At 43.2% G+C, this 144,179-nt stretch overlaps 1 protein-coding gene across 1 annotated transcript; it reads left to right on the forward strand.

Moving 5' to 3' along the window:
• The first annotated feature begins 5,210 nt into the window (after positions 1 to 5,210).
• REX1BD (required for excision 1-B domain containing) lies at positions 5,211 to 71,188 on the forward strand. The gene is made up of 5 exons (XM_040322873.1): positions 5,211 to 5,317; positions 27,672 to 27,754; positions 61,287 to 61,491; positions 61,587 to 61,675; positions 70,332 to 71,188. Exons 1-5 carry the CDS (start codon positions 5,315 to 5,317, stop codon positions 70,402 to 70,404), a joined length of 453 nt encoding a protein of 150 aa, XP_040178807.1. The 5' UTR covers positions 5,211 to 5,314; the 3' UTR covers positions 70,405 to 71,188.
• Positions 71,189 to 144,179: the final 72,991 nt, after the last annotated feature.

Here is a 144,179-nt window from a genome sequence, read left to right on the forward strand (position 1 = left end):
ATCTCTCCATAAAGAGGACCTGTCACACTGATTCCCATTACAAGGGATGTTTACATTCCTTGTAATAGGAATAAAAGTGATCAAAATGTTTTTTTTAAAGTGTAAAAATAAAAACAATTAAGTAAAATAAAATAAAAAAAATATTTTTTCAAAACGCCCCTGTCCCCGTTATCTCGCGCGCAGAAGCAAACATGCATGCAAGTCCCGCCCACATATGTAAACGCCGTTCAAACCCCACATGTGAGGTATCGTCGCGTGCGTTAGAGCGTGTGCAACAATTCTAGCACTAGATCTCCTCTGTAACTTGAAAAAAATGTTAAAGCATCACCTATGGAGATTTTTAAGTACCGAAGTTTGGCGCCATTCCATGAGTGTGCGCAATTTTAAAGCGTGACATGTTAGGTATCTATTTACTGGGCGTAACATCATCTTTCACATTATACAAAAAATTGGGCTAACTTTACTGTTATTTTTTAATTCATGAAACCGTATTTTTTCCCAAAAAAAGGCGTTTGAAAAATTATTGCGCAAATACTGTGCGGGAAAAAAAAGTTGCAATGACCGCCATTTTATTCCCTAGGGTGTCTGCTAAAAAAAATATATAATGTTTGGGGGTTCTGATTAATTTTCTAGCAAAAAAATTGTGATTTTTACATGAAGGAGAGAAGTGCCAAAATAGGCCCGGTTGTAAAGTGGTTAACCACTTGCCGACCTCCTCATGTAGATATACGTCAGCAGAATGGCACGGACAGGCACATGTACGTACCTGTACGTCCTCTGCTTGACGTGGGTCGGGGGTCCGATCCTTACACCAGTCGGATCTTAGGCTGCAATCTACCGCCGGCCGCTAGGTGTCGTCGCGTTTTTTTTACGCGTCGGATATGCAAATGAGGAGAACCGCCGATTCAAGTCCGAACGCCCGCCCGTCGCTTTTTTTTTACGTCGTTTGCGTTCGGCTTTTTCCGGCGGATAGTTACCCCTGCTATATGAGGGGTAGCTAGTGTTAAGTATGGCCGTCGTTTCCGCGCCGAGATTCAAATTTTTACGTCGTTTGCGTAAGTCGTTCGGGAATACGGATGGCCGGAATTTACGTAGCCGCCGAAAACAATGACGTCCTAGCGACGTCATTTGGAGCAAGCGCACTGGGAAATTTCGCCGGCGGCGCATGCGCTGTTAAATCGGCGTGGGAACGCACCTGATTTAAATTGTACACTCCCCCTATGCGCGGAATTTGCATTCCGCCGGGGGAGTTACGATCCGACGACGCAATTTTCGAGGTAAGTGCTTTGTGAATACAGCACTCGCCTCGCAAAAGTGCACCGGCGGATCGTAAATTACATAGATTACGCGGATCTAAAGATCCGCTAATCTATGTGAATCTAGCCCTGTATATCTAAAGGGTCACCGTAAACATTACAATCTGACAATACAATCAACTTTAGATTAAGAGACGGTTCACACTGGGGCGACTCGTCAGGCGACTCAGCCGCCTGAAAAGTCGCGTCCCATTGTAGTCAATAGAACACAAGACACAATAGACACAAGTCGCTCCGACTTAGAAAAAGGTTCTTGTACGACTTCGGGGGCGACTCGGGGCGACTTGCATTGACTTCTATACAAAAGCCATTTTGCAAGTCGCATCTGAAGTCGTCTTCAGGTCGCCTTGCCGAGACGCCCCCGAAGTCGTGCCGCCCCTGTGTGAACCGGCTCTTACTGAAACTACCCAATCAGTTTATATTTAATTGGACAGTCCCTTGTACTACATAGTTGCTAGTAGGTCTAAATTAGATTGCACAATCAGCTTGTAATGAGCTTTAAAGTGGTTCTAAGGCTGGGTTCACACTACTACACTACTTTCATCCTACTTTGCTCTGTGTTCAATGTTTCCCTATGAGAGCGTCTTAACTGGTCCTACACAAGTCGGTCCGACTTTGAATATGCTCCCTGTACTACTTTTGGTCCTACATTGATCCTACTTCAGGCCCATTGAATATCATTGAAGTCGGACCAAAGAAGTATCCTCTTCATGAAAGTAGGATGGATGTAGGACCAATGTAGGATAAATGTAGGACCAATGTAGCAGAGCAAAGTAGGATGAAAGTAGTGTAGTAGTGTGAACCCAGTCTCAAGGCTCAAGGTTTTTTTTTTACCACCTGTGTGCAGCAGCCCCCTCAGCTCCCCTTGATGCTAATCTACGATCCAGCGATGTGCATGAAAGCCTCGGCTCTCCCGGGACTCTCCTTCCTCTTTGGGGTACTTGGCAGGAGTGCCAGTAGGGGGCCCAAGAAGAGGATCAGAGCTGCTCTGTGCAAAACCATTTCACAGAGGAGGTAAGTATGACATTTTTTTTTTTAATATATAAATAACAAACATTGCCTTTAATATTACTTTAGGGGAGTGTACAATCATTACTTTAATTCTACCTGTACAGTATAGTCAACCCTGAACATGTGCCGCTGAAACATAGTCTCCATTCACACCATGGCGTTCCGTTTTACGGGCGAGATTCAAAAACGACGCAAACCGTGGGATGCCCTTGCAATCCCGGTACTTTGAATGGCACCTAAATTGCGACGCGATTTTGCAGCGATTGACGCCCGATGAATCGTAAAATTGCATAAACAGAATCGCAGGATGCCTGTCGCCCAAAAGAAGATGAATCGCGGTAAAATTGCACATATATAAACGAGGGACGCCTGTCACCCAATAGAAGACAAATCGTGGTAAAATCGTGCAAATATATTTGAGGGACGTCTGTCACCCAAAAGAAGACAAATCGCGCAAATATAATCGAGGGACGGCTGTCGCCCAATAGAAGACAGATCGCGATAAAATTGTGCAAATATAATCGAGGGACACTTGTTGCCGAAAAGAAGACAAATTGTGGTAAAATCGTGCAAATATATTTGAGGGACGTCTGTCACCCAAAAGAAGACAAATCGCGGTAAAATCGCGCAAATATAATCGAGGGACGGCTGTCGCCCAAAAGAAGACAAATTGCGGTAAAATCTTGCAAATATAATCGAGGGACGGCTGTCGCCCAAAAGAAGACAAATTGCGGTAAAATCGTGCAAATATAATCGAGGGACGCCTGTCATCCAAAAGAAGTACAAGTACTTATTTTGGGCGACAGGTGTCCCGCGATTTAACCGCAATTCATTGGGCGACATTCATGGCAAAATTGCGCAGACATTTAGGTGCCATTCAAAGTAACGGGGATCGCAAGGCCATTGCAGCGATTCTGCCGCAAAACGGAACACCATGTTGTGAATGGAGCCTTATGCCCCATACACACCATCGAAAATTCCAACAGCAAAAGTCCGATGTGAGCTTTTGAACGGAAATTCCGACCGTGTGTATGCTCCATCGGACTTCTGCTGTCGGAATTTCCGCCAACAAAAGATTGAGAGCAGGTTCTAAAATTTTCCGACGGAAAATCCGATCATCTGTAGCAATTCCGACACGTAAAATTCTGACGCATGCTCGGAAACACCTCGACGCATGTTCGAAAGCATTGTACTTCATTTTCTCGGCTCGTCATAGTGTTGTACGTCGACGGAAAATCTGATCATGTGTACGCGGCATCAGAGTTGTAGCTTGAGCATTCAGCACTGAGATCAAAGCAGGTCGCTCACTCTGCTGGTCATCCATTCTGAAAAAGTCTTGCAGTTCTTTTCAATGAATGGAAGACGTTCTGTGATTGGAAGAGGCGAGATTGTGACGTTTATCCTCACCACCTTTAAGCATTATTTTAATATTAACAGAAATATATACATTTGATCAGTTGATTGTGTTTAATTTCGATATTAGTCCCTATTCACACTCTGCGTAGTGGGTTCACGCTCGTGATTTTGTGTGGGCGATTTACGTGCGATTCTGCATGGCGTGCACAGAGCAGCCCATTCACTTCTATGTACGTTTATCACCCAAAAGAAGCCCCTGCTCTTTTTTTGGGGGGCGACAAGCTTCATGAGATTTTGAAAGGCTCATTTTGCCATGATTGTGGCAAAATCTCACCACGTTTGGGGTGCCTTTCATTAACCGCTTCCATACCGCGCCATAGGGAAATGACGGCGGCAGGAACCCCTCGCCGATCCTGGTGGATGTCATATGACGTCCTGTGTTCCCGGCGACCTAGGGCGCGCGCGGCAGCGTTTGTGACCCGGCGCGGGTGCCCGCGATTGCCGGTAATCACGACAGGAGTGTGGATCTGTGTGTGTAAACACACAGATCCACCTTCTGTCAGCGGTGAGGATACCAATGTGTGTTCCCAGTACAAGGGAACACACATCGGTCTCCTCCTCTTGAGAGTCCCCTCCCCCCTACAGTTAGAACACACCTTAGGGAACTTATTAACCCCTTCAGCGCCCCCTAGTGGTTAACCCCTTCCCTGCAAGTCACATTTACACAGTAATCAATGCATATTTATAGCATTAATCGCTGTATAAATGTGAATGGTCCCAAAAACGTGTCAAAAGTGTCCGATGTGTTCGCCGCAATGTCACGGTCACAGTAAAAAATCGCAAATCGCCGCCAATACTAGTAAAAAAATTTATAAAAAAAAAATGCCATAAATCTATCACCTATTTTGTAGACGCTATAACTTTTGCGCAAACCAATCAATATATGATTATTGCGATTTTTTTTTACCAGAAATATGTAGAAGAATACGTATCGGCCTAAACTGAGGATTTTTTTTTATTTTTTAAATTGTGATATTTATTAAATAAAAAAGTAAAATATATTATGTTTTTTTTAAAGATTGTCGCTCTTCTTTTGTTTATAGCGCAAAAAATAAAAACCGCAGAGATGATCAAATACCACCAAACGAAAGCTCTATTTGTGGGGGGGGGGGGGGACATAAAGATTTAGTTTGGGTACAGTGTTGCAGCATGACCACGCAATTGTCATTCAAAGTGCAACAGCGCTGAAAACTAAAAATTGGTCTGGGCAGGAAGGGGGTGAAAATGCACTGTATGGAAGGGGTTAATTGCACCCAAACATGGGAGCTGCATGTTTTGCAGCGATTGTCATGCAATTTGGAATTGCGGGCAGAACTGCGGCGATTCCACACCCCCAAGTGTGAATGGGACCTCAAGTATTTTCAATATGAATCATGGTGTTATTGAGCAGGGGGGGTAGGTTCTGTAGATAAAGTCATTAGAGAGCTTTTAGTTCATGAGATGTTTGGTTGCTACAAGTCCTCCGAGACACTAGGAGGAGCTGGTGAGCCACAGCAGAGTACAGGAAGCGTTTCCTTCTCATGTTGTGTAATGAGAGCAGACGCAGTGCCAACTGCAGATTATAGCTAAGAATGGTGAGTGTTGTGTATGGTGTGTGTGTGGCGTGCGTGATGTACAACCTACCTTGTCAGTGACATGCACTTTGTTTTCACGAAGCTGCTCTCTGTATAGTATGGAGCTGGAGCTCGTGTAATAGCACGGAGTTACAGCTAACTAGAGAATTCTATGGGAGTGTATGTGAAAAAGTGCTGATATAGAAAACAGTGGGCAGTTTTCCTAAGGGGGAGATTTTCTAAAACGTGTGCACTCAGAATCTGGTGCAGCGTCGGCATGGCAGCTAATCAGCTTCTTCAATTAAGCTTTGACAATAAAACCTGGAAGCTGATTTATTTCTTTGCGGAGCTGCACCTGATTCTGTGAATGTACCAGTTTTAGTAAATCTCCCCCTAATGGCCCGTACACACAATCCGAAAATCGGACAACAGATCGTTTTAAAATGGAGTGATTACGAAAGTTACGAAAATTCTCGTACGGCAGAATAAAAAAATTGTTGTAATGTATTGTATCTGTATTGTACTTTTGGATGACAATTGTACTGATTAAGTGAAAATCATACGATCTGGTAAACATTTTTATGCTTGTCCGATCTGATAATATCAGATGATCCGCCGTGATTGCCTCTCGAAAGCTGTGTACCAACGATCTGATTATCGTACGATCGCTTCGAAAGCGTTTTTTTTTCCGATTTTTGGATCGTGTGTACGGGCCATAAGACTATTGTTTGTTATGAGTAAGAACATGAATGGAATAATCAGATTGTTTAACCACTTGCCCTCCGGAAGACTTACCGACTTCATGAGGCCCTTTTTTGCGATACGGCACTATGTTACTTTAACCACTTGCCTACCAGCCACTTTCACCCCCTTCCTGCCCAGGCCAATTTTCAGCTTTCAGCGTTGTCACACTTTGTCATGCTACGCTGTACCCAAAAAACATTTTTATCATCTTATTTCACACAAATAGAGCTTTATTTTGGTGGTATTTAATCACCACTGCTGAACAAACAAAAAAGACCAAAAATGTTGGAAAAAAAAAAAAAGTTTTTACAAACAGGAAATCTTTCTCCTTCGTTGATGAGGCTGCACTGATGGGGACTAAAAGGCGGCACTGATTCACATCACTGGTGGGCATTGATAGGTAGCACTGATTGGCACCGGCAGGTGGCACTGGTGGGTACAGATGAGACGGCAGTGACTCTCCGTGTTCGGGACCAATGTCCCCCTGACAGGCTGGTGATCGGCTACGGGAGGGAAAAAAAATTGCCGATTACCAGGTCTGTTTACATCACGTGATCAGCTGTCATTGGCTGACAGATGATCATGTGGTAAGGGGTGGGGATTGGTCCCTTACTCCAATCTGTGATCAGCTGAGTCACGTAGACTCACTGGGTCAGATTCAGAAAGAGATACGACGGCGTATCTCCTGATACGCCGTCGTATCTCTGAGTGCGCTTGGTCGTATCTATGCGACTGATTCATAGAATCAGTTACGCATAGATATCCCTAAGATCCGACAGGTGTAAGTGTCGGATCTTAGGCTGCATATTTACGCTGGCCGCTAGGTGGCGCTTCCGTTTGTTTACGCAAGGAATATGCAAATTACTATTTACGTCGATTCAGAAACGAACGACCGCCCGGCGCTTTTTTTTTTACGTCGTTTGCGTTTGGCTTTTTCCGGCGTAAAGTTACCCCTGCTATATGAGGGGTATGTGCGGCGTATCCTATGTTAAGTATGGCCGTCGTTCCCGCGCCGAGTTTTGAATTTTTTACGTCGTTTGCGTAAGTCGTTTGCGAATACGGCTGGACGTAATTTACGTTCACGTCGAAAGCAATGACGTTTTGCGGCGGATTTTCAAGCATGCACACTGGGATGTTTTCACGAACGGCGCATGCCCCGTTCAAAAAAAATGTAATATACGCGGGGTCAAGCCTAATTTATATAAAACACGCCCCCAACATCCCCATTTGAATTACGCGGCCTTACGCCGCAACACATACGTTACGCCGCCGTAAATAGGAGCGCAAGTTCTTTCTGAATACAGAACTTGCTCCCAAAGTTACAGCGGCGTAACGTATCTAAGATACGTTACGCCGGCCGGACAGATACGCTCAGGTATCTGAATCCGGCCCACTGATCACAGAGCGTCCCCCGCAGGCAGCTCATGCACGGGAGGATGGTAATTTAGGCCCGCACTGCAGTCGTCTTTTTTTGACTAGCCCAAACAGGTTAACTGACAATTGCGCAGTAATGTGATGCTGTACCCAAATCAAATGTTTTTTTTTCCTATAAATAGATCTTTCTTTTGGTGGTATTTGATCACCTCTGCGGTTTTTATTTTTTGCGCTATAAACAAAACAAATAAAAAAATGTACTTTCTGTTTTAAAAATATCTAATAAAAAAATATATATATTTTTTTTCATAAATTAGGCCAATATGTATTCTGCTACATATTTTTGGTAAAAAAATCCCCATAAGCTTATATTGATCGGTTTGCGCAAACATTATAGCGTGTACAAATTATGGGATAATTTTTTTCTTTAAACTAGTAATGGTGATGAGCAGCGACATTCTGACGCTAACTTGCACTTTTTGGGAACTACTAATGACACTGGCTGGGAAGGGGATTAAAGTGATTTTAAAGTGTATTTTTTTTTATTTAAAGTGGCGTTCCACCCAAAAGTGGAATTCCAAGCTTTAAGGAGTCCTAACCCCTAAACATGCCCCTTTTGGGGGTGGGGTGGGTACCTAGTTTTGACAGGTACCCACTCCTGGCTAAGCCGGGTGCCCACAGTTGTAGCCGGCGGAGAGGAGAGAGGCTGCATCGCTGGATCATGGGACAGGTGAGTGTCTATCTATTAAAAGTCAGCAGCTACACTTTTTGTAGCTGCTGACTTTTAATAAACTGAAAAAATAACAAACGTGTTATACTACTTACCTGTTCTTTGCAGTGCTTTTGTACAGAGCAGTCCAGGTCCTCCTTTTCTCTGATCCCTCACTGGCACCCCTGGCCCCTCCCTCCTGTCCCCACAGCAAGCAGCTTGCTATTGGGGCACCTGAGCTGAGCTAATGGTGCCCTGCTGCTGTCTCAACAATAAGGAGGGAGAGTCTTGGACAGCAGAGAATCTCATGCAACATCTCTGGATTGAGAGGAGATCAGGTAAGTATTAGGGGGTTGAGGGGGGCTGCTACACACAGAAGGTTTTTTGTCTAAATATGGAGAATTGGAAAACTGCGCTAAAAGTGATTGAAAAAAAGAAGAATAGCTGCCAAGTCCAAGACCAAGTCGTAGCTATTCAGTTGGGAGTTGCGATTAACGTGTAAACAAAAGATACAAGAAAAAGCATGGAAAGAAAAATAAATCTCGCTGACCCCCTAACCATGTGATATAAATAATAAATTGGGAAAAAATAAATCACCAAAAATATATGTTATATACCAGGCTAGTAATAAATTCATGAATAACTTATGTCAGTTAACATAAATAAATCAATTACCTTAATTAAAAAGTAATGATCTGGTGAAAAATAAATTGATTAATAATAATAAGAAATTAATAAGAACCAATGAATATAATTTAAAATAATCCCTAAAAAATATAGTCCATAAATAATAAATATTAATGAACACCAAATAATGAACACCAGTGCTCAGTGCAAAACGTCCATAAGCTGATAACTATGGTGTCCAAAACTTGATGAATTCTCCACCAATCAGCCAAAACTACTACCTATTACAGAGGATCACTATGTGCATGTAATCAAGATTCTCACTCCAGAAAACAGCTGTAACGGACATATGCATGCTGCCTGGACAGTTATAATCTTCATGCAGGGAGGACTACAAGGAACTGCATGGCTTGTCACAATTGGATGTACCACATTGTATTCTGAGCTCAAAGGGTTAATTGGACAAGGGTCTCTTTCACTGCTGAATGCTAATGTCCCCTTTGCATAGCTAATGAGAACTCTCTTTTGTGTAGGTAACAGCCTCTTGTGAGGTGTATGCTGATGGGGATTATGTGTGAGTGATAATTGTTTTAAAGGTTAATTGAATTCTATTGTCTGATCAAGCCAAGTTTAGGAGCCAAACCGGCTAGCGGCTGATTGGCTCAAGGGAATGTCATTATTTCAAAGTATGTGTATTGAAGCCCCCCCTGAGTGGGGGGGGGGAGTGTCATTTGTTTCTGTACAGTTTGTAACCAGATATAAGGAGGAAAAATGTGGCATTAAAAGTCAGTCCTGCTTGACTCTGCAAACGTAGCACGTCTCGTTTCTTGAAAGGGCGTTCGATGGGATATACCGGCGGTACCTGCATATCGCAGCTTGCCAGGGAAAAGGACGTCTCCAACGGCTGAGACCCTCACACTACATGGGTAGCCGTTACAACAGCCCAAAACAAATCCGATTCTTAGGCAGTAACTCATCCAATGGCGAACAGGAATCATCAGCAGATATAACCGATGTATAAAAATATATATAGATGTGCCGCATTAAACGTATAAAGAAAATTATTAAAAGGTTTGGTAATACACTTACAATGTTGCAGATCAAATAGGCCTTATAGTCTGGTGTGCCGGCCGGTACACAAAACTCAGACACCCGTTCTAATGGGGAATCGTATGGAGCTCGAGGTGACGTCAGTACGCCACTCCACCCTACGTCCGTTTCGTAATAACTTAGTACATCCAGGGGACCCTGCATTAGGATAAAAAAAAAACTTCTGACTTTAGAACCACTTTAACATCAGGGACGATCCAAGGGTTAACTGTGTGCCTAGCCTGTTTTTTTTACTATACTGTGTGAGGTGCTTTTACTAGGGGAAGAGATGGAATTTATTCACTTTGCAGAGATACCACCTCCATCTCTCACCTGTCAGAACAGCGATCTGCCTTGTTTACATAGGCAGATCGCAGTTCTGTCTCTGCCTAACGATCTGCAGGAGACATTGATTACCTGGCATCACTGTGTAATCACAGCAAAAGCAAGCCACCGGCAGCAAGCAAGCGCGCCCCCTACCTGGAAGTACGGAATCGTGTATATATAAGTGATCCAGTGCACAGCTGCTGCCCTGTAGCGGTAAAAGCCTTTAAAGTAGAACTAAAGGAATTTTTTTTTTTACTTTGGTTAGACCCCTTTCACACTGGAGGCTTTTTTCAGGTGTTTTAGCGCTACAAATAGTGCCTGTAAAGCACCTGAAATAAGCCTCAACTGCAATCCCAGTGTGAAAGCCCAAATGCTTTCACACTGGGGCGCTGCGCTGGCAGGGCGTCAAAAAAAGTCCTGCCAGCAGCTTTTTTGCAGCGCTTTAGGAGTTGTGAAATGAATGGGCAGTGCCGTTGGCAAAGCAGCGGTGCTTTGCGGCGCTTTTAACCCACTAAAAGCAATGGTAAAGCGCCGCTAAAAATAGTGGCGCTTTACTGCCGGCACCCGGGGCGCTTTCAGTGTGAAAGGAGCCTTAGAGTAAGGCTTTATTTTTCATTTACACTTGCAGTTTGGGGGAGGGAGGGGTAGTTGTTTTTACCAACCCCTTCCCCAAATGCTCCACATGCAGGTGTGTACACATGCTGCAGCCACAAAGATTATCCCCCCCGTAATGCTTGGTGGACATCACTGCCTGCCGAATGTGACTCATTCCCCTAAATGTGGCTGTGCCACAACACAGCGAAGACATGAATGGAATATCACTTTGTGACTATTCAAAGTAAATAAAGTATAGTATGCTGAAACCCAGCATTGCTGTCAGGGACTGTATTCATAACCCCTAATATTGATGTCAGTGAATATATTAATAACCCCCAGCATCTGTGCCAGTGACCACAATAATAATCCCCAGCATTGGTGTCAGTGGCTGCAATAATAACCTCCAGCATTATTGTCAGTGACCATAATAATAACCTCCAGCATTATGGTCAGTGACCATAATAATTACCTCCAGCATTAGTCTTGGTGACCTCAATAATAACCCACAGAATTGGTGTCGTTGACCTCAATAATAACCCCCTGCATTGGTATTGTTGACCTCAATAATAACCTCCAGCATTGGTGTTGTTGACTTCAATAATAACCTCCAGCATTGGTGTCGTTGACCTCAATAATAACCCCCAGCATTGGTGTCGTTGACCTCAATAATAACCCCCAGCATTGGTGTCGTTGACCTCAATAATAACCCCCAGCATTGGTGTCGTTGACCTCAATAATAACCCCCAGCATTGGTGTCGTTGACCTCAATAATAACCCCCAGCATTGGTGTCGTTGACCTCAATAATAACCCCCTGCATTTGTGTCGTTGACCTCAATAATAACCCCCAGCATTGGTGTCGTTGACCTCAATAATAACCCCCGGCATTGGTATAGGTGACCTTAACCACTTCCATACCAGCCCATTGTAAAATGACGTCCACAACGGACCTCTAACGATCCGGGTGCACGTCATATGACGTCCTGGGCTTTGCGGGTGGATATCTGAATGATGCCTGCAGCTAGAGGCATCATTCAGATATCCTTCTCTTGTGCCGGCGATTCTGCACAATGTAAGAACGATCATAGCGGCGGTTCCGCCGCTAGATCTTTCTTACAGGCGGCGGGAGGGGACATCCCCCCCCTCCCGCCGCCATCCGGTGCTTCTCCGGGCTCTCCCGTGCCATCGGGGGCCCGGAGAACGAATCGTCCGGCGCTGGCAGGAAGCATAGAGATGACTGGTGACCAGATGGTCACCAGTCATCTCTATGATCGTCGGCGGGCGCGATGTGATGACGTCACGCCCGGGTCCCCATAAGTAAACAAAGCCGCAATTGCGGCTGCTAAGCAACAGCAAGCATGAGATCGTGAATTTTTTTTCACCGATTTCATGCTTTCAGGCCTGGAGGAGAGATGTGGGGTCTTATTTACCCTGCATCTCTCCATAAAGAGGACCTGTCACACATTCCTATTACAAGGGATGTTTACATTCCTTGTAATAGGAATAAAAGTGATAATAAAAAAAATAAAAAAGTGTAAAAAAATAAATAAATATGTAAAAAAAAAAAAAGAAATAATTTTTTTTTTTAACGCCCCTGTCCCCAGTAGCTCCCGCGCAGAAGCGAACGCACACGCAAGTCCCGCCGACAAACCATATGTGAGGTATCGCCGCGTGCGTTAGAGTGCCAGCAACAATTCTAGCACTAGATCTCCTCTGTAAATCTAAACTGGTAACCTGTAAAAAATTTCAAAGCGTTGCCTATGGAGATTTTTAAGTACCGAAGTTTGGCGCCATTCCATGAGTGTGCGCAATTTTAAAGCGTGACATGTTAGGTATCTATTTACTCTGTGTAACATCATCTTTCATATTTTACAAAAAAATTGGGCTAACTTTACTGTTTTGTTATTTTTTTAATTCATGAAACTATTTTTTTCCAAAAAAAAAGGCGTTTGAAAAATTATTGCGTAAATACCGTGCAAGATAAAACGTTTCAATGACCGTCGTTTTATTCCCTAGGGTGTCTGCTAAAAAAACATATATAATGTTTGGGGGTTCTGCGTAATTTTCTAGCAAAAAAATTATGATTTGTACATGTAGGAGAGAAGTGCCAGAATAGGCCTGGTAGGGATGTGTGTATAACAGCCCTGTATGGAAGTGGTTAATAGTAACCCCCAGCGTTGGTTTCAGTGTCCTCAGAAATAACCCATTGCATTGGTGGTAGTAGCCTCAATGACAACCCTAAACATTGGTGTCAGTGACCATAATAAAAGCCCCCAATTGGTATTCAGTGGAAATGCTGTTAACACCCCCATGCCACCTTCCCCCCTGCACTGGTACTGCATTGATTTACAATCTCAGACTGCTTCCGCTCTCTTCTCAACGAGGTTGGGACTACACTTTTTCTGTCGTGCAGAGATTACTCCTTTCATTGCCAGGTGCTGAATCACAGACAGTATTTTGTGGCAGTCACCTTGCTGCTGCTGTGCAAAATATAATTGTGCTGTCAGGCAGAGATTGCCTCAGCTGACTGTAATGTCTATAGTACAGTGCCAAGTCCACAATCACTGTGCAATTTTTACAGGTTTCCAGCAGGTCGCGGCGCAGCCTAGGACATGGTGGACCCTGTGTCTGGAACCAATAATTTACAGTTGCTTTTAATCAATGAGCACTGTAGATCACTCCAGAAGCATGAAAGGTCAACTCTACTGACCTAGTAAATGTGTGGAAATAGAGAGGGAGGAGAAAATGAGAAGCACATACAAGCACTGCCTGCCCCTCTTGTCTTAGCAGTTGGGATAGATTTTCTGACCTGCTTGATCGGTTGTTTCCTTTGACATTATCCATCGGATGGACGTAGGGCTGTCTTAACTCACTGGCCACGGGCCCCAGGTGCATGGGGGCCCCATGATAATCTTTTATTAGGCTCTTCCACCATAGGCTGGCAATTAGACATGACAGCAGCATCACTCACTAATCCTGTCAGCAGGGAGGAGGAGAAGCAGCAGCACCACTAAAGCCCCGTACACACGATCGGAATTTCCGATGGAAAAGGTCAGACTGACTTTTTCCTTTGGAAATTTCGACCGTGTGTATGCACCATTGGAGTAATTCCATCAGAGTTTACATAGAGAACATGTTCTCTTTTACTCCGATGGAATTCCGATGTGAATTTGGTCAGACAAAGGTCCGATCGTGTGTACATTAGTGTTGAAAAGTGCGGCCAGGTGGGGAGCTGTGCAGGGCAGGTTCTAGAGGAGCACTCTACAATTTTTTTCCCCTTTTTCCTCTTTCTCTCTTTTTTTTCTATCCTTTCATGCTTTCTGTCTTTCTCCATTTTTCCCTAAATTAAGTGCATGACCTGGAGGACACCTAGTTTTATACTGTCAAGATCTCTCTCTCTCTCTCTCTCTCTCTCTCTCTCTCTCTTTCTCTCTCTATTGGGTCATGGAAACAAGGATTTGGTATTAAAGCTTCAGTGGAGGCACTCTTTTCTTATAACGCTTATGCCTTGTACACACAATTGGAATTCCCGATGAAAAAACTCAGACGTGATTTTTTCATTGGATATTCCGACCGCGTGTGGGCCCCATCGGACTTCTTTCCGTTGGAGTTTAAGAATAGAAAAAGTTTTTTTTTTCCATCGGGAATAAATAAAACAATCGGACATACCGATCGTCTGTGTGGAACTCCAACAGAGAAAAAAACACGCATGCTCAGAATCAAGTCGACGCTTGCTCTGAAGCATTGAACTTCATTTTTCTTGGTTCGTTGTAGTGTTTTACGTCACTGCGTTTTGGACGATCGGAAATTGGTCTGACAGTGTTTATGCAAGACAGGTTGAACGGAATTCCGCCGGAAAATTCCATCGGATTTTATCCCATTGGAAATTCCGATCGCGTGTACAGAGCATTACAGGAGCAAATTACCCTTCCAATATTTAGTCAAACCCACCTTTTGCCATGGCGCTCTGCAGTTCACCATCTCCCTGGTAGGAGTCACAGTGCATCACTTTGTCCCTGGTGCCCATGATGCTATTAGGACAGTCCTTTAGCTTACTAGCCAGCTCATCCTCTAGATTACAGTGTACCATAACGATACGGCTAGTCTAATTTGTTGTATTTGATGGCTCATTACATCTGCAAAATGTGTCTAAGGTTATTACTTGCAAACCAAGAAAAAAAACTGTCATTTACAGAGGGATGTAAATAATTGAGTTTTTACCATATTTATACTATTATTAAAGCTGGTAAAATTGATTTCACAGCAGTTGTGATCTTAAATTGCCATGTGATTTCCTGAACAAACAGGCAAGAAATAGGCATATGGAGGCCATACGACAGCTATTAGACATCAACTAAACAGCGATTGTGGCTGATTTTCCAATGTATGACTAGCAGGAACATTTGCAGAAGAAGATCCTGTCCGAGTGGGACAAGTCTCCGTGGTCCCTGGATTGTCAAATCCGGGGGAGCCAACTAGTCAGGACTTTCCTGGTTTGGTGGCTGAGATCTCCGGCCCTTCAGTCTAGAAAGTCGTTCCTTCCCTTTCACTGGACAATGATCACGTCGGGCGCCAGCCTGACCGGTTGAGGGGGAGTTTGGGGTGTTCAGTCGACACAAGGACGCTGGACACAGGAAGAATCCGCCTGCCGATCAATGTACTGGAACTTAGGGCAATCAGGCAGTGCCTCTCCACATGGTCACATAGGCTACAAGGGCGTCCAGTCAGGATTCAGTCGGACAACGCCACAGCGGTGGCGTATGTCAACCATCAAGGGGGAACAAGGTTGCTCACATCCTGCAGTGGGCAGAGCAGATCGTCCCGGCTCTATCGGCCGTATACATCCTGGGCGTAGAAAACTGGCAAGCGGACTACCTAAGTCACCAGATGCTGGACCAAGGAGAATGATCGTTACACCCGGATGTGTTTCGACTCCCTTGCCTGAGATGGGACACGCCAGACGTGGATCTCCTGGCTTCTCGACTCAATTGGAAGGTATTGAGGTTTGTGGTCAGGTCAAAAGATCCCTAGGCGGACGCGACAGACGCATTGGTGGCTCCGTGGAGGTAGTATCAGCTAATTTATGCCTCCCCCGCTAAAGCTTCTCCCTCGTCTACTTCGCAGGGTGCAGACTGAGGGTATTCCGATGATTCTAATTGCTCCAGATTGTCCTCAGCGTCCCTAGTGCGGCTGGTGGCGGATGTTCCTTGGCGTCTATCGATGCGTGAGGACCTTCTGTCGCAAGGTCCGATACTTCATTATGCTTTACAGTCGCTGGCTTTTACAGCATTGCTATTGAAATCCAGGTGTTAAGGGACCGAGGCCTGTCAGATTCAGTAATTTTTACAATGCTGAGGGCACGGAAGTCATCCTCTCGGAAGATTTATCATCGCACGTGGAAGGCTTACATCACTATGTGTGAGGAGATGAAGTGGCGTCCGCGTGCCTATTCGATTTCCAGGGTCCTGCTGTTTCTACAGCATAGAGTGGACCAAAAACTTGCCTTAAGTACAATTAAGGGGCAGAATTTAGCCTTGGCTGTCTTCTTTCAATGACCCTTGCTGGCTCGCTCGATGGCGAGTACATTTGTTAAGGGGGTTCGACATGTGGCCCCTCCGGTCTGTCGACTGCTACCTCCGTGGTACTTGAATCTGGTCTTCTCGTTACTTCAGAAATCTTTGTTTAAGAACATTATAGATTCCCCTATTGACGCTCTCTCAGAAGGTGGTCTTTTTGGTGGCTATTATGTCAGTCAGACGGGTTTCTGAGCTGGCGGCCTTGTCTTGCAAGGCTCCCTATCTCATCCTCCATAAGGATATGGCGGTGATACGTCCGCATGCCTTCTTTTCTTCCTAAGTTCGTTTCGGCTTTTCATCTCAATGAGGACATTGTACTTCCGTCCTTGTGTCCTCGACCGTCGCATCCAAAAGAGGCTGCCTTACATTCCTTGGATGTTTGTCTGAGCCCTGCGGGTGTACCTATTTGCTTCTTCTCCGTTCCGGAGGTTGGACTCGCTGCTTGTTTCGGTGGTTGGTCCTAAGAAGGGCCTGGCAGTCTCGTTGGCCACCATCTCTAGGTGGTTCAGACAGATTGTGATTCAGGCTTATGCCCAAAAAGGGCGGGCGCCTCCCTTTCCTGTCATGGCGCATTCAACCAGGGCAATAGGTGCCTCTTGGTCTTTCCGACATCAAGTTTCTGTTTCCCAGGTGTGTAAGGCAGCGACCTGGTTGTCCGTTCACAACTTCACTAAATCTTACAAGGTTGATGTGAGTGCATCTTCGGATGCTTGCTTCGGCCGCAAAGTTTTGCAGGTGGCTGTTTTAGGTTACAACTCCTCCGTTGAGGAGCTTTGGTTGTTCTGGGTGAAGTTTGTTTAATTGCTGTTCCCACCCCTCGTTTTTTGAAAACTGCTTGAGGACGTCCCTAATGTCAAGATTATGCTGCTATGTCCATCCATGAAGAAAGAGAAAATTCGATTTTTGTACTCACCGTAAAAACCTTTTCTCTGAAGTTCATGGACAGACTCAATGAACTGAGCTGCTGGATGCAGGGAGAGGGGTTGTACCCAGAGGGACCGCCCCCTGGGTGGTACTGTACAGTTTGAGGTTGTTTTAACACTTTAACATGTTTCTGCCTAGTGCTTTCCTGATAGAAGGCTAATACCCTAATGTCAAGATTATGCTGCTGTGTCCGTCCATGAACTTCAGAGAAAAGGATTTTACGGTGAGTACAAAAATCCCATTTTTTCTGCCAGTAAATACCTTATACAGCCCACTACCTGTTTCTTGTAACAAGTGCAGAGCCATTCTCTGCTCACAGCTGTCAAAAAAAGGCACACCCGCCCAATCCACATACAGTCAGGTCCATAAATATTGGGACATCTACACAATTCTAATCTTTTTGGCTCTATACACCACCACAATGGATTTGAAATGAAACAAACAAGATGTTCTTTAACTACAGACTTTCTTCTTTAATTTGAGGGTATTTACATCCAAATCAGGTGAACGGTGTAGAAATTGCGACAGTTTGTATGTGCCTTCCACTTTTTAAGGGACCAACAGTAATGGGACAATTGGCTGCTCAGCTGTTCCATGGCCAGGTGTTTTATTCCCTCATTATCCTATTGACAAGGAGCAGATAAAAGGTCAAGAGTTAATTTATTTTCAAATAACGATTTTTTATTTTCGTAAAAGGTCAATACAAAATGTTCAAGAGTTAATTTCAAGTGTGCTATTTGCATTTGGAATCTGTTGCTGTCAACTCAAAATATGAGATCCAAAGAGCTGTCACTATTAGTTAAGCAAGCCATCATTAGGCTGAAAAAACAAAACAAACCCATCAGAGATAGCAATAACTTTAGTTGTGGCCAAATCAACCGTTTGGAACATCCTTAAAAAGAGATATCGGCCTAAACTGAGGAAAACATATTTTTTTGGGGGGGATATTTATTATAGCAAAAAGTAAAAAAAAAATATATTTTTTCAATATTGTCGCTCATTTTTATTTATAGCACAACATTTTTTAAATGCAGAAGTGATCAAATACCACCAAATAAAAAGCTCTATTTGGGGGCAGAGTGATTGTGCAATTGTCATTTGAAATGTTACAGCGCTGAAAGCTGAAAATTGGCCTGGGCAGGAAGTTAGTGAAAAATGCCCTGTCAATACAAGTGGTTAAAATAGAAATACAAAACATTTTTGTGTAGATATATATATATATAAAAAAAAAAAAAGATACATTTTTTTCCCCTTTAAAAAAAAAAAAGGAAGGTAATCACACCACTGTTTTCAGCTGCATAAGAGCCGATGGGAGGAGAAGCAGTAGCACACTGAGCTTCCCAGTGAATGGTGTGCTAGGACAAGTCTGATCATTGAAGGAGAGCCCACTGAATTCCCAGCATGTCTAAAAACTGACCACAATGTGTTCTCCTGCTTAGTGTGGTCAGTTTTTAATAGGAAAGCAAGGAAACTAGCAGGAACCCCAGGGACTTCACATAAAGAAAGCAATACAAAGAGGGCAGGATACTTTTACATAGTACAGCAGGCACATATCAGGAATATGAAGTGTTAAACACTTTAAATACAAGATTTTAACACCATTAGATTGTTACAAGACAAGTTTTTCATAAGTCAGGATAAACAGACATGTAGAGATCTATATTATTATTTGCAGTTTAAAAAATGGTGCGTGAAAAAGGATTATATCTGTAGCACACCAGTAGATGGTGATGTAGGTTTTTCTTTAGATTGCTAGGTTAGCTTGGACACCAGTGTCTATTGTGTGATTCATCTTCTCCAAACGATGTGATCCTAAATCTTAATAAGGGCAGGTTATTACAGAACATAAAATCATCTAGAAAAAAAAATCAGCTCCAAGTTCACCAGTAAACACAACACAGACAGTGATGATTCATTTTGCACAGTAGAACAAATAACTGCTCCAAATTATTATGCATGTTTTTCTCCTTTTGGTTGTTTTAGGCAAAACATATTTTTCAAAAGTGCAAGTGTCATGAATTCCATACAAATTAATGGAAAAGAACAGTTTCAACAAACAAAATGTAACATTACATTTATATATCATCATATGAACTTCATTTATTTATTTCCCCCCTTTAGCTATGTGGCAGTTCTACACCACCCAATGGAGTCCTAAGGATAACAGTTACTAATCCCATTGCATCATCCTCCAATGCCCTTGACTACGCCATACAGTACTTTTCCGTAGTGAACACAAGCATTGCATATTTTACTTTATAATATTTTATTTTGCATTATGTTTTACAAAGTGTAGATTCTTAAAAACTTTTGCTCTGTTTTTTTTGAAGACACAAGTCAAGTTCATCTTAAAGCAGAGTTCCACCCAAAAGTGGAACTTCCGCTTAAACCACTCCTTGCCCCCTTACATGCCACATTTGGCATGTCATTTTTTGGGGGGGGGGGGGGGCTCCAGTAGGAGTGGGACTTCCTGTCCCACTTCTTCGTTCCGCCCAGGGACTGCTTAGGCGACTCGTCATATCGCTTTAGGTGGCCCCTCCCTGTAGGCGATCACCTGGGACACGTGACAGGTCCCAGGCAATTGCCTGTCCACTCAGGGAGCGCAGCGCTGCTTGCGCATGCGCAGTGAGTGCCTGCCCGTGAAGCTGAAAGCTGACACAGTTAGAATGGAGGTGTCGGCGGAGAGGGGGGGCGGGGAGATGAGCGAAGCTCCGGGCGGCTGCGTCGCTGGACCGTGGAACAGGTAAGTGTCTGTTTATTAAAAGCCAGCAGCTACACTTTTTGTAGCTGCTGACTTATAGTAAACATAAAAAAGGTTGAAACTCCCCTTTAAAGGAGCATTAAACCCAGAATCAGACATTTATTATATTACAGCTTATCAATTCTTAGATGTAATAGCTGTGTTAGTTTCCTTCCTTTTGCTTCTCTTTTCATCTAGTAATCCAGCCAGAAAGTCACAGCACAAACTCTCAAGCAGAATGCATCAGTTTACTTGGATGGGACAAACCACTTAACACTGGCAGGGAGGATTTAAATCAAAGGGATCACTTTCACCATTTTCACTTGTCAGCGACCTGGTGCACAGTGACAGGAACCATTCCCAGGCTTTCCCTCGACCCACTCCGATCACGCTCTTAATGACTTAAATCCACAGGGAAAGCTAAAATTACTCACTGTAAAATTAGATGTTGGTGTGGGACATGCTGCTTAGTAACTGCAGATAGTTGTGATTTTTTTTAAAACCACAACACCACCATCATGTGTATGTTAGCTAATGCGTGTGGAAAGTACTGCATTCCTATTGGCAGGCAAGATAGGGGAATGAAGAGTAAAAATTATTAGGATCATTATCCGTAAAATGTAACTTTATTTCATGAGTAAAAATGGTGAAACTAATATAAGAGAGAGACTCATTACATGCAAAGCAAGATAGTTCAAGCCGTGATTTGTCATAATTGTGATGATTATGGCTTACAGCTCATGAAAACCCCAAATCCACAATGTCAGAAAATGTGAATATTACATGCAATCACTAAAACAAGAATTGTACACAGAACAATATCAGACCTCTGAAAAGAATAAGCATGCATATGTACTCAATACTTGGTTTGGGCCCCAGCCTTAATGCAGTGTGGCATGGAAGTGCTGCTGAGGTGTTATGGAACACCAGGATGCTTCAATAGCGGTCTTCAGCTCTTCTGCATTGTTTGGTTCCATGTCTCTCATCTTTCTCCTGGCAATGCCCCATAGATTCTCTATGGGGTTCAGGTCAGGCGAGTTTGCTGGCCAATCAAGCACAGTAATCCCACGTTCATTGAACCAGATATTGGTGCTTTTGGCAGTGTGGGCAAGTGCCAAGTCCTGCTGGAAAATTAAGTCAGCATCCCCATAGAGCTCATCTGCGGAAGGAAGCATGAAGTGCTCCAAAACTCTCGGTAGACGGCTTCCTTGACTCCGGACATAATGAAGCACAGTGGACCAACACCAGCAGATGACATGGCTCCCCAAATCAACACAGACTGTGGAAACTTCACCCTGGACTTCAAGCATCTTGCAGTGTGTGCCTCTCCATTCTTCCTCCATACTCTGGGTCCTTGGTTTCCAAATGAGATGCAAATTTTGCTCTCATCAGAAAAGAGGACTTTGTACCACTGAGCAACAGACCAGGTCCGTTTTTCTTTAGCCCAGGTAAGACGCTGCTGACGTTGTTTGTTGTTCAGGAGTGGCTTGACAAGAGGAATACGACATTTGAAGCCCATGTCCAGGATCCGTCTGTGTGGTGGCTTTAGATTGCATTTGTGAAATGAACTTTTGCATGATATTCAAATTTTTCGAGTTTCACCTGTATTTATGTATGTAAAACCTTTGTCCTAAAAGAAAAAAGAAAAAAAAAACAGTGTTTAACCCCTTCCCGCCTCCACATCCCAGCCCTTTAAGAGGTTCTAAATGCTGGGAGGTGGAGGCAGGCATTCCAATCATGTGACCTCTGTAATTGGCAGTCACATGATCAGAAAGCTCTCAATCACAAGTATGCATCAGTAGCTTTCTGACACCCGCTGGTTACTGCATCGGGTGTGCACAGGGAGCACACACTTTGCACAATAACGTGTTTACATAGGGTACTATATATGCCGCCTCTTGGCGTTTAACGCCTACCTGCCGAGAGGCCGCATATATGCGTACAGCCGACGGGAAGAGGTTAAAAAGAATTAGTAGGTGTTTGGCTTAAACCACTTAAGGACCCCTTCACGCCGATATACGTCGGCAGAATGGCATGGCTGGGCACATTCACGTACATGTACGTGGCCCTTTAAGCCCAGCCGTGGCCCTGATCGCTGCCAGTGTCCCGCGATCGGTCCTCCGGAGCTGAAGAACGGGGAGAGGTGTGTGTGTAAACACACCTTCCCCGTTCTTCACAGTGGCAGTGTCATTGATCGTCTGTTCCCTGATATAGGGAAACATGATCAATGACATCAAAAGTCCAGCCCCGCCCCCCTACAGTTAAAAACACATATGAGGTCACACTTAACCCCTTCAGCACCCCCTAGTGGTTAACTCCCAAACTGCAATTGTCATTTTCACAGTAAACAATGCATTTTTATAGCATTTTTTGCTGTGAAAATTACAATGGTCCCAAAAATGTGTCAAAATTGTTCGATGTGTCCGCCAAAAAATCACTGATTGCCGCCATTAGTAGTAAAAAAAAAAATTATTAATAAAAATGCAATAAAACTATCCCACGATATACATTTTGCGCAAACCAAATCGATAAACGCTTATTGCGATTTTTTTTATTTTATTTTTTTTACCAAAAAGGTTTTTATTATAGCAAAAAGTAAAAAATATAATTTTTTTTTAAAAATTGGCGCTCTATTTTTGTTTATAGCACAAAAAATAAAAACCGCAGAGGTGATCAAATACCACCAAAAGAAAGCTCTATTTGTGGGAAAAAAAGTACGCCAATTTTGTTTGGGAGCAACATCGCACAACCGGGCAATTGTCAGTTAAAGCGACACAGTGCAGAATCACAAAAACTGTCCAGGTTCTTTACCTGCATAATGGTCCGGGTCTTAAGTGGTTAATTTGTTGGTCAGGTCTATCTGTGATACATTTGCCTATATGTCTCAGTTTACTGCTCCCTACTAGCCAGGTTATTGATGTGCTAATGTCCCCTCACTATTTCTAAAGGTTAATTGATCTATTGTGTTGTGTGAAGGAGAGCTGGGTTTAAGTGGCTTGTGTTAATTATTCTGATTGCTTCATTGTGGTAATTATCTCTCTATATGCGGGGTCGAGCGGTCTGGTTGATGTATTCAGTACAGCTAGTGCTCAGCGTCATTGATGTCATTGTCTAAAGAAAATGTGTTTCAGCATCGGCCCCGTCGTGTCTACCTATAATCTGTATGGAAGCCCCAGTGTGAGGGGGGCGGAGATTTGTCATTGTAACAGTTTTGGAAATGACATATAAGCTGTGTGTTATAACATTAAAGTCTGTGTTGTTCAAGCAGTAAGCTGGTTTCATGTGTGGCTTTCTGGGCGATTCCAGGGATATCCCTCCTCGTGGAATATTGGGGTGATTTTCGTTATGGGAAGAAGGGAACGTTGACGGGGATATCATACCGATACCGTCACACTATCTAATTCTGCTAGTGCAGTTAACACTACCAGTACCTTCTTCTCAGATTGACAATGCTGCTGTCCAATGGTGTCTTTATTGCTCTTCCATCTGGAGTGGTGACACTCTAAAGTTCTCCATACACTCTCATTGGTCCCAAAGTGCAGGGTGTTTATTGGAGTATTTTAGCACACAAAAGTGGGGCAGGATAGCCACGATACATCTAGGGAGACTTTGCGGGATCAAAAGATGAAAATAGGATGCAGTGACAATGAGTAAGTCCAAAGGTGGCAATCTAGGGCACAAGAAGGGAAAAAAAGCAGGATAATGACGCACTGCAAGGAGCCAAACAAGAGTCCTAGTACAGCAATCCGGGCACAGTAAGAATAAGTAGCATGATTACAGGGTAGAAACATGGCACAGCATAGGATAGTACAGAGGTCCAAGGGCAGCCATCCAGGGCATGGCAAGAGACAGGCAACAATATGGCATGGCAAAAATTAAGTCAAGGGTCACAGGGATGATCCAGGCACAACAAGGAACAAGCAGCAATGACAGGACAGCAATTTGGGGGCACAGCAAAATTCATTCATCAGAAACACAGAGCAGCAATACGGAACATCAGAGGGATAAGTCGAGTCAGAGAGCACAATCCAGTACATGAAAAGGGGTTAGAAGTAGCGATGAGCTTCGTGTTCGAATCGAACCCATGTTCGACTCGAACATCGTATGCTCGACCGTTCATCGAATTACGAACGTTATGGGCCATTCGCGCCAAATTCGAGTGGCGTGTCGCATTGCTGGCTGATGTCTGGCCAAGCATGCACTATGACCCGCATGCTTGGCCAATCACAACGCGCAAAAAACGGAGAGCCATAATTGGCCAAAGCCAGGGTGGCTTTGGCCAATTATGGCTCAGGGGGTTTAGTACATGCCCCACACTATAAAAGGCCGCCTGCAGGTCGGCCTTGTGTAGTGTGTTGCGGCGGTGGTTAGAAACTGAGAGAGAGTGTCATTTTTTTCTAGGTAGATAGAGCAGGCAGGCTAGTCAGTTAAAGTTACAGTGTGTAGAGTGTGTGTGTGTGTGTGTGTGTGTATATGTATATATATATATATATATATATATATATATATATATATATATATATATTCATCCCAGGTGTTGTACATATATTTATACACTATATAGTTTAGCTAGATCAGCTCTTTCTAATTTACTGGCAGGCAGGTGATTGTGCTAGCTGCAGTATTCTCACGTGGTGTATTGCCTGTGTCCTCTGCAGTTTGCACCTAAAGCTACTTGGTGTGTACTGCCTGTGTCCTCTCCAGTTTGCACCTAAAGCTACGTGGTGTGTACTGCCCGTGTCCTCTGCAGTTTGCACCTAAAGCTACGTGGTGTGTGTGTACTGCCTTTGTCCTCTGCAGTTTGCACCTAAAGCTACGTAGTGTGTGTACTGCCTTTGTCCTCTGCAGTTTGCACCTAAAGCTACGTAATGTGTACTGCCTGTGTCCTCTGCAGTGTGCACCATAAAGCTACGTGGTGTGTGTACTGCCTTTGTCCTCTGTAGTTTGCACCTAAAGCTACTTGGTGTGTACTGCCGTGTCCTCTGCAGTTTGCACCTAAAGCTACGTAGTGTGTGTACTGCATTTTGTCCTCTGCAGTTTGCACTTAAAGCTTCGTAGTGTGTGTACTGCCTTTGTCCTCTGCAGTTTGCACCTAAAGCTACTTGGTGTGTACTGCCAGTGTCTCTGCAGTTTGCACCTAAAGCTACGTAGTGTGTACTGCCTGTGTCCTCTGCAGTGTGCACCATAAAGCAACGTGGTGTGGGTGCTGCCTTTGTCCTCTGTAGTTTGCACCTAAAGCTACTTGGTGTGTACTGCCCGTGTCCTCTGCAGTTTGCACCTAAAGCTACGTGGTGTGTACTGCCTGTGTCCTCTGTAGTTTGCACCATAAAGCTACGTGGTGTGTGTACTGCCTTTGTCCTCTGCAGTTTGCACCTAAAGCTACTTGGTGTGTACTGCCCATGTCCTCTGCAGTTTGCACCATAAAGCTACGTGGTGTGTGTACTGCCTTTGTCCTCTGCAGGCCATTAGTATGTCTGGAAGGACAACAAGGAGAGGCAGAGAGTCACGAGCCGATAAAAGAGGGCAAGCAGGCTCTGCAACAGTGCTGGTCGTGGACACGGTGCATCCTCATCAGCGCATGGCCGTGGGACACGCTCGTCCTTGTTTTCGGCAGCTGGCCGTGTTGAGTCGCAACATGCCAAAGACTTGGTAGAGTGGATGACCAAGCCGTCCTCATTCTCTCTCACCCAGGCTCAGGGTACTTTGTCTGGCAAAGCAGCTGCCAAGGCGTCCTCCCTAATGTTGTACTCAAATAGAAAGGGAGAGTGTTCACACCGCTCTTGATTTTTTAGCCAGGAGTGGAGTCATGTGGAGGTGGGGCCAGAGCCAGTGCTATGGCAGTTCAGTCCGTCACTGTCCCCTGCATTCCAGACTGCTCCCAGTCCCAGTGTCAGTTTCTTTTAATTGGGGGAGGGGGGACACAGTATAATGTTGGGGGGGGCCATGGCCCCCCTCTAGGTGACAACTGTTTCCTGCGAGTGCCCCCTCATCAAGCCACGTGCTGAGGGGACACCTGTGTGGGCGCAGTCCCAAGCCGAGCTGTGTGTGTCCACAGACACACACAGTGTGGCTTGGTCACATGCCTGCTCCCTCATAGGATTTGACTGACAGCAGCAGGAGCCCATTAATAGAGAAAGAAAGGTGAGTGGGGCAGCAGATTGAAGCGTGCTGGATCAGTGAAGGATTCAGGCAAGTGTTTAGGGATGGGGGGTAATGCATTGAGGTAATGTGCAGTACAGTTTTATTTTATTTCTGCCTGAAGTTAAGCTTTATAATACAGGCATGCCATTTTAGACATGAAAATGTGGGGTTACTGCAGCCATCAGTGTTACAAGTTGCTGCCTTGCCATTATTTAGGAATTGGTCGTTTTATTTATCATAGGTGTTTATATAGCACCGGCAATTTATGGAGTGCTTTACATACATTAATATCAATCCCTGCCTAAAGGAGCTTACATTCTAAGGTCCCTAACTCACATTCGTACATACACATACTAGGGCCATTTTAAAGTCTTTTGGAGCGTAGGAGAAAATGAATACCTGGAGAAAACCCACAGGCACAGGGAGAACATGCAAATTCCATGCAGGTAGTGCTGCAGGTGGTATTCGAACCGATGAACCAAGTGCTGCTGGGAGAAAGTGTTCTAAGTCCTACACTTAGAAGTACATTGATTGTATGCCTGGGACAACATTAAAGTAGTGTGAGTACTAAGAAGTATGTTATGCCTAGAGATGGGAAGGCCCAGAAAAGAAAAGTGTGGACTATTGTTCTTTTACAATAATAAATATTACATCTGAAACATGGTATTCAAATTATATAACATGAATACCTTAAAGTGGAGGTGTGGTCAGAAAAAAAAAAAATTAAAAGTCAGCAGCTACTAACACTGTAGCTGTTGACTTTTAATAAGGAGACTTACCTGTCCAGGGTGCCCGTGATAACGGCAGCCAAAGCAGATCAAACGCTCGGGTCTCAGCTGTCCCACCACCATCCTCGGTGAGGGAATCAGGAAGTGAAGCCTTGCGGCTTCACCGCCCGATTCCCTACTGCGCATGCGCGAGCCGGGCGGCGCAACGTGAATGGAGGATGTCTCCTGGGACACACACAAGCTCCCAGAAGACACTGCTACACCATTCCACAGAAGGCAGCCGAGGAACAGAAGAAAGAAGACAGACCGCGGATCAGGAAGTGGCAGATTAGGACAATCTGCCTAGCAACAGGCACTTCAGGTATGTATAAAAAAAAAAAATATTATTTTCTATTTTTTTTTTTTGCAGCATTTAAAAAAAAAATCTTGGTGGAGCTCCGCTTTAATGAAACATTTCTGAGACTTTATGTAAAGTCTTAAATTCTTGCAAGTTCTCTCAGCTGAAGACAAGCAAATCCTGGAATACAGTTCTAGTAACACTACTTCTCAATGGAGTTCTCAAACAAGCAAAATGTGCCTTTCTGCCATTAGGAAATGCTGCGGGGTCTTGAATCAAATGATCAAAAATAACTTAAGTGGACCATTTAATTGCCTGCCTTTGTTAATATTGTACCATGAATGGTAAGCATTAGATGAGGTGTCTGTAAACCCCTACTTGAATGCAGTGATCTTGCAGTCAGAAAGGGTAGATGGTATGCAAATAACATTATTTAACGTATTATTTGTTGCTTTTTCTTGTAGACCGACAATGATTTTAAACTCCTCTTAAAAAGGTTTTATGAATTACAAGCTGAACGTGTGGAGACATACCATCTTTTTGATGAGTGAGTACCTTAATAATTGTTAAATATTGATTTTGTTACCTTAGCTACCTTAATAATTGTTAAATATATTGATTTTTTTACCTTAGCTGACTGACATCTGCTTGTCAAAAAATCACCAGAGGACGGATGTTTCTTTTTCTTTTATTTAATTGATTGTATGCTCAATTTATATTGTTTTCTTTTCTTATATCCAAGGAAGCTATTGAATAGCCATTGCTTTATATTGCACATTTACTTGTAGTGAAATTACAGGAAAGACCAATTTACTTTGCTTCAGTGTAGCAATGATTTATGCAATTGTTTATATAAAGTGCAGCACTATATATATATATATATATATATATATATATATATATATATATATATATATATATATATATATATATACTGTGTGTGCATAATATATATATATATATATATATATATATATATATATATATATATATATATATATATATATATATATATATAGTAAAACCCTGGTTTAAGAGTAACTTAGTTTGAGAGCGTTTTGCAAAACAAGCTACATTTTTTAATACATTTTGAGTTGATATACAAGTAACGTCAAGTCACAAGTATAAAAGAGAAGAGAGGCGCCTCTAAGTGTAGCAATATGGTTACATTTAATGAAGGTACAACATTTAGCAACATAATGCTACACTTAGAGGCGCCTCTCTTCTCTTTTATACTCTGTAGCTCCTGCTGGATTTTGCTTCTAATCCCCCTTGTGGAGGCTTCCATTTGTGGATGGACTTTTTATGGTTGCACAACCTGGTCACATTGCTATAATCTTTTTATCTGGACTATAAACTGAAGGATCTATGAATAAATGGTTGTGGATCGAATCATCTGAGTTTCCATTATTTCTTATGAAGAAATTTGCTTTGATATACGAGTTCTTTGGATTACAAGCATGTTTTTGGAACGAATTATGCTTGCAATCCAAGATTTTACTGTATATATAAAACCTAGATGTCACTATACGTGACTGTGCAATAAAATCCAGATCCTCAAGTGTAATACACAAAATGAAATATTAGTAATAATGCATTAATAAGAAAGTGCAAAAAAAGGTCCATAATCATCATTTAAACAATAAATCAACTGAATTGTCATTCTCCAACTCGATGATAATCCTCACCGTTCAATGTGAATCCACCAAAGAAAGTGCTTTTAATGTGAAACAATTCCACTGGTGCCCATGAAACAATTTCTCCACACATGAATCAAGAACAGCAAAATATTGGTGAATACAGTGACGAGTCTCACTCGGTAGGATAAGCACTCACCTTTTAATACAGACCTCAACCAAAAAAATATATTAGTTATGTCAATCAAGCTTATAACCCTTCAAGAACTCCAAAGGGACATCTGGTCTGTACATTATAAACTCTCACTATGGTGTTCCAGAGACTCTGAAGGAATGAAATATGGAAAGACAGGTGAAACTCGAAAAAAATTGAATATCGTGCAAAAGTTCATTTATTTCACTAATGAAACTTAAAAGGTGAAACTAATATATGAGATGGACTCATTACATGCAAAGCAAGATAGTTCAAGCCGTGATTTGTCATAAATGTGATGATTATGGCTTACAGCTCATGAAAACCCCAAACCCACAATCTCCGAAAATTCGGATATTGTGAAAAGGTGCAATATTCTAGGCTCAAGGTGTCCCACTCTAATCAGCTAATTAAGCCATAACACCTGCAAAGGGTTCCTGAGCCTTTACATGGTCTCTCGGTCTGGTTCAGTAGGAATCACAATCATGGGAAAGACTGTTGACCTGGCAGTTGTGCAGAAAACCATCATTGACACCCTCCATAAGGTGGTAAAGCCTCAAAAGGTAATTGCAAAAGAAGTTGGATGTTCCCAAAGTGTTGTATCAAAGCACATTAATAGAAAGTTATGTGGAAGGGAAAAGTGTGGAATAAAAAAGTGCACCAGCAGCAGGGATGACCGCAGCCTGGAGAGGATTGTCAGGAAAAGGCCATTCAAAAGTGTTGGGGACTTTCACAAGGAGTGGACTGAGGCTGGAGTCAGTGTATCAAGAGCCACCACACACAGACGGATCCTGGACATGGGCTTCAAATGTTGTATTCCTCTTGTCAAGCCACTCCTGAACAACAAACAACATCAGAAGCGTCTTACCTGGGCTAAAGAAAAACGGACCTGGTCTGTTGCTCAGTGGTACAAAGTCCTCTTTTCTAATGAGAGCAAATTTTGCATCTCATTTGGAAACCAAGGAGCGAGAGTATGGAGAAAAAATGGAGAGGCACACACTGCAAGATGCTTGAAGTCCAGGGTGAAGTTTCCACAGTCTGTGTTGATTTGGGGAGCGAGAATGGGTGTCACCTCTCAAGGTAGAAGACAAGTAATGAGCCCTCAGTGGATCTGAAGCCACAGGTGCTGGCAATGCATATCACAATGCAAATGAAGAGAAAAGTCTGGACGGCCACATCGCATGTGTTTTGTGATCCTGTTTTTACAATAAAAGCGACATCTTTTTGAAGTGCGGCCGTCAAAACTTTTCCCTTCATTTGCATTGATTTGGGGAGCAATGTCATCTGCTGGTGTTGGTCCACTGTGCTTCATTAAGTCCAGGGTCAATGCAGCCGTCTACCAGGAGATTTTGCAGCACTTCATGCTTCCTTTCCGAAGACGAGCTCTATGGGGATGCGGACTTCATTTTCCAGCAGGACTTGGCAACTACCCACACTGCCAAAAGCACCAAAACCTGGTTCAATGACCGTGGGATTACTGGGCTTGATTGACCAGCAAACTCACCTGACCTGAACCCCATAGAGAATCTATGGGGCATTGCCAAGAGAAAGATGAACAACATGAGACTGAATAATCTAAAGAGCTGAAGGCCGCTATTGAAGCATCCTGGTCTTCCATAACGCCTCAGCAGTGCCACAGGCTGATAGCTTCCATGCCACGCCGCATTGAGGCAGTAATTGCTGCAAAAGGGGCCCAAACCAAGTACTGTACTGAGTACATATGTATGCTTCTACTTTTGGGGTTTTCATGAGCTGTAAGCCATAATCATCACAATTATGACAAATCACGGCTTGAACTATCTTGCTTTGCATGTAATGAGTCTATCTCATATTAGTTTCACCATTTAAGTTGCATTAGTGAAATAAATAAACTTTTGCTTTATATTCAAATTTTCACCTGTATTTGCTTCTAACACCAATGCTGACTACCTAAGACGACATGAAAATATCTTCATTCTCTCAGTATAAATAATATATTTCATGCCTTGATACCCTATCATGGATAAAGTCTTTTTTGGCACTTTTTGTAAAAATCTGTATTTTTTTTATAGAAATATACTTCGAACCCTCAAACATGACTCTAGAGAATAAAATGGTGATTGTTTTCAAGCACAATTTTTTGGAAAAATGCACATTAATGAATTTCAATGCAAAAAAAAACAAATGGTGTTACGCCAAGAAAATAGATACCTAACATGTCACGACTTAAAATTGCGCACGCACGTGGAATGGCGAAAAACTATGATACTTGGCCACTTAAAGGGTCACTAAAGGAAATTTTTTTTTTTGCTAAATAGCTTCCTTTACCTTACTGCAGTACTGGTTTCATGTCCTCATTGTTCGTTTTTGCTTTGAAGTAGCTGTAATTCTGCTGTGATCTCCACACTTCCTGCTTGTCTGGTTCCTTATAACCATGGTACTGGGAGATTTTCACGGTGGTCTAAGCTGTCATTACTGTGTGTCTAAAAATCCTCAGAACCAATCAGATTCATTTTAAAAACAAAACACTGCCCTGGATTTGTTTGTTTTTGTTATGCGAGTCTTCCCGACTCACCTCTCACCCGGAACTTCATGTATGTACCTTTAAAACCGAAAGTGAAACTAGAGGCACATTATATAATAGATTAAATTCAATTTTTAATCATTTTTAAAAGGAATCAGTTAACTTTTATGTCTCTATACAGATCTTATATTTAGACTAAAATGCAATAAAACAAAAAAAAGACGGGTGGGGGCCATCTTCCTCTCACCCGTCTCCATGTTAGACCAGGGACAGTGTCATGAAGATCCTGCCAGAAAAAGGCGACTCAGACTTTGCGGTTTCCGATTGCGGCTGCAACCACGTGTGCGTGCACGTGTGCACACCTCTGTTGGAGCCAGGCGGGTTATTTAAGCCGGCCTCTCACACACCATCCCGGCTGTCTGCTCTACAGCGTTATGTATCTGAAACCTGATCTGAGACTTAACCTGTGAAAGACCCCGGCTTACCTGTGACTATTCCAGCCATCCGCCTGCACCTGATCCTTGGCCTGTTCTGACTACCCTTCTGTCTGCACCTCTGTACCTCGCCGCCCGCCCGATAACCAACCCGGCCTGTCTGACCATCCATTCTGCTCCAGTCTGCTGAATGGTTCCTGTCTGTTCCTAGTTCTAGTCCAGCTGAACGGTTCCAGTCTGTTCCTAGTTCCGGTCCAGCTGACCGGTTCCAGTCTTTTCCTCGTTCCAATCCAGTCTACTAAGCTGATTCTGTCTGCTGAGCCTATTCAGTCTGCTGAGCATATTCAGTCTGCTGAGCCTATCCAGTCTGCTGAGCCTATCCAGTCTGCTGAGCCTATCCAGTCTGCTGAGCCTATCCAGTCTGCTGAGCCTATCCAGTCTGCTGAGCCTATCCAGTCTGCTAAGCTGATCCAGTTCCGGTATCCCAGTTCCTGCAAGGAAGCTTCTGCTGGACTGACCCACTTCCTCTTTCTGTTGATCCTGCCAGGCACTCGTGCCACTCCTTACTCCTGTGCCTACTGTTACCCTATCAGGGGGCCACGAGTGGGAGGCGTAAGGGAGGCCGTCCTCTGCAATTCGGGCTCACAACCATCAGGTACGTGACAGACAGGACCTTGATCGCCTCTGCAGAGGCCAATCCATAGAGACTACTTTTACCTGAGAGCAGACGACCTGCTCTTGAAGGTACCGGGGTTATGGTAACTAGCTGCTTCCATAACAACGATATTACTCTTCAAAGTAGCAACGGATTCCTGCGGCAGGCGCTCCGTAAGTGGTTAAAAATCTCTATAGGCGACGCTTGTACATTTTTTAAAGGTTAACTGTTTAGCGTTACAGAAGAATTCTAGCGCTAGAATTATTGCTCTCGCTCTAGTTTTCGCAGCGATACCTCACATGTGTGGTGTGAAATCCGTTTAAATATGCGTGCGCGACTTACATATGCATTTGCTTCTGCATGCAAGCATTAAGGGATAGGGGGCGCTTTAATTTTTAGTTTTTTTTACATTGTCCCTTTAGAAAACAAATGTATTACTTTTATTCCTATTACGAGGAATATAATTAAGGGATGACAGCTTCTCTTTATGGAGAGATATGGGGTCTTTATGACTCCAAATCTCTCCTCTACCTTTTGAAAGCAAAAGATCAAAAAAATAATAATTTACTTCCGTCCTAGAACGGAGGTCAAGTCATGACGTTGCTCCTGTCCTCCTAGATCATAGAGGTGAGCAGAGACAATCTGGTCTCTCCTCGCCTCTGCGCCCCAACCAGGCGAACGGTTGGATTGTCTCCCAGGCTTGCCTGCAAAAAGGTTAAGTCTGAGAAACAACCGGGAAGGGTGACCCCTCCCGCTGCTTTTAAAAGCGATCCAGTGGCTAATCAGCCGCTCGGATCGCTTTTATGAGAAAGAATCGTTGGCTGAAAAAAAAATACTGGGGTTATGGCTGATTCAGCCAAACCCCAGTAAACCACTTCAAAACCGTCAAACGTGTATATATATATATATATATATATATATATATATATATATAGATGTTACGGTCTTGAAGTGGTTAAATAGCATTTTAAAGTGGTTGTAAAGGCAAACTTTTTTTTTACCTTAATGCATTCTCTGCATTAAGGTAAAAAAAAAAAATGAAAAAACATTTCATAAGCAGCTTTCCCCCTTCACTCCCCTAAACACCTACCTGATTACTGTAATGATCCAATGCTGTTCCCGGCTTCATTTCTTTTCTCCCCTCTTCCTTTTCTTACAAGCTTCGCTGAGAGCAAAGCCATTGGCTCTTGCTGCTATCACTCAAATTTTGTGACCTGGGAATGGGGGGCTGGGTTTAGTCACACTGTGTGTGTCTAGGGATGCACATGGCCCCGCTCGGGAGGCTTGCTATGGGGGTAGAAACTAGGGGTGTAACGGATCGTCACCGATCCGTGATCCGAACGGGCCACCTCGTTCGGATCGGCACACCCCGCGATCCGCGGAGCGCTCCGGAGCCTAGGCCTAGGAAAGTCCCCGGCTTCGGCCTAGCTCCGGAGCGGCGGCCAGTCTGCTTGCCAGAGCCCAGCGTGACACGCCTCCCCGCCTCCCCGGGGAGGCGTGTCACGCTGTGCACTGGGCTCTAGCAAGCTGAATGGGAATGTTAGCAGTGAAGCACTGGTGTGAGAGGAGGGCCCGGGGGGAAAGGGGGAAAAAAGAGCACAATAGCAATTCACAGGGGTGGATTAAAGAGGAAGCAGGTGAGGCTGTTTGGGACTTAAAGTACAATCTTGATGTTTTTACAGCAAAATATATATATATATATATATATATATATATATATATATATATATATATATATATATATATATATATATATATATATTGCTGTAAAAACATCAAGATTGTACTTTAAGTCCCAAACAGCCTCACCTGCTTCCTCTTTAATCCACCCCTGTGAATTGCTATTGTGCTCTTTTTTCGGATCAGCAAAAAAAAAAAAGGTTCCTTTTTTTAATTGGTCCAAAAAAAAAATATATATTATTTTATTTTATATATATATATATATATATATTTTTTTTTTTGGACCAATGAAAAAACGGACCCTTTTTTTTTTTTTTGCTGATCCGAAAATGATCCGATCCGTGACTCCTGATCCGAGGATCGATCCGATCCGTGAGTTTTTTGATCCGTTGCACCCCTAGTAGAAACGGTAGAGGAGAAGCTATAAGCAATGGCGGGGCACCCCAGAACAGGAGGTTCAGGGCTGCTCTTTGCCATACCATTGCACAGAGCAGGTAAGTACAGTACAACATGTTTGTTAATTTTACAACTACTTTCAAGCCATTCCTCTGATGTCAGGCATTGCAAAACTCTGTGAGCCACATGTATATAAAGTCAGAGGCATTGTGGGATTTGTAGTTTCACCACAGAGTGCACAGGAGGCTTCCTGCTTTAGAGTGTGAAAAGGCTTATAAATATCTATATCTCATACTTATATAAAAATAAATTTCTGTGTGTATATGCCTTGTGCTTAGAGCACTGTCAAATTTAGGAGAAACTTTCTGCAGTTTCCTAATTACAACCATGAAAGCAAACATGAGAAGAATAAAGTATTTTGTGATTTTTGGTTTTGCCCCCTATATCTGTTTAATGTCTGCAATGTTTGTGCCAACTTTCATTTTCCTGGTGTTATCTGTAAAGAATTGTTACCCATTGAAATTTGGTCATGCAGAGATCATTAGCATTGCACTTCTCATGACATGAGTGTGTCTGGAATACTGTATACAATTTGATTATAACTTGGATACATTTACATGCGTCTTTCTTTGAAATCGAATACACGTTGTTTCATTTTTTCAGTGTGCACCTCATCTGGTGTTCATCAACAATCTAACATAATGCCTTACTTCTTGTTACGCCTATTTAAACGACTTTTTTTTTTTCCACTTTTGTAAAGAATAACAGAACTAAAGAACTCCTGATTTTAATTCCAGTTACTTACTGGAAGCTTGTTCTTTCTAGTATACCTATAGCGCAATAGCACGCATAGACTGCAAACTGTTAATTTGTGTTTGTACATATATGTTTTATATGAATATACAAACTTTTTTTTAGGTACCTTCTCTGCTGGGACAAGGTCATCCAGTGCCCAGGGCAAAGATGGCAAGCTGGGCCTAACACCCCCCCCCCCCCAGGTGGTGGAGGTGATTTGGACTAATAGTGGTCACTGGAAGGAAAAATTTCTCTGTCCCTGATTCTGAGGATTGCCTCGAAAGGATCTAGTGGGGCTCTGAGGGAGGAATAGGAGCCGAAAGGACTCTTAAGGGCTCGTTCAGACTTGCGGCTATCACTGCTGCCTCTCTGAAAAATGTGCCCCCGACAATTAATTCTTGACGCGGCCACGAAGCATCGGGCCACGAAATGTCTACAGTCCTTAGGGGGCTGAAAAAATGCACTCAACTGCTTGCTATTACCACCACCTGGGTGAATGAGCTCTAAAAAAATTCTTTATGCATGTGGTTGGGGAGGGGGGGGGGGGTGGTAAAAACAAAGGCAGCTGCATGGGGGTATGCACGTGTGCAGTGAAAATTATCCCTGTTATGTTTGTATGGACATTATTACCTACTGAATGCGTCACATTTAAGTAGATGGGGCAGAACTGCAACCGCATGCAATACACATGGTTTTGGGGGAGGTGGTGGCAAGTTTTAGGGATTAAAACAGGTGGTGAGGAGGCGACATAATGATTTTGGGTGCTTCCGCAACACACAAATGTTTACCTAGCCTAAGAGAGGGAGGAGGCTAAGGGGGTCTGGCGAGGATAGGGGAAGTCTGGAGCGGAGGTTCCTCTCCTTTCTTGTACTCACAGATAACACAGCAACATATGGTGCTTGCCTGGAATGATGGCAGCTTTTCCTTCTTACCCTCTCTGGTCATGTGATATCTCACATGACCAGAACAGACAGGTAGAAAGGCATCTTGCCCTCACTTTACAGCAGCGCTGCGCTGAGACTGAGGTCCTCATTCTCAATGCCGTTCTCTTCCTCACAGCAGGCTGGAGCGGAGGAGAGAGCATATTTGTCACAGTCTGCATTAGAGATGTGCATGAGTAGTCAGCTGGAAATATCCAAACAGATTAACCCTATAAGAGGACGCAGGTTCACCAGAGGTACAGGGTCTAAGCACTAGCAGGTCTTCACCAGAGCTCCTGGAGAGGAGATTTGCCAGCATCCCTGGTGGCACAGCAAGAAGAGCTGCAGCTAGGTATCTAGGTCCTATTAAGAGGACTCCTTCAGCAGCTATTGGCCCCTGGTACTTCTGATGGGAAGGATGCTGCAATTACTCCTGTTGGTGAGGAGACGGACAAGTGGCCAAATAGTCCAGTGTGCCCTCCTCAGCACAGCGCCTGGGGCTTGTGTTCCTTCTGTGCCTTCTTTATTTGGGCCCTGGGTACACCTATCTAATTCTGAGCAGGAACACCTTCAGAGGATCAGGAGAGATTTTAGTTTGGCCTAATCAAATCGAAATAGCTTCCTGATCACTTAAAGTAATTTGCTATTCCTTGGATAACAATCTATGGTGTTATTATTTATGAAAAAATAAATAGCCAGTTATAATTTAACTTTTTTAAACAATCAACTGAACTGGCTAAAACCTGCTCCAGATGAAGACTGTTATACACATTTATACAGCATTTAGGGCCAGTTCACACCACAATTTCTGCCTTTCGGATGCATTTCTGCATGCTCGATTTTTTTTTTCTTTTTTTGATGCATTTTTTATGCCTTTTTTTAACTTTTTTTTGGAAAGCTATACTTTTCTTTTAGGCTGGGTTCACACTGTGTTCGCATGCAGCTCACGGTAGGGGTCCGGTGCGCCCCTGTTCTCTGTTTCAGGGATGAATTTTTGCCTGAATTTGAAACTGAAACAGTAAAGATGCACCAGGACCTCTGTGCAATCTGCTCCTCAGCCGCCCCGGAGATGTGTTAACTGGCTCCATTGAGAGTTGGTCACAATCTCCTGTCATGCGAATTGGATGCAGGATGCATCCAATTCGCACTAGTGTGAACCCAGCCTTAAGGGGAACAGCTTTGCACTAAGTTCACTATATAAACCATGTATGTATTTATATATACAGTTGTATTCCAAATTATTCAACCCCCACTGAAATTGATTGTTTTGGCCAGTTTGACATTGATTTTGATCATTCAGTCATCCTGCTTACAATTAAATCAAAGAGGCACGTGTAGGTCAGACAAATATAACATAACATTTATAATGAAATAACCACAAATGTCTTTTCTGTGCTCACATCATTATCAGTTTTATTCAACCCCCAAGTGACATTCAATCTTAGTACTTAGTACAACATCCTTTTACAGTTATAACAGCTTTTAAACATGAAGCATAGCTTGACACAAGTGTCTTGCAGCGATCTACGGGTATCTTCAGCCATTCTTCATGGGCAAAAGCCTCCAGTTCAGTCACATTCTTAGGCTTGCGCACTGCAACTGCTTTCTTTAAGTCCCACCAGAGGTTCTCAATCGGATTTAAGTCTGGTGACTGCGATGGCCACTCCAAAATGTTCCAGCCTTTAATCTGCAACCATGCTCTAGTGGACTTGGAGGTATGCTTGGGATCATTGTCCTGTTGAAAGGTCCAACGTCTCCCAAGCCTCAGGTTTGTGACGGACTGCATCACATTGTTATCCACTTTCTCCTGGTACTGAAGATAATTCATGGTACCTTGCACACGCTGAAGCTTTCCTGTACCTGCAGAAGCAAAGCAGCCCCATAGCATGATTGACCCCCCGCCATGCTTCACAGTAGGCAAGGTGTTCTTTTCATCATAGGCCTTGTTCTTCCTCCTCCAAACATAGCATTGATCCATGGGCCCAAACAGTTCTAATTTTGTTTCATCAGTCCACATAACACAATCCCAAAACTTCTGTGCTTTGTCCACATGACTTTTGTCATACTGCAGTCGACTCTTCTTATTCTTTGGAGACAGCAAGGGGGTGCGCCTGGGAGTTCTGGCATGGAGGCCTTCATAACGCAGTGTGCGCCGTATTGTCTGAGCAGAAACTTCAGTACCCACATCTGACAAATCTTTTCTCAGTTCCTCAGCAGTCACACGGGGACTTTTCTCCACTCTACCCATCAGGTAGCGCTCAGCAGTCGAAGTCAGCATCTTCTTTCTGCCACGACCAGGTAGCGTTTCAACAGTGCCCTTTGGCTTGAATTTGACAATGATGCTTCCTATGGTGTCTCTTGGTATGTTTAACATCTTTGCAATCTTCTTATAGCCATTGCCCTTCCTGTGAAGAGTAATCACCTCTTCTCTTGTCTTCCTGGACCATTCTCTTGACTTCACCATGTTTGTAACCACACCAGTAAATGTCTAGAAGGAGCTGAGTATCACAATCATTTTAAAGCTGCCTAATTGGTGCTTATTAGGCTTTATTGCTGCTCCCTGACATCCACAGGTGTTTTCAATACCTGATTGAAAACACTTCAATGAACCTCTGTTCTTCAGAGTGGTAGTCTTTAAGGGGTTGAATAATTCACAAAATAAACATTTACTACTGTATTACAAAACCAATTGATGTAATTTTAGTTGCATATGGTTCTTTAAGAAGTCCTTGTAGGATTTAATTCTGAATACAATTACAAATCTACACTAAATTCCCTAAAACCCTTTACAGCATTGGGGGGTTGAATAATTTTGAACAAAACTGTACATTGTGACAAACGCAGTGTCAGACCCCAGGCACTTTCACCAACATCTGGTCAACCTCACACAATGCTGTCATCATTAAGTGACGGTGACATTCTAAGCCTCATCCTGAACAAAGATTTTCCAGCTCATAGGACCACAGTCTAAATTCCAGCAGACTAAGAGTGACGCTTGGTTTACTACCCAACCTGTTACACTGCCACCAGATATTTTATCATACATATCAACGATCACAATGCCTGCTATAACAATTATTGCTTTTAATAAACACAAGATTTCTTCAAGTTCTGTCTTGGTGCATTAGAGATAATAACAATTTTAAAATAAAAGCAAAACCGTGCACACAAATATTTATAGAAACAAAAGTTTTACCAAAGAAAGGAGACAATACTGCAACAGAAAAACAAAAAGGGTTTAAGAGTGAAAATATTTATAGTGATAATACAGTCTCGTATTTTTTTTTTTCCGTTTTTCTATGTAAATAACATGTTGTATTTACCTGCTCTGTGTAGTGTATTTGCACAGAGCAGCCCGGATCCACCTCTTCTTGGGTCCCTCTTCTGTGCTCCTGGCCCCTCCCTCCTGTCGAGTGCCCCCACAGCAAGCAGCTTGCTATGGGGGCACCCGAGCCGAGTCATAGCTTCCTGTGTCCATGGGGGGTGGGGACAGGTACCTGGTTTTGAAAGGTATCTGCTCCCACTTCAACTTGGATTGCCTAGACCAGTGATGGCAAACCTTGGCATCCCAGATGTTTTGGAAATACATTTCCTATGATGCTTACCTACACTGCAGAGTGCATAAGCATCATGGGAAATGTAGTAGAAATAATGCAGATTTTAACATGTGCAAAAAATAAAAAAATTGTTCCGGAGGCAAAATGGTTAACCCCAAGCTTTGTTTAAAACTTTATTTAAAAGTAATGATCCCAAAAAGGAATTTGGTGTACATCAATGAAAATGGTTAGGGAACAGTTAAGAAAAAGACTGGTTACAGTACAGCAGCAAATGGACACATTTTCAGATTCCAGTTTTATAAATAGAATGTTTATATGATTTATGCAGCAATATAGACCTTGTTTTGCTATTAGCATTAACCAGCTGAGAAAAAAATTATATAATATATATTTTTTTTAATCTTGACAGGTTTTTGCTTTACTTTTATCAGCACTGAGCTTAGGTTGGATTGGTTTTAAAGTGTTACTAAACCCAGGACCCTGCATTCACTATATTTGGTCTCCTGCATTACACAGAACATTTAGTATTGTAAATAGAAACTGCTAAATACCCTTTCACATCAGCAGTATATAGCAGTCTTGTGTTTACTACCAGTGTCTGGCTGAGCAATGGTTAAAGCATGTAGGAGGAGTTTTCATTCTCCTCTGACTGTCCTATGAGGCTGCATGACCCCCGACCCTCTGAGTAGACAGTGGTGATTGGCCCTGTGATGATCACATGCACTTTCCCATAAATAAATAACTCTCTAGCAATACACACAAAACTGAGCATGTGCAGAGAGTGCCTCCAAGGCTCTGTACCATCAGGAGATGGACAGGGGCCTGTAAAAGAAGGGGAGGATCAGAGAAGACAGGGTCATACAGTCTATTTGCACAATGCGGATAATTAATTTCTTAGGTTCCACAGTGAGTATATCAAACATGCTTTACTACATGTACACACTGATTTTACTGTTGTGATTTTAGTAACACTTTCAAGTGTAGGAGTTGGTCTGAATTTTTACTATTGACAGGGAAGGAATAAAATATAAAACAAAAAAGATCTCTCTGCAATCATCTCCATTGTGACAGTTCAAGGGTAGAATTTCAGGTTATTACAGCTGGTAAGTGGTCCCTTATTTACTTCACGACATTCATGCCAAGTTGTAAGATATTCACCTTGAAACTTTTTCAAATGCTAATTTATGCTTTAATGTTTTGTGTGCTGTCATTTAATGTATACTGATCGGTCACCCTCCCTATCCCTGCTAACCTCAACTGCCCCCCCCCCCCCCCGACCTACGCTGCTTACTTACTGGAGTAGGAGAGCCATGGTTTGCTCTAACATTAAGATCCCCTGCCAAAATATTCAGGCCAAACTTACTGTTTGTTGCATTATACAAAGATGCTGAGGATAAACTGCTTTCTTTTAAAGCAGGGGTCTCTAAACTTTTTAAATAAGGGGCCAGTTCGATATCTTTTAGGCTTTAGGGGGGGCAAAATTGTAGCCAGTGGGAATAGAAAATGTTCCAGCGTCAGTGGGATGTAAAAAAAAGGTACAATAATAACCCATGATTGGTGCCAGTGGAAGGAGTGGTGCCCCATTATTGGTGCCAGTGGAAGGCGTAGTGCCCCATGATTGGTTCCAGTGGAAGGCGTAGTGCCCCATGATTGGTGCCAGTGGAAGGCGTAGTGCCCCATGATTGGTGCCAGTGGGAGGAGTGGTGCCCCATGATTGGTGCCAGTGGGAGGAGTGGTGCCCCATGATTGGTGTCAGTGGGAGGAGCGGTGCCCCATGATTGGTGTCAGTGGGGGGGATAATGCCCCTTCATTGGTGTCAGTGGGAGGAATACTGCCCCATTATTGGTTTCAATAGGAGGAATCGTGCCCCATCATTGGTATCAGTTGGATGAATAGTGCCCAATCATTGATATCAGACGGAGGAATAGTGATCCACCTTTGGTCTCACTTGGACAAATAGTCCACGATCATGGATTTCACTGGGAAGAATAGTACTCCATTATTGTCAACAGTAGGACAGTCCAAACCTGCTACCAGCACTCGGTTTGTGAATGCCCAAAGCTTAATGTGGTACCCTGAGCCTCGCTGTCTCTGCCTTTTTGTGCAACATGTTAGATCCCAGACACACAGGTAGCAGTCCCACTGACAATTGACAGCCTGGAACGTTGTCCTTTGCTTGAGCCCTCAGATTCTTTCTTAGCTCTGTCAGACATTGCCCCTTCCTTGGTTCTCTCCCAGGAAGATCTTACCACAGTAATACAGGATTTCATGAGACAAAATTCAACCTTAATTGATGTCGCTGACCACACAGGCCATAAGCATACCTTCACATTTTCCCCTACAGAATCATTATCTGATCTGCCTTGTGGCTTTGGGGGGCCTCTGAGCCTTGTGTTAATAGGCTCTGTCTGATGAAGAGTCTAATGCCGTGTACACACGATCGTTTTTTTCGATGAAAAATGTCACGATCGTGTGTGGGCCCCATCAGACTTTTTTCCATTGGTGTAAAAAAATAGAACTTGTTTTACATTTTGTCGATGCAAAAAAAACTATAGGAAATTCCGATCGTTTGTGTGGAATTCCATCAGGGAAAAATCCACGCATGCTCAATATCAAGTCGATGCATGCCTCAAAACATTGAACTTAATTTTTCTCGGCTCGTCGTAGTGTTTTACGTCACCGCGTTTAGGACGATCGGAATTTAGTCTGATAGTGTGTATGCAAGACTGATGAATGTCAGCTTAATCGGAATTCCGACAGAAAATTCCATTGGATTTAATTTCATCGGAAATCCGATTGTGTGAACGCAGCATAAGAATTAATTTACAGATGATAATGTCCTTGAAGTGTCTTGAGCAACTGCCTTATCACCAGGGGTCAAGTCCTGGGGAAAAAAGTGTGGGAACTCCCACCCAAGATCCACTCCCCCACCAAAAAAAAAATGATACACTCATATGCATAATTACTAAACTGCAAGAAGCTCTTTCTAAATCCCGCGATAACTTGCGGCAGACCTCCGCAATGTCTACTGGGAACAATGACAAAAGCTCCCAGGAGACATTGCGGCATCGAGGAAGTGACGGAATACCCGCACACTACCTGATGAATCCATATACAGGAAGCGGCCAGTAACAAAGGATTACTAAGGTTCGACTGCCCCTGACAGTGACTCGAGCTGGGCATCGCCGCTTAGTGAAGGATTGGCTCGGGCGGCTCGGCTGCTCTAGTCCTGCAAAGGGAACTGAGTTCCTGCTGTTAAAAAAGTGCAGGAACTCCGTTCCCACGCGTTCCCGCAGGACTTGAGCCCTGCTTATCACCCAGAAAGACTGCTTTGGCTATTGTTCAAGATATGTGCACCACTTTAAATTTTTAAGAGCAGTAAGCAGCTTCTACCAGTGCTATTGCCTGTCTAGGGTCTCTTGGAGGCCCTAAGTCTAAGACCCACTAGTTATAGATGTCCTTTATGGGGACTGGGAGACTCCTGATAAGCTGTTCACACCTCCCAAACTTTTGGCAGGCCTAAACCCCATTTGTTTTATTATGAAGTGGGTTGTTCCTGCTGTGGACCTGGCAGTGTCCCATTGTAATAAAGCACCGATGGTTCCTGAGGAATGTGCCTATTTTTAAGGTTTCCATTGATAAACATTTAGAGAGTTGTTCTAAAACCTTGTTTGCCCTGCATTACAACCTACCAAGGCCGTGACGCTTTTCTATCAAACCTTAGGAGACGGGGCCAGGGCCATAGGAAAAGATCCTGTTTTTCCCCCAAAATAACCCCCTTCTTTGCTGAGCTTTTAAAGCTCATGACAGCACTCATAAGCTATTTTGTTGATGGGTTATTGGATATCTTTTATCCCATATGAGTCTCCTTTCAGTGAACATGTGAAGGATTTTTTTGTTTGAAATGCTAAACTGCAGAACAGGCATGCAAAAAGCACATTCCCCTTGAAGGCCAGCTGCTTTTCAAGGATGTCACTGGGGGTAAAAGTATTCATCTACCTCCGAAGGAAAAAGCCGGACATAGATGGTGTTATTTTCTTTTCCTGCAACAGAAAATCGCTTGATTCCCCCATCAACACAATCAGAGTTTAATGGGGGAATCCCTCCCGTGGAGCTATTGTGTTCTCCCAGCAGGGGGGGGGGGGGGAGCTGTCCACAGTGATTATTGGTAGCGGATATCGCATGAAAAATCTGACAGGCTGCTTGTACCTAAGTTGATAGATCGATCAACCTGGGTACAATCAGCCTCCCATACATGGTTCAAATCTTGCCGGGTATCTGCCGAGATTCAAACTGCCTATTGCTTTAGGCAAGAAAGACCCAACCCCTTCTCGGGCCAAGAAAATTCCTTCTGTACTCTGCGGCCTCAACCTCCAAAATCGGACCCAAGCCAGGTTCCCAGTTCAACCACAAATATTGGGCTTTCAAATCCCTCCAATCTGTTGACAAAGCCTCTTTGGCATGACACCTGCTCAAACAACCCCTCTGGGTATGGAGGGAATTCTGGTGATTCTCATGGTTCTTCTCTGGCCCAGGCACATGTGGTACTCCAATTTGATTACCGTATTTTCCGGCGTATAAGACGACTCGGCGTATAAGACGACCCCCTAATTTTCCAGCCAAAATGTTGGTTTTGGGATATACTCACCGTATAAGACTACCCCCTTTCCTACTAGTCATGCCTCGCCTCACGGTGCCACCATTACATGCCAGACTATGCCACTACATGCCAGACTGTGCCCCATTACATGCCAGACTGTGCCCCATTACATGCCAGACTGTGCCCCATTACATGCCAGACTGTGCCCCATTACATGCCAGACTGTGCCCCATTACATGCCAGACTGTGCCCCATTACATGCCAGACTGTGGCCTCATTACATGACCAGACTGTGGCCCATTACATGACCTGCCCCATTACATGCCAGACCTGCCCCATTACATGACCAGACTGTGCCCCATTACATGCCAGACCTGCCCCATTACATGACCAGACTGTGCCCCATTACATGCCAGACCTGCCCCATTACATGACCAGACTGTGCCCCATTACATGACCAGACTGTGCCCCATTACATGACCAGACTGTGCCCCATTACATGACCAGACTGTGCCCCATTACATGCCAGACCTGCCCCATTGCATGACCAGACCTGCCCCATTACATGACCAGACCGTGCCCCATTACATGACCAGACCGTGCCCCATTACATGACCAGACCTGCCCCATTACATGACCAGACCGTGCCCTTACCTTATCCCATGCAAATCGCGGGCGTGTAACCTAACATCTTACCTTACCAGAATCGCGGCCGTACGATTTTTCAAAAGCCGCGCCTCCGACGTCTTCTGTTCCGTGATAGGCGGAACATTCAGCTTCCCAGGAGGCACTGTGTTCAGTGTTCGCCTATCACGGAGGCCCTCTCGCCCGAGGACGAGAGGGCCTTCGTGATAGGCGGACACTAAACACAGGACGAGAGGCCCTCCGTGATAGGCGGACACTGAACACAGTGCCTCCTGGGAAGCTGATTGTTTCCGCCTATCACGGAACAGAAGACGTCGGAGGCGCGGCTTTTGAAAAATCATACGGCCGCGATTCTGGTAAGGTAAGATGTTAGGTTACCGGCGTATAAGACGACCCCCGACTTTTAAGAAGATTTTAAGGGGTTAGAAATTCGTCTGAGGCCGTGTACAGACGACCAAACATGTACGATGAAAGCGGTCCGCCGGACCGTTTTCACCGTACATGTCTGGCCGAGGATTTCTGTACGATGGCTGTACTAACCATCGTACAGAAATCTGCGCGTAAACAATACGCGGGGCGTGTCCGCGGCGTCGCCACAACGATGACGCGGCGATGTGGGCGGGCCTGCCAGTTAAATGCTTCCACGCATGCGTCAAAGTCATTCGACGCATGCGAGGGATGGCGGGCGCTCGGACATGTACCGTAGGTCTGTACAGACGACCGAACATGTCCGAGCGGGCAGGATTCCAGCGGACTGTTTTAAAACAAGTCCAGGAATATTTGCCCGCTGGGAAAAGGCCCGGCAGGGCAAATGTTTGCTGGAATCCTGCACGCTCGGGCCTACACACGACCGAACATGTCTGCTGAAACTGGCCCGCGGACCAGTTTCAGCAGACATGTTTGGTCGTGTGTACGGGGCCTTATACGCCGGAAAATACGGTAGATTCAACTGTTTTTCAGATTTGCTATGCTACTACCTGTTCTTTTGCTCACACATTCTCAAAGTTCTACCAGGTAGATGTTCAGCCCTCATTTGATGCCTTTGGGTGAAAGTTCCTTTAGGCAGCTCTGTGAACTACAGAAAGCCTCCGGTAATTGTTGCGTTACCGGTTAGTGTTTTGTTACTTGTGACGAAGCGTTCCACACTCCGCTTGAGTGCTTTTGTCATATACCGCTTCCTCCCAATCTGAATATAGATATCAGATATTTCAACCACTGACCACAAAACAAGGAATTACTCGTTTGGTTGCTGAACATGAACTGATTTATTGGACATCTCACACAAATATATACAGCAGGATGACAGTACAAACTGTAACCATAAACTTTATTAACATGAGCTAGTTATCTAATCATTTACCCAGACTAGGTGACTCAGAGATATGACCTTTCAGGGTAGACTTGCCGTCTTTTCACTCACAACTTACAATACACATAAGTAGAAACACATCCCCCAATAGTTTGCTTTCCAGATCTCATTAATCAGCATTCCCTCCACATAAATCTGTCTACTGAGTCCCAAGCTGGCAGAGACCATCATGGCCTCCTTACTAATGTCCTTTTGCATTACATAACAGAATATCTTCCTAAATGCTTGTAGCTCCCTCAAATGTCAGGGCCCATAGTCGGTTAGCAAGAGGCTAGAATTCAGTCCCCTCCAAAAGCCTCTGTCCCGGGTGAGTCTGTCACATTACTGTTGGCCATTTTTATTTTCTTCTGCTTTTGGAAGTATCAATCATCTCGGAATCCTATGTCGCTCAATGAATGAGAAAGTAAGTTGGAAGTTTGCTTTAAAATCCGTTTCTTCTAGTTCATTGAGGGACAGATGTCCCACCCTTCTGTGCACATGATCTTGCCCCTAGTATTGCTTCCCTATAAAACTGAGAGGGAAGGGTTATACTGGGCTGGTTACTGTTTTATGTTTGCCAGTGTCCAAATCCTACTGTAGGCAACAGTATAATCCAATCGTCTCTGAATCCTCTGTCCCTCAATGAACTCCAAGAAATAGATTTTACCCTATGTATGTACACAAATCGATTATTTATTTCATTGAATTTTTTATGATTTTCTTTCAATTTTGTTGCTGAATTTTCTTTCGGCGTGATGTTATTACTATATGTAGCAGGGTCGTTTGCTTCTGCTGCAAATCTAAATTATTATATTTCATGAGGTTTAAAACCGAGTCTTTTCACCTTTGAACTCTGTGAAGTGAAGGTAGAAACCCTGCCAGATATGTAACTTATGTGTCCAGATATGTAACTTATGCTATCTATCTCAGCTGTATCTAATACAATATGCAATCCAGATTTTCCATCTTTTAGCTGTAAAACCTGAATATTATTATTTCATACATCTATCCAAAAGCATCTGCAACTTTGTCCTTTCATTTAAACAGCTCTTTATGAATGTATACTATATTTTAAAGGTTAATCTTTCAAGGTCAATCTGCAAGTTAGTTTTACAAAGACAAAAACAGTGTCTGTTCCAATTTTAACACTTTTGCCTCATATCATTGGCTTATTTAAATACATTTTTATAAAACTGGAACGTCTATTTGAAAAAATAATATAATAAAAAAAAAAAAAGTATATAATAAAAAGTTAAACTTTCCCAGATGACAGGATATTGCAGATTGTTGATATAAAGACATCTGCTAGCTCCGTGTCCTTTATCTATAAGAAATATACAACTTTTTCTGCAATGTGTTAATCATATTTGTGTTACTGAGGATTAACAAACACACTCATAAAGTCAGTGTAGAAATTGTGTGTTTTATTGCCTATAATACTTTGAGAATATTAACCTCTGGGATGGGTTTCAAATACAAATGAATCTTGTTGGAAAATTAACCCCCTTTTACGGTGTTGTCAGTGTTTAACTGTTTTGCTTTGATTTTTCAAATCAGTTTGGAGGAAAAGCGACTTCTGCACATAGCTGTGCCATTCAAAGAATTTTTTTTTTAAATAGACAGTACTGTGCAAAAGTTTTATGCAAGTGGGAAAAAATGCTGTAAAAAAATAAATGCTTTCAGAAATGGACTTAATAGTTTATCAATGAACAAAATAGAAAGTAAATGAGCAGAAGAGAAATACAAATCAAAGCGGTATTTGGCGTGACCACCCTTTGCCTTCAAAACAGCATCGATTCTTCTAGGTACACTTGCACACAGTTTTTGAAGGAACTTGGCAAGTGGGTTGTTCCAAACATCTTGGAAAACTAAGATATTCTCTGAATATACAGGGAGTGCAGAATTATTAGGCAAATGAGTATTTTGACCACATCATCCTCTTTATGCATGTTGTCTTACTCCAAGCTGTATAGGCTCGAAAGCCTACTACCAATTAAGCATATTAGGTGATGTGCATCTCTGTAATGAGAAGGGGTGTGGTCTAATGACATCAACACCCTATATCAGGTGTGCATAATTATTAGGCAACTTCCTTTCCTTTGGCAAAATGGGTCAAAAGAAGGACTTGACAGGCTCAGAAAAGTAAAAAATAGTGAGATATCTTGCAGAGGGATGCAGCACTCTTAAAATTGCAAAGCTTCTGAAGCGTGATCATCGAACAATCAAGCGTTTCATTCAAAATAGTCAACAGGGTCGCAAGAAGCGTGTGGAAAAACCAAGGCGCAAAATAACTGCCCATGAACTGAGAAAAGTCAAGCGTGCAGCTGCCAAGATGCCACTTGCCACCAGTTTGGCCATATTTCAGAGCTGCAACATCACTGGAGTGCCCAAAAGCACAAGGTGTGCAATACTCAGAGACATGGCCAAGGTAAGAAAGGCTGAAAGACGACCACCACTGAACAAGACACACAAGCTGAAACGTCAAGACTGGGCCAAGAAATATCTCAAGACTGATTTTTCTAAGGTTTTATGGACTGATGAAATGAGAGTGAGTCTTGATGGGCCAGATGGATGGGCCCGTGGCTGGATTGGTAAAGGGCAGAGAGCTCCAGTCCGACTCAGACGCCAGCAAGGTGGAGGTGGATTACTGGTTTGGGCTGGTATCATCAAAGATGAGCTTGTGGGGCCTTTTCGGGTTGAGGATGGAGTCAAGCTCAACTCCCAGTCCTACTGCCAGTTTCTGGAAGACACCTTCTTCAAGCAGTGGTACAGGAAGAAGTCTGCATCCTTCAAGAAAAACATGATTTTCATGCAGGACAATGCTCCATCACACGCGTCCAAGTACTCCACAGCATGGCTGGCAAGAAAGGGTATAAAAGAAGAAAAACTAATGACATGGCCTCCTTGTTCACCTGATCTGAACCCCATTGAGAACCTGTGGTCCATCATCAAATGTGAGATTTACAAGGAGGGAAAACAGTACACCTCTCTGAACAGTGTCTGGGAGGCTGTGGTTGCTGCTGCACGCAATGTTGATGGTGAACAGATCAAAACACTGACAGAATCCATGGATGGCAGGCTTTTGAGTGTCCTTGCAAAGAAAGGTGGCTATGTTGGTCACTGATTTGTTTTTGTTTTGTTTTTGAATGTCAGAAATGTATATTTGTGAATGTTGAGATGTTATATTGGTTTCACTGGTAAAAATAAATAATTGAAATGGGTATATATTTTTTTTTGTTAAGTTGCCTAATAATTATGCACAGTAATAGTCACCTGCACACACATATATCCCCCTAAAATAGCTAAAACTAAAAACAAACTAAAAACTACTTCCAAAAATATGCAGCTTTGATATTAATGAGTTTTTTGGGTTCATTGAGAACATGGTTGTTGTTCAATAATAAAATGAATCCTCAAAAATACAACTTGCCTAATAATTCTGCACTGCCTGTAGGCTACCTCAAATCCTTATGTCTCCATGTAATCCCAGACAGACTTGATGTTGAGATCAGGGTCCTTGTTCTTCTTTGCAATGGTTGTATGTTTGGGGTCGTTGTCCTGCTGCAGAATAAATGTGGGGCCAATCGCATGCCTCCCTGATGGTATGGCATAATGGGTAAGTATCTGCTTGTATTTCTTAGCATTGAGGACACCATTGATCCTGACCAAATCTCCAACACTGTTTGCAGAAATTCAGCCACAAACTTGCAAGTTACCTCAACCATGCTTCACTGTTGCCTGCAGACACTCATTATTATACTGCTCTTTGGCAAACAAACTGACTCCTGCTACAGCCAAATATGTCAATTTTTTTGTCCTTTTTGGCCACACTTCCTTGAAGACCACTTCTGGCCAGACTATTTTTGAAAGCATTCTTACTTTACACTGTTACAGCATTTCTTCACACATGCCTAACTTAAATATGTATATGGGAGCAGATATATCTGTCCATTAAATATTATAATGCTTCTTAAGCATTGTAGTGCTGAATGTGGTTATTTGTTACTGACCCTTTATCTCACTTCAAAACAAAGAGAGAAGTTGTCTTCCTTTTGTTTGCTATGATGCTCTCTAAGCCAATGTGAGGCACATCAGCCCACTTGTCAAGCTTACAGACACATAGGGGAATTATCTAAGACTAGAGCAGACAGAAATTGAGCAGCTGTGCATGGCAACCAACTGGCTTCTAGCTTTCACACAGCTTTCAAGGCCCCTTTCACACAGTTAGACCATTCAGGTCCGCCTGTCAGTTTTGTCGGCGGACCTGAACGGCTGCTCCATGCAAGCCTATGGAGCGTCGGATGTCAGCAGAGACATGTCCGCTGACATCCGACCCGCTATAATCAGAGGTATGGCGATACGTCGCCATCCGTCCATATCGGATCGGGTGAAATCTGATGAAAACGAACATGCGTTTTCATCAGATCTCTCCATAGGAGACAGCAGCACTGGACAAGCCTCTCCCCGCTCATTGAGCAGAGAAGGACCTGTCATATGCCAGCTCAGCGGAGTGACGGAGTCCGCCTCGTCTGAATGTAGCCTTCCTGAATAAACAGAGGTTCTGAGCTGAATTGTTACTGTACCCAGCTGCTCCAAAATTTGTCTGCTCCAATTTTAGTGGAATTCCCCCCTCAGTCTTTAAAAATTGTGCACAGGCCATGCAGTGCCATAAAGTGCTGTTTAGAGGCACAGAGGTACCCAATGATAGCTAGGAAGGCAGCCTTGTCTTCCTAAAGTCTTAAAAAAAAAATTGAGGGATATTCTTTATTATTTTCATGTCTGAGGTTTACAACCACTTTACCCTTTCTTGACCTGAGTTTTGTGAAGCCTAACTACCCAGAACAAATCATATCAACTCCAGTATGTCAGTTAACTTGTCAACAAATCTATTGATAATGTGTCTGTTTGACAGGGGGTCTGAGAACTAGGAACATAGATAGTTGTGCATTCCAAATTTTCTGCTGCATGGTTGATGTTCTCATGGTAAGAGGCATTTTACATTTGGTCTTAAAGAGTTGTTGTGGAGTTTAGAACGAAAATTACAGTGTTGGAATTGCTTAGTTTTCCTGCCAGCTGGATGACCATGGCACATCAGCGCACTTATTTTCAGTCTAGTCCATGATCTAGACCCCACAACCTGGAATTAACATGGATTGTGTTGCGTACCTGGGATGTGAGCCTGATGTGCAGAGAAAGGCCTCTTGTACAACTCCGGCTCGTGGACTACAGGCAGTGATACAGCAGCCACAGGAGCACGGTGGGGTATGAGTGCCTGTAAACAGTTCAATAGTCCCTGTAGTAGCGGTGGTCAGCAGGCAGATAGTAGATGAGCTGACATGATGCTTGACTGGTGGCAGGCTGGGATGAACCACGGAGCAGTACCAGATGCAGGCTTGCAGGGCTGGGAGCTGTAGCAGGCTGTATGAGCGAGATGCAGGGTCAGACAGGCCGGGTCGGTAATAATCAGGCAGATCAGGCATAGACGTTAGGCAGAAGAGAGGTCAGGTCACAAGCCGAGTAGTACTGGAAGATCATCAGACAGAATCAGCAGGCAGGATCAGAGTCTAAGGCAGTGGTTCTCAATCTTCTAGTGCCGTGACCCCTTGATAAAATTTCCCAAGTTGTGGGGACCCCTAACGGTAAAATTATTTTTGTTGCATGGGTTGTCAGCACCCAAGGCAAATGAAGTAATTTGCGCCCCTAACCAACAGGCATTTAGCGCTCCCTGAGTCCCTTCCACTTATACAGTATTAAAACCCCTTTTAGGATGTACCGGTCTTTTTCTTTGTTCTCTTTTTATTTCCCTTTTATCTCTCTATATGCTAATTTCTTTTTTTCCCCCATCCCCGTCTCTAGCCATCCTTCTTGTTCTTTCTCTTATTCTTTATCTCTCTTTTTTTTGTTCCTCCCCCTCTTTTCCTCTCACTTCCATGTATTCTCTATTTTTATTCCTTCTCTTAGACCCCTTTCACACTGAGGAGTTTTTCAGGCGGTACAGCGCTAAAAATAGCGCCTAAATACCGCCTGAAAAACTCCTGCACTGCATACTCAATGTGAAAGCCCGAGGGCGCTGGCGGGAGAGAAAAAAATCTCCTGCCAGCAGCATCTTTGCAGCGGTGAGAAGAGCGGCGTGTATACCGCTCCTTCCCATTTAAAACAATGGGAAACCGCGGCAATACCGCCCGCAATGTGCCTCTGCAGAGGCGCATTGCGGGCGGTATTAACCCTTTATCGGCCGCTAGCGGGGGTTAATACCGCACCGCTAGCAGCCGAATCCCGTGGCAAATCCGACAGTATAGCGCCGCTATTTTTAGCCCCAGTGTGAAAGGGGCCTTACTCTTTGGTGGGGGGAATGGAATGAGTGGCAATGCTGGCGGGAGTTCTGATCAGCTAACTTAGGTGCTCTTGATCAAGGTCTTCTGCTGATGATCTCAGAACTGGAGTGGGGACTTTTAATTGCAACTATAATCACAGGTAGTCTTACTCACTGTGTCTTTGGCTTTACTGTGTCTCCGACTTTGTGTTGTCTCGTAGCAGTGACACCTATGCTAAAATCAGGAGATAGGGTCTCCTCCAGCCCCTCCCACTTCACATTACTCACCAGTCAGCTGACCTCTAGTCTCTGTCCCCCAGCCATACCGTGAACTGAATTAGCGGCTGTAAAGAGGCAGGGTGAGCAGCCGCAGGCTTCGTGAACAGCCCCAGCTGGGAGGCCGCGAAAAGAAGGCTGGGAGAGCAGCGTGGCAGGGCTTCAGAAACAGCCCAGGATTCGGTTACCCCTAGCAAATTGTCATTCGACCCCCGAGGGGGTCCCGACCCCCAGGTTGAGAACCACTGGTCTAAGGGAAGCCGGGATCAGAACAGGCAGCAGACATTCACAGGTAACAACAAGCTGGATCAGAATCAGAGGTCACACAGGAAACAGGAAATAACACAGAAGCTGCAGACCAAACAGCAAGGAACCTCTGTAGGAGCCTTGCTTAAATAGCCTGCCTGACTTCAGTATTAGTGACAGGTGTGTGTCTTAAAGTGCTAGTACGCATGTGTGCATGCCGGGCGCTTGCACGGAAAGCCTGTCTTCTCTGACAGATTGTTTGAGGATTTTCATCATTTAATTTACAGAACATGTTCACAACTTTGAAGATTCTTTTTTATTGTGAAGCAAACAACAAATAGGACAAAATAACAGAAAAAGTCAATGTGTATAACGATTCACCCCCTAAAGTCAATACTTTGTAGAGCCACCTTTTGCGGCTATCACAGCTCCAAGCCGATTTGGATAAGTCTCTATGAGCTTGCTACATCTTACCACTGGGATTTTTGCCCATTCCTTCTCGCAAAACTGCTCCTGGCAGCTCCTTCACGTTGGATGGTTTGCGCTTGTGAACAGGAATCTTTAAGTCTGACCACAGATTTTCTATTGGATTGAGGTCTGGGCTTTGACTAGGCCATTCCATCACATTTACATGTTTCCCCTTAAACCACTCAAGTGTTGCTTTAGCAGTGTGTTTGGGGTCATTGTCCTGCTGGAAGGTGAATCTCCGTCCTAGCCTCAAATCACACACAGAGTGGTACAGGTTTTGCTCAAGAATATCCCTGTATTTAGCACCATCCATCTTTCCCTCAACTCTGACCAGTTTCCCAGTCCTGATTTCTGAAAAACATCCCCACAGCATGATGCTGCGACCACCATGTTTCACTGTGGGGATGGTGTTCTTTGAGTCATGTGTTGGGTTTGTGCCAGACATGGCGTTTTCTTTGACGGATAAAAAGTAAAGTTTTAGTCTCATCAGACCAAAACGCCTTCCTCTCTACATTTTGGGAGTCTCCCCCATGCCTTTTCGCAAGCTCTAACCATGCCATTTTGTTTTCCGCTGAAAGTAATGGCTGTCTTCTGGCCACTCTGCCATAAAGCCCAAGTCTATGGAGTGTACGGCTTATTGTCGTCCTATGTACAGATACTCCAGTCTCTGCTGCGGAACTCTGCAGCTCTTTCAGGGTTACCTTAGGTCTCTGTGCTGCCTTTCTGATTAATGCCCTCCTTGTCTGGTCCGTGAGTTTTGGTGTGCGCCTGTCTCTTGGCAGGTTTGCTGTTGTGCCATGTTCTTTCCATTTGGTTATGATAGATTTAATGGTGCTCCTAGGGATCATCAAAGATTTTGATATTTTTTATAACCTAACCCTGACATGTACTTCTCAACCGCATTGTCCCTTACTTCTTTGGAGAGTTCCTAGGTCTTCTTGGCAGTGTTTGGTTAGTGGTGCCTCTTGCTTAGGTGTTGCAGCCTCTGGGGCCTTTCAAAAAGGTGTGTATATGTAATGACAGATCATGTGAGACTTAGATTGCACACAGGTGGACATAATTTCACTAATTATGTGACTTATGAAGGTAATTGGTTGAACCAGAGCTTTTCATGGGCTTCATAACAAAGGGGGTGAATACATACGCACATGCCAATTATTAGCTTTTTATTTCTGAAAAATCGTTTTTTTTATATATTTTTCTAATTTTACTTCACCAACTTAGACTATTGTGTTCTGATTCATCACATATAATTCAGATTAACCCTTTCATGCCGAGCATACGCATATATGCGTCCACGGCTTCCGGGAGTTATACCGGGATGATGCCCGCAGCTGCAGGCATCATCCCGGTACCGTTGTTAAGAGCCGGCGATTGGCTATCCAGGTATAACAACCGATGTGCCTAAAAGTCGCCTCTCGCCGCTCTGACCGGGCCTCCCGTCCCACCCGGGAGACCCGATCCTCGATCCTGCAGCTCCAGTGTTCAGTCGCAGACTTAAACGAAGCCGGAAACGGTTTTGATTCAGTCTCCACAATGTAAACACGGAAGCGACGTCATGATGTCACTTCCGGGTTTCTCGGGTGCCATTGGCGCCGGAATTAAAAAAATACACAGTATTCAGAATCGCCATTAAAGAGTACCTGTTACCACCTATTACTGTCACAAGGGATGTTTACATTCCTTGTGACAGCAATGAAAGTGATCAAAATGTAAAAAAAACACAATTTTAATATTATAAAAATAAATAAAATAAATAAGAATTTTTTTTTAAAGCGCTTCCCTCCCCTCGAGCTCGCACAGCAAAGAAAACGCATACGGAAGTCGCGCCCGCATATGAAAGCGGTGTTCAAATCACACATGTGAGGTATCGCCACGATCGTCAGAGCGAGAGCAATAATTCTAGCACTAGACCTCCTCTGTAACTCTAACCTGGTAACCGTAAAAAAAGTTTAAAGCGTCGCCTATGGAGATTTTTAGGTACCGTAGTTTGTCGCCATTCCACGAGTGCATGCAATTATAAAGCGTGACATGTTCCGTATCTATTTACTTGGCATAACATTATCTTTCACATTACACAAAAACAATGGGCTAACTTTACTTTTTCATTTTTTTAAAAGTTGATTTTTCCCAAAAAGTTGCGTTTAAAACACCGCCACACAAATACCGTCTGACATAAATTATTGCAACAATCGCCATTTTATTCTCTATTATGCCCTTTTTATTACTTACTTTATTACTTATTGGTCACCAGACCAATAATTTGGAGAAGATGTACATATAATTTTTTTTAGTGTTGCTGGGTGCAACTTCATAAAAAGTTATGCAGGAAAGAGAAGGAAGTAGATGCTGAGCCAATAGAAAGAGTAATTAGAGCCTCCCTAATGTGTGGGGGTGTAGCTGTGCTAACAAATTGAGGGGTGTTTCACACCTGAATGCGGTGTGGGAAAGGCAGGTTCCATGTGTGTTTCCTACACTGTGATCAAACTCAATGCCTTTGCGATTTGCTGGGGATGCACCTCAAATACAGATTACAAATGCAGTGTATTAGCGGGCACCAAATTGCAGGGTGCCGCAGCACCCTGCAATTTGATGGGGTGCATTTTTTTAAAGTAGTGCATGCATGACTTTCTCTGCGTTCTGGTGAATGGGCTGCAAAATAGCACTGCATGGGACTTCAGGAATGCCACATTCCTGTGCAATCCAGGTTTGAACCAGCCTTTAATCTTCCTAAAGAAGTCAAATTTCCTTGCACATTGCAAATAAATAAACATTCTTTATGGAAAGGGATAATGCTTTCTAAGCATTTATAATATTTGATTGTACTGTTCTTTTCCTTTAAGTTTTTTAATATGACAATGGCTTTTAAAATAACTTTACAGTGGTGATTTCAGGACCTGAATATTTAGTTTTTGCTTTAAATAGAACGGTGACCAGTGCAGACTGAGAAACAGGAAGTAAATGTGAGTTTAAAAGTGTACCACGCAGATGGTTAAGGGCCCTTTCACATGGGCGGATCAGTAATGATCCGCTCTGTGTGTCCGCAAAAGCTCAGCGAAGATCCTCCGTAAAATCCCCGCTGAGCTGACAGGGCGGTCCCCGCACACTGTGCAGGGACCGCCCTGTCTATCCTCTGCTCTCCCCTATGGGGGATCGGATAAACATGGACCGTATGTCCATGTTCATCCGATCCGGCAAATGCGGATCTTTGCGGAGGTGGACGATTACGGGTGTCGGCGGATGGTCATCCACTGACACCCATAATCACATAGGGACCAATGTATGTCCCGCTTTCATCCGCAACGGACGGATGAAAATGCGGACATACGGTCCGCACGTGTGAAAGGGCCCTAAGGGTTTGCTGTAGTAAGAGCTGCAGCCTCTATCATGACACCTACCTAGGTAGGGTCCGTGTAGAAGGTCTGAGAAATTTTGTGTGGCGATGCGCTATATTAAATGTATTCTTTTTTAAATGCAAATGCTATGTTCAATCTTCACACTGTGGTCTTCCAATAAAGTGGCACGTGCAAATGATCAGCAAACATGTGTAAACCATGTATCCATTAAGTAATAAATAAGAATATAAAATATTAAATATTAATCATAAATACAATAAATTACAGGTACAGAGGAAAATAAGTCACAACAAGTCACTTTGCTCCTGAAAGATTAACTTCATTTATTTTTCAATCTGAACTGTTTATCAATTTTAGGACTTGATAGCACAATAGTATTTTTTCACCAACTGTCATTTTTCATGTGTATGATTCATTTTTATATTTTATATATATATATATATATATATATATATATATATATATATATTTTTTTTTTTATATTCTCACTTAACCACTTAAGGCCTGGACCATTTGGCTGGCCAAAGACCAGGCCACTTTTTGTGATTCGGCACTGCATCGCTGACAATTGCACGGTCGTGCGACGTGGCTCCCAAACTAAATTGACATCCTTTTTTCCCCTATGAAGAGCTTTCTTTTGGTGGTATTTGATCACATCTGTCACCTCTCCCTCTAATATTTTTTTATTTTTTGCTATAATAAATATCCCCCCAAAATATATAAAAAAATAAAAAAAATGTCCTCAGTTTAGACCGATATGTATTCTTCTACATATTTTTGGTAAATAAATCGCAAAACAGGGGGTAGTTTTATGGCATTTTTATTAATATTTTTTCTTTTACTAGCAATGGTGGCGATCAGCTTTTTTTTTTTTTTATCGTGACTGCGACATTATGGCGGACACTTTTGACACCATTTTGAGACCATTGTCATTTGTACAGCGTTCAGTGCTGTAAAAATGCACTGATTACTGTAAAACTAGCAGTGAAGGGGTTAACCTGTAGGGGGCGCTGAAGGGGTTAAGTGTGTCATAGGGAGTGATTCTAACTGTAAGGGGGCGTGGCTACGAGTGATACGTGTCTGATCGCTGCTCCCGATGAGAGGGAGCATTCGATCAGTGACATGTCACTAGGAAGAACAGGGAGATAGGGAGCTGCGGTGGCTCAACGCGATTGGCACTGCGCTGACAAGCCATTCACCTCTGCAGCTAGGGGTTTGGATCCCGGTCTCGGCTACATGTGAATTTAGTTTGGTGGTCTCAGCCCGGCTCTTGGTGGGTGTGCTATGCGAGGTAAGCCTGCGCTTAGTACGCCCACCCCCCTCCCACAAAAACCACCACACTTACACACGCACTCGAAATTGGGTTAACATGCACGCAAAAAAGAGAGGCGAAGGACTAACGGGGCTGGTTGAGCGGGCTAATCCTCTCACTCCCTTATAGGGAGTCCCTCTGCCCCGTTGGGCTTCAAAGCGGAGCAGGTAGGACGGGCTGTGTGGGAGGACCCCCTCACACACCCGCCATTGCCACCCGGGGCATGGAGAAAGGGGGAGGCCTTCCTACTCCCAACTCCTGCAGTCCGGCTCCTCTCTCGAGTACACGCACAAAATACACTTAAAAAAAAGAAAAAAAAAAAGAAAAAGAACGGGGAGATGTGTTTACACTGACATCTCCACATTCTTCAGCTCCGTGACACGATCGCGGGACACCGGCGGACATCGAGTCCGCAGGTCCTGCGGGCATGGAGCTTGCGCGACCACATGGTAGCAAATTAAAGGGGATGTACCTGTACGTCCATTTGCCTGTCCTGCCATTCTGTCTACATAAATCTGCGTGCGGCGGTCCTTAAGCGGTTAATGATGCACGGTTTACACATGTTTGTCACTTTATTGGAAAGTATTGTTTCATACACACACTTTATTATGTTTTATGATTCATATATGATTGATCACAATGAGGAGAGATGATTAATATTGCACCTGCCAATTTATCGGTTGGAACTGGTTTCCAGGGGGCACATACTTAGTTCCAAAATAGACCACAGTGTGAAGATTGCACATAGCATTTGCATTTAAAAATAATACATTCAATACAGAGCAGCACCACACCCACTAAATTTCTCAGCTTTTCTATGAGAAACGGGAAGCTTTACAAGGGTTGAGATCAACGCTGTATCTTGGCCTAGGCCAACAAGGCCCAGACCTAGGGCGGCACTTTGCAGGGGAGTGGCAAAAAAGCTGCCCCCCGCACGAAAAAACAGCCTTTTCCCTTCTCCAACATGAAAAAAAGAGTCCCCGTCCGCTTCCGCTACCCTTTTAGTGTAGCGCCAGTCTTATGGGGTGGACTGGGCTGGGGGGCAGGGTCCAGGGCGCAAATCAGTCTGTCGCCCCCATAAAGCAATCGCACTGCTGCCAGGATGATAATATCAGCCGGTGACTGGTCTGACATTCGGACAGACTGTCGGCTGCACTTACTAGTATTGACGGCCACCAGCTTTATTAAGTGTGGCACTGGCAACAGGTCTTAGCAGCCTAATGCTCCGCCTACCCTCTTCCACAGCATCCATGGGAGTAAGTTTTACAATATGTAATGTAACTTCCTCTTAGGGCTCTGTGTCAGTAGCGCGGAAAAGAGAGGAGGGAAGCCCCCAGGTATGGCAGCAGAGGTTTTTTTTTTCTTTGCATTCTCAATGATGACTCTGAAGAGGGCGTTTAGGTAGTTTCCTTCCTGTTTAATAACTTTTAAGTGCCTTTGCTATCACTTAGCGCTGGCATTTGTTCTGAAATCAGTTGAGATGTTATACGGTAGTAATCATTCAGAGTTCATTGACAGGTGCACTTGACTTCCTTCTGACCTGCATTTACCTGTGCTTCATGCAGATTTTGCATTCCAATAGACTTGCCTAGGTATGGAAAACCTGCTTGAAGCAAACAAAAGCCTCTCAACACAGGAGCTTGGGGTCCATTCACACTAGCCTCTGCGTTGCAAAGTGTATGATGTGGTGAGGTCTAGCAGGACCAGCGCAGTGTTGATGCACTGATAACAATATTTATTTATTTATATTTGCAAACAAACATTTCTGCATGCGTGTTTTTGATGCAGTCCAATGCATTTCCCCCCCCCTCTTTTTTCTTTACTTTAAATAAGGACATTTGCGTTTTTGATGCTTTTTGCAGTGTTCCAATACAGTCCAGTGCAGATAAAATGCAGCATGTTCTACTAGTTTTTACTGGAACTGCAAGCATCGTGTGAACCATGTCTTTGAAAACCATATAACCTACTTTCCATGCATTTTTTTAAAAAACGCACTAGACTGCATGTGGTGTGAACCACAACCAACTGTCCCCCCAACTGCAAAATTAAAGGAGGCTTAAGTTTTTCGCAGGATTTCACCAGCACACCAAGTGTAGCAAAAATTGGGACATTTATTATCGTGTACAAAAAAGTGACACTTCAGGGGTTTGTGTTTTTTTTTTCATCCTCTGTTACCTTGCCACCCATTTTTTTTCTTTGCAAGTAATGGACTGGATATTAGGGATTTGCCCCACTTAAGAGGACCCTACATCAATGTGCCTTAGCAGTGCCTCTGTTCATTGTCCAAACTATGAAATACACATGAAATACACCAAACCATGCTTTTCACTCCAGATGGGCGATCGTTCACCAATCCTGGGGTTCTTCCATGTTCCTGTTATCATAGGTGATGTGATCTACTTTCTCCAATAGATATGTGCATTGGTGGAAATTTAAAACGGTTTCTCCTTGTTCAATTAAAAAATCTACTTTTACTCCCAATCCTGATGTTTTAGCTTGTCTGTATAATGCAGTGTCATGGCGATGGAGGCCACCTTTTTCATACAGAAACCACTTGGTCATCAACTTTAGTTCCTTCATCCTCCTATTCAATTGGTTTAGACTTTGGGTTTCTTTAGCAGGAGAGGTGGTGTACCATGTGACCTCTACTTAACGTTTGTAATTAAACTATGTTTTACATTTATTTCTACTCTTTTTTTTTTTTTAAACAGATTTTTAAGGTAGCTTTTTACATTTTTATTTCAGGGGGCATCAGGCATACATGAAATCTGGTCCACACTATGACTTTATGCAATACCGGATGCTGGTGCATGAGATCACACAGGCTTTCAATGGCATCAGCAAAGAGATTATCCAGATGAAGGATCGGTTTCGGGAAGTATATGATCGGTCAGATCTCTCAGAACACCTAGAAAAGATTCAGGAGCTAGAGAAAGAGAAATTATCTTTGGTAAATTATATATGCTGTCACATATGCAGATGTTCTTTTCCTGCCTTTCCTGTGTAGCTTATACTGTACTTACATGGTTGATCTCATTTTATCAGACAGCTAGGCTGCAGTTAGCCAAACAGAATGCCCAAGACCACCCCAGTGAGGAGTCCTACGAAGAGGAGATGCGGCAACTAAAACATAAGTAAGTAACCTTAATTTCTAAACTCAATAAAACTGCTTGTGGTTTAAGACCTCAAAACATTTACAAGTAGCTTTATCTGAACACTAAATGAGCAACTATGCCATCTGTGTACTTCCATGTCACCCATTGAAGTATTTTAAAATATTTCCTTGTTTTCCTGAGGAGTAGCAATTTTTTTCCCTAAACTGCTTTCTGTAATTCTTATATTTTTTTTAAATTTCAAAATTCCACACAAATATTAGTGTATACACATGCTTGCACTCTCTACATATAATCTTTATATGTTTCTCTGTTAAGAAGCTACCAGTTGTCTAATAATATTTTGTGGGGTCGGATCAGTAATTTGGTGTAGCCTAGGTTCACACTGCTGCGAATTCAAAATCGCGGTAAAATGCGCGATTTTACCGCGATTTCGCGGCCGTGATTTTGCCGCGATTTTGCCGCGATTTGCCGCGATTTCGGCCGCAATTTAATGTAAATCGCGGCCCGAAATCGCAAAAAGTAGTACAGGAACTACTTTTTGAAATCGCAGATGCGGCGTCGCACTGATTAGGACAGTGCCATTGCCGACAATTGCCGCCGATTTGAGATGCGATTTGACATGTCAAATCGCATCTCAAATCGTTCCAAATCGTACCCAGTGTGAACCAGGGCGTAGGGTGGGTTCTGGAACTTTCAGCTGTCATTGATTGCCCTGGGCAAGAGCTAGACTCCTTCTTCTCCTCCTCCTCTTCCTGCTTTGTTTAGGACAGTGGTTTCCAAACTGCGGCCCATGGGCCGAATGTGACCCTTTTGCTTGCCTTTATATGGCCCTTGTGGTACTATTTCTTCCACTGACCCCCAAAAGGGGTACCATTCTTTTCACTGACACCAACAGTGGCAAACCATTCATCTCACTGACACCAACAATGGTACAATTTTCCTTCCTCTGACACCAATGATGGGACACTATTCCTCCCACCAACACACGCAATGGGGCATCATTCCTCCCACTGATATAAACAATTAGACACTGTTACTCCCACTAATGCCAATGATGAGGCATTATTCCTCCTACTGACTACAGGCACTATGTAATTTTTTTACTCCCACTGATGCTGGGGCATTTTCTACTTCCACTGACCACTCCAGCCCCCCTAAAGTGTGAAGGGCAGTAAACTGGCCCTTTGTTTAAAAAGTTTAGGACATCTGTCGTGTAGAGGAAGTTGTGTTAAAGTCTCTGTAGACACCTCAGTTCATACTGTACTGGAACGCTGTAAAACAGATCAAGAACGCACCTAAGTGCACAAAAACTGCACCTGTCCTTATTTAGGGCCAGTTCACACCATAGAAAAGCAGTCCGGATGCGTTCTACATGCCTCTCTGCATGCACTTTTTTGATGCATTCCAGTACTCCCCCCCCCCCTTTTTTTTCCATAACTTTAAATAAGGACATGTGTGTTACAGTGCATTTTTTGTGCATTTAGGTGCGTTCTTGATGCGTTTTACAGCGTTTCTGTACAGTCCAGTGCAGGAAAAATGCAGAATGTTATGGAACTTGAACTGCAAGCACTGGTGTAAACTATGCCATTGAAACCCATATAACCTACTTTCCATGTGTTTTTGATGCAGAAAAAAAAAAACCACACTGGACTGCATGTGATGTGAACTGGCCCTTAAGTTTCAGAAACAAGAGGGGGGAAAAATGCACTGGACTGCATCAAAAATACGCACGCATAAAAGCATCTGGAACGCATCCAGACTGCGTTTCTATGGTGTGAACTGGCCCTAAAAAACAAAAATAAAAACCAAATCTCAGTTTCTTCTCCTTTTTTTACTGCATTACCTATGTACACTAAGCCCTGTTTCACACCATTGTGACTTGACAGTTCAAAATTACATAACAAGTTGCACCCTATTTGCGGCAATGGAACCATTCAAAAAGGTTTGTGCACTATTTCTGTGCAATTTAAGTGTGTTGGCACCTGTTAAATGAAGTCGCACAGATGTCAGCAAGCCGCACATGAAATCACACTGACAGGCAGCTTTGAAGTTGCACTGAAGTAGCTCAAATTCAAAGCCGCACTACTGTGAACCAGGGTTAAGTAATGTAAATACTGTTTAAAAAAATTGGAACAATTAAGAAACCAGGTAAAGTGGTATCAAGCCCAAAACCAAATATGTAAAACAGTATATTGCAGCTTACCATTCAGATGTGGTGGCTCCATTAATTTTCTTTTTTTAAGATTCTTTCCCCGTTTTCTCCTGGTGATCTGTCCACATTTACTGAACTCCAGCTTATACTTTTTAAGCAGTTACGGCAACAATTTTGTTCCTTTTGGGATACAGGTTTTATGTAACTAAAAAAAGAAAAATCTTGTAATCACTCCTGTCAGTAGTAAACTGTTTGTCTCAACCCTCTAACTGCTACACCTGCAGGACAGCTTGTTCTGTAGAAAAACAGACTTACTGGCTGGATCACTAGGTGAAAAATCTAAGAAAGAGAGCCTAAAAAAAGGAAACTAATGCAGCTAACACATCTATGAATTGGTAAGCTGCAACATTAAATGTTTGCTTTTGGGTGTGTGCAATGGTGGAGATTGGTTTTCCTGTAGCCATATAGAAAGTCAATCTGTGGTCAGTCAAGTAGCAAAGTCAGCTCTTGGATATATTAGAAATCATTGAGGGTCGGTTCACACCACATGCAGTCCAGTGCGTTTGTTTTCTGGATCAAAAATGCATGGACAGTAGATTATATGGGTTCCAATGTAGAATTTTACTGGAGTCATATAATCTGTTTCCTTATAGAATTTGCGGTGTGAAGCTGTGTCACATAACCACTTTGGCTCTCACCCCTGTTTACCACTTATGGACCAGAATCGTTTTAAAATGTATTCTATGAGCCTGTTTATTAGGCGATAATTTTGTCATTCCTAAACACTAGCCGACCATCCACCATCATTATACTGTGGCAGGTTGGCTCTTTCCCGCAAATCTCTGTAGCTGTACATCAGCCCTTTAAACAGCGAGAGCCACAGGCTTTGGCTGTGGCAGAGGAGGAAGGGTGTCTACTGGATAGTATGCAAGAGGCCATCATAGTGGTGATACCCAAGCCGGGGAAAGACAAGCTTTTACCAGATTCATACAGACCCATATCCTTTTTGAATTTAGATGTCAAACTCCTGGCGTGGGTGTTGGCGAATAGACTCTCTAAAGTGATTGGGGGGCTCGTGCATAGGGACCAATCCAGGTTTATACCCACTGGGTCTACGGCCAATAATAAACCTACAAACCCCAGTGGACAATCCTGGAGGGAGGGCTGCTCTGTCTCTGGATGCCGCTAAGGCTTTCGATAGTGTGGAATGGCCCTACCTCTGGGAGATCCTAGCTCGTTTTGGCCTGGGTGATAGGTTTGTTAACTGGGTGAAGATTCTCTATTCAGCCCCCAGGGCGAGACTTTGCATCAACAACACGCTATTCCGGTCATTCGTGATGCATAGGGGCACTCGACAGGGGTGCCCATTGTCCCCCCTGTTATTTACCCTTGCGGTGGAACCATTGGCTATACTTATCAGTGGATCCGCTAAGATAGTGGGATTCCGTAGAGGTCCCTCGGAGGAGAAGATTTCTCTTTATGCCGACGATGCCCTGTTGTACTTGGGAGATACATATACATCTCTACAGACGTTAATGGCACTTATAACCAGGTTTGGCAAATTCTCAGGCTTCTCAATAAATTGGTCTAAATCCATCATGATGCCCCTAGATGCCGTGACAGAACCCATTCCCCAGGAGGCAGGACAAATCACTATAGCCAATTATTTTAGGTATCTGGGGGTCATGGTGACTCCAGATACTTCTAAATACCTTGAACTAAATTTGAGCCCCTTATTGGATAAACAAAGAGGAAAATCCAGTAGCTTGTGCAGGCTCCCCCTGTTGGTCGTGGGGAGAGTAAACTTAATAAAAATGATATGGGCCCCCCAATTGTTATACATCTCTCAAAACTCCCCTATGTGGATTTCTAATAAATGGTTCAAGAGAGTAGATACACAGATGTGAAATCTCACTTGGAAACGCAAAGGAGCCAGAATCAGTTTAACTACCCTGCAATATAGTAAAGATAGAGGGGGTCTGGCAGTACCGCCTCCCAAACTATACTTCCTAGCCTCTCAAACTATACTTCCTAGCCTCTCAGATGCAGCAGCTTACGGGGTGGGAGAGAGATGATGTCTCTGATGACCCTATTGTACGTTTAGTTAACCCGAACCAACCCGGACTTGAAAGCCGGCTCCTATCTGGAAATGGATCTCCCCGGCTTGCCTTCGAACTCGCTGATGGCGAGTCTCCTTATAAAAATATGGGAGGCAATCCGGCTGGCACTGAAGGTTAAGGGCCCCTTAGAATTTACCCCTCTGTGGGATAACCCGAGATATTCAGAACTCAATAAACTGGAGGGATTCACCTTTTGGAAACGTAAGGGGATATGTTTTTTCTCTGAAATATATACAAGGAATGTATTGAAATCCTTTGCACAACTTTGCTCAGAATTTACCATCCCCACTATAGGTTTCTTTCAGTACCTCCAGCTCTGACACACCTTACAGGCTCAGGGGCAGGTGACTTTCCTAGCCGTGACCTCATCCCGCTCCTTATAGAGCTATTTCAAGGGCATGTTAGAAAGGGACTGATTTCCACAATTTATTCAGCACTGTTGTCTTCTAACCAAGACCATGCTTCATTGAAATGTAGAGCTAAATGGGTCACAGACATTGGAGAGATTGATGGCGATCAATGGGACATGGCATTGGAATCAATCCCTATTATCTCCGTTTCGGCCTCCCATTGGTTATCCGAGTTGTTCATTCTGCATAGAACCAGACGCCAACAAGACTGTATGCATGGGGCCCGAGGCACTCTCCCCTATGCCCAAAATGTAAAATACACCAGGGGGATCTCATTCACATGTTATGGCGGTGTCCGAAGCCCCCTAGGCATTGGCCTGAGGTCACACAGACTGTCTCCCAGTTGGTGCAGGTACCGGTGCCCTCCACCCCTCTGGTGTGTTTTTAGGGAGCGATTGATGAGGAGATGTACCAGAGGGGAATGTACAGGTACATTATGATGACTAGACTACTAAACCTGGCTAGAAAACGTATAGCTAGACAGTGGATGGAGCCTACTGTACCAACGGGGAAACAATGGATTGCATATGTGAATGCCGTGCAAAAACTTGAAGTTATCTGGCAGCCTTGGCTGCCTGACCCGGTTCTTGCCCCTCCACAACTAGTAATGGATAGACTTCTACAACTTTAATACACAACAGCGAGAAGTAAATGGAGGGGAGGGTTGAAATGAGAGGGAGGGGGAATACAGTTAACAGTTTTGGGCTTGATATGTTAAACAATTGTTATAGCAAAATCCGCTAGCAAAAAGAAAGAAAAAGAAAACAAGTGTTATAATCTGCAAGTTGTTTGACCAAGTGCTAAAAGTTTACAGTAAGGTCTTGCACACACGACCGGACAGTCCGCTGAAAACGGTCCGCCGGACCGTTTTCATCGGACATGTCCGGTCGGAGATTTCTGTCTGATGGTTGTACACACCATCAGACAGAAATGAGAGGCAATCCGCGCGGACAGACAGCGCGGTGACGTGTCCGCGCCGCCGCCCCGACGATGACGCGGCGACGTGCGTGACGCAGGAAGGTCAATGCTTCCACGCATGCGTCGAAGTCATTCGACGCATGCGAGGGATGGCGGCCGCTCGGACATGTACGGTAGGTCTGTACAGACGACCGAACATGTCCGAGCGGACAGGATTCCAGCGGGCTGTTTCTAAACAAGTTTGGAAATATTTGCCCGCTGGAAAAAGGCCCGGCGGGCAAATGTATGCTGGAATCCTGTCCGCTCGGCTGTACAGACGACCGAACATGTCTGCTGAAACTGGTCCGCGGACCAGTTTCAGCAGACATGTTCGGTCGTCTGTACGGGGCCTAACAGTTATGTAATGGTGCAGTGCAACATATTTGGCTATATGTGATGATGTACAGTGTTTATCTCTGTCATATTGGTACTGTATTCAGCCTTACCAATGTTTGTTATATACCTGTATGCTCCTTCTTGCATCAACAAATCAAAAAGTTTTGGTTGAAAAAAAAAAAAAAAAAAAAAACAGCAAGAGCCAGAACGGCGGGCGTGTGTGTGAACACACAAATCCCCAATCTGTCAAGAGAGTAAAAACAGATCGTCTGTTCCTATCAGTTAAGAACAGCGATATGTCTTCTCCTCTAGTCAGTCCCATCCCCCACAGTTAGGAACACTCACGAGGGAACACATTTAACCCCTTGATCGCCCCCTAGTGTTAACTCCTTCCCTACCTGTGACATTTACACAGTAATCAGTGCATTTTTATAGCACTGATCGCTGTAAAAATGTCAATGGTTCCAAAAATGTGTCAGAAGTGTCCGATCTGTCTGCCGCGATGTCGCAGTCCCCCTGAAAATCGCACACATTACTAGTAAAAAAAATATAAAAATGCCATAAATCTATTCCCTATTTTATAGACGCTATAACTTTAGTACAAACCAATGAATTTACGCTTATTGCAATTTTTCTTTTTTCTTTCTTTTTTTTTTACCAAAAATATTTAGAAGAATTGCTTAAACTGATGAAGATTTTTTTTTGGGGATATTTATTATAGCAAAATGTTAAAAATGTTGTTTATTTTTCAAAATTGTTGCTCTTTTTTGGTTTATAGCGCAAAAAATAAAAACCACAGAGGTGATCAAATACCATCAAAAGAAAGCTCTATTTGTGGGGAAAAAAAGAACGTCAATTTTGTTTGGGTACAGCGTCGCACAACTATGCAATTGTCCCTTAAAGCGATGCAGTGCAGTATTGCAAAAAATGGTCATTAAGGGGGAAAATCCTTCCGGGGCTGAAGTGGTTAAGATAACAACGTAATACATACAGTATTACATCTTTGTAAATATTTTTTATAGCTTTTCATGTGACAACACTGAAGAAACTACACTTTGCTACAATGTAAAGTAGTGAGTGTACAGCTTGTATAACGGTGTAAATTTGCTGTCCCCTCAAAATAACTCAACATACAGCCATTAATGTCTAAACCGCTGGCAACAAAAGTGAGTATGCCCCTTTACATTGTAGCAATGTGTAATTTCTTCAGTGTTGTCACATGAAAAGATATAATAAAATATTATCCCCACACAAGTCTCCAAAACACATGTCCCCACACAGTAAAAACTACTGTCCCCCACATATGTAACACATGTCTCAATGATCATCTGCATACATATGTCTGTGATCACACAAACCAATTATTTTACACAAAATTAGATTATTTTTTTACAAAATTAGATTTTATTGGATTTCCTTTAAAATAGAAAGAAGAAATATATATATATTTTTTTCCAGATTTCCGCAATTTTTTCCACTTATATAGCAAAAAATAAAAAACAGAGCCGTGAATAAATACCACAAAAAGAAAGCTCTATTTGTGTGAACAAAATTATAAAAATTTCATTTGGATACAGTGTAGCATGACCACACAATTGTCATTAAAGGGCGAGAGGGCTAAAGGCTGAAAACTGGTCTGGGAAGGAAGGGGGCGAAAGTGCCCAGTATTGAAATGGTTAATGTTTTTCCATTGATATATATATGAATTACAAAAAAAGGTAGAGAGAGAGATGGATATTGTCACTAACCTATAAGAAAACAACATGGTTGTGCAATGGTTATGCAACATTGTTATAGAACATTAAACGTCTGCTGTACTCCTAGAAGCACATGCAAAGATTTCCAAGATTCCACTCGGTCTATGAGCAGCCTATCCTCACCACTTTATCTTAAAGCTTAATTTACATAGAACAAATTTTGACCAGTTCATCAGGTACGTCTCTCAGTGGGTGGCCCTGCCAACTGCCTCCTACCTGATGTTTTTCGATTGAAAAATGAAAGGCAGACAGAAAATGGCTGAACAATGCCTGCATCCAATGCCGCATCAATGATTGGCAAATAATCCACACGAGATGGCACATAGCTGGCTGGCTGTCAAAACACAATAGCTGTAGTGGGAGGTTCACCCATCTGTGATGGGCAGTGTAGATGGCAGAATCTGTTATATGAAATCTATATGTATATGGCCAGCTTTAGGAAAACTTGTAAGACCCAAAAATGGCCCAAAAGTTGGTCATTTACCATTATCTATAGAACATACTTGAGTCATTAATTTCTTATTTCCTGAGTGCACACACTTAGCACACACTTGTTGCTACATAACAGTGCTAACATGATCGTAAGCAACCATTCAATTAGGTGGACAGTTAAAAAAGTCCTTTTGTGGCATTAATGTGATACACAAAAAAAAGAAAGGAGCTAAATGGCTACAAAAAAAAATAGGACACTCATGCATGTATTATTTTACCAAAAGTCGCACGCTGCATTAAAACCGTTTAAGTGACGAAGAGTGATAATGGTTATTTTCATTATTATTGTGACTGATATACATCACTATGACAACACTTTTCAAGCGCCTCAGCTCTAAACAAGCACTGCGGCTGTTATTCTGGGTGTTTCATAAACACTACCTAAACTTCTATATTGTGTGTAATGTAAGCCAGATGTATATTATTTATAGCTCCCATCCGTTCCCTTAGGATAATTAAAACCGTGGAAGCAATCAGTGAAGTACTGCAAGATTTCAAGTACGACTGTGAAGAAATACAATGACGTCTCCCTCTTTGGAAGGCACAAAGAGAAAATGGGGCCCAGTCCGGTGCGCTTCTTTGAATCTGCACTACAACAGAGCCATTTCATCTGCTGCCCTCTTGGATGGCATTCTGGTTGTTTATTAATAGGTGCTTCTGCTTTCCAGCCATGGCAGGGAATGCCGTTTATTGCACAGCATCTTCTATCCATTTGCTCTTGGGTCTTAATCTGCAGTTCTTTTCAATAAATGTTTTTATAGGGTATGTGTAAAATGCCTTATGATCTGTTTCCAGTAAGACAACCTTTTATTTTTATCTTCATCGCTAAAAAAATAAGGCTGCAGCCACAGTTATATTGTTTTTGCACAGTTTAAGTTAACTTGCAGTAAGAGACTTGTAGAGACTGCCATTACTGACCATCTTCTGCTTCTACTACTCAATCTCTGACATGTAGCACAACATGCCTTCAGTAAAATCAGAATGTTGACAGAACTCCTGAGTTGCATACTTGATCTAGGTCAGTGAGTCAAAAATCTAGTGCCACTGGATCAGCTTGACAGCCATCAACTGAAACTAGTTTGCAGAAGAAAAAGTGACCAATGGCAGCTTTTATGATTCTCCTTCATATTTTTAGCTTTCTTAGATTAGTCTTAGATTTTCTATTTGTATGTATTGATTTATTGATCTGCAGTGGTAGGAGTTATATGTTTTTTTATGGGTCAAATCTGCAAATTAATACCGATATTGTGGTCTTCAACACCTCTGTTTTAATATACTATAATAAATAAAAAACTACCACAAATATACAACGTTGTATCATTAGTCATTTAATAGTCTTGTATAATTTTTGCGGCTCCAGGCTAAACTGCCTTAATGCAAAGGATTCCTCTTTCATCCCAGGCTGCCTTTAACATTTGGCACTAATTGTGAGATTGCTGCACTGTAAAATGTTGGTGTAGTTATGCAGAATATGTATTGGGTACTGCTGACTGCAGTATAAACTTGAGTACAACATTGCATACCAAATTAGGTGTGCTTTGCTTTGGGTACCCCCAAACAAGGTGGGCATTGCTGTTATTTTGGGCTCACTAATATTCTGATTTTGTGCTAATGTCACTTAGCAGAGCCAACGGCACAGCTTACTGGACTAGAACCTTCAGGGCCCCGGTGCAAGAAACCATGAAGGCCCTCCCTCCCCTTCCATCCCATCCTCGGTCTTCCAGTTCTGGGAGGGGGTCCATGGACATTCTCCCAGAACCCTGCCTCCCAAGTGCCCCCTGGTGTGTGCATCCAGCACGCTCTGTGACTGCTGTGTCTCTTGGACACAGTTGATCATGGTAAAGGGCCATTCACAGTGGCACATTCATAAGCTGATCACATGTAAACAGACTTGCTGATTATCGGCAGTCCTTTCCCCCCACGCTGTGTCTGTGTGAAGAAAGGAGAGCTGTTAACTGGCAGAACTGTTAGTACATTGTTTACACTGATAATGGGGGCACTGATTATCAGTGCAGCCCATCGGTGGTGCTCATCAGTGCCGCCTATCAGTGATCCTGAATGCTGCCTGTCAGTGCCTATTGGTGCTGTCTACCAGTGTCTCCTCAGCAGGACTTTAAACTGACTGTTCCTCCTCCCTCCTTCCTTGCACTCATAGGACAGGAGAGAGCTGATCTGCTCCTTCTCCTCCCACCCCTCTCCACTTTTTTGGCACCGCAGGAAGTGTGAAGTCCAGCAGCTGAATGATCAAATTCAGCAGCTTAGCTTCACACTTCCCGCAGTGCACACAGGGAGGAGAAGGAGCAGAATGGATCTCTTCTCTCCCATGCATGCAGGAGAGGATGAACTGTCAGGGTCTGGGCTGTATGAGAGAGACGCTCTCAGCTCAGAGCCCTGCGCCCAGCAACCATGCTGGGGCCTCCTGACAGTGGTAAAAAGCCAGAGCCCGGTTGCAAGTGCGACCTTTGCATCCCTGGTAGTTCCACCAATGCTCTTTACCAAGGATTATTTTCGTTCGACTGACCACCAATGAAACAGGACAAGTCACCACAGGCCAGCTATGTAACAGGTGGAGAAAGGCACTTTTGTGTATATAGTGATTGGGGATGGGGAGGGAAAGTGAGTTTGTGGGTAGTGAGAAAACCCATACAAATTGTCACACTGCTTACCAATCCATATTTTATGTGAAAATTAAGTACACCCAACAGAAATTGACTTTTTAAACATACAGTATTCAAAACATTGGATCTTTATTCAAACCCTGCCCACAGATAAAGGTTATATACTTGAATGCAAAGGCAGGAAAATATTTCCTTTAAAAAAAAAAAAAAACTAAATGTCAACTATAGAGAAAGGTAGTACAGACTTTCAAAAGCTGGCATTGACCCTAGGCACTATTCTCTGTCGACTCCTAGTTACATAGTTAGTCTGGTTGAAATAAGTCCATTCAGTCCATCCAACAGAAGGGGATAAATTATGCAATCCTATATACAAAATCCTATACTCAGTCGATCCAGAGGAAGGCAAAATTGATTACATGTTTCTGACCACTTGCAAAATTACTTTAGTTGGAGTATTTTTTTTTTTTTTTTGCGTTTCCTTGCATAAGCTGGCAGTTTCCAAACATCCCCTTACAAAATGTCAATGGGAATCAAATCGGGGGATTCTATAACCCTCTCCTTTTTGAGCAACTACTTGCTAGTGTGCTCATTATCGTTTTGAAGGACTCATTGCAGTTCAACTTTTGGACAGTGAAATGATTTCAAATGATTTTTGAATAACTTGCCAGACTTGTTTGTTACAACTTTATGCTCTATTGATTATGACATGATCGCACCACACAAAGAAAACACCAGACCCTGGATACCTGAGGTTTAAATACGATTGGTTCTACCTGCATACTCCTTAAGGAAGTTCTAATCACTGATACCTAATCTGAAACACCAAATTCGAATTTCATGGATTTGTAATGGTGGTAAAAGTAGGGGTACATTTTTCCATATGACAAATCTGCATTTTCATTCATTAACATCACTGAATAAACTGTGTAAATGTTATGTGTAATTTGTTCAAGTATATCATTTTTCTGTGGACACTATTTAAATAAAATCTAATGCTCAAATATGTTAGGAGTCAATAATTTCCATGGGGTGTACTTACTTTGTCACACTACATGTAAGTACATATGTATAATTACCGATATTTGCCCAGTTTTTTTAATTCATAAAGGTTTTGGGATCTGCACATTGAAGAGAATCAATAACTGTTTTTCCTCCATGTTAAGGCATGTTTTTTTTTTTTTTTATATATAACTATTGTGTCCCTGTTTGCTTGGGCTGTTATTTCATTATAAACCAGTGTATTGAGCCAACTCTGGAAATCCATGTCTGGAAAGTGTGATCATTCACCATTACCGAAGTGGAAAGAGCAGGCCACAAACGCCTGGAGTGCACACAGTTATGTAGAAAAATACCTTTGGATGAAAACTCTGCTTATTTTTTCATTTAGATCTGTCATTGAAAAAAACTTCCTTTTATATTTTACTTATTTTTAGATTTTTTTTTTCTTATATTAAAATGTCAGAATCTGGTGTAAGTGAAAACACAAACCATATATCTTCAGGGTGTTAACCTCTTCCACTCTGGAAAGGCTTATATAGCGCACACACGGGTGTAATTATCCGCAATTCTGGTTTAGTGGGGGAAATCTAACACCTTTTTCCAGAGAGAATAAAGTAGTGATTACCAATGAGGGTGAATGTCTGTCAGAGAGGGATTAAGAGGTTTCTACCACATTTCCTTATTGAAAGATGGATTGCATGTCATGGCTTGCATACATGTATACAGGGAAACGAAAATTGTGGACAAAATCAGAGCCTGTTCACTGCATGTATTTGGAATTTATTGGCAAAAAACATTAGCTGACCCATAAATCTCACCATCTTTAAATCGCTAGTCTACTTATACAGCACACTTGGACTGAAATAATTGTAGCAAAGGAACTTACGTTTTTTGCCTATAGGAGCCAGTCATATCTCAATTATTATTTTTTTAGACCGTTTTTTTTTTTTTATATATATCAAGCCACGCAGCACAAACAGCATAATATTACCATACAATCATGACATGTCAGCATTGCATATGTAAAAATATAAGCCGCACACAGGAAGGATCATATAAATGTCAGTATGCTTGAACACTAAATTGAGGTACAAAAAAGTCATGAATTTCTATATGTTTTGGCTTGGTGGCGTTAACATATACATCAAGAAGAATATTGAGTATCTCACAAAATTGAGTACACACCTCACATTCATGTAAATATTTTATTATATCTTTTCAACACTGAAGAAATTACACTTTGCTACAATGTAAAGTATTGAGTGTACAGCTTGTATAACAGTGTACATTTTGCTGTCCCCTCAAAAAACCCCAACACACAGCAATTAATGTCTAAACTGCTGGCAACAAAAGTGAGTACACCCCTAAGTGAAAATGTCCAAATTCGGCCCAAAGTGTCAATATTTTGTATGTCCACCATAATTTTCCAGCACTGCCTTAACCCTCTTGCGCATGGAGTTCAGCAGAGCTTCACAGGTTGCCACCGGAGAGTCCTCTTCCACTCCTCCATGATGACATCATGAAGCTGGTGGATGTTAGAGACCTTGCCCTGCTCCACCTTCCGTTTAAGGATGCCCCACAGATGCTCATTAGGGTTTAGGCCTGGAGACATGCTTGGCCAGTCGATCACCTTTACCCTCAGCTTCTTTAGCAAGGCAGTGGTTGTCTTGGAGGTGTGTTTGGGGTCATTATTATGTTGGAATACTGCCCTGCTGCCCAATCTACAAAGGGAGGGGGGGATCATGCTCTGCTTCAGTAAGTCACAGTATATGTTGGTATTCATGGGTTCCTCAATGAACTGTAGCACCCCAGTGCCGGAAGCACTCATGCAGCCTCTGACCATGACACTCCTACCACCATGCTTGACTGTAGGCAAGACACACTTGTCTTTGTACTCCTCACCTGGTTGCCGCCACACACGCTTGATACCATCTGAACCAAATAAGTTTATCTTGGTCTCATCAGACCACAGGACATGGTTCCAGTAATCCATGTCCTTAGTCTGCTTATCTTCAGCAAACTGTTTGTGGGCTTTCTTGTGTATCATCTTTAGAAGAGGCTTCCTTCTGGGACGACAGCCAGCAATGCTGGCAGCACTTATACGTTTATTTCCCAAAGACAACCTCTGGATATGATGCTGAGCATGTGCACTCAACTTCTTTGGTCGACGATGGCAAGGCTTGTACTGAGTGGAACCTGTCCTGTTAAACCACAGTATGGTCTTGGCCACCGTGCTGCAGCTAAGTTTCAGGGTCTTGGCAATCTTCTTATAGCCTGGGCCATCTTTATGTAGAGCAACAATTCTTTTTTTTCAGATCCTCAGAGTGTTCTTTGCCATGAAGTGCCATGTGAGAGCGATAACACTAAATTTAACACACCTGCCGCCCATTCACACATGAAACCTTCTAACACTAACGAGTCACATGACACCAGGGAGGGAAAAAGGCTAATTGGGTCCAATTTGGACTTTTTCACTTCGGGGTGTACTCACTTTTGTTGCCAGCGGTTTACACATTAATGGCTGTGTGTTGAGTTATTTTGAGGGGACATCAAATTTGCACTGTTATACAAACTGTACACTAACTACTGTACATTGTTGTAAACGGCGCTGTTGCCGTATTGCGTTCCACGCTGGAAGGCATACGGCGACCGTGCAATGATGTCATCGCCCGGCGCCGCGCGCATTCCAGCTTGGAACGCGGAAGTGCTGAATGCAATCAGCATTGCATTCGGCACACATGCCTTGCCACTATAAACAGAACAGCGTGTATTACACACCAAGTTCTATTATTGTCAGCCGCATCAGCCACGCTACAATCCTGGTACCAGCACTGCCAAACAGGACATCAGGGCTGGCTGCAACAATATGCTCATCATCTTCACTACGTTCAGGCTGCCATAGCCGTGAACAACCAGAGAGATCTTCCTTGCTGACACCCTACTCTACGGAATCCCTTGCTGCAAGTTCAAGCCCTCCTAACGGATAAGTAGCAATTGTTTCACTTGTAGTGCCTTAATAAGACCTGCTACATGTATTGCTCTAAACAAATGCTGTACTTAAAACTGTCTTGCTAGAAAGTAACATAATGCTTGGGACTGACTTTAATGCCTCTGGCTGTGTGCTGTGAAACATCTTAAGGGAACATTTACTCTCAAATTTAGCTGAGCTATTTATACCTCTCTTACGCAACTATTAGTTGCTATCACAAATCCTATTTACTACGTGCTTGACATAAGTTCTTACTTATTTATGGGCCCATGCCCTAAGTTACTGAACATGTTCACCTTATCTGTTCTATGCTAAGGGTTGAGGTATATTATACCTGCTCCCTTAGTGGCCTAATGCATTTCATTATGTTTAAGTGATATGATGTAGAGAACCACCAAACTCCTGTTAATTGATTGGAGTGACGCCTGGGGTCCGGTACTGATAATCACTTGCATACATAAGTGCATTGGAATCTTTATGTGCATCATCATTTTTTAAAACACTAGGACGCATGTTGTAATACGTCCACCCCTAGAAACTCAACGCATTCCTTTATGTGAGAGAGAGATGATGTAGAGAACCCCCAAACTCCTGTGTTCTGATTGGAGTGATGTCTGGGTTCCAATACTGAATTCTCACATAACATAGAGAAGTGCATTGAAATCCTTGGTATCCGCAGTTGTGGTTCACTCCCGTTCACCAGTGTTGTTACAATTGTAGCAAAGTGTAATTTCTTCAGTGTTGTCACATGAAAAGATATAATAAAATATTTACAAATATGTGAGGGGTGAGTAAATGAGTGAGTGAGAACTTGTATATCGGTGATATAGCGGGGGGCAGACTGTGGTCACCCCACGTATTGCTTGCCTATAGTGCTCTAGCTTTGACACTCAAGAGCAGCTGTGGGTAAGTGAGTTATCCACTTGTTTTTGCTCCTTTTGATTACTGCAGGTTCTTAAGTGGCGGGAGAGGAGGGGGTTGGGGTGGGTGTGTTTTATGTATTTTTCACATGGTTTCATTGGTGGCTGTCTTTTATATATATATCACTGTGTTGCATTATGTCTGTATCACTTGCCTGACGAAGAGGTCCTGTGCGACTTTGAAACGTTGCTTTTTTGTGATCGTTTCTATGCATTAAACATTTTTGGACGTTTTTCTAAATGATCCTCGGTGTGCTGGCGAATATATCTACTAAATCGCCTCAAGGCGCTTTGCATCCAGAGTCGTCCTGATCCTTTCAGAAGAGGTGGGTCTTAAGTTTTTTCCTGAAGGCGCAATGGTTTTCTTCCATTCGGATGATCGTTGGTAGCATGTTCCACAGCCGTGGCCCTTGAACTGCAAACCTTTGTTCTCCTTAAGATTTGTATAAAGTCTTGGGGATGCAGAGCAGGTTTTTATTAGTCGACCGAAGGGCGCGACCAGGGTTGTAGTGTTTTATTTTCTCGCATAGGTATTTTGGGGCTTTTCCTTGTGTGCATTTGTGGGTGAGGCAGAGGGTCTTGAATGTGACCCGATCCTTTACGGTTAGTCAATAAAGGGACCTCAGGGACGGAGTGATAGATTCCCAGTTTTTTTCCCCCATTATCAGCCTGGCTGCTGTATTCTTGAGGACTTGTTGATGCGAAATCTGGTATTTTGGTAGTCCAAGGTTGAGGGAGTTTGCATAGTCGAGTCGAGAATTGATGATTGTACCAACTACTACTGCTGTGTCCTCTTACGGGATGAAGGGGATGAGTCTATGTAGCAGGAAGATGGTTGGATCCGCTGACTACTGACCCTATTTGTGCGTCCACGGTCATGTCCGAATCAAAAATTACACTGAGGCTTTTGACTTTAGTTTTTATTTCAGTTTGCTTGAAGAAAGAGAAGTTCTGTTTGGATCCATTAAGTTTGAGGGAACTTTCCGTCATCCAATTGTCGATCAGTAAGAGGCAATTTTCTAGTGCGTGGTATTGGTCTTTTTTTGTTGGTGATGCGAAGGTAAAGTTGGGTGTCATCAGCGTAGGAGTAATAGAGCAGGTGCTGTTTGCTGATGATATTGAGGAGTGGGCGGAGGTAGATGTTGAAGAGCACGAGTGACAGGAGTGATCCTTGAGGGACTCTGCATGTAATAATGCATGCTTCCGAAGTGAAGGCTCCTAGTTTCACTGTCTAGGATTGATTCTCAAGGAAGGATGCAAACCAGGGAAGATCCGCGTCTGCGACTCTGGCTACTTCTGTAAGACGGGTGAGCAGAGTTTTGTGGTCTACTGTGTTGAAAGCTGCGCTGAGGTCTAGTAGCACCAGGAGACATGATTCTCTGTCCTCTGCTGCTTCAAGGGCATCATCCCATATTTTTAGAAGTGCTGTTTCTGTCCCGTGGCCTGGGGCGGAAACCCGACTGTAGTGGATCCAGGAGTTTGTGGGTGTCCAAATGGAGTTGTAACGGTTGTACTACCGCTTTCTCCAAGATTTTTGAGATGGTGTTAAGGCTTGTTACCGGTCTGCGGTAATTTGGATCTTTGGGGTCGAGGATGGGTTTCTTTAGGAGGGGTTTAATTATGCTGTGCTTGAGGGAGATCGGCACAGTACCTTTTGTGAGAAACTGTATATATGAAAAATGGGGAAGCAAAAACAGAAACCAAAAAGAGAAAAGAAACAACCACAGAGTATAAACTATAGGAAAACCAGCTCTAAGCTGGTGGTCATCCTGTCCTGCTTTTGTCAGAGATTGCATAGAAACTCTCCACATCTTAGGCCCCATACACACGAGAGGATTTATCCACAGATACGGTCCAGCGGACCGTATCCGCGGATAAATCCTCTCGAGGATTTCAGAAGATTTCTATGCGATGGCGTGTACACACCATCGCATTGAAATCCCCGCTGAAATCCTCTGCCGATGACGTGTCGCGCCGTCGCCGCTATTATGACGCGGCGACGGGCGCGACGCTGTCATATAAGGAATTCCACGCATGCGTCAAATCATTACGACGCGTGCGGGGAATCCCTTTGGACGGATGGATCCGGTAAGTCTGTACAGACGAGCGGATCCATCCGTTGGAATGGATTCCAGCAGATGGATTTGTTGAGCATGTCAGCAAATATCCATCTGCTGGAAATCCATCCCAGGGGAGATTTATCCGCGGAAAAATATCCGACGGAGTGTACACACCATAGAATCTATCCGCAGAAACCCATTTGATGGGATTTATCTGCGGATAGATTCTATGGTGTGTATGGGGCCTGAGAGGTAAGTTACGACAGAAAATTCCCATACATTCCATTAAAATAATCTTGCATTCTACATAAGAACTGTACCATAAAACATTTGGTCATCACATCTGTAGTAAGCGATCCATAATCCGCTGAGGGGGGCAAGTCCTGGTGTTTCAAGTTAGGCTTGCCATAATGAATAAAACTTATTGTTGATATGTCAATTTCTCATGTATAAGTATGAAATTAACCTGGTCAATCCATTGTTTAGTTGTGGGTGCATGAGGAGATAACCAGTCTGGCAATTTGTTTACAAGCTATGTACAAGGCCCTATTTACCATAATGTAAAGTGGAGTAGGAAACGCCTCTTCATCAACCGCTCCCAGAATACACACTAACGAATCCATTGGTACTTTAAATTTGAATATAGTAGATAAAGTATTCGGAACCTCGGTCCAATACCTAAAACGTTTTGGACATCTCCATAATAAATGAACCAGATCCACTCATGTCTCTCACATTTAGGGCATAGGGGAGATTATCGCTGACCCCTCTTAAAAATAGTTGCACTGGTGTGTGATAGGATCTGTGTATTATAAACTATTGGGACAATTTGTAGGAAGGAAAAAGAGAGCTCAGAGGTATTGATTTTAGACATAGGTCCCATACTTCTTCCCCAAAATAGCTGGGAGGAATCTTGTGTAGTAGAGGCCAGAGTAACATATATTCAGGAAATCATACCTTTTTTTATTATTGTCTAGCATCACTTCTCCTACCAGAGCATGCTCCACCAATATCATAGAAGAAATTTGTGGTCTGCACTTGTAAAGCATGCCTTAATTGGAGATAGCATTAGAATTGCTGTCTAGGTAAACCAAATTCTTCCTGTAGTTCCAGGAAGACGTTAATACATTTTGAGAATAAAATTGAGAGATATATCTTATTCCCATAGTCTCCCAGGTTTGGAAACCTTCATTCTAGTTTGAATAACTCTCCATAAGAAGGATTATGCCACAAAGGAGTTTCCCTGGGATAACCTATAATTCCCAATTGCTTTTTGACCACGGACCATCATTTTTGCATCAGTGAAATAGTAAAAGACGATCATTTTTGCATCAGTGAAATAGTAAAAGATTACCGCTCTAAGTGTGATAGGAGCATTGTTTCTGAAGAATTACCCAGAATAAGTCTGGTCTGGTGGGTCTGGTATCACCTATACTCCAAAGTGTTGGAGCTGAGAGGCTAAGAAGTAACATTTTCGAATGGGTACTGCCAACCCCCCTGATCCTTACCATACTGCAAGGTAGCTAATTTTATTCTAGCCAATTTATTCTGCCGAATGAGATCTCTAAACAATGTTTCAATATGTAAAAACCAGTAGCAGGGTATCCACTGTAAAATATTGTGGAAAATATATAGCAGTTGTGGAGCTCAAGCCATTTTTATCAGGTTTACTCTACCAATTACATTTAGAGGAAACTTGCACCACGTGGTACATTTAGGCTGATGTTGTTTAAGAAGGGGATGTAGATTTAGTTGCAAATACTCTGAAGGGTCCACTGTAACCTGCATTCCAAGGTATCCAAAGGATGTTACTATATTGAGCTTGTGGGCAATAGGTGGAAGAAATTGAGCAGGAGCGTCTAAAGTAGTGGTTCTCAACTCCTGTCCTCAGCCCACCAACAGGCCAGGTTTGCAAGATAACTTAAATACACTACCAGTGATAATATTTGCTGCTCAGTAATTGCAGTATTCTAGTCATGGTAATACTTAAAATCTGGCCTTTTAGTGGGTCCTGAGGACAGGGGTTAAGAACCAATGGTATAAAGGAAGTAACAGATTTGATCCAATTGATAAAAACTAGACAGGGCACCAAATCTAGTAATCAGAGACATAACTTGGCTAAGGGAGGTATGCATATCTCCCAAATATATGAGTATCATCTACATACATCAAAACTTTATCCTCACCATGCCTAAACCCTACTATTTGCGGAGAAACTCTAAGACCCCTTTCACACTGGGGGCATTTTGCAGGCGCTATAGCGTTAAAAATAGGGCCTGAAACGCACCCTAAAACAGCTGCTTCTCACATTCCAGTGTGAAAGCCAGAGGGTTTTCACACTGGAGCGGTGCGCTGGCAGGACGTCAGAAAAAGTCCTGCCAGCATTTTCTTTGGAGCGCATTAGTAGCAGTGAACTCACCGCTCCTAAATCAATGGGCAATGCCGCCGTACCACCGCCAAAACGCCGCTGTAGAGGCGGTTTGCGGGTGGTTTTAACCCTTTTTCGGCCGCTAGCGGGGGTTATAACGCCCTGCTAGTGGTCAAATGGCGCTGCAAATCCGACGGTAAAGCGCCGCTAAAAATAGCGGCGTTTTACCGCCGACGCTAAGGGCGGCACAGTGTGAAAGGGCTCTTATAGCAAACAGTAGGGGTGACAATGGACACCACTGCCATGTGCCTCTGTGAAGTAGGAAAGGACCTGTAAGATCCCTATTAATACGTAGTCTAGCAGTGGGGGCGGGATATAACAGTTTAACCCACTTATTAAACTCATCTCCCAGACCAAATCATGCCAGCGTCTCCCACAGATAGGTCCATTTGACACTGTCAAATGCCTTGGCATCATCAAGCGATGGAATTGCACAGCTGCCGGAGTTATTGGCAGGAAGTTGGAGATTTAGGAACAGTCGTCGAATATTTAAGGCAGTGGACCAAGTTGGTATAAAACCAGATTGGTCACCATAGTGTCCAGTTCTCTGAGGACAGCAGCCCCCCTTGCCATTCCATCATTGTATTTTTAAAACTTTGGACTAATGACTTGCTCATGGACTGATAACTCAGTAATAGTGATCTTCATTTAATTGCACTGTATTTTGCACGGTATTTCTACCAGATTGGTCACCATGTATGAATTTAGAGAAATCTTTAGCTAAACAGGTCACAAGTACCCACGCCAGCAATTTCACATCAGTAGTCAATAGAGAAATGGGCCATTATGAATCAGGGTATAAATTATCAGTAAAAGGACAATTATTGCCTCATTCATCGAGGTAGGGAGATGGCACTACTCTAAAGCGTCTGTAAAAGTCTTTCTCAACCTAGGCAGCAGGGTACATATCTCTTATAGACCTCCGCTGGCAATTCATCCACACATGGGGATTTAGCAGGGGCAAACAACGCTAGAGCCTCACCCAATTCATCCACTGTGAGAGGAGCACATGGCATAAAGCGATTCAAAACACTTAGGCTGGGTAGTGGACATCCCGAGAGAAACAAGGCAATGTCCTCTACAGTAGGGGAAGAGGAATAAATGTCTGTATAAAAGTCCCTAAAAGTTTTCAAAATGTTATATAGTCAATTTGTTTGTGGGTTTAGTAGGGGCAGATATAAAAGAGAAACTCCTATTTGTTGTAGCCATCATAGCAAGCATATGTCCTGTTCCCTCACCCTCCTCAAAGAATGGCTGGTGCTGGATAAAAATATATTTTCAGTTTTTGTTAAAGTCACCTGTTGACCAGCCTGATGAGTGCCCATCAGCGCAGCCTTACCAGTGCAGAGGATCAGAGAGAGGAAGAGAAGAGCCTACTGGATCAACACACAGAGCAGGGATCGCCCACGGTCACAGCTTAGATTTGAAATGGCTGGCATTCGCAGTCACAGAAAGTCCCACCTCCTGGATCGGCTCCTATTATAGACGTCACAAGTCCCGCCATGGGACCAGTGTTCTATCAAATGAGTCGGTCCAGGAGGCTGGACTGTGTGTGACTGCAAGCAGCGAGCGATTCAAATCAAAGCGGTCACTGTGGGTGATCCCCGCTGTGTGTGATGATCCAGCCGGCTTTCCTCTAAAGCCTCGTACACACGATCGGATTTCAATCGGACAAATTCGTGTGCAAGGGCGTTGTTCTGCATACAGACGGCATAACCTTTTCAGCCAACATACTCAAAACGACTTGGTTTTTCTGCTCTTTAGCGCCACCCTTTGGGCAACTTCTGCTAATGTTGTCTTTATGGTTAGCATTGGTTCGGAGCATGCGTGTTTGTACTTTGGATTTTAGTCCGACGGACTTGTGTACACACGATCGGATAATCCGACTGAACACATTTGTTGTCGGAAAGTTTGAGAGCATGCTATCCCACATTTGTTGTCGGAAATTCCGACAACAATTGTCCGATAGAGCGTACAAATGGTCGGATTAGCTGACAAAAATCCTGCCATCACACAATTCTTGTCAGAATATCTGATCCTGTGTATGGGCCTTTGCTCTCTTCCCACGGCTCCCATTCAACCCTGCTGCCGGCACCGCTTGACCCCCCCCCCCTCGAGGCAGCCCCACACTCGCCCTCAAGCTTTTTCCACTTGCCAAATGCGAGCAGGCAATTGAAAATTTTTAGGGCTGTACTACATTATATGTGGTCCCCTGCTTGTGGCTCCGTGTGATGAGCACATTTGTTACTGATAGTATCGAGCAAACCCTTTGACTGTCAACAGTGGTAAAAAGCGGTACTGTTGGGTGTCCCCATTACAAGAATGGAGCTGACCACATGTTGCTGCTTCCCTCTGGCAGCTTTAATGTCGGTAAGTGCATTTAAGTTCTGTTGCTCACGCGTGGTGGAGAGGATTTTCATTAGCTGGTGAAAGAAACTTTCTTTGCGTTTTTTTTTTTTACATATTTTGGACTCTTTTGCATTGGACTTTATTTACACAGATTTATTTTTATTATAATTTTTTAATATTGTGGATGCTTTTTGCACATTATGAATGCTGTGTTGATAGCACATGCTTTCTAAGTTTGTAATACAATATAATAACTGTTCTTGCTATTATATACACTTTAAGAGGAGCTGTTCAGAATCTGGACAGCTCCAAGGTCTGGAATTCCATTTTAATTTGAGCTTTTAGCTCACTGGGGAGTCCATCATTTTACATAAGTTATGACCCTAGCGACTTGTAGCTTATGCATAGATTTCCTTTCCTGCTGAATTTAACACCAGGAGGGTAAGTATATGCAGCTGTCAGGGGCGTAGATAAAAGGAAATTCAAACCCCACTCAGAGTCCCTGCAGTGCCACAGCTATCAGTGAAACTGTGGGGTTGATTTACCGAGGGCCATTTCACACCAGATGCAGTTTTGTGCGCTATTTTTCTGCACTAAAAATGCATGCACAGTGTTTTTCATGTGTCCCAATGGCTCTAGTTCATACCAGTGCAGTCAGTTTCTAGTGCATTTGCTAGCCACTTTCTGGAATGCACACAAAAACACAGGTAAAAAATAAGCCAAAATACACATTAAAAGGGACAAAAATGCACATACAAATGTGCCAAAATGCTTTTTTAAAGAACGAGCCAAAATGTGTGTTAAAAAAAAGCAGCAAAAAGTGCATCAAAAACTGTACCAAAATGCTCACTTTGACATGTTGGTAGCGTATTTGTCAAATGATATAATGTGTGGCAAAATGCATGTCTGCTAACTGCATTTGGGGTGCCATTAACCATGAATGGCACCCAAAAGCGCATCGGGTATTTTGACACAATTTTGCAGCAATTTGGAATCGTGCCAAGAATTGCTAAATTCTGCCAACAATTCTGCATTTCTCAGATGAATGGGTCCTAAAAGAAAATACATTATAACTATACTGTGTGTGTGTATATATATATATATATATATATATATATATATATATATATATATATATATATATATAAAACACATATATACACACATAAACATATATAGTTATTATTTATGCTTGCTATTGCTGATATTAGGAAGAAAGAAGCCTCCTTCCTCACATCACAGTAGCTTCTCACCCAGATTCTCCACCTTTTGGCTGAAGAATCTAGGACGGAGATATTTTACAGAGATGGCCAGTGAGATCTTTAGATCTTTACCTTCATAAACTGGTCATCTGTGTAAAAGTGAATGACAGAAGGGTGTGTCCTGTGATGAGAAGCGAAGAACATGTTCTCCACTCTCTATCTCAACTTCATAAACTTGGCACACCTGAGATATCAGCCGTGATCATCAGGATCTCTGCTCTTTTCTTTGATAAACGTACACCTTAGGCCCCTTTCACATTGGAGCGGGAGCCGCGGTGGCGGTATATCGCCTCTAAAAATAGCGGCGATATACCGCCGGGATTGCCGCAGGAACCGGCCGCTAGCGGTGCGGTATTAACTCCCGCTAGCGGCCGATAAGGGGTAATACCGCCCGCAATGCGCCTCTGCAGCGGTATTACCGCGGTTTCCCATTGTTTTAAATGGGAAGGAGCGGTATACATACCGCTCCTCTCAACGCTCCAAAGATGCTGCTGACAGGAATTTTTTTTCTCTCTCGCCAGCGCATCGCCTCAGTGTGAAAGGCTTTCACATTGAGTATGCAGTGAAGGAGTTTTTCAGGCGGTATAGCAGCGCTATTTTTAGCGTTGTACCGCCTGAAAAACTTCTCAGTGTGAAAGGGGTCTTAGTGTGAGTGAATCAACTCCTGTGTGTGCACTGGAAGCATTGAAGCTGTTGTTCCTTTCATCCATCAGAACTCAGACACAAGCAAAATAAGTTGCCTGTGCCAACATCAAACATCATCCAATGACTCCTAAGAGCCAGTTCACACAGGGGCAACACGACTTTCAGCATGACTTTGGGAGGCAGCTTGAACACGACTTAAGTATGAATCACAACGTGACTTACAACACGACTTGAAGTCGCCTCTAGGAGGGGGAACTCGATGCCAAATTTTAAATAAAAATTCGGCATGGGTTCCCCCTCTAGGAGCATACCAGGCCCTTAGGTCTGGTATTGATTTAACGGGGAACCCCCTATGCTGAAAAACGGCGTGGGGGTCCCCCCAAATCCATACCAGACCCTTATCCGAGCACGCAGACCGGCCGGTCAGGAAAGGGGGAGGGCACGGGCGAGCACCCCCCCCTCCTGAACCGTACCAGGCAGCATGCCCTCAACATGGGGGGGGTGTTCCGGACGTTCTATCAAGAATTATATAAAAGTCGGAAGAAAGGCCAGGAAGGGGATATGGAACTTTTTTTTTACAGAAGCTTAATTTACCAAGGCTATTAGAAGAGGAAAAATAAGTATTATGCCCTGTACACACGATCGGTTCATCCGATGAAAACGGTCTGATGGATTTTTTTCATCAGATATCCGATGAAGCTAACTTTCATCAGTCTTGCCTACACACCATCAGTTAAAAAACTGATCGTGTCAGAACACGACGACGTGCTGAGAAAAATGAAGTTCAACGCTTCCAAGCATGCGTCGACTTGATTCTGAGCATGCGTGGATTTTTAACCGATGGACGTGCCCACAGACGATCGTTTTTTTCTTCCGTTTTTTTAACAATCAGATAATTTTAAAACAAGTTCCTAGTTTTTTGACTGATGGATAAAAAACCGATGGGGCCCACACACGATCGGTTTGTCTGATGAAAACGGTCCATCAGACCGTTTTCATCAGATGAACCGATCGTGTGTACGCGGCATTAGAGAAACCACTAACAATGGAGGAACTGAAAGACGCAGCAGAAAATTTACCTAATAATAAATCAACTGGCTCAGATGGTCTACCAGGGGAAACTTAAAAAAAAAATATAGGGAGAGTTGTTTCTGCCTGATTTACTTTCAGTTTTCAACCACGCTTTTGAAGAGGGGTCTTTGCCCCCCTCGATGAATGAAGCGGTGATTATCTCTATTTTGAAACCAGGAAAAGATCCGACTAAGGCTGATGCATACCGTCCAATTTCGTTGTTGACATCTGATGTTAAAGTTTTGGCAAAAATATTAGCAATTAGACTTTCAAAGTACGTTGGCAAATTAATACATCGGGATCAGTCGGGCTTTATCCCAAACAGATCAGCAGCTAATAATATTAGACGACTGTTCTTAAATTTACAACTACCTGTAGATAATAAAGGTAATAGAGCCATTATGTCTCTAGATGCAACTAAAGCCTTTGATAGTATAGAATGGGAATTCCTATCGGCCTGTCTAGAACAATTTGGAATAGGACCACGATTTATAAGGTGGATAAAACTGCTATATAGTGCTCCGAGTGCAAGAGTACAGATTAATGGATCGGTGTCCTCGCCATTTCTGCTGGAAGGAGGGACGAGACAGGGTTGTCCCCTGTCCCCGCTCCTCTTTGCGTTGGCTGTGGAGCCATTGGCAGAGGCTATTCGAAAATGTCCGGATATCGTAGGTGTAACGGGAGTGACTTTTGGGCACAGATTGAGCCAGGAGATGGGGTACACATGTTGGATTGTTTTGGCGTGGACAGTGATTTACAGTATATTTCTTAATGCCTGCAAAGAATATTCTATGACTCATTTCTATGCTTAGCCCTGACTAGTGACATGCTAATTGAGTCAGGGCCTGGAAGACATTTCATTGTCCTTGTGTAAAGGTGTTGTAACGGACAGGTGTTAATCCAGGTCTGCTCCCAGAACTCTAATTATGCATGCTAAATACTGTTTGTAACGGCTACCCGGGCTAGTGAGGGGGTATCAGCCGTTGGAGACGTCCTTTTCCCTGGCAAAGTGCGATATGCAAGTAAAACCGGTATCATTCCATCCCCAAGATCCAGAGAGAGAGAGGGTCCCCCATCAAGAACGAGACGAGGCTGCGTGTTGAAGGGTCAAACAAGACTGACTTTATTGGCACATTTAACTTCGCTTATATGTGGTTACAACAACTTACAGGGACAATGACACTCTCCGCCCCCCCTCCTCACACAGGGGGAGCTTCAATACACATGCTTTGAAATAATGACATCTCCTTGAATCATTGGATTGAGGGGGACATTTGTGGGACTTTAAATGAAGCACACTGCTGGATGACTATAAAATTGCATTGATATTTATTGATTCCTGGTACATAATAAAGTAATACGGTATTGCCTGCAATAACAATAACATTGGATAACAGGTAAACGATTTGCATAAGTACACATATGTTCCAACGCAGTTGGAAATGATAAACAAATATACATGACTATAAATGGCAATAAATACTGTAAACGGTTGAATCTTAAACATGTTTCTGCAAGGGAGTGGCATGTAGCAGTCATTGAATAGCTCTACGCGTTTCATGGGTATTCCCAATCATCAGGAGCGATTAAAAACAAGTTGTCTATACAAAGATAAAAAATAATGAGGGTAAGTGCAAAAATAATTCCATGGACGGAACAAGGGGGAATAGGTTGGAAGAGGGGGAATAGAAAACTATCCCAAACACTCTTACCTGAGGGTAATATAGTAATACATAAAGTTGTGTTGATGGCCGGAGAGGCCACGAATGTAACATCCCCCCGGAATTGAGGCGAACATGATCCAGGGCTATGCTGACCGACCAATGATGCATTGTGCCCATATAGTAGTGGGTAGGAGGCCCACGGAGCAGGATACATAGTATGGGTAATTACTGTATTGGGTTCCCAGAAAAATTTCTGTGGAAAAGACAGGGTAAATATAAATGATACAGCTTGCTACATGGGCGGGGAAAAGAGAATTGAGCCAGATGGCATGGATTAGATGGAGCAGAAAAGATCTGTGATAGAGTGCACCGCTGTGAGAATGGAAAAGAAAAAGAAAAAGAACTGACGGTCACCAGAAGTGGTGATCCAGGTGAGTACCTCAGAATAGCCCAATAGAGAAATGCAGCCAGTGAGTGAGTACCATGAAACCTTGAAGAAAAAGGGACTCAGACCTAGTGCATACTGCTCACTGTCTGAGTTGGTGATAAAGTGTAGTGCCGCAATAAACCATGAAGAAGAGATACAACCGATGAGTAAGTACCTTAAACCCTTGAAGGAATGAGTTTAGACCTTGTGCAGACTGCACGCTGTCTGAGGGAAATTGTGGTGGAGTGGTCAGCCGTGGGGGATATTGGCCAAGTCTGCAAACCGAGGGTGTCCGCCAACGTCATGCCGCGTGTTACGAAGGGGCTGCACATGGATCCGAACAGGATTACCTGTCCGAAGGCTGGCAGGTTATACCCCTTTGAGTGGGTCACGGGATGTAAACAACGTCAGAGCACGGCGTCAAAGTTGACGCCACACGTGTGACGTGAGGCACATGACGTCGATGCCCGGCGGGTGCCCGCCCACCTCCCACATCCACCAATGAAAAAAGATGGTGGAGGGGAGGGGGGCGAACCCCGGCGGCCATCGCAACTCCGGGATATGGATGAACAAGGACCATCTCCAAGCACCGATCGTAACAGAGTAAAAACCCACCTAGTGCCTACCAGGAAACAAGATTGCAACTATAAATATTGGTAATAACAGAGTGATTTAATGTTAATCTGAAGGATACATGCTAAGTTTAAAATGTGCTTCCATCCCTTGATTTGTTAGAGAGGGGGGGAATTAAAAATGGGACTTTATATGAGGCAATGAGGGGTAACTTCATGTGTCTCCATCCCTGACATATTGGATTGAGGGGGACATTTGTGGGACTTTAAATGAAGCACACTGCTGGATGACTATAAAATTGCATTGATATTTATTGATTCCTGGTACATAATAAAGTAATACGGTATTGCCTGCAATAACAATAACATTGGATAACAGGTAAACGATTTGCATAAGTACACATATGTTCCAACGCAGTTGGAAATGATAAACAAATATACATGACTATAAATGGCAATAAATACAGTAAACGGTTGAATCTTAAACATGTTTCTGCAAGGGAGTGGCATGTAGCAGTCATTGAATAGCTCTACGCGTTTCATGGGTATTCCCAATCATCAGGAGCGATTAAAAACAAGTTGTCTATACAAAGATAAAAAATAATGAGGGTAAGTGCAAAAATAATTCCATGGACGGAACAAGGGGGAACAGGTTGGAAGAGGGGGAATAGAAAACTATCCCAAACACTCTTACCTGAGGGTAATATAGTAATACATAAAGTTGTGTTGATGGCCGGAGAGGCCACGAATGTAACATCCCCCCGGAATTGAGGCGAACATGATCCAGGGCTATGCTGACCGACCAATGATGCATTGTGCCCATATAGTAGTGGGTAGGAGGCCCACGGAGCAGGATACATAGTATGGGTAATTACTGTATTGGGTTCCCAGAAAAATTTCTGTGGAAAAGACAGGGTAAATATAAATGATACAGCTTGCTACATGGGCGGGGAAAAGAGAATTGAGCCAGATGGCATGGATTAGATGGAGCAGAAAAGATCTGTGATAGAGTGCACCGCTGTGAGAATGGAAAAGAAAAAGAAAAAGAACTGACGGTCACCAGAAGTGGTGATCCAGGTGAGTACCTCAGAATAGCCCAATAGAGAAATGCAGCCAGTGAGTGAGTACCATGAAACCTTGAAGAAAAAGGGACTCAGACCTAGTGCATACTGCTCACTGTCTGAGTTGGTGATAAAGTGTAGTGCCGCAATAAACCATGAAGAAGAGATACAACCGATGAGTAAGTACCTTAAGCCCTTGAAGGAATGAGTTTAGACCTTGTGCAGACTGCACGCTGTCTGAGGGAAATTGTGGTGGAGTGGTCAGCCGTGGGGGATATTGGCCAAGTCTGCAAACCGAGGGTGTCCGCCAACGTCATGCCGCGTGTTACGAAGGGGCTGCACATGGATCCGAACAGGATTACCTGTCCGAAGGCTGGCAGGTTATACCCCTTTGAGTGGGTCACGGGATGTAAACAACGTCAGAGCACGGCGTCAAAGTTGACGCCACACGTGTGACGTGAGGCACATGACGTCGATGCCCGGCGGGTGCCCGCCCACCTCCCACATCCACCAATGAAAAAAGATGGTGGAGGGGAGGGGGGCGAACCCCGGCGGCCATCGCAACTCCGGGATATGGATGAACAAGGACCATCTCCAAGCACCGATCGTAACAGAGTAAAAACCCACCTAGTGCCTACCAGGAAACAAGATTGCAACTATAAATATTGGTAATAACAGAGTGATTTAATGTTAATCTGAAGGATACATGCTAAGTTTAAAATGTGCTTCCATCCCTTGATTTGTTAGAGAGGGGGGGAATTAAAAATGGGACTTTATATGAGGCAATGAGGGGTAACTTCATGTGTCTCCATCCCTGACATATTGGATTGAGGGGGACATTTGTGGGACTTTAAATGAAGCACACTGCTGGATGACTATAAAATTGCATTGATATTTATTGATTCCTGGTACATAATAAAGTAATACGGTATTGCCTGCAATAACAATAACATTGGATAACAGGTAAACGATTTGCATAAGTACACATATGTTCCAACGCAGTTGGAAATGATAAACAAATATACATGACTATAAATGGCAATAAATACTGTAAACGGTTGAATCTTAAACATGTTTCTGCAAGGGAGTGGCATGTAGCAGTCATTGAATAGCTCTACGCGTTTCATGGGTATTCCCAATCATCAGGAGCGATTAAAAACAAGTTGTCTATACAAAGATAAAAAATAATGAGGGTAAGTGCAAAAATAATTCCATGGACGGAACAAGGGGTAATAGGTTGGAAGAGGGGGAATAGAAAACTATCCCAAACACTCTTACCTGAGGGTAATATAGTAATACATAAAGTTGTGTTGATGGCCGGAGAGGCCACGAATGTAACATCCCCCCGGAATTGAGGCGAACATGATCCAGGGCTATGCTGACCGACCAATGATGCATTGTGCCCATATAGTAGTGGGTAGGAGGCCCACGGAGCAGGATACATAGTATGGGTAATTACTGTATTGGGTTCCCAGAATAATTTCTGTGGAAAAGACAGGGTAAATATAAATGATACAGCTTGCTGGGGTATAACCTGCCAGCCTTTGGACAGGTAATCCTGTTCGGATCCATGTGCAGCCCCTTCGTAACACGCGGCATGACGTTGGCGGACACCCTCGGTTTGCAGACTTGGCCAATATCCCCCACGGCTGACCACTCCACCACAATTTCCCTCAGACAGCGTGCAGTCTGCACAAGGTCTAAACTCATTCCTTCAAGGGTTTAAGGTACTTACTCATCGGTTGTATCTCTTCTTCATGGTTTATTGCGGCACTACACTTTATCACCAACTCAGACAGTGAGCAGTATGCACTAGGTCTGAGTCCCTTTTTCTTCAAGGTTTCATGGTACTCACTCACTGGCTGCATTTCTCTATTGGGCTATTCTGAGGTACTCACCTGGATCACCACTTCTGGTGACCGTCAGTTCTTTTTCTTTTTCTTTTCCATTCTCACAGCGGTGCACTCTATCACAGATCTTTTCTGCTCCATCTAATCCATGCCATCTGGCTCAATTCTCTTTTCCCCGCCCATGTAGCAAGCTGTATCATTTATATTTACCCTGTCTTTTCCACAAAATTTTTTCTGGGAACCCAATACAGTAATTACCCATACTATGTATCCTGCTCCGTGGGCCTCCTACCCACTACTATATGGGCACAATGCATCATTGGTCGGTCAGCATAGCCCTGGATCATGTTCGCCTCAATTCCGGGGGGATGTTACATTCGTGGCCTCTCCGGCCATCAACACAACTTTATGTATTACTATATTACCCTCAGGTAAGAGTGTTTGGGATAGTTTTCTATTCCCCCTCTTCCAACCTATTCCCCCTTGTTCCGTCCATGGAATTATTTTTGCACTTACCCTCATTATTTTTTATCTTTGTATAGACAACTTGTTTTTAATCGCTCCTGATGATTGGGAATACCCATGAAACGCGTAGAGCTATTCAATGACTGCTACATGCCACTCCCTTGCAGAAACATGTTTAAGATTCAACCGTTTACAGTATTTATTGCCATTTATAGTCATGTATATTTGTTTATCATTTCCAACTGCGTTGGAACATATGTGTACTTATGCAAATCGTTTACCTGTTATCCAATGTTATTGTTATTGCAGGCAATACCGTATTACTTTATTATGTACCAGGAATCAATAAATATCAATGCAATTTTATAGTCATCCAGCAGTGTGCTTCATTTAAAGTACCACAAATGTCCCCCTCAATCCAATATGTCAGGGATGGAGACACATGAAGTTACCCCTCATTGCCTCATATAAAGTCCCATTTTTAATTCCCCCCTCTCTAACAAATCAAGGGATGGAAGCACATTTTAAACTTAGCATGTATCCTTCAGATTAACATTAAATCACTCTGTTATTACCAATATTTATAGTTGCAATCTTGTTTCCTGGTAGGCACTAGGTGGGTTTTTACTCTGTTACGATCGGTGCTTGGAGATGGTCCTTGTTCATCCATATCCCGGAGTTGCGATGGCCGCCGGGGTTCGCCCCCCTCCCCTCCACCATCTTTTTTCATTGGTGGATGTGGGAGGTGGGCGGGCACCCGCCGGGCATCGACGTCATGTGCCTCACGTCACACGTGTGGCGTCAACTTTGACGCCGTGCTCTGACGTTGTTTACATCCCGTGACCCACTCAAAGGGGTATAACCTGCCAGCCTTCGGACAGGTAATCCTGTTCGGATCCATGTGCAGCCCCTTCGTAACACGCGGCATGACGTTGGCGGACACCCTCGGTTTGCAGACTTGGCCAATATCCCCCACGGCTGACCACTCCACCACAATTTCCCTCAGACAGCGTGCAGTCTGCACAAGGTCTAAACTCATTCCTTCAAGGGTTTAAGGTACTTACTCATCGGTTGTATCTCTTCTTCATGGTTTATTGCGGCACTACACTTTATCACCAACTCAGACAGTGAGCAGTATGCACTATGTCTGAGTCCCTTTTTCTTCAAGGTTTCATGGTACTCACTCACTGGCTGCATTTCTCTATTGGGCTATTCTGAGGTACTCACCTGGATCACCACTTCTGGTGACCGTCAGTTCTTTTTCTTTTTCTTTTCCATTCTCACAGCGGTGCACTCTATCACAGATCTTTTCTGCTCCATCTAATCCATGCCATCTGGCTCAATTCTCTTTTCCCCGCCCATGTAGCAAGCTGTATCATTTATATTTACCCTGTCTTTTCCACAGAAATTTTTCTGGGAACCCAATACAGTAATTACCCATACTATGTATCCTGCTCCGTGGGCCTCCTACCCACTACTATATGGGCACAATGCATCATTGGTCGGTCAGCATAGCCCTGGATCATGTTCGCCTCAATTCCGGGGGGATGTTACATTCGTGGCCTCTCCGGCCATCAACACAACTTTATGTATTACTATATTACCCTCAGGTAAGAATGTTTGGGATAGTTTTCTATTCCCCCTCTTCCAACCTATTCCCCCTTGTTCCGTCCATGGAATTATTTTTGCACTTACCCTCATTATTTTTTATCTTTGTATAGACAACTTGTTTTTAATCGCTCCTGATGATTGGGAATACCCATGAAACGCGTAGAGCTATTCAATGACTGCTACATGCCACTCCCTTGCAGAAACATGTTTAAGATTCAACCGTTTACAGTATTTATTGCCATTTATAGTCATGTATATTTGTTTATCATTTCCAACTGCGTTGGAACATATGTGTACTTATGCAAATCGTTTACCTGTTATCCAATGTTATTGTTATTGCAGGCAATACCGTATTACTTTATTATGTACCAGGAATCAATAAATATCAATGCAATTTTATAGTCATCCAGCAGTGTGCTTCATTTAAAGTCCCACAAATGTCCCCCTCAATCCAATATGTCAGGGATGGAGACACATGAAGTTACCCCTCACTGCCTCATATAAAGTCCCATTTTTAATTCCCCCCCTCTCTAACAAATCAAGGGATGGAAGCACATTTTAAACTTAGCATGTATCCTTCAGATTAACATTAAATCACTCTGTTATTACCAATATTTATAGTTGCAATCTTGTTTCCTGGTAGGCACTAGGTGGGTTTTTACTCTGTTACGATCGGTGCTTGGAGATGGTCCTTGTTCATCCATATCCCGGAGTTGCGATGGCCGCCGGGGTTCGCCCCCCTCCCCTCCACCATCTTTTTTCATTGGTGGATGTGGGAGGTGGGCGGGCACCCGCCGGGCATCGACGTCATGTGCCTCACGTCACACGTGTGGCGTCAACTTTGACGCCGTGCTCTGACGTTGTTTACATCCCGTGACCCACTCAAAGGGGTATAACCTGCCAGCCTTCGGACAGGTAATCCTGTTCGGATCCATGTGCAGCCCCTTCGTAACACGCGGCATGACGTTGGCGGACACCCTCGGTTTGCAGACTTGGCCAATATCCCCCACGGCTGACCACTCCACCACAATTTCCCTCAGACAGCGTGCAGTCTGCACAAGGTCTAAACTCATTCCTTCAAGGGTTTAAGGTACTTACTCATCGGTTGTATCTCTTCTTCATGGTTTATTGCGGCACTACACTTTATCACCAACTCAGACAGTGAGCAGTATGCACTAGGTCTGAGTCCCTTTTTCTTCAAGGTTTCATGGTACTCACTCACTGGCTGCATTTCTCTATTGGGCTATTCTGAGGTACTCACCTGGATCACCACTTCTGGTGACCGTCAGTTCTTTTTCTTTTTCTTTTCCATTCTCACAGCGGTGCACTCTATCACAGATCTTTTCTGCTCCATCTAATCCATGCCATCTGGCTCAATTCTCTTTTCCCCGCCCATGTAGCAAGCTGTATCATTTATATTTACCCTGTCTTTTCCACAGAAATTTTTCTGGGAACCCAATACAGTAATTACCCATACTATGTATCCTGCTCCGTGGGCCTCCTACCCACTACTATATGGGCACAATGCATCATTGGTCGGTCAGCATAGCCCTGGATCATGTTCGCCTCAATTCCGGGGGGATGTTACATTCGTGGCCTCTCCGGCCATCAACACAACTTTATGTATTACTATATTACCCTCAGGTAAGAGTGTTTGGGATAGTTTTCTATTCCCCCTCTTCCAACCTATTCCCCCTTGTTCCGTCCATGGAATTATTTTTGCACTTACCCTCATTATTTTTTATCTTTGTATAGACAACTTGTTTTTAATCGCTCCTGATGATTGGGAATACCCATGAAACGCGTAGAGATATTCAATGACTGCTACATGCCACTCCCTTGCAGAAACATGTTTAAGATTCAACCGTTTACAGTATTTATTGCCATTTATAGTCATGTATATTTGTTTATCATTTCCAACTGCGTTGGAACATATGTGTACTTATGCAAATCGTTTACCTGTTATCCAATGTTATTGTTATTGCAGGCAATACCGTATTACTTTATTATGTACCAGGAATCAATAAATATCAATGCAATTTTATAGTCATCCAGCAGTGTGCTTCATTTAAAGTCCCACAAATGTCCCCCTCAATCCAATATGTCAGGGATGGAGACACATGAAGTTACCCCTCATTGCCTCATATAAAGTCCCATTTTTAATTCCCCCCCTCTCTAACAAATCAAGGGATGGAAGCACATTTTAAACTTAGCATGTATCCTTAAGATTAACATTAAATCACTCTGTTATTACCAATATTTATAGTTGCAATCTTGTTTCCTGGTAGGCACTAGGTGGGTTTTTACTCTGTTACGATCGGTGCTTGGAGATGGTCCTTGTTCATCCATATCCCGGAGTTGCGATGGCCGCCGGGGTTCGCCCCCCTCCCCTCCACCATCTTTTTTCATTGGTGGATGTGGGAGGTGGGCGGGCACCCGCCGGGCATCGACGTCATGTGCCTCACGTCACACGTGTGGCGTCAACTTTTACGCCGTGCTCTGACGTTGTTTACATCCCGTGACCCACTCAAAGGGGTATAACCTGCCAGCCTTCGGACAGGTAATCCTGTTCGGATCCATGTGCAGCCCCTTCGTAACACGCGGCATGACGTTGGCGGACACCCTCGGTTTGCAGACTTGGCCAATATCCCCCACGGCTGACCACTCCACCACAATTTCCCTCAGACAGCGTGCAGTCTGCACAAGGTCTAAACTCATTCCTTCAAGGGTTTAAGGTACTTACTCATCGGTTGTATCTCTTCTTCATGGTTTATTGCGGCACTACACTTTATCACCAACTCAGACAGTGAGCAGTATGCACTAGGTCTGAGTCCCTTTTTCTTCAAGGTTTCATGGTACTCACTCACTGGCTGCATTTCTCTATTGGGCTATTCTGAGGTACTCACCTGGATCACCACTTCTGGTGACCGTCAGTTCTTTTTCTTTTTCTTTTCCATTCTCACAGCGGTGCACTCTATCACAGATCTTTTCTGCTCCATCTAATCCATGCCATCTGGCTCAATTCTCTTTTCCCCGCCCATGTAGCAAGCTGTATCATTTATATTTACCCTGTCTTTTCCACAGAAATTTTTCTGGGAACCCAATACAGTAATTTCCCATACTATGTATCCTGCTCCGTGGGCCTCCTACCCACTACTATATGGGCACAATGCATCATTGGTCGGTCAGCATAGCCCTGGATCATGTTCGCCTCAATTCCGGGGGGATGTTACATTCGTGGCCTCTCCGGCCATCAACACAACTTTATGTATTACTATATTACCCTCAGGTAAGAGTGTTTGGGATAGTTTTCTATTCCCCCTCTTCCAACCTATTCCCCCTTGTTCCGTCCATGGAATTATTTTTGCACTTACCCTCATTATTTTTTATCTTTGTATAGACAACTTGTTTTTAATCGCTCCTGATGATTGGGAATACCCATGAAACGCGTAGAGCTATTCAATGCCTGCTACATGCCACTCCCTTGCAGAAACATGTTTAAGATTCAACCGTTTACAGTATTTATTGCCATTTATAGTCATGTATATTTGTTTATCATTTCCAACTGCGTTGGAACATATGTGTACTTATGCAAATCGTTTACCTGTTATCCAATGTTATTGTTATTGCAGGCAATACCGTATTACTTTATTATGTACCAGGAATCAATAAATATCAATGCAATTTTATAGTCATCCAGCAGTGTGCTTCATTTAAAGTCCCACAAATGTCCCCCTCAATCCAATATGTCAGGGATGGAGACACATGAAGTTACCCCTCATTGCCTCATATAAAGTCCCATTTTTAATTCCCCCCCTCTCTAACATCTCCTTGAATCAATCAGTCTCTATACGTTCCGGCATCGAGATCAACTTAACATGACCTGGCCAGGCACATTCCTTTCTCAATAGAATTCAATTAACCTTTAGAACAATACACACTCACAGATCATCACGTTAGCATACACCTGACAGGAGGCTGTTAACTGGTAATACACAACAGAGCGTCAATTAGCATTTAGCAGTGAAAAAGTCACTCTACAATTAACCCTTTGAGCTCAGTAACAAGTCATGCAGTCCTCTGTAGGCAGAATAGTTCATAGGTCCGTTACACTACTCCCCTTTTGTGGAACACTCCGGCAGACCCGGATTGATCCTTTTCGGGTCAACTTGGGGATGTCCGGTCTGCTGTTAAGGTAAAAGTTCAGTTTGCCTGGACAGTCCGTTGGCCTTCCCATTGGCTTACCAGGTCGGTAGCTGATGGTGAAGGTGAATAATGGAATTAAATTCTGGAACAGTCACTTGCTTTGCTCTCTCAATGGCTCCCAAAACCTGTTGCTGATGCTCTTGGGACAGATACGGCACCACCTGGATGCAAATCCCATTTAATCTTTTGACAATTTCCGCCTGTTTGTGCATTTCAATGTTCAAGCCACGGGACATCTCATAATACATGACATAGTGTCGTTGCATCTCTGATTTCTCACTAGCCAACTTGTCACATTCCCATTTTAGACTGTGATATTGTGCCGGATCTACAGTACATGTCGGGGAAGGTAGTGTTACCCGGGTCTCAGCAGCAAGCGAGTTGATTCCAGCCACGCGGGTGGTCACGGGACAAGCAGCAGCAGGTGTAGGTAAATAAGCCGAAGTCAGAGGGCCAATGTCGTTGCCCAGCACCACCTCGGCAAGTAGGTTGTCCATGATACCAACTGTGGTCTTTCCTGACCCGGCTCCCCAGTCTAAGTGCACCCGGGCGGTGGGTACGCGAAATACAGCACCCCCTGCGACCCGGACGGCAACTGTGCGAGTGGACACGTTCTCTGGCTTTACCAGATGTTTTTGAATCAGAGTGATAGTAGTCCCGGAATCTCTTAGGCCTTGTGCTACTTGTCCATTCACCCGTACCTCCTGACGGTGATGCTGACGGTTATCCGGAGAGGCAGCTTGTATTGGGTCTGCCTCATACCAAATTCCCAGACATTCCTCAGGGCCCCCCTCGGTCTCCAGGCAGTGGGCCACAGAGGGACGTGATGGAGTGACCTCTGTGTTGGGTGTTGTGCGTCTCCAGTTGTTATCTGTAGCTCTCAAAGGGCAATAACGAGCAATATGTCCCGTGTCGCTGCAGTGATGGCACGTCACCTTAGGCGAATCCCGGGGGTAGTTGCTAGGCCCCTGAGGACGTGGTGGGACTGGAGCCCGAAACTCTGGGCGTGGGGTGACGGTTGGAGTACGCGGTTCTACCTTCTGAGCCAGCCGCGTAGTACCCTGGCTTACTTTCCTTGTCTCCGCGTACTCATCTGCTAGCCGAGCCGCCTCGTTTAAGTTAGCGGGACGGCGATCTCGTACCCAGTCTTGTATGTCTGCGGCCAGGTCTTGGAAGAAATGTTCCATTAGGAACAGCTGCAATACTTCCTCCCTGGTGTTGGCCTTGCACCCTTGGACCCAAAGGGATGCCACCCTTTGTAACTGGTTGGTCCATTCCATGTGGGAGTCCACAGCCTTCTTCTTGGACTCCCGGAAGCGCCGGCGGTAGGCTTCTGGCGTTACGGCATATCGGGTTAGCAGCGCCTTTTTAACTTGCTGATATTGTAAAATATCCTCTGGAGCGAGAGCCCGAAAGGCTTCATTGGCTTTGCCCGAAAATTTCCCCGACAAAATAGTGACCCATTGGTCTGGTGGTACCTGGTGTAGTGAGCACTGCCTCTCAAAATCCGCCAAATATCCATCGATTTCCTCCTCACTTTCTACAAAAGCTTTAAATGCAGTGAACGGTATTTTCTTTCCTGTAGCAGCAGGTGGGGGAGTAGGAGCTGCATGTGTAATGGGCTGTCTCGCTCTTACCAGTTCCAGTTCTTGTCCCATCTTAGTTTGTATCTCTTCCCTTGCTTCCCGGAACAGCTGGTTGATTAGTTCCACAGACGTTTCTGGATACAAGGATAATCTCCGATGTACAATCCCAGTAATTACATCTTCCTCGCTGACAGGTGCAAGGGGCTCAGTTCCTTCCATGGATCCATCCATTTCGTCCAGCTCCAGCAGGTCAGCTATCAGCTCCCTCCGTGGTCTGTTGCTGGCGCTCCTACCACGACTCTCTAATAAATCTTTTAGTGTGGATCTTTTCAGCCTGGCGTACTGCGACTCCATTCAGCACTTGCTCTTTGGATAAAAGGACCATCCCGCTGCTGCCAACCAATGTAACGGCTACCCGGGCTAGTGAGAGGGTATCAGCCGTTGGAGACGTCCTTTTCCCTGGCAAAGTGCGATATGCAAGTAAAACCGGTATCATTCCATCCCCAAGATCCAGAGAGAGAGAGGGTCCCCCATCAAGAACGACACAAGGCTGCGTGTTGAAGGGTCAAACAAGAGTGACTTTATTGGCACATTTAACTTTGCTTATATGTGGTTACAACAACTTACAGGGACAATGACACTCTCCGCCCCCCCCCTCCTCACACAGGGGGAGCTTCAATACACATGCTTTGAAATAATGACATCTCCTTGAATCAATCAGTCTCTAGACGTTCCGGCATCGAGATCCACTTAACATGACCTGGCCAGGCACATTCCTTTCTCAATAGAATTCAATTAACCTTTAGAACAATACACACTCACAGATCATCACGTTAGCATACACCTGACAGGAGGCTGTTAACTGATAATACACAACAGAGCGTCAATTAGCATTTAGCAGTGAAAAAGTCACTCTACAATTAACCCTTTGAGCTCAGTAACAAGCCATGCAGTCTTCTGTAGGCAGAATAGTTCATAGGTCCGTTACACTGTTTATATGTGATAACACTGTCTAAAGCCTAGTGATGCTGAGAGGTGCGAATAGATGTCAAGCTGTATGCAGAGATGGAACGTCTGCCTAGGGAACTCAGTGTGTGATGGGGTTTTGTTTGTTATGCTGTTAATGAAGGAATGTGCAGTGATTAGACATGATAAATATAGGCCGGCGCCGACCTGTCTAGAATGGTTAGTAATTAGCCTTAGTGTGTGGGTGGGGAGTTGATGGTTCCTTTAATGCCTTGTACTGTATATAAGACTGAAAGAAACCATTAAAGTTGAATCAAGACGAGACACAGCTCTGTGCTTGTTCCAAATGGAACAAGCACAGAGCTGTGTCTCGTCTTGATTCTGGGAAAATGGGATGCCTGCTGATTTGTCTGTGTGTCAGATGAGCTGTCGTGGATGGGATGGAAGGTCGTAAACGGTGGTGACCGTTACAGTAGGGTTCTGTAGAAATGGGGTAGAGGAAAAAATAGCTCTTTTTGCTGACGATGCTTTATTATTTTTAGGAGATACATATATATCCTTGACTACAGCCATTTCACTTATTGATACCTATGGAACACTCTCAGGGTTTGAAATTAACTGGGATAAATCAGTGATTATGCCTATTGATCCTATTGACCCATTGCAATTGGAGCTTCCACACCCAAATCACCAAATTAAGTACATTACATCATTTAAATACCTAGGGGTGATAATAACCCCACAGGTTAATAATTATATAGATAATAATATTCGACCCCTTGTGGTAAGATTCAGGCAACAAGGTAAAATTTGGTGCATGTTCCCACTAACAATGATTGGAAGGGCAAACTTGGTGAAAATGGTGTGGTTGCCCCAATTGCTATATTTTTACAGAACTGTCCAGTTTGGTTAACATTAAAACTATTTAGAACAATTGATGCAACCTTTAGAGATCTTATATGGAAATATGGAAAAACAAAAATTCAATTGGAAACCCTGCAACAAGCAAAATATAGAGGAGGTATAGCGATCCCCAACTCGAGATTCTATTATATGGCAGCACAACTTCAGCATTGGAGTGGATAGAAGGAGGTAGATAATCAAGATCCTATACAGAATATTATAATGATTTAATTTAAACCGCTTCCATTGGTACAACAAATAGTATCCCATCAATTTTATAAGAAGAGTCAGGGTGTGTCAGGGTACAAAAAAAATGTTTTATTACTGCAATATAATAGTAGTCAGTTGTCTGACTGGCAGCGTGTGTCAGGGTACAGCGTACACTGTGCCCAGTGCCACCCACCACTCATCTATCTTGGTGGCATAGTAGATAACATTTAAAAAAAAAAACATTTTTATTGCTTCAATATAATAGTAGTCAGTTGTCCGGTTGGCAGCGTGTGTCAGGATCACAGCGTACACTGTGCCCAGTGCCACCCACCACTCATCTATCTTGGTGGCACAAAAGATAACATTAAAAAAAAAATATTACTGCAATATAATAGTAGTCAGTTGTCTGGCTGGCAGCGTGTGTCAGGGTACAGCGTACACTGTGCCCAGTGCCACCCACCACTCATCTATCTTGGTGGCACAGTAGATAACATTAAAAAAAAATATTACTGCAATATAATAGTAGTCAGTTTTCTGGCTGGCAGCATGTGTCAGGGTACAGCGTACACTTTGCCCAGTGCCACCCACCACTCATCTATATTGGTGGCACAGTAGATAACATTTAAAAATTTTTTTATTACTGCAATATAATGGTAGTCAGTTGTCTGGCTGGCAGCGTGTGTCAGGGTACAGCGTACACTGTGCCCAGTGCCACCCACCACTCATCTATCTTGGTGGCACAGTAGATAACATTTAAAAAAAAGAAAATGTATTACTGCAATATAATAGTAGTCAGTTGTCTGGCTGGCAGCGTGTGTCAGGGTACAGCGTACACTGTGCCCAATGCCACCCACCACTCATCTATCTTGGTGGCACAGTACATAACATTTAAAAATATATATATATATTACTGCAATATAATTGTAGTCAGTTGCCTGGCTGCCAGCGTGTGTCAGGGGTACAGCGTACACTGTGCCCAGTGCCACCCACCACTCATCTATCTTGGTGGCACAGTACATAACATTTAAAAAATATATATATATATTACTGCAATATAATTGTAGTCAGTTGCCTGGCTGCCAGCGTGTGTCAGGGGTACAGCGTACACTGTGCCCAGTGCCACCCACCACTCATCTATCTTGGTGGCACAGTACATAACATTTAAAAACCCCCAAAAATGTACTGAAATAGAATAGTAGTCAGTTGCCAGCGTGTGTCAGGCTCATAGTGTAAACTGTGCCCACTTGCCCAGTGCCACCACTCATATATCTGGTGGCATAGTATATTAAATTTAAAAAGAAAAAACAGAATTTTGACTGCAATAGAATAGCAGTTAGTTGTCTGCAGGCGTGTGTCAGGCCTACAGCGTTTACTCTGCCAACTTCTGCCAGTGCACAGTGCCACTCATATCTGGTGTCACAGTAGCTTGCACGCATAGTACAACTAAACAAATAAAAAAAAATTACTGGCAGAGGCAGGCCACCCCGCAGGGGCTGTCATGGTCGTGGTGCTGTGATTCCCTTTCGCCCTACAATAATGCCCAGTGTTCAGAGGCCACTTACCCTGAACTCCAAAAGTTCTGAGGACATAGTTGACTGGCTAACACAGGACACCCAATCTTCTACAGCTTCCGCTCATAACCTTGACACACCATTCTCCTCCAGCTCAGCTTCGGGCACCTCTCAAGTTATTACAGACTGGGTTAGGGTTACAGATAGGGTTAGGGTTACAGTTAGGGTTAGGGTTACAGTTAGGGTTAGGGTTACGGATAGGGTTACAGATAGGGTTAGGGTTAGGGTTACAGATAGGGTTAGGGTTAGTCTGTATCCCTAACCCTATCTGTAACCCTAACCCTAACCCTATCTGTAACCCTAACCCTAACCCTATCTGTAACCCTATCTGTAACCCTAACCCTATCTGTAACCCTAACCGTAACCCTAACCCTGTCTGTAACCCTACCCTAACCTTATCTGTTACCCTAACCCTATCTGTAACCCTAACCCTATTTGTTACCCTAACCCTAACCCTATCTGTTACCCTAACCCTATCTGTAACCCTAACCCTTACACCTGATCGATATAACATCATACCTGATGTTTTAAAGCATGTTATTCCAAACAATTTAAGAATGTTAGGTGATTTATGCCCTTTATGGATTAAAAACGGACTCTGCGACAACTACGTAATTTTCCATGGGAGTTTTGCCATGGATCCCCCTCCGGTATGCCACAGTCCAGGTGTTAGTCCCCTTGAAACAACTTTTCCATCATTATTGTGGCCGGAAAGAGTCCCTGTGGGTTTTAAAATTCGCCTGCCCATTGAAGTCTATGGTGGTTCGCCCGGTTCGCGCATTCGCGAACATATGCGCAAGTTCGCAATCGCCGTTCGTGAACGCGAAATTTTAGGTTCGCCACATCACTAGTCTTTAGTAAAAAAATCGCAATAAGCGTATATTTATTGGTTTTCGCAAAAGTAATAGCGTCTACAAACTAGGGTACATTTTCTGGAATTTACACAGCTTTTAATTTATGACTGCCTATCTCATTTCTTGAGGTGCTAAAATGGCAGGGCAGTACAAAACCCCCCAAATGACCCCATTTTGGAAAGTAGACACCCCAAGGAAACTGCTGAGAGGCATGTTGAGTCCATTGAATATATTTTTCTTTGTCCCAAGTGATTGAATAATGACAATAATGACAATGTACTTCTCCTAAATACGGGGATACCACATGTTTGGGACTTTTTGGGAGCCTAGCCGCGTATGGGGCCCCAAAAACCAAGCACCGCCTTCAGCATTTCTTAGGGCGCAAATTTTTTATTTCACTCCTCACTACCTATCACAGTTTCTAAGGCCATAAAATGCCAAAATAGCACAAACCCCCCCCCAAATGACCCCATTTTGGAAAAATGGACACCCCAAGCTATTTGCTGAGAGGCATGTCGAGTCCATGGAATATTTTATATTTTGACACAAGTTGCGGGAATATGACATACTGATTTTTTTTTGCACAAGGTTGTCACTAAATGATATATTGAAGAAAAAATGGTACTACAGCGCTACTACTTAAATCAATCAAAGGAAAAAACTACTATACAACAAAAATAACCAAATTACACAGCTGCAAACACAAAAGGTGTACAAAACCAATAGAGAAATTATAACATGGGTGTTGCGCTTATATCAACATTTGTTAGTGTGAATACAATAGTGCCAATGATACCTAGTACACACCCTAATTAATCAGGAGGTATCAATATACGTGCAAAGAATTATTAAGAGAATAAACAACAAAACTAAAATTAAGGAAAAAACTGTGTAAAGTTCCTAGACATAAAAAAATAATGTCCCGCTCATTTGCAGCATGAATCCTTCAGCGGAAGGAAAAACCCCACATAAAATAGCATATGGAACGAGGGAGCTAGTCCTTTGCTGTAATCAGTGCAGGATACTTCACCCCCTGATCTCTTATTCATCCAGAGTAGGTCAGCTAATGTAAGGAGAAAGGAAACAAACATGGTGCAAATAACGTATAAGCAGGTTCAAACAATGTTAGCAATACAGCGATTGCACTCACGGAACCCCAGATCAAAGCTCAGCTTCAAGATACAAAAGTGCCGCTCAGTGTCTGCGATCTCCTCATTCGAACCGATCTCCCGTCGATCGCGTCACTAGGCTCCTCCCCCACGCGTTGCGTCACTCAACACGTGACTTACTCATGGGTTCATGCACCATTTATATATGCTGAAGCATGGGGGCATCCTCCCGCAAAAAAATATGCCGCGTACACACGGTCAGACTTTTCCACGGGCAAGCCTCTGTTGGAATTTCGACCGTATGTACGCGGCATAAAAAGTTATGCCGTGTACACATGGTCAAACTTTTCCACGGGAAAGCCTCCGTAGGAATGTCAACCGTATGTACACGGCATTAGGAGCAAATTTGCTCCTCCCCCCATAATGCCCCCATGCTTCGGCATATATGCTCTTTTTTTAACTGTGGTGGTGAAATCACCTCCTACAGTGCTGGAGTCGCGGCTTTATATATCGTGGGAGCAAACGCTGTTGCTGTCACGCTAAATAAATCCGCACTGCAACGAAATGGCGTACCTGCTAAACAAATGATGGTTAACATTAAAACAAAGTAACATTACAGTATAACGGTAAGATTATACCATACCTGCAAAGCAAATACCAAAAAAACATAGTAAAAAATAAAACATTTTTTAACGCAACCTGTGCCTAAAATATATATATGCTGAAGCATGGGGGCATCCTCCCGCAAAAAAGTTATGCCACGTACACACGGTCGGACTTTTCCATGGGCAAGCCTCCGTCTGAATTTCGACCGTATGTACGCGGCATAAAAAGTTATGCCGCGTACACATGGTCGTACTTTTACACGGGAAAGCCTCCGTAGGAATGTCGACCGTATGTACGCGGCATTAGGAGCAAAATCGCTCCTCCGCCCCTAATGCCCCCATGCTTCGGCATATATGCTCTTTTTTTAACTGTGGTGGTGAAATCACCTCCTACACCACTGGAGTCATGGCTTTATATATCGTGGGAGCAAACGCTGTCAAGATAAATAAGTCCGCGCAACAGCTGAATGGCGTACCTGAAAACAGTAAAGTAAATTACATACCTGAAAAGCAAGCATGAAAAAACATAACAACAAGAAAACTTTGCAGAATAGAATACAGTAAAAAAGAAAAATAGAGAGAGAAAAGAGAGGGAGAGAACAATAAAACGACAACTATTTTTTTTTTTTTATATTTTTTTGTGTTTTTATTTGTTACTTTTTTTTTAACACTTTTTTTGTAACTGTAACTGTTCAACTTTTCGGTTCCAGGTTTGGGCCTCTCAAAATGCGATGGCATCTTGGGAGACCCTGTGTAAGTATGCCTAGCCTGTGAAATGTTTTACCCTACGCTAATACTTCACTCGTGTGTGGAAGCATTCAAAACATTCACCAATACAAAGACCAGGATCGTCAGGACAGCAGGGACAAAAATAACGGGTATCACGCCTATATCCGTGCTTGCTACAGACACGTCATCTTCTTTGGGGGGCTCGTTGGGTAGGGGTACTCCTGAGGACATAAGAAAAATGTCTCTCATGCAGTCGGCTTACTGCATTTGGTAGGGGATGATGAGGTGCAGAACCGCCTGGATACAGAAGTTCTAAGATGATCTCATTCTGGAATGTAAGGAAGGATCCATTCCATCCTGAAGCTTTGTATAAGACATAAGCATTCAGTAAAGTCAATTGAAATAAATATAGAGACACTTTTTTGTACCAGCGTCTCGCCTTATGGGCAATATGATACGGCACCATCAACTGGTCGTTGAGGTCCACCCCTCCCATATTTTGGTTATATTCGTGGACACAGAGGGGTTTCTCCACAAGACCAGCCGCCGTACGAATTTGTACTGTCGTGTCTGCGTGAAGGGTGGTAAGAACGAAAACATTCTTATTGTCCCGCCACTTCACAGCGAGCAAATTATTACACCTGCAGCAGGCTCTCGCCCCCAGCCTAAGACGGGAATCTACAAGCCGCTGGGGAAAGCCCCGGCGATTAGGTCGCACGGTGCCACATGCTCCAATCTGACGATCAAACAAGTGACTAAAAAGTGGCACGCTGGTGTAATATCTGTCCACGTATAAGTGGTGCCCCTTTCCAAATAAGGGTGACACCAAGTCCCACACGATCTTGCCAGCGCTCCCCATGTAATCTAGGCAAACCTCTGGCTCTACCTGACTATCTTTGCCCTCATAAACCCTAAAGCTCCGTGTTTAGCCTGTTGCCCTGTCACAAAGCTTATAGAGCTTGACCCTGTATCTGGCACGCTTGCTGGGAAGGTACTGCTTGAAAGACAAGCGACCAGAAAATGTAATCAGGGACTCATCAACGCAGACAACTTGCTGGGGATTAAACAAGGCTGCATAACGTTCGTTGAAATGGTTTATGAGGGGCCGAATTTTGTAGAGCTGGTCAAATTCAGGGTCTCCACGCGAACGACAAAGTGCATTGTCACTGAAATGCAAGAACCGCAGGATCGCCTCGTATCGTTTCCTGGCCATGGAAGCAGAGAATATGGGCATATGGTCGTGTGGACTTGTGGACCAATAAGTCCGCAACTTCGGAAATTGGTGTATGTCCATGTTGAGGGTAAGGCCCAGAAAGGTCTTAAATTTGGAAACCGTAAGTGGTTTCCATTCTCTGGCAAGGACGGACTGGGGATTAGCGGCGATGTAAGTACCAGCATATAAATTACTCTGGTCCACAATAGATCTATAGAGATTTTCCGTGAAATACAGCGAATAAAAATCAAGTCACGTAAAATCAGCTGTATCCACCTGAATACCGGGTTGGCCAGTGAATGGGGGAAGTACGGGTTCTGCAGAAGTGGTGGGGACCCAATCAGGATAGGCGAATTCTGCAGGAAGGGCAATATGGGCACAACGGGTCTGTCTTTGTCTTCTTCTTCTTGGTGGCAGCGGGACACTACTTGTGCTTGCCACCTCGCCAGCTTGAACTGCACTTATGGGACTCACCACGTCACCACGTGATACTGCAGTGCTGGATGAACGACCAGGTTGTACTAGGCCGCTGGTGCTTGCCAGTTCACCAGAAGGAATAGCGGCGCTAGTACTTCTCTGCTCCATACAAGGGTCCTGCGGTTCTTGCTGCTCAACCAAATCAGAACGGGTTCGGGTACGCCTGGCCTTAGCAGGGACCACAACTTCATCGTCAGAGCTATCTGGCATGGAGCCGCTGTCGTCTACAGGATCGTATTCTGAGCCAGAATCTGACAGATGCGTGACCTCCTCTTCACTATCTGTCTGGATCAGAAACGTGTAGGCCTCTGCACTAGTGTACATTCGCTTTGCCATTTTGGGCTCTAAATTTAGTGGTACACTAGTGATGATTCACAGGTAAAAAAAGCACCTGACTGTCAGCGAACGTAGAAAACGCTTAAAAAAAACTGTTAGCGATCACAGGGATCAGGCCTGTCTCTGCGAATGCTGCAGTTATGTGTGTTGTGTTTTGTAAGTGACAGTGATTGATCAATACTGCACTTGGGTGGGTTGGGCTGGGCTGGGCGGAGGGGCAAAACGCATGTTCTAGCGGGTATCTGGGCTAAATCCACTAACAATGCGTTTTTGGGTACCCTAAAGTGCTGGGTACGCTAGTATAGATCTGATCAGATCAGGTATCGATCTGTTCAGATACTATACCACTAAGGGGGGTGTATGCTTTGCGCGTGGGTGTAAGCATTATTGGCACTAACCTAACGCTGCCTGGGGCGACGCAGACCCTGACTGACACTAAAATTTAATTGATATCACCCGCCGGGCGATCAGGGGGTTAAACCTTTATTGGGTTATATACGGCGGGTGCCCTGATGCTATAAACAGCAAACTAACTAACCAGCATCAACCATAACACTTATAGGGTGATCAGCGGTGAAAGGGTTAAGCAAGGGGGCAATCAGGGGGTTAAAACCTTTATTAGGTAATATATGGGGGTACCTGACATTTTCTAAAAACCTGGCGGCGAACCTAAATAACTAAATAACTAACTGGCTAACCAGCGTCACCAGTGACACTTATACGGTGATCACTGGTGAAAGGGTTAACTCTAGGGGCAATCAGGGGTTAAAACATTTATTTAGAAAATTTATGGGTGTACCTAACGCTATAAAAACCTGGCGGCGAACCTCAAAAAATAACTAGCTACCTAGCGGCACCAGCGACACTAATACAGCGATCAGAAAAACGATCGCTTAGTGACACTGGCAATAGGGGGTGAAAGGATTAACTAGGGCGGTGATCAAGGTGTTAAACCTTTATTGGGGGGGTAGGGGGCTACCCTGTCACAAATGACACTAAATGCAGTGATCAGAAAATAAATGATCACTACAATCAGTGACACTGTGACAGGGGGCTAGGGGGGTGATCTGGGGGTGACTGGGGGGGTTTATGTGCCTGTGTGTACTAGTGTCAGTGTGGTGCTTGGTGCAACTCATTGTTAGATGTATTCTCTCCTCTGTGTCGGACGAAAAGACCGACACGAGGAGAGATGACATCACTTCCTCTGCCTGTGCTTACAGTTACACAGGCAGAGGCGGAAGGTGATTCGCTGGGAGAGATCGCGAGGGGGTGGCCAGAAACGAACAGCCGCCCCCTCATCCCAGATCGCTCCCAGAGCTACGGGAACCGCCGCATGTACCGGGGTGGTCGCGATCGGACCCCCGACCCACGTCAAGGCAAGCACGTACAAGTACGTGGATGTGCCTGTCCGTGCCATTCTGCCGACGTATATGTACATGCGGCGGTCCTTAAGTGGTTAAAGATGATTTGTCCCAAGTAAAGGAAAAAGCGGCCTGTAGGCTGTCTGCTAGTGATGAAGGTAGCTTGATAGGTAAAGTCACCGATTTGGTGTAATTAATTTAGAAATTTGAGAGTGTCCCGAAATGCTGAAGTTCCCGCATAAGGTTAGGCAATGAGACAAGGATTTGTGAGGTGAAAGAGTACATCATCAGCATAAGCTGACAACTTATGCATAGTATTGTAAGCATCCCTGTAAATAGTTTGTCCCAACCCTCTAACTGCCACTATTGCTGGGTAGCTTGATCTGTTGAGGAAGAAGTTGAAAAATAACAAACTTACTTGCCAGATCACCAGGTTTAAATAAAGGAAGAAAGCCTAATGCAGCGTACACACAACCGTTTTTAATGTCCTAGAAAAAACAAAGTTTTTCTCAACGTGATTCTTGTCAAGTCTGCCTTGCATACACACGATCGTGAAAAAAAATGCTTGAGCAAAGCGCGGTGACGTAAAACACTTATGAGGGCACTATAAAGGGGAAGCTCCATTTAGATGGCGCCACCCTTTGGGCTGCTTTTGCTGATTTTGTGTTAGTAAAAGTTTGGTGAGAGACGCTTCTTTTCACGCTTTTCAGTCTTCATGCTTTTCAGTCTGTTACAGCGTGACGAATGTGCTATCTCCATTACAAACGCTAGTTTTACCAAAACAAGTGCCCCCGTCTCATAACTTGCTTCTGAGCATGCACGTTTTTTTCCCGTCGTTAAAGCCTACACACGACTGTTTTTCACGACGTGAAAAACGACAATGTGAAAAACGACAAGAACAATAAGAGCATGTTCTAAAATGAGAAAAATGCTCTGGAGCCTACACACGATCGTTTTTAATGACCAATTTAAAATATGGCATTTTTCACGTCATGAAAAACGGTCGTGTGTACGCGGCATAATAAAAGAAAACGAATGCAACCACAATTTCTAAGAACTTATAATTTGCAATATGTTAACTTTTTGCTTTTGGGCTAAATACAGCTTTAAGCTTGTATTTTTTTTTTACAGGTATCGATATAGCACAAACAAGTTAAAGTGGAGGTTTAACCGGAAATGACAATTTTTAAGATTAGATTCATGCTCATTTTGTCAAGGGGAATCGGGTAGTTTTTTTTAAATCGTTTTAGAGATACATCTTCTCCGCCGCTTCGTATGGGCTGCGGGACTGGGCGTTCCTTCTTGATTGACAGTCTTCCGACAGGCTTCCGACAGTCGCATCTATCGCGTCACGATTTTCCGAAAGTAGCCGAACGTCGGTGCGCAGGCGCCGTATAGAGCCGCACCGACGTTCGGCTTCTTTCGGCTACTCGTGACGTGATAGATGCAAGCGTCGGAAGCCTGTCGGAAGACTGTCAATCAAGAAGGAATGCCCAGTCCCGAAGACCATAGCCGGAAGCGGCGGAGAAGATCGCTCTCTAAAACGGTAAGTACTGCTTCCTTTTTAAGAAAACTAGCCGATTCCCCTAGACAAAATGAGCATCAATCTAATCTTAAATTTTTTTTTTAGGGTGAACTCCCGCTTTAAGCAATGCTTTACATACTGTATATTGTACATTCACATCAGTCCCTGCCCTAAGGAGCTTGCAATCCAAGGTCCCTACCTCACGTGCATACATACACAGGCAGTCCCCAAGTTACGAACACAATAAGGACTGTAGGCTTGTTCGTAAGTCAAAGTTGTTTAAAAGTCGCAACACTGCATTTGTAAGTGTAACTTTCGGTTGGAACACTGCATTCGTAAGTGTAACTTCCGCCTGTGCTTGGATGTGGTATGTTCCGGGCGCTTGTTATGTTATCTGGGGTTCTTCTGGCCATGTAGTACTGCAGTTTGGGATGTGTCTGAAGGTGCTCGGAGGTATCCAGGACCAGCGTGGAGCACAAGTGGCTGGCATTTGAGGCCGTTCGTAAGTAGGAGTCATTCGTAACTCGGGTGTTCGTAACTCGGGGACTGCCTGTACTAGGCACAATTTTAGACAGGCGGTAATTAACCTACCGGAATGTAAGGCAAGGTCAATCCGCGCTACCCCCTGGTTTAGTGAACTAAAATACAAGTGATAAAAATGTAAAATATAATGACAGTGCTGCACCCAAATACAAAGAAGCTAATATAGGGCTCCAAACAAATACATAGAATAGGAAACAGGTGCGCTACTAATAATAAGGCAAAAAATTGCAAACAACAAAAAAATAGAAAAAAGTTCATAAATATATCCCAAAGATATGTGTGCAAAAAATGAGTCCTATCAGGAAAAATCCAGGAGAGGGTTCGTATGTGGTCTCACTCCTCAGCACCGAAAAGAGGGATATCAATGGCAAGAAGCTGATCAGCAATTAGCACTTCACTCATATAAGGAAATGGATGGCCGCTTACCACAATGTTGGTCATTCAGGCATTTAAATAAAGATGGTTGTCACTGGATACTTTGCTTTGGGTGGGTGTCTCCACTGGGACCCCAGGAACTCCTTTGAAGGTATCCCCCGCCAAGCAGATCCAAGGTATGGCAGCCACTCAAAGATCACAGGAACGTGTGGATATCAAAAATGAAAAGAGGATTTCATAGTGCAGTAGTTCTTTTTTTTAAATTGGTGTTTTATTCCAATCTCAATGACATCTTAAAAGAGTTACTTTTAAAAAGGACATAACTGCACTGTAACAAAGTTGCAAGACGTATTGAAAAAACAAATGCAGATCTTTCCAGCGTCGGTTCAGACCGATCAGCTGGGAGCGTGGTGAAGTCAGCAATGCTCGCTCCACCCGACGCTGCGTTTCTCCCAAGAGGGCTTCAACAGGGAGGGAGGCGTAGGATCGGACGTCACACACCCCGCTCTTAAATACACATAGGCAGGAGTATGACACCAGAAACTCCACTCCGTGGGAGTGCCCGTGTGAATACTCAACCTAGCCAGTTGTTAACCATTACTGGGACCTGACTCTGCCACAAAGGAAGAGCCTACACGTCCCAAGTAGTAGAAAACATCCATAATATTTACATAAAAATTTACTTCAAATATATATAACGATACACTTTTATATATGTGGAAGAGGCCGCTAAGGTTCAACGTGTGAACAAAAAATGATAGACTTGTGAATGCGATTCACCTGGAGGGTGGATCGATAGATATAAGTGGGATGAACCACTAGGGGTGTGCAAGAAAATCAAAAAAATGTGCGGTGGATATGAGTTTCAACACAGAATAATTGGTATTATAACGCAACCAGATAACAGCAATAAATCATAAATACAATGTCACAATAGTATCACATGGGTGATATAACCATGTGAAAAAGAGTTCATAAAGAAAAAGTTCATAAGGACAAATTCTTCTAGAGGTAAGTATGCAGTTTCACACACAGGAGACAGGGAGACACCTTCACCATCTATTTTCACCCGAAGTGCTTTGGATATTAATATGCGCTTACCCCAATGCATGGACCCCTTGGAGTAAGTGGGTCGTGCACGCTGAGCAGGATGAGTGCCTGCACACTATATGGCAAAGGCTGGAACGAAGACTCCAATTGCACAATGCGATGGATTCAAACCAAATGGAAAACAAAAGGGGATCTCATAGCATGATACCGTTTATTAAAAAACACTTAAAAACATCAGCTGAATTGACCTCTTACTTGGTTAGTGCCTGCCCGGCACTGGGACTGCGTGCGTGACAGATTTCGCAATGAGGGACGTCGCTTGGCTGTGTGAAGGCTGGCGGCTGTGTGTCCTATATTGGAGCAGGCTGGTCGGGTGCCGGGATCAGCTGGGGTGCGTGGTGACCAAAACGATAGCCACCGACATATGTTTCATCAGGGGGGCGTCACTTTTAATATATAAACAAAATATACAGTAATATGTTCAATACTAAAACATAAACACATTCACATTAAAAAAATTATTAAAATTATAAGGGAAGGGGAGGGTGGAAAATATTTAACCCCCCACTTATACTATATAAAAAAAAGGCCCCTAATTCATATGCCCTGATTGCTGGGTGAACCTGGACATATAGTTATCCCATGGTCAGAACACTAGTCAATTAAACCACTATATGGAATGAAATAGATCGAGGGAGTGAGTACTACCAAATTCTGGGAAAAACACCCTTCATATTAATTGTTAAAAAACCCATCATAGGACAAGAAAGGGGGAATAAGATGATACACTCACTCTCCAAAAAAGAGAGGAAAAGACGGAAAAAAACAATCAGGAAAGAAGAGGACCTGATGGGAGGGGGTAAAAATGAAAAAATCAAAACAACCTTTTAACTGTTATTAATGTAGCAATTGATATCCCACTCGATGTTAAGACCTAGAGGGGTGTAACATTGCATGTCATAGATCCAACGCGTTTCTCTGCGTGAAATATGGCATGTCAAGTCACTCCCTCTCCAGTGGGGGGTTTATTTCTCAATTCCAATTACTTTTTTTTTTTTTTTTTTTATCAATAAATTTTTATTGAAACAAGGAAAAATATAGACACAAGGAGCGTCTATGCGGTAATGCGCTGCCAAAATAATCCTAAACTAAGCGGCCAACACAACAAAAAATAGATCACTTTTTGTCACAAATAGAACATAGAAAAAACAAAAGTGTGGCGCTGATGAAAATTGTAAAACAAAGTCCATATGATGGGACAATTGCAAGTAGTAAAAAGCCAAAGTCCACAGTAGAACCAGATATCTGAAGCGGGTGAGGGACAACAAAGTATAGATTCTTTAAACCATGAAGATGGATATAGATGTCTGCTTACCAGATGTAGAGACTTGAATAGGTGTACACCTATCAAGTCATGCAGGCTTTTAGGTAACTGAGAACCTGATGTCTTCTGCTGGTGGAAAGGGATGTAGAATCCAATGGTCCTTCCTCCTAGGTGTTGTTGATTAGCTGATAACCATGTAGAAGTCTCAGAAACGAGAATCGATGATTGACCAAAAGGAAATTAAAACACACATAGCGTGATACTGCATATGGGTGAAATTTATTTTAAAGGAATAAAATTTACACTCACGTGTGACCGGAGGTAATATAAGCGCTTGTACAATAAAAGGCAGAAAAGGTCAGTGTCTTCTCCCGACGCGTTTCGTCCAATAGAACATCGTCTTGGGCCCCAAGACGATGTTCTATTGGACGAAACGCGTCGGGAGAAGACACTGACCTTTTCTGCCTTTTATTGTACAAGCGCTTATATTACCTCCGGTCACACGTGAGTGTAAATTTTATTCCTTTAAAATAAATTTCACCCATATGCAGTATCACGCTATGTGTGTTTTAATTTCCTTTTGGTCAATCATCGATTCTCGTTTCTGAGACTTCTACATGGTTATCAGCTAATCAACAACACCTAGGAGGAAGGACCATTGGATTCTACATCCCTTTCCACCAGCAGAAGACATCAGGTTCTCAGTTACCTAAAAGCCTGCATGACTTGATAGGTGTACACCTATTCAAGTCTCTACATCTGGTAAGCAGACATCTATATCCATCTTCATGGTTTAAAGAATCTATACTTTGTTGTCCCTCACCCGCTTCAGATATCTGGTTCTACTGTGGACTTTGGCTTTTTACTACTTGCAATTGTCCCATCATATGGACTTTGTTTTACAATTTTCATCAGCGCCACACTTTTGTTTTTTCTAAATAAATTTTTATTGGGTTTATCAATTTACAACACTTGAGATAGTTGCATTCAATATACAACTTGAGTAGTATAATCACCATGTACAGGCAAACATTTAACAGAAAAAGAATACGGTACTCAGCGACCTAGGCCAGCCTACCCCAATTGGGTACAAACTGTAGGACTGGGAGGTCACCAAGATGATCAGTGGTACACCTATACAGCTAAAGTAAAGACAAATAAAGGAGGGGGGGAGGGATGGAGAAAACTGAAATAAAGGCTGCCGTTAGTCATTATCTATACCAAAGATTCAGTATTTTATACTGTTATTCTTCAGACTATAGGAAGATTATTAAAGTAAGGAATCTTTTAAATATTTGGAAGCTTTCGGGTGGGTTAACCACATTTTCCATTTTCTACGATAGGGGATTATAGAATCATTCTTATAGGCTAATAATAGTTCTAATTGAGCTTGGGTGTTTAATCTGGTGATGACCATTGGTAGGTTTGGGGCGTCTGCGGATTTCCATAGAGAGGCCACTGTAATTCTTGAGGCTATCAAAATATGTAAGACAATAGTCCTATACAAAGTGGGGTATTTGTCTAGATCTATACCTAATAATGCGTTAGTAGGAGTAAGCTTGGTAAGGTTGCCCGTAAGATTGGCGATAAAGGATGAGATAGAGTTCCAAAAACTTTTTAGAGTCTTGCAACTCCAAAGCGTGTGCAGGAGGTTTCCCGTTTGCTCGTTACATTTCCAACAGATGTCGGATGCTGTTGGATAAATTTTGGATAACTTGTATGGTGTTAAGTACCATCTATTAATTATTTTTTGGGCATTATCCCAGTGTTCAATGCAAGAGGATGACTTACTTATTGTTTGAAATGCTTTAATCCACTGAGTCGGGGAAAAAATTTGGTCCAGATCCTTTTCCCATTTCAGCATATTTGTGTTTTTGGTAAAGAGTTGGGAGGATAACACATCGTAGAAAAAAGATATACCTTTCTTTTTATCATTTTTCTGAGGAGAGAGGAACTCCCAAAGGTTCATAGGGATTTCGATCAAATTACTGGGAGAGAAATCTTTCAGTCGGGCACACTTACCAATCTTATTCTCGATGATGTTCTTAACATTAGGGGGTAGGTTCTGGTATAGATTATATCCATTACTGATCCACTCGTTTACAGAGAATCTGATTCTGCAATAATTAATGACTTCTGTGGGAAGATGTAATTTAGCCTTTTTCTCTACATGTCTGGTTTTTGAGAGAATGTGTTTCCAAGCGAATAAAGTAGTTTTAATGCTTATTAGGTTGGGGATTGTTATTTTGGGGATAATGGCGCTAGCTATTGCGAGAGAAGGGAGGTCAAAATTGTGTGTGGCTAGACGTTCAATGTTTACCCATAATTTGTCATTTGTTGGGTTAAACCAATGTTTCATCTGATCTAAGATAGAAGCAAAATAATAATTTCTAATGTCTGGGAGGCCCATTCCACCGGAATTTTTTTTAGTAGTAAGGATCGAGAAAGCAACTCTGGGTTTTTTTTTGTTCCAGATAAATTGTCTAAGTTTGCTGTCTAGTTGTTTAAAGAACTTAGCAGGAATTGGTATGGGGAGGCATCTAAAGAGATATAAAATTTTAGGTAAAGTTTGCATCTTGAAAGCGGCTATTTTACCAACCCAGGATAAGTTGGTTTTTTGAATATGTGATAAGTCACGGGATATTTGGCCTAAAAGTGTGGGGAAATTGGCATCATACATTTTTGTTGGAGGAAATGTGAGTTGGATCCCTAGGTATGTTATCGATTTGTTGTCCCAATTGTATTTATGTGTTGTGCGTAGAGAGTTGATTGTCGAGTCTGGTATGTTCATAGGGAGGATAAAGCATTTTTCCTGATTGATTTTATAGTATGAGACATCTTTGAATTTTTCTAGTATTGCGTGTATTGTAGGCAGAGATATATCAGGTTCTGTCAGTGTCAATATGATATCGTCTGCGAATAGTCCTAGTTTGTGCACGTCTTGGCCAATCGTAACACCTCTGACGTTCGGGGATGATCGAATGTATTCTGCTAGGGGTTCTATAGCTAAGGCAAAAATTATAGGGGATAGGGGGCAGCCCTGTCTGGTTCCGTTAGTTAATGGGAAGTTTATAGATAAGATACCTGAAGTGTAGACCTTTGCGTTGGGCTGGGTATATAATGCCATGATTGCTGAGTGGATAAAACCGGTAAAGCCGAATTTAGTTAAGGTTTTTGATATATATTCCCAATGCATTCTGTCGAATGCTTTTTCAGCATCTAAAGCTAAGAGCAGGGCGGGGGTTCGATTATTGTGTATAGAGTTAATAATATTGAGCATTCTTCTTGTGCTATCTGGGGCCTGTCTACTTTTAACAAAGCCAACTTGATCTGGTTTAATTAGAGTGGGAATTATATTAACGAGTCTATTCGCCAGTATCTTTGCGTAGATTTTCAGATCTGAGTTTAGTAGGGAAATGGGCCTATAGTTTAAAGGGGAAGTGGGATCTTTGCCTGATTTAGGTATAGTGATAATTATTGCTTCTAGCAGTTCTTTTGCGAGGGCTTCTGAGTTAGCTGCTTGATTAAATAGGTTGGAAAGATAGGGGACTAGGGTTTCTTCAAAGGCAGTATTATATTCTCCTGATAGGCCATCTGGGCCTGGTGATTTATTTTTTGGTAGTTCGTGTATGACCTTAATAATTTATTCATCTGATATAGGTTTGTTGAGTAATTCTAATGATGTAGGATCAATGGAAGGAAGGACAATATTGTCTAAAAATGATGAGATGTTATCAGCGTTTGGTTGGGGGGTGAGAGTGTCATTTTTTAGATTATAGAGTGTCTCATAGTACAGTGAGAAAGTATCTGCTATCTCTTTAGGATTGAGGATTGTTTTGCCTGAGGTGTGGTGGGTTAGTTTATGAATTTTGTTCCTTTGTTGGCGAAGTTTTATTTGGGAGGCCATTAACTTACCTGCTCTGTTACCTTGGGAGTAGTATTTTAAATTTAGTTTTTTAAGATATTTGTCATGGTCAGCAATTAATAAGGATCTAAGATCAGATCTAAGGTTATTGAGTTGGCGTTCTAAGATTATGTTTTGGGGTTTTTTTTTTGTGTAACTTTTCAAGGTTGGAAATTTCTACTAGTATTGAGTTGATCGTGTTGTTTCTATTTTTTTTCTCTCTAGCGGTGATTTGAATTAAGAGACCTCTCGCATATGCTTTGTGGGCACACCATAGAGTAGTGTTGTTAACGGACATATTATCATTTACATCAAAAAATTCTTTTAGACCTTTTTTCATCACAGATCTATGTTTCTCCTGGGAGAGGATATATGTATTGTTTCTCCAAAGATAATTGTTGGGGCAATTTTGGTTCGAATTAATATCAAGAGTGATTGGAGCGTGATCAGACCATGTTAGGTTGTGAATACTAGCATTCGCTACTTTTGTGAGGAGATTTTTATCTGTGATGAAATAGTCTATTCTGGAGTACGTCTTATGAACATTGGAGAAGAAAGTAAAGTCTTTTTCTGTGGTATGAAGGCATCTCCAGGGATCGTACAGGTCTTCTGCTGAGAAAATGTTGGAAAGACCCTTTCTGGGAGCTTTTCCTTTCTTGGAGGTGTCCATATCAGGATCCATCGGTGCGTTTAAGTCTCCACAGATCAAGAGGTGGCCTTTCTGAATTTTTCTTGTCTTCCCAATCACTTTTTGGATGAATTGGTGGGGATTTTTATTGGGGGCATAAATATTGACAATAGTGTATGTCACGTTGTCTAAGGTGGCAACCAGAATTATGTATCTTCCTTGGGTGTCAGTTTTGAGATCTATTTGTTGGAACGAGACAGTGTCTTTGATAGCTATAGCCACCCCTTTTTTTTTTCTTTCTTTCGTTGCTGGAAAGGAAAATGTGGGGAAAATTATGATGTTTGAAGGTAGGTGTTTTATCCTTAGCGAAATGGGATTCCAGGATGCAAACAACATCACTTCCGAATTTAATTGCATCTGTCCACAATGCTTTTCTTTTATGAGGGCTGTTCAAGCCTTTGACATTGAAAGACATGAGTTTAAGTGGCATATCTTATCAGTTGAGGATGCTTTGTTGTAGATTCAGTCTTGTAGGAGATAGTTTTTTTGTGGGTAGATGGTATATCATTGTGGCGTAGTAATATTGTTTTGCCAGTAGATGGTGGTGTTGCTTTAGAAATAGTGTACAGGCAGCAGAAAAAAAACAGAAAATGGTGAACGAACCAGGGAAGAAAAATCAACAAAAGCTTAGTAAAACTGTGAAAAAAGAATAGGAGTTGTTGTGCTCCAACTCCTGTGTACATGACTATGTACTTCCAATCGATTGGGGGTAAAAACTTAGAGAGAAGTCCAGTCAGGAATTATTCAAAATCTGGATTCCCTGAGCTGCAAAAGGCCCTTAAACATGGGCATAAGAGATTTGTGAGGCCTCAGTTTGTGCCTGGACATTAAAACTTGTCATGAGAGGATTTTTTTTTTTTTTTAATCGCCATGAGAGGATTTTTAAGCTGTTTTCCAGTCCTGGGAAATGGGACCAGGTGTAGTAGTGTCCATTTTGGTATTTTCTTGGTTTGGGAGTAGACCCCATGAGCGGAGGATTTTCAGACCCTGTTCCATTCCGTTAATAGTGTATGAGGTGCCTTTAAAATCTACCAGAATTTTTGTGGGGAAGCCCCATTTGTAAATTATGCCATGGTTTCTCAGCACTTTAGTGATCGAGTTTAGATTTTTGCGAGCTAAGATTGTCGCTTGTGAGAAATCCGAGTAAAGGATTATTCCAGAATACGGATCTGGGAGTGGCGAGTGGCGCCGAGCGAATTGCATCAGTTGTTCCTTGACATTGAAGAAGTGGATCCTAGCAATAACATCTCTAGGTATTTTCTCTGCTATGTAATGCGGTTTAGGTAGCCTATGTGCCCTGTCAATTTCCAGCTCTTGTTGAGGAGTGGCAGGGATTAGATCAGAAATCATGGTTTTAATGAAGCGTTTTAGGTCTGGTGGCTTCACATTCTCAGGTATACCTCTGAATTTTATATTATTTCTCCGATTTCTGTCTTCAATTTGTCCGACTTTGATCCTGAGTTGTCTCATTTCTTCTTCCAGATCAAAGTGGGAGTCCACTAATTCATTGTGCGCAGCAGTGAAATCGCACATTTTATTCTCCATATAATCCACTCTTTCTCCCAGAGCATCAATCTCCAATTTAGATTTGTGCATAAGGCTAATCATATCATGCTGTAATGCACCTCTTAAAGACATGATCATATCTTTAAAGGTAGTGTCCAGTACTGGTAAATCAGTAGTGGGCATAGCCTGTAGTTTTTCATCATAGGGATTTTTGTCCAGGCTGCAGGCAAGGCCTGTATGAGGTGTGTGAGGATTACCTTGTTCAGAGGAGATCCTCCTTTTCTGCCTCACTGGACTCAGCATGTCATCCAGGCGATCGCTGTCAGGCTGGGGCTGTGTAGCTGTGAGATTTTCTCCCTCATGGAGAGAGGGAGCAGCACGCCGTTCTGCATTGCAGTGAGGTGAGGGGGAAGCGCCATCTTGTTCTCTCTGCAGCCCAGCAGGGCTGCAGAATGCGCTGAGTTTGCGGGGTCCCACACTGTTCTTCCTCTTAGCCGACATGTCTGCTACAGTCCCGGTAAGTTCCAGTATCGCTCTGTGTTGTTTAGGGCTCACAGGTCGCTGTGTAAGTTGCTCAGGGAGATCCGTTCACAGAGAGCTCCCTCAGAATGCAGCCATACAGTTCTGCGGCTGACCACGCCCCTCCAATTCCAATTACTTTTCATTTAGAGTGATCTCGGTTGTGGTGCTGAGAAAAGTGCAGCGATACGCTATGTTCTGGGACCCCTCTACGTATACGGGAGAGGTGTTCCCCAATCCTGATTTTAAGTGCCCTAGGGGTCCTCCCGATATACTGAGGACTTTGACTTGCAGGTTAAAATACTTAAACAACGGTTTGTAGAGAAGGGATATGTAACATCTGTGCTAGTAAAGGACATTGAGGAGATCTCTTCCTTGGATAGGCAAAATCTTCTTGTCCCTAAGGTAAAAAGTTCAGAAGGGAATAGAAATGTATTTGAATGGTCATTTTCCTCCCACCATTGGTGGGTTAGGAAGATTATAGAGAAACACTGGTCAGTGCTTAAATGTGACAGGGTTATGGGATCGGCACTGCCTGATTGCCCTAAGGTGTTGTTCAGAAGGAATACAAATCTGAAGGACCTTTTGGCTCAGAGTGTAGTGGACCCGCCACTAGGGATGAGCTTCGAGTTCAAGTCGAACTCATGTTCGACTCGAACATTGCCTGTTCGCCTGTTTGGCGAACAACGAACAATTAGGGTGTTCGCGGCAAATTCGAAAAGCCACGGAACACCCTGTTAAAGTCTATGGGAGAAATCTAAAGTGCTAATTTTAAAGGCTAATATGCAATTTATTGTTCTAAAAAGTGTTTGGGGACATGGGTCCTGCCCCAGGGGACATGTATCAATGCAAAAAAAAGTTTTAAAAACAACCGTTTTTCCGGGAGCAGTGAATTTAATTATGCTAAAAGTGAAACAATAAAAGTGAAATATTACTTTAAATTTCGTACCTAGGGGGGGGGTGTAAAGTTAGCTTGTGAAATAGCGCATGTTTCCTGTACATAGAACTGTCCCTGCACAAAGTGTAATTTCTGAAAGGAAAAAAAGTCTTTTAAAACCGGATTTTCGGCTATAATGAATTGTCGGCTCTGGCAATTCAGAGAGAATTCACTCATAAAAAACAAATAGCGTGGGGGTCCCCCCAAATTCCATTACCAGGCCCATCAGGTCTGGAATGGATATTAAGGGGAACCCGGCCTTCGATTTAAAAAAAAAATGACGTGGGGTTCCCCCCAAGTATCCATTCCAGACCCTTCAGGTCTGGTGTGGATTTTAAGGGGAACTCCACCCCAAATTTTAAAAAAATGGCGTGGAGTTCCCCCAAAAATTCACACCAGACCCCTTATCCGAGCATGTTAACCTGGCCAGCCGCAGAAAAGAGGGGGGGACAGAGTGCGGCCCCCTCCTCTCCTGAACTGTACCAGGCCACATGCCCTTAACATGGGGAGGATGTCCCCATGTTGATGGGGACAAGGGCCTCATCCCCACAACCCTTGCCCGGTGGTTGTGGGGGTCTGCGGGAGGGGGGCTTATCAGAATCTGGAAGACCCCTTTAACAAAGGGGACCCCCAGATCCTGGCCCCCCCCATGTGAATTGGTAATGGGGTACATTGTACCCATACCATTTCACGAAGGAAGTGTAAATAGTTGGAAAAAACACACACACCGTAGAAAAAAGTCCTTTATTAATAAAAAAAAGGAAAAAAAATCCAGCGGTGGTAATCTACTTGGTCCCAGCTCCCTGTTCCAACGTTGTCTGTATCCAGCGACTGGTGATCTCCGGTCCAGCAATGAGAAGATCCATCCATCCAGAGCGCAGCCACGCCGACCTCCTCTCTCCGCTGGACACAGCCCAGCGAATGACGCGCTGTAGCTTTGTAGCAGGTTAACGTGCTCGGATAAGGGGTCTGGTGTGAATTTTTGGGGGAACTCCACACCATTTTTTTTTATTTGGGGTGGAGTTCCCCTTAAAATCCACACCAGACCTGAAGGGTCTGGAATGGATATTTGGGGGGAACCCCACGTCATTTTTTTTTAAATTGACGACGGGGTTCCCCTTAATATCCATTCCAGACCTGAAGGGCCTGGTAATGGAATTTGGGGGGACCCACACCCCTTTTTTTTTTTAATGAATGAATTCTCTCTGAATTGCCAGAGCCGACAATTCATTATAGCCGCAAGTCCGGTTTTAAAAGACTTTTTCCTTTCAGAAATGACACTTTGTGCAGGGACAGTTCTATGTACTGGAAACATGCGCTATTTCACATGCTAACTTTACCCCCCCCCCTTAGGTATGAAATTTAAAGTAATATTTCACTTTTATTGTTTCACTTTTAGCATTATTAAATTCACCGCTCCCGAAAAAACTGCCGTTTTTAAAACTTTTTTTGCATTGATACATGTCCCCTGGGACAGGACCCAGGTCCCCAAACACTTTTTAGGACAATAACTTGCATATTAGCCTTTAAAATTAGCACTTTAGATTTCAAATGTTCGAGTCCCATAGACTTTAAAGGGGTTCTAAAGTAGACATGTGCACAGAAATTGTTTTCATTTTTTTTTGTTCCGTTTCGTATTGTTCCGTAGGTTCGTTTCCATCCATTTTTCGTAAGACGCCCGTTTTCCTGTTCGTTCCCGTTCGTTTTTCATACGACGAGATTTTTTCGTATTCCGATCGTTTCGTATTTTCGTTACCGTTTTATTTTCGTACATGCGGGATGGTTCGTTATTCTGTTTAATTCATGTTCGTTACTTGTTAGACAATAATTTTCGTGAATTTTAGTCAATGATTTGCATTCTGTATTTTGAATTCCTTTTTCTGTTCGTATTTTCAGTCGTATGTTCATATGACATCTATAACAGATGCGATCCTACGCCTCCCTCCCTGTTGAAGCCCTCTTGGGAGAAACGCAGCGTCGGGTGGAGCGAGCATCTCTGACGTCACCACGCTCCCAGCTGATCGGTCTGAACCGATGCTGGAAAGATCTGCATTTGTTTCTTCAATACGTCTTGCAACTTTGTTACAGTGCGCTGTTATATCCTTTTTAAAAGTAACTCTTTTAAGATGTCATTGAGATTGGAATAAAACACCAATTTAAAAAAAAGAACTACTGCACTATGAAATCCTCTTTTCATTTTTGATATCCACACGTTCCTGTGATCTTTGAGTGGCTGCCATACCTTGCATCTGCTTGGCGGGGGATACCTTCAAAGGAGTTCCTGGGGTCCCAGCGGAGACACCCACCCGAAGCAAAGTATCCAGTGACAAATATCTTTATTTCAATGCCTGAATGACCCCCTGGGGTCCAACATTGTGGTAAGCAGCCATCCATTTCCTTATATGAGTGAAGTGCTAATTGCTGATCAGCTTCTTGCCATTGATATCCCTCTTTTCGGTGCTGAGGAGTGAGACCACATAAGAACCCTCTCCTGGCAGTTCCTGACTCATTTTTTGCACACATATCTTTGGGATATATTTATGAACTTTTTTCTCTTTTTTTGTTGTTTGCAATTTTTTGCCTTATTATTAGTAGCGCACCTGTTTCCTATTCTAGGTAATTAACCTACCATCATGTGTTTGGAGTGTGGTACTGGGAGAATATGCAAACTCTATGCAGGTAGTGTCATGGTTGGGATTCGAACCAATGGCTCTAGTGTTTGGAGATATGTTTTGGGAAAGAACCTTATAAACACTTTTACTATACAGTAATAGTAATTGTGGTTAACAGCTGTGTAAATTAAACAATCCAATCTTGCTGAAAAACCTTCAGCAACTGATGTGGAAGTTTGTTAAACTTGTCCTTAATTAGGCTAGCTTTCATCCCCGTTGTTGTCTAATTCAGTATCCAGCAGAGATGAGACAATTGATTTGGTACCGTAATTCTTTCATAACCTATTCTACAATTACATATGTGCTGTGAGATATTCCGAAAACCGTTCTCACTATGATTTATTATTATTTATGCTGGCATCAAACCAATATATATTTCCATTTTCATGGCCTTGTTTTTTTTTTGTGGAAGTCTGTTCAAGGTAATGGGCTCACAGAAGCGAAATTCAATTGGATTTACCAGCTGGGTTGTGTTTACAGCTTGGGGAATGATGTTCCGGAAAAAGTATTAAAAATATGTCATCTTTTTCACTCTTTCTGGCTTGGGACAGAGAGAAAGAGAGAAAGCTGCTAACAGATTAGATTTTACATGGCTGAATTATTGTCTTGTGGTCCCAAGTGAAATGAGATTAAGAATTTATAATTTACGATGACAGCTCTTTAGGATCTGTCTCTCTTGGCTGTGGATCTGTAGCTCCTTTTAAGAATTTTGCAGGATGTTTAACTGTTTCTTGACTAGGCAGATCAGAAATGAAACAAAGCCTAACCAGTTCATAGTAGAGGAGATGTCAGTAAAATTGTGTATATTGGCCTTGCCCAAAGATATGCGCATGTCAGGCAAATCAAGTACGAGTCTGAAGATAATTACGGTTCTGACTCCCGCACCTGTGTGACAGAATCCTGCACCGAATTTTCGGGCGCAGGCAGGTGCTCTTTGGTATTGGTAACATGTTACATGTTACACCCTAAATCTAGGTGTAATGTTTAAGGCCGCGTACACACCATCGGTCCAAACCGATGAAAACGGACCGAAGTTCAGTTTCATCGGTCCAAACCGTCCATGTGTACACCCCATCGGTCTTTTGTCCTTCGGACAAAAATTAGAGAACTTGCTTTAAAATCGAACTGATGGACCGCTGACCGATAGGTCCAAACCGATGGTTAGTACACAAAAGCATCGGTTCAAAACCCGCGCATGCTCAGAATCAAGTCGACGCATGTTTGGAAGCATTGAACTTAGTTTTTTCAGCACGTCGTGTGTTTTACGTCACCGCGTTCTGACCCGATCGGTTTTTGGAACGATGGTGTGTACGCACATCAGACCATCAGTCTACTTCAGCGGTGAACCGATAAAAAAGGGTCCGTCGGACCATTCTCATCGGATGGATCGACCGTGTGTACGCGGCCTAACATGTTACCAAAGGTGAACTTATCCTTTAAGCTCTGCAAACTGCTGCAGAAGTCTTTCAAATCTCCCAATGGAATCCATTGATATCTCTATCTAATTAGCTTGTCTTCTTGCAGGTGGATTCAGTGCACTCTTCTCACACCCTATATCAAACTTATTTTTGAAGAACAGTTTCTGCCATCTCAAGAGTAGAGCTTAGGTCCTCTATTTCTATACAGGCATAATCAGTGTGTTCTTTGGGTAAACTTGTTCTACCAGAATCTTGTCTTCTGCTCCCCCCCACCAAATCAGATGGTTGGATGGGGGTAGTTGTTTTTTCTTGTCTTATCAGCATTCGAGCTCATAACTTCACTGGGTAGCCAGCAACTGCTTTATTGACACTACTTCAGGGATCATCTCCACCCCAGTGTCCTTTCCCCAGTGGATAAGTTTCAAGGACAACAAAGGGGCCTGGTTGGTCCTAGCTCAGCTTGACTGAATCTTGTAGACATGCCACATCTGCTGGCTACAGTATATTTTCATGTTGTCAAGCCTTCACAACTTCCCCACTCCTTCTGGGTGGGCTTTCTGCTCTTGGAAAGGGCATTGGTGCACTTTTCATAGCTTAGGATGTACATATTCTGTTGCTGGGTCACTCTCTGAGACAAGACAAGAGGATAATTAATAGTTTGGTATTGGTCCCCACTATCAGAAAACTCCTGGTGGACACACTATGGCTCTGACTGCCCGACTAAAAGAGGGGTAAAATTCCATCTTTTTACGTTTTAGATTTTAGTAATCTTCTCATCTCTCATACCCCAAATTTCAAGATCTTCCAAGGTCTGTAGGGGGAGGTGCTTTAGATATTTTTCATATAACAGGGTCTCTTTTGCACCCGAATCAAGAAGAACCTTTGTGTGGATACCTTCTACTTGCACTCGCATGATGGAAGAAGTGCCAAATAGCTTATCAGGTATCTTTCTTAAAGAACCTGGGGCTGCAGATCCAGTGGCCTGTGCTTGAATTCCCCGCTTAGTTTCATGATGTCTTGACTACGTTTTACGAAGTCTGTGTGCTTTGTTCATCCCGGATAGATACTGAACAGAAGTCTGGTAAAAACAGCATTTGGGTCCCTCAGTAGGTTTTTAGACCTAGCTGACATTTCTTTAGAACTAGACCTAATTGTTGTGGGTGTTTGTTTTCGTTTCATTTGTTTTTTAGCTTTTTTGGAAATTCGGAAATTCATTCAATACTAATTTCCAAATTTTAAAATTTTTGGATTTTGTAATTCCAAATTTTGGAATTTGAGTTTTGGAATTTACAAATTTCCGATTTTCGAATTTCTGATTTTGGAATTTACAAATTTGTGATTTTCTAATTTTCATCATTTAGAAATTTAGAAATAAGAACATTTCAATGTTTGAATTTCTGAATTACGAATTTTGGAATTTCATATTTCGAATTTTCAATTTAAAATTTTTCAAATTTTGAATTTCATATTTTCAAATTTTTGGAATTTTAGAATTTCGAATGTTCGAATTTCTGATTTTCTAATTTTAGATTTTCAAATTCATGTAATTTTAGAATTTCGAATGTTCAAATTTCCAATTTTCAAATTTCCAATTTTCTAATTTTCTGAATTTTGGAATTTCGAAATTAGAAAATGTCATTGTTTAATTTTCCGAATTACGATTTTTCGAATTTCCGAATTTTTAAATTTAGAATTTTGGAATTTACAAATTTTCAATTTTCTCATTTTTGGGAATTTTGGAATTTCAAATGTTAAAATTTCAGATTTTCAGATTTCAGATTTCCGAATTTTTGAATTTTCTTTCAAATTTGGCTGTTAGAATACAAATGTATCTGAAGTTACGAATTATCTGAAATAACGAATCCAGCATCTAAACAAATGGAATGGAACGAATTAATAATAATAAATAATAATAAAAAGTATTTATTATTATTATTAGATCTTTACATTCCATTCCTTTAGATACGGCATTCGTTATTTTGGATAATTTGTAACTTTGGATACATTTATATTTGTTGCGTTCACTAACAGCCAAATTTGAAAGGAACTTCCAATACCTATAATTTAATAGTTAGTAATAGTTAAGTTATTATTAGTTAGCTATTCAGATTTTCTGGTTTTTGAATCTTCAGATTTTCATTCTTTAGAATTTTAAGATTTTCATTTTTATTTACGTATTTTTTCGAATTTTCAAATTTCCTAAATTTCGAATTTTAGAATTTTCAAAATTTAGAATTTTTGAATTTCCAAAATTTTGAATTTCCAAAATTTAGCATTTTTGAATTCCCAAAATTTTGAATTTCCGAAATTTTGAATTTCCTAATATTGAATTTTTGAATTTCCAAATTATATATATATATATATATATATATATATATATATATATATATATATATATATATATATATTCAAAATAATTTCAAAATTTCCCAACTTCGTATTTTGGAATTTCCAAATTTTTTAATATCTGAAATTCCTTATTTCCAAAATTTAGAATTTTCGAAAATTAGAAATTTCGGAAATTCTAAATGTCGGAAATCTGAAAACTCGTAAAATAAAAAATTCGGAAATGAACAGAAGTCTGGTAAAAACAGCATTTGGGTCCCTCAGTGGGTTTTTAGACCTAGCTGCTATTTCTTTAGAACTAGATCTAATTGTTGTGGGTGGACTCCCAAATGGTTCCTTCACCAGTGACTAGACATGTGCAATGCTGAAAAATGTGTTTGTTTTCATTTCATTTGTTTTTTTGCTTTTTTCGGAAATTCGGAAATTCTTAATTCTGAAATTCTAATTTTCAAATTTTCTAATTTCCAAATTTTCTAATTTTTTGATTTTCGAATTCCGAATATTGGAATTTAGGAATTTACAAGTTTCCAATTTTCGAATTTCTGATTTTCGAATTTACAAATTTCCTATTTTCAATCCTATTAGATCTGTGATTCTTGATTAGCAATGTGTTAAACTGTTAGCAGCACACATTTATTCATATACTGTACATGACTTTCCTGATTCTACATATTGGCACCAGAGTTGATGATCATTTTAGATTTGCTTAAAGTTAAACCATTTGACATTTTTGGAAATCACAATGTTTTTTTTCAAAAATAAGAGAGTAGCACCCTCCTAGGGTAGGTTTCTAGGCAAATTTAGCTCTGGCTCCATCTATAATCAGGGGAGCTGTGATTGTTTGGTTTGGTCGGTTCAGGGTATCACAGGCTGGGAGTTTGATTGCTTCCTCCTGCCTATGGAAGAAGCTTTTAGAGCTTAGGGCAATAATTTCAAAGAGACCAGCCTTCATATTTATCTGGCTTTGGCCAATCCATAGAGGGGAAGGGTCTAGAAAGGGGATGGGATAAACAGTCTGAGACAATGGAGAGCAGCGTTTCTTCTACCAAAGAGGGTCCCAGAGCTGCAGGGGCTGCTGCCCTCAGGCAGCCCATGGACTCTACTACTGCCGCAGAGGTGCCAGGAAAGAGAAATGTAATGAACTTTGCTCAGAGCAGAACTACACCACAAGGGATTTGATCTGGAGAGGCGTCATCTCACTCACTGGGTAGTGTCCAGAAGAGGCAGTTGTCCTCGGGACTTATGAGTAGTGACCTTAAGTTGATTCCTGAGACTGTGAGTTGAACTCTGCACTGTGTACCGACAGTTGAGTATTGACCCAAGGTAACCAGATGCCCAAAATGATGCCCTATAGTTTTCAGCTGTGGGGTCTCAGACAGTTCAACATTAGCTACTACTGTAGTGTCATCTAACAACTAGCTACAACTGAGCGTTTTTAATTATCTCGTGTCCAAATCCCCCCCACACTTTCTGCTAAAAGTTCCTTCAAGCAATAGACCTTAAAAAGGCCCTAGACCAGCGATGGCACACATTGGCACCCCATATGTTTTGGAACTACATTTCCCATGATGCTCAACTACACTCCAGAATGCATGAGCATCATGGGAACATCTGGGGTGCCAAGGTTTGTCATCACTGTCCTAGACTGTTTATTGGAGACAGTGTGAATGGACTGTTGCTTGTGTGGATGGGCAGCCTATGTACTTATTGGGGAAGAACTGGTAAAAATCAGGGGTCCCTGCGGGAGTAGAACTACAAGACCAAGAAATAAAGTCAAGAAATGGGTTCTGTGCCTAGGTTAACATGCTTAAAAAAAGTCTTGTGTTTTGGTAACAGAAGAAATAATCAGAGATCAAGTTTTTGAGATGTGGACCTCTCAACTTAGGAGACTGCTTAAAGAGCCTAGAATAACATTAAGTTCACAAAACACTGAAAAAAAAACTGGTGTGTGGAAACAGGGTCTTTTCATAGTTGTTTACCACAGTAATATTCCTGCTTGAACCTGGGGTAGTGACCCCCAAGGAAATAACCTACTCAACCTTCCGTGTGGGAACACTTGTGAAGCGACCCATCTTGGTTTGACTTGTACTAGTCGACAGTCTTTCACACACACCTACTTCAAACTTTACACCAACTGACCCCTCTTTGCCTCTTGGGCACAAGTTTTATTTCCAGGAGATGTACCCATATATACTGTAGGTTAGGGGATGGAAGAGTTCAACCCAGGAATGACTTTAATAGTTTACTGAATAAATGGGAGAAAGGGTATTTGCATACTTCGGCCATCCCTTGAACGTGGCGGCACACTTTAAGTGACAAAAAGTCCAGCATGGTACAGATAGATGTACCATGAGAGGAGAGGTGAGAGGACCACTACTTAAACAGAGTCTGGAATCTCAAAACAGGGGGATGTGAATAGTCCCAAAAAAGTCCTTCCACCATTTCAATTAGTCCCAACTGCCTTCATGTTGATCTGGCCAGTTTAACCACTTGAGATCCGCGCTATAGACGAAATACGTCCGCAGCGCGGCTCTCAAGTGCCAAGTGGCCGTTTAAAAACGGCCTTTATGTGCATTACCCGCGCGCGCCACTGGGTGGCGCGCGGCGGGTAAAAACTGTCCCGACGCATCGCCGAAGACCCGATGCGTGTACCTGGCGGCCGCGATGTCCGCCGGGTACACGCGATCGTCGGGAACAGAGCCGGTAACAGCAGGGACGTGGAGCTCTGTGTGTAAACACAGAGCTCCACGTGCTGTCAGAGGAGAGGAGACCGATCTGTGTCTCTTGTACATAGGGACACAGCATCGGTCCCCTCCCCCAGTCACCCCCCTCCCCCCACACAGTTATAACACACCCAGGCTACACATTTAACCCCTTCCTCACCCCCTAGTGTTAACCCCTTCACTGCCAGTCACATTTATACAGTAATTCGTGCATTTTTATAGCACCGATCGCCGTATAAATGTGAATGGCGCCAAATTTGTGTCAAAAGTGTCCGATACGTCCGCCGCAATATCCCAGTCCCAATAAAAATCGCAGATCGCCGCCATTACTAGTAAAAAAAAAAAATAATAAAAAAAATCATAATTCTGTTCCCCATTTTGTAGGCGCTATAACCTTTGCGCAAACCAGTCGCTTATTGCGATTTTTTTTTTTTTGACAAAAATACGTCGAAAAATACGTATCGGCCTTAACTGAGAAAAAAAAAGTTTTTTAAAAAAAAATTGGGATATTTATTATAGCAACAAGTAAAAAAAATATATATTTTTTTAAATTGTTGCTCTTTTTTTGTTTATAGCGCAAAAAATAAAAACCGCAGAGGTGATCAAATACCACCAAAAGAAAGCTCTATTTGTGGGGAAAAAAGGACGCCAATTTTGTTTGGGAGCCACGTCGCACGACCGCGCAATTGTCAGTTAAAGCGACGCAGTGCCGGACGCTGAGATTTCGCCTGGGAACGAAGGGGGTTTATGTGCCCAGTAAGCAAGTGGTTAATCCGCAGAGAAAAACATCCACAGAGAAAAACAGCAATCACTGTCCTCATGGTGACTAACTCAGAAAGCTCTCTGCCTTCCTAACATTCCCTTACCCAGGTTGCCCCTAGCAGGGGCAAATCTGTCAGTTAACCCTACCAACTCCTGATCCTTCTCTGACTTATGGCTATGAGGACATCAAGTGGCTAACCACAAGAACTACAACAGTCTATATCTGTGCCTTCCCCGAAACCACTTTTATCAGATAAAAATGCTATTATCCCAACAGTGGATATAGCAGCCATTTATGATTTTGAATTGGCTTTCTCTCTTGATCTGCTTGGTGCAGAATGTCTGCATGTTAAAACTGTCAACACACACTTCACGGTCATAGCTACCAACTGTCCCTGATGTTGAGGGACTGTCCCTGATTTGGAACAAAGTCCCTCTCTGTCCCTCTTTCCTCCTCATTTGTCCCTCATTTTGGTCTGATCTACATACTTGTATATAAAATGTACTTTGTATCTTTTATTAAGTGTTTCTGAGTGCTAAACCTTTCATCCAATTTCTAAATTGCTGCATTTTAAAATTTAAAAAAATAAAGGAATAATAGTGGTGAAAAAAAAAAACACTTGTGGGTTTAACAATTTTTTTTGTACAATTCTCTTTTAAGAAGGCATGGCAGGGGGTGTGTCCTGTGCCCACATACCTTGTTTCCATCTCAAAAAGTGGGAAGGTACTGTATGCACAGTATTGAATGACTCAGGAGCCTTTGACTCCTAGAACTTTTTACTAACCGGAATACCCCAAATATCACACTGTGTACACTGTGTGTAAATATGGCCCCTTGCACATGGTACAGATGTTTGAGCTTCAGTATTTCTGCACATAATTTCAGGCATTTGTGTTGTGTGCATGCAATACATTCCTTGAGCAAAATCTATTGAATATTAAAAATATTTGTGTTCATATGGTAAAAGATACTGACCTGGAAAGCAGATTTTTCCGATTAGTTTTTTTAACTTGTGTAGTGCCTTTGTACTTTCAGTCCAGGTGCTATGTTAAATTTAGAAGAGGTATGAGAGAGTTACTTTGCTCTCATCCAGGTAATCTGTGTAAATTGGGTCTCTGCTGGGCTGTCTGTGGCTTCATTCTGTGTTCCAGAGATACCTTTCCATCTCTGGGAGACAGGTGGCGCCAAAGGGGGCCAGGCGGAGGCGCCTTTCTGCCAGCAGCCAATCAGAGGAGTTTCTCCCTTTGCGGGGCATGCTGGGGGAGGGTACTTCTAGGGGAGACGCCATTTTGTGAGGGCTGTTATGGTTCCGGGTGCGGCACCCACCTTTAGGGTGTGCATACATCACGGGCCCCGGCGATATGGCCTACCAGGCCGGGGCGCACGTGCTACGCGGTGTTCCCAGTTCTGGGCCATGTTGGCCCAGAGCAACTGAAGCTGTAAAGGGGCCCCAGTGATCGACTGGGTCCCCAATTTCTGTGAGGAAGATCCCAAGCGAGTTGTGCTGTTCGGTGGGGAGTCAGTCTGAGGTGAGCCCGGAGACAGGCGATCCAACAGGGCCTAGACAATCCATCGGGGATCGATGTGACCGGACATTGGGAGTTTGCCTTTTGGCAACCTGTCAGTCGGTGACCTGCTAACTAAAAACTACCTGCGGAGATTCAGGTACCATCATTATTGAGAAGGATTCGCTTCAACTAAACTGTGTTCTAGAGTAAGGGCCTGTGGCAGAGGTCCTACTCCTATTCCTATTTCAACCAAGTCTGTGGCAGAGACTTGTTCTTTCTCAAGGTTCCGAGTGATACCCTGGCTGCCAGGTCGGTGTGAGAGGCCTGTCCAGGTACACTATACCCCCTCGGCTGAGGGGCGACGAGAGTAGAGTGTTATGCAAAGCAGGATTGCTTCTGTTCTATCCAAGCCTGAATCTGCAACTTCTCTTTTTCACCAACCTTTCTCTATCTACCTCAAGTTCACTGTTTGCCGTGTTGGGCAAGAATAAAAGCACAGAAAACGACACCCTGCTGTTTGGACATTCCATCATTTGCTTTCATCATCATTACCCCTAGACACATCACAGAAGGTAACACGCCGTCCCAAATCTAACCAGCGGCTCCTGCGGGGGTAGCGCTAAACTCATAAATACGCAGAGCATGTTTACACACCTGTACAGGCACACTGTAAACTATGGGTTGCATTTTAGATGAGTTTAAAAAAAAACCCGCTGTACTGAGCTTTTTCAAGTTGCAGTGTGCAAGAGGCCTACGATATGTGCTGATCTGGTAGTGATCAGAGAAAAGCATCTGAATTTTACTGTAAAGGTTTGTGTTTTTTTCACCTTAATGCATCCTATGCATTAAGGTGAAAAAACACCTGGTAATCACCGGCCCCCAGCCCCCTCGTTTTACTTACCTGAGCCAGTCCACCTGCTCGGCGCATTCCTGCCGTCCTCCTCTCCACGAAGTCCTGGCTTTGATTGGATAGATTGATAGCAGCGCAGCCATTGGCTCCCGCTGCTGTCAATCAAATCCAATGACGCAGGCGCCGGGGGGCAGGGCCGAGTCATACACTCGATGTCTATGGACGCCGAGTGTATGACTCAGGAGCGTGCCCGCAAGGTAACCCCCTCGGGAAAGAGCTTCCCATAGGGGGTTATCAAATGCGGGGAGGAGCCACGAGAGACCCCAGAAGAGGATGTTCAGGGCCTCTCTGTGCAACATGAGCTGCACATTGGAGGTAAGTATGACATGTTTGTTATTTTATTTTATTTTTTTTAAAGGGAACCTTTAGTATCACTTTAAGTGCTAAAAAGAGAGGCATTTATTCACAACAAGGAAAAGTGTACATTTTAAACAAACAAATAAACTTTCACCAACCATGTCCTATGGAAAAAAGTATTGGTCCAAGGGATAGTAAAATTAAATGCATTTTTGATGCCAGAACCCCATAAATCCTGCAGAAGTATGTTGTTTTTTTTTGTTTAGTGCCAAATATATTCCAGACTAGCAAACTGTGCCCATTTCATGAACAGCTTCTCAGTACATATAATAAGTTATCATGACCATCTGGACTACAACATTTTAGCTCTAGGTATGAATAAAACTGACAGTTTTTGCTTAAACCAGTATTAAACTCAAAAGCAAACATTTATTATATTACAGCTTACCAACTCTTGTGATGGCTGTATTTGTTTTCTTTCTTTTTTTAGGCTTTCTTTCTTCTATGTTCTATTTTCTTCTATTTTCATCTGGTGATCCAGCCAGTAAAGTCTGTTGTTTTTGTAAAAGACCAAGTTCATCTGCAAATGTATCAGTTTACAGGACTGAGACATTTACCACTGGCAGGGGTGCTTACAATGGTCTTTTTTTATATATTCATGTAAAACCTTTATCCCCAAAAAACAAACAAAAAAACTGTGTGCTGTAACTGATTACAAAGTGTTTTCAATTTGTTAATATATTTAAATTTGCTAATATATTTAACACTCCCTTCCCGCCCGATTGACAGTGCCCCTGTGCTCCTTCATCTAGAGTGGGGGACTCTAATACAGGAGGTGTGTTACTGGCCCGTAGGGATGAGCTCAAGATTCAGGTCGAACATAAGTTCGACTTGAACATCGAGTGTTCGCCTGAACACCGAACATTATGGGGCGTTAGTGGGAAATTCGAGCCCCATAATGCACTGCGAGATCGCATGATATTTAAATGAATATTTCATTTTTATTGTTTCACTTTAAGCATTATTAAATTCACTGCTCCTGACAAAAACTGCTGTTTTTCAAACTTTTTGCTGCATTGATACATGTCCCCTGGGACAGGACCTGGGTCCCCAAACACTTTTTATGGCAATACCTTGCATATAAGCCTTTAAAGCGGTAGTAAACCCGCTGCCGTTTTTTTTTAACACCTGAAAAGCAAAAGCCATAATGAGCTAGTATGCACCGCATACTAGCTCATTATGAAATACTTACCTTGAAACGAGGTGTGAGGAACTTACCTGGTCCACGCCGAGGGAGATGTCAACTTGCCTCGGCGTGTCTTCCGGGTATCGCTGCTGTGATTGGCTGGAGCAGCGATGTCGTCACTCCCGCTCAGGCGCGCGGGAGACTTCTCCCCGGCAAGGTCTGACGGCTGCCGGGTGTTTAGCCGAGGACGGCCGATGCGCATGCGCCGCTGCAGTCAGCAGCGCATTGCGAGAGGAATATCTCCTAAACCGTACAGGTTTAGGAGATATTCTTTATACCTACAGGTACGCCTTATTATAGGCTTACCTGTAGGTTAAAGTGGTAGTACAGAGTTTACTACCACTTTAAAAAAACAGAGACAAAAAGCCTAAAAAAGAAAACGAATGCAGCCACCACATCTAATGATTGGTAAGCTGCAATATATTATATTATTGGTTTTGGGTTTAATACTGCTTTAACAGAAGTTTCAGATATTTACAGAAACCGGACGTTTTGGCAAAATTAATTGGAGTTATCAAAGCAATGCATGTTTCAGTAAAAAAAACACCTATAATTTTAATCAGAACAGGCCAATAGAGAACAATGTTGATATACAAATGTGTTCTCTTGACAGCAGAATGTTATGAATGGATGTGTGTACACACACAAATCCATAAATATGCAGAGATGTCAGTTCAGTGATGGGGAGTAAGAAGGCCTTGCAGATAGCTTAAAAAAATAATAGGATTTTGTTAAAGTTTTCCACTTATCACTAGCAGCTTCTAATAACTTTTTCACTAGTTTGATCCTACAGTACAATTAGAAGAAAATGTTGTCAAATGCAAAAATGTTGATTTTATTGCAAAATAAAGTTTGATTAAATTCACTGAACATCCCTAAAAAGCTTCCATAATATGGTCACGTTAGGTCATGGCTCATCAACGATGGTTAAAAATGTAGCGGCCTCCCCTACCTCTAAGGGCCTGATGGTGACCCCCAGAGTCAGGGAGAGCTGACATTCCTCCTCAGGGTGCAGGTTACTAGGCATTGTGGGTGTAGAGAAAGATGGAAAGATGGGCGCCAGTCACTTTTAAAAATGAACAAAGCGGGCCAGATTCACAAAGACTTACGACGGCGTATCTCCTGATACGCCGTCGTAAGTCCGAATGTGAGGCCTTGCATCTCTGCGCCTGATTCATAGAATCAGATACGCCTCACTGTTGCCTAGATACGAGCGGCATAAGTCTCCTACGCCGTCGTATCTTGGGGTGCATATTACGCTGGCCGCTAGGGGCGCTTCCATAGATTTACGCATCGAATATGTAAATTAGGTAGATACGCCGATTCACTAACGTACTTGCGCCCGCTACGCCGTTTACGTTAGGCTTACGTCCGGCGTAAAGTTACCCCTGCTATTATGAGGCACAGCCAATGCAAAGTATGGACGTCGGCAAGCGTATCTTTTTACTTTGTTTACGTAAGTCATACGTGAATGGGGATGGGCGTAGGTTACGTTCACGTCGACTAAGCATTGAGCCGGCGTAAATTACGGAGTAAATTCGACGTGATACTGAGCATGCGCGCACATGCGCCGTTCGTTAAGCGCGTCATTTACGTGGGGTCACGTTTAATTTCCATAAAACACGCCTACCTCTTCCACATTTGAATTAGGCGGGCTTACGCCGGCCCATTTACGCTACGCCGCCGCAACTTACATAGCAAGTGCTTTGTGAATACATAACCCTCTCTCCCCTGTTCCTGTTAAGAGAAATAAAAACTCTGGGCCAGATTCTTGTATCCTGGCGTATCTTTGTGCGGGCGTAGCGTATCCTATTTACGCTACGCCCGCACAAAGATACGCCAGGATACGTGAATCTGGCCCAGAGTTTTTATTTCTCTTAACAGGAACAGGGGAGAGAGGGTTATGATATAGGTCACCCTGAGGCAAATGCAATAGTAACTTGGCAGACTCTGCAGACAAGAATAAAACTAGGCAGACAGCAATACAGAGATATGGCCTTTAAGCCGATTGCAGCGATCTGTATTTTTAGTGGCTGTCTTCTATAGCAACAACTTCACTCACAGTATCCCACTGCAAATCTTCAAACTTAACTCCCAGCTACCTGCTGGACTTCTCAAGCTTCACTCACAGCTAATCGCTGTATTCTTCCAGCTCAACCCACAGTCTCCCACTGGATTTCTTGGACTCTCAGCTACCTACTGGATCCCTTGAGCTCAACTCACAGCTACACGCTGTACTCTTCAAATTTCACCCACACTATCTGCTGGGTTCCTCAGACTCTCAGCTGTACTTATCTTGAAGCTCTATTTACAGCTACCCTCTGTACTACTTTCTAGCTTTACTCACAGCTACCTGCTGTATTCCTGGATGAGTCTTTACTGAAGCTTTCACATTTACTTTACCGTCCCCGGCTAGTGAAGCGTCTGCTCTGGTACTCCTTCAGAACTCCATCCCTTCTAAACTTGCCTCCGGCAAAAGGCCTCTCTGGCAACTGCTTCTCTTCTTTACCTCTGGCAATGATCAGGCTCCTTTGGTCTGAGCCTCTACACATGTGGTTATGCCCAAGGCTTCAGGACTACACCTCTGCTGCTACTCCTCACAAGCACACCCAGGCCACAAGCCAGGTGGAAAAAAAACAATCACCTGACTTCTTCCAAATAAATAGCTTATCCCAGCATGCAAAGCAGCCAAAGAAAACTCCTGCTAATTGACTACAACATAGACAACATATTTACTCATAACCTGAATTCACTGTAATCTATCATCCTAATGCCAAAGGCAACAGTGCCACATATTGACAGAAGAGAGATACTTTCCTAAACTTAAGTTTAGGAAAGAAACCAGTGGATCAAAGACTACAATTTAGCCAGGCTAGTTACCACCTAGCACAACTCTATTTACTAGCAGACCTGTTTACAACAAGGGTGCTACATAAGCATATGGCTACCACAGTGTAACATAATCTCTTTGCATACTTTTGAAGCACTAAAGCCTGGTTCACACTTATGCAGGTTGCAGTTTGCATATTACAGGTGCATTTTGGGTTTTTCTATACACATTTTTGACAAATTGGAGTCTATGGAACCAAAAAATAGAAAAAAGTCCCCGGCCCTTTCCATAAAATGCACAGATGTGAACATGGCCCATAGGAAAACATGTTAAATGGGCTGTAGTGTGTTTCTGCAAAACTGAAAATGCACTAAAAAATGCATAGGTGTGAACCAGACCTTATTGCACAACTCCATATACCAGTGATCAGAATGAACTGCCATTTGGGGTGTAGGCTATAGACATTACCATCCATACAATGCCATGAGAGCTGATGCACGTGATGTCTCATTCGATCTGTTCGTCTGATGAAAGCGAACCGATTAATTTTTTCATCAAATATCCGATGAAGCTGACTTTCATCAGTCTTGCCTACACACCATCGGTTAGAAATCTGATCATGTCCAACGCGGTGACGTAAAACACAACGACGTGCAGAGAAAAATGAAGTTCAATGCCTCCAAGCATGCGTCGACTTGATTCTGAGCATGCGTGGATTTTTGACCAATGGATTTCCCAACAGACGATCGTTTGTTTCTATCGGTTTTTTAACCATTCGAAAAATCTAAAACAGGTTCTATTTTTTTTCACCGATGGAAAAAAAACTGATGGGGCCCACACACGATCGGTTTGTCCGATGAAAACGGTCCATCGGTCCTTTTTCATCAGACGAACCGATCGCGTGTACAGGACATCAGTCTTCCCTATTAGGCTGGGTTCACACCTATGCAGTTTTGGAGCTTTTTGCATTTTGCAGATTTGCACTACAGACCATTTAAGGCTGGATTCACATCTATGCACTTTTAGTGCTTTTTGCATTTTTCAGATTTGCACTACAGTCCATTGAACATGGTTTCCTATGGAAGATGTTCTGTAGTGCAAATCTGCAAAATGCAAGAAGCACTAAAATGCATAGGTATGAATCCAGCCTAACATGGTTTCCTATGGAACACGTTCTGGAGTGCAAATCTGCAAAATGCAAAAAGCACTAAAAATGCATAGGTGTGAATTAGGGATGAGCCGAACACCCCCCTGTTCGGTTCGCACCAGAACCTTCGAACGGACGGAACGTTCGCGCGAACATTTAGAACCCAATTGACATCTATGGGACTCGAACGTCCAAATTCAAAAGTGCTCATTTTAAAGCCTAAGGCCCCGTACACACGATAGAATCCATCCGCAGATAAATCCCAGCAAATGGGTTTCTGCGGATAGATCCTATGGTGTGTACACGCCAGCGGATCTGTTTCCGCGGAGAAATCTCCTCTGGGATGGATTCCAGCAGATCGGATATTTGTTGTGCTGCACAACATATCCATCTGCTGGAATCCATTCCAACGGATGGATCCGCTCGTCTGTACAGACTTACCGGATCCATTCGTCCAAAGGGATTCCCCGCACGCGTCGTAATGATTTGACGCATGCGTGGAATTCCTTATATGACAGCGTCGCGCCCGTCGCCGCGTCATAATAGCGGCGACGGCGCGACACGTCATCGGCAGAGGATTTCAGCGGAGATTTCAATGCGATGGTGTGTACACGCCATCGCATAGAAATCCTCTGAAATCTTTGAGAGGATTTATCCGCGGATACGGTCCGCTGGACCGTATCTGCGGATAAATCCTCTCGTGTGTATGGGGCCTAATATGCAAGTTATTGTCGGAAAACGGGTTTGAGAACCCGGGTCTTGCCCCAGGGAAAATGTATCAATGTAAAAAAAAGTTTTAAAAACGGTCGTTTTTTCTGGAGCAGTGATTTTAATGATGCTTAACCACTTAAGACCCGGACCAAAATGCAGGTAAAGGACCCGGCCAGTTTTTGCGATTCGGCACTGCGTCGCTTTAACTGACAATTGCGCGTGTGACGTGGCTCCCAAACAAAATTGGCGTCCTTTTTTTCCCACAAATAGAGATTTCTTTTGGTGGTATTTGATCACCTCTGCGGTTTTTATTTTTTGCGCTATAAACAAAAATAGAGCGACAATTTTGAAAAAATATCCCCCCAAAAAAATATATAAAAAAACATTTGTTTTCCTCGGTTTAGGCCGATACGTATTCTTCTACCTATTTTTGGTAAAAAAAAATTGCAATAAGCGTTTATCGATTGGTTTTCGCAAAATGTATAGCGTTTACAAAATAGGGGATAGTTTTATTGCATTTTTATAAAAAAACATTTTTTACTACTAATAGCGGCGATCAGCGATTTTTTTTCGTGGCTGCGACATTATGGCGGACACATCGGACACTTTTGACACATTTTTGGGACCATTGTCATTTTCACAGCAAAAAATGCTATAAAAATGCATTGTTTACTGTGAAAATGACAATTGCAGTTTGGAAGTTAACCACTAGGGGCGCTGAAGGGGTTAAGTGTGACCTCACATGTGTTTCTAACTTTAGGGGGGCGGGGCTGGACGTGTGACGTCATTGATCGCCTTTCCCTATATCAGGTACCAGACGATCAATGACAGCGCCACAGTGAAGAACGGGGAAGCTGTGTTTACACACAGCTCTCCCTGTTCTTCAGCTCCGGGGACCGATCGCGGGACTCCGGCGGCCGCGGTCACGTAGCTTCGGACCGGGTCGCGGGCGCGCAAAGCAGGCTGGGCACTTAAAGAGGACGTACAGGTACATGCTTGTGCCCAGCCGTGCCATTCTGCCGACGTATATGTGCAGGAGGCGGTCCTTAAGTGGTTAAAGTGAAAAAAAAAATGAAAAATTCCTTTAAATATCGTACCTGCTGGGTGTCTATAGTATGCCTGTGAAGTGGAACGTGTTTAGAACTGTCCCTGCACAAAATGAGATTACTATAAGAAAAAAAGTCGTTTGTAAGTTGGATGTTTAAAAGTAGGGGCCTGCCGTATATACTCTGCATACATTTGGGCCCTCGGTGCTGGTGTTGCCACAACACTGTAAGCCCTCACAGTTATTCTTGGTGGGCGCTGGAACGCCCTGCTGTGTGAACTATTATATCAAGAACTGTAATTACATGCCATTGTTGAACAGTGGTAGAAAAATTGGGCCTTTGGTGCTGGCGCTGGTGCCACAACACTGTAAGTGCTCACAGTTACTCTTGGTGGGCACAGGAATGGGCCCTGCTGTGAAATATTAGATCAAGAATTGTAATTACATGCCCCTGTTGAACAGGGGCAGAAAAATTGGGCCTTTGTTGGTGGTGGTGCTGGTGCCACAACTCTGTAAGCCCTCACAGTTACTCTTGGTGGGCACAGGAATGGGCCGTGCTGTGAAATATTAGATCAAGAATTGTAATTACATGCCCCTGTTGAACAGGGGCAAAACAATTGGGCCTTTTTTCGTGGTGGTGGTGGTGGTGCTGGTGCCACAACACTGCAACCCCTCACAGATACTCTAGTCGGAGCGCAGGAATGAGCCCGCTGCAAAGTATTGCATCAAAAATTGTAAGTACATGCCCCTATTAAACGGGCAGAAAACTTGGGCCTTGGGCACTGGTGCCACAACACTGCAATCCCTCACAGATACTCTAGTTGGAGCGCAGGAATGAGCCCGCTGCAAAGTATTGCATCAAAAATTGTAATTACACGCCCCTGTTAAACAGGGGCAGAAAAATGTAGCCTTGTTATTACAAACTATCAGCATGATCATTGAGGAGGAAAAGGATAGTCACTCAGCATCAGCATAGGCAGTCTTGAAGGGATCTGACATTTCAAAAAAAAGGTGCATCAGGTGCTTGGTAGCTGGTGGTGATCCAAGCCTGATTCATTTTTATGAAGGTCAGTCGATTGAGTCGAGTCGGTGGAGAGGCGCACCCTGTGATCGGTTACAAAGCCTCCAGCAGCACTGAATGTGCGTTCTGAATGAACGCTGGATGCAGGACAAGCCAGTAGCTCAATTGCGTAC

The sequence above is a fragment of the Rana temporaria genome, chromosome 1 (assembly GCF_905171775.1).
Source record: "Rana temporaria chromosome 1, aRanTem1.1, whole genome shotgun sequence".
NCBI classification, from domain to species: Eukaryota; Metazoa; Chordata; class Amphibia; order Anura; family Ranidae; genus Rana; species Rana temporaria.

Excerpts from the sequence above, each read along its gene's own strand:
- REX1BD (XM_040322873.1), top strand. Across the intron at positions 27,755-61,286 it reads ACATACCATCTTTTTGATGA|GGGGCATCAGGCATACATGA; the intron begins GTGAGTACCTTA and ends TTTTTATTTCAG. Across the intron at positions 61,492-61,586 it reads AGAAAGAGAAATTATCTTTG|ACAGCTAGGCTGCAGTTAGC; the intron begins GTAAATTATATA and ends TCATTTTATCAG.